Below are 141,098 nucleotides of genomic sequence, written 5' to 3' on the forward strand. Positions count from 1 at the left end.
CCTGCATGAGACATTTACATAGAAGTCTACAGGAAAAGTGAGACATTGAAATGGATTTTTCCTTCCCTGAAGAGGCACATTTCCCATGTATCAGGCATGTGAGTGTCTCCTCACAGCGACAGCGCTACGTTAGCAAAGCAAACTGATCAGAAACACCAGCTGAAAGGAAGAAGGACCCCAACTTGGAACCATTAGCTGCTGTTTCCAATAAGTCCACTTCATATGCAGAGTTACCACACACACACACACACACATCTGGCTCATATAGCGTGATCTGGGGACGTCTCACTCTTGAGAACAATGGAATGAGTTCTTGGCCGTGCTGGAGGGTGTGGAGGGCGTACGGTGCAGGGGTCAGGGGGGGTGAGCAATGTGGCCCCGGCCGTATGGATGTGACCCCCTCGTCTGGGTGGGGCCTGCAGGAAGTCGGCCTGAAAGGGGTCAGGAACTATCGGAGCAGCTTCATCGACGCTGCGTTGTCTGGGTGCATGCTTTCTGGAGGCATCACACGGAGAGTTCATTCCCAGAGCTACAAACAAGCTTTAATAGCACTAATTAGCAGTTAGCAATAATTAGCATTTCAAGAGCTGGTGCATGTCAGATGAGCTCTGGTGGTGGAGACCAACGAACCGGACCAGGACCACCTGAAGAGGCGGGACTCAAAGTCAACACCACGGGCGTGAAGGTGACCTTGCTGACGGCCGGGAGAGACAAAGGGTGCCACGGCGGTCGTTAGCTTTGAAAACGCGAGTTTGTTTTCATTTCCCTTTCGTCATTTTTCGTTCCCGCCCTTCAACACGTCAGACGTTAGGAATCGAACGCTTTTCCAAACGTCTGAAACAATAAGCGTATCGCATGTGTGTTTTTTAAAGAGCCTTTATTCCTCCGGCCCCGGGGCGGCGGGCCAAGTATCCACTTGTAACGTGGGCGCGTCGCCGCGCTCTTTCTCTCTCGTCTTCGGCATCGTCCTGCCAACAGGAACTCCCTCACTCCTCTCCCAGTTTCCTGCCATTGTTCCTCCCCCCCTCCCCCCCTCTCCCCCCTCCCCCTCCCGCTGCCACTGGGCACACGCTCCGCCCAGGATCTGGGAAAAAGGTGGGATGTTAAAGTGGCCCATTTCCCTTTCGATCAGCTTCAACCTCAGCTGGGTGGAGGAGGGGTGTGTGTGTGTGTGTGTGTGTGTGTGTGTGTGTCTGTGTGTGTGTGACAGCAATGGTAAAAACGTTTTAAAAAGTGAAAAGTACTAGTGTGGGAATTTTCACTCAGTTTCGGTTTTTGATATCGTGTTATGATGCAGGAGAAGCAAATAAAATCAACATTATAACCATTGTTAGAGTTCCCACGAGGAAGCAAACTGTAATCATATTTTTTAAAGAAAAGGAAAGGTTTTCAAACGTTCACTTGTCTTTTTTAGAATTTATCGTCCCACTTACAACCAAGCTAATGTAATATATCGGAGAGATTTTATACCCCTGAGCTTTTATATGAATAATGAATTAAAAAGTGTACAATCTGAAGAAGAAAATGCCATTAAGAAACTTACATCCCTAAGATAGAGGCTAACATGTGTTCCATGTCCCACTAGAACTAGCAGATGTCATCGCGTTGACGCCTCTTGCTACTTAATACTTTCCCGTAATTGTGTGCGTTTGTTTTTCACGCCACCGAAACAATAATTCAGGCCAGCGGTTCGACGCCTTCCCAGGATCCGTTCCCAGTGCTCCCCGAGTGCTCTGCAGGGGCGTCGGTGAGGTGGGGTTGGAGGGTGCACAGGAAGGAAAAGGTGTAGCTGGGAAATCTCATCGAGGCTCCTTCGGGCGAACAAGAGGGAGAGAGAGAGAGACACCCCATTCAGGATTTGGGCGTCGCCGAAAAGTCATCTCAAGGTCGCAGACTCCAGCGGTCGGCGATCGGGTTCTTCGCAGAATTTAACGCGATCGGGAGAAAGACTTTGAAGTGTACGTGCGAGCGAGAGGAGATGAAAGAGGAGAGAGAGGGCGAGAGAGGGAAATGTGGCTCATGTATACAATAATAACTTTGGTGACCCCCCCTGACCTTTCATTGTGCGCCATCATCTGGTCGAAATACCTGCACGACTAATGACATGAAACATACAAAAAAATACATGAATCAAAAAATATAAATGCATATGAAATAGAGCCTGAAATAAATAAGTGTGTATTTCTAATAATATTTATTTATTTTGGGGATTTATTGAATGCTATATGTTTTCTCATTTCATCGGTTTATTTACACATTTATGTATTTATTTTGGGGATTTCTTTTCAATGCTATATATGCTCATTTCATAGGTATATTTTCTCATTTATTTATTTATAGTTGTGTGTAAATTAATTAATGTAATGTTGACTTAAATGATATTCCAAAAATCCCATAATAACAACAAAACAAGGTTTAAACAGGTTAATACTAAAAACTGAGTAGAATAAGGTAGTCCGCGTAGGGAGGGCCATGAAAGTTATACGAATGAATGCCTGAGAATAAATATTAAAACGCAATAACATTCGTGTGGTTTCTCTTCCTCTGGCCGTGACCTTATGTAGTCTTTTGCTTTTATTCTTTATTTCCTGTGAACATATCATTGACGAACACCAGAGAACAAACTGTCCCGTCGAACTCTCAGAAACCAGAACTTCTAACCTGCTCAGCTCAATATTTTTTTCCATGCTTTAAAAATGAAAATAGCAGCCGCGGCTAAAAATGACCGCCACCATCGACAGATGTGGAGAGCCCGGGCGGCAGGAAATGGCGAGAGTGTCACGTCTTTCACCGAGAGAGGTCGACCCAGAAACATGTGCTGCATGAACTTTGACTCCTTTTCTTCCTGTAAGGACGCCTTCTCTCTCCCTCTCCCTTTCTCTCTCTCTCTCTCTTTTGATCATACACCCATACAGGCAGCCTTCAGTTAGCCAGTTGTGTCGTTATATTAGAAATAAGCACTCTTGCAGAGTGGGTGCAGCATAAATCCACGTCTGCTTTTTGTGTGCACAGATTTATTGGTTCACTGGTGTTTCATCTAAAAGTCCATCTAGTGAAGGAACCTTTCCACCTGGGACGTCCGGTTAAATCTGATTATAAGACTGTGTAGAAAGTCTTTGTCTCCCTCTCGTGGTGAGGTGGTTTAGTGTCACATCTGTGGGGTGGTGATTTATTCCTCTTTTTTAGGCTTCGGTCATTCCAGAGAAAGACATTTATTCCACATTTATTCCAACAACAAACAATTTGCAATTTACAGTCATATGTTGCATTTACAGTTGGGGTTTTTAAAAGGAGATGCAAAGGTTTTCTGTTGAAAGAGTTAATCTGTTCCTGCACATAACTTAATAATTTAGGTTTAAGCATGACTTTAAATGTTTTTATTGCATTAAAATGAAGAAATACAGTCATTGCTATATTTAACTCTTGCCATATCCAGGCCCCATGACGTGCATTTACTAGAGAGAAAAAAGCCAAGTAAAAAGGTTGGATTGCTTATAATAATAATAATGTAATCTGCTCTGAGGCTACATCTCTTTCAGCTTTTATATTATTGCCTTATTTTCCTCTAGTTTATGCAACTTTACAATCCATCTCAACTCTTTTTAGGTTTCATGTCAGCGCCTCAGACTTTATTCTCTATTCCACATGCTTTTCCCCATAGATACATTTATTGACAAGGTGAATAAATTACGTCAGCGTCCTGCCGGTCGCGCTGCATATCACGCCGTACTTCATCAGCTTTTTTTGGGGAAACGCAGCCACGTGTAGAAGAACCCAACCTCCATCGACTTGTACACGCTCGCGGAAAGACGAGTCCACACACTTTAATTTACTGGTGATGACGCTGCTTCTCTAAAAAAGGGGCGTTTCTGTCCATCTTGTGTTTGTTTACTTATGAGAAGCACACAGGGCCGATGTCCAGGCCAAACTCCTGATCCGGTTTACCGACGTCCATGGGGGCCACATCCACGACGGGCAGCCGGGCAGAAGTTTGAGTCCTGAACTCGATCACCGTCGAGCCCCACTCGCCGTTTGATTTCTGAGGGGGACGAGAAAGACGTGTGAATCAGCAAAAAAAAAGTATCTTCCCGTCACGTCGGGTCACGTCTGTGAAATCGAGACTCACCGTGCAGCCGTCCTCGATGACGGTGTACCGGAGGCGAGCGTTCCCCTGGGCTCTCAGCTCCTGGCCGTTGGCGCCCCGGAGCACCAGAGCCTTCTTCAGGTTGGCGTTCCTCTCGTCCTTGTAGGCCACGCTGTTCCTGCAGTGGTACGTGATGTTCTGGTGCGACTCCTTGGACAGAAGCTGCAACAGCTTTATCTGCACCGCCACCACGTTGGACCGCTCCTCGCCGTTTCCGTAGTGGAACTGAAATCGGATGACAGCGTGACGTGATTACCGGATTCCTTTTTACGAAAGACACGACAGATTCCGAAGGAGTGAAATGCATATTTTCGATGGATTTCTTACTTTGTTTCCGCCGTTCATGTCTGCTTCAAACCAGATGGGTTTGTTGGCCTTGGGACTGGATTTGGTCCACCAGGCTTTGCGGGGAATGTTGGCCGGGTTGGCGGAGATGCAAGTTTCACCATTGTCCATATTGCAGAAGACCTTGATGGCATCTTTCGTGCTTCCTTGATTTGGATCAATCCAGTAGTCGCCTGAATCAAAGGATACATTGATGAGTCAGAGTACATATGGGGTGCTGGTCTAAACATAGATAATGGCAAACAGCAGCCTCACCGCTCGTCTTCTCGGGGTAGCACTGCTTGATGTCCCGGCAGGTTTTCCCAGGGTTCAGCTGGCTGCCATCCGGACTGCGGAGGGTTTGCAGATGTCCGCTGAGGGTCTTCAGCGTGGCGTGGATTCCGGTGTCCGCGCGCAGGGCGGCCGACTTCTTATTGGGGAGGGCTTCGTCTTGATTGAACTCCGGAAGATGAGGAGGCTCGGCAGCCACGTCGTCCTCTAAGAACGCCTCGGCGTGGCGGATCCCCTCGTAATCGTAAGCGCCGCCGAAGTGGTCCTGCATACCCGCGGTGGGAGGGCCGGGGGGGCCTGGAGCGCCAGACGGTCCCGCATCTCCAGGTGGACCCTGACGAGGAAAAGGATAAAGATGAGTTTGCCATTCTCGCGGTGGGAACTAACCCTTGACGGGATTTCTCAACAGCAATGAAGCCGAGAGATTGATTCCTAACAACCTCACGTCGTTGCAGTCACTGAACTTGTCTCAGAAGCGGATTGTTTGTCACATGAAACGATGGATGCCATCTTGTGTCACCTGTGCACCGATGTCCCCGCCGGACCCTCTCCTTCCAGGAGCGCCCATCGGTCCTGGCTGACCGATGTTTCCTTCGTTTCCTGGAGGACCGGACACTCCTTGAGGACCCTGTAGGATACAAAGTGAGTCATCAACACCGCTTGGTAAGACGGAGCTTCACGAGGTTCTGTTGTACACTCACCCTCGGACCAGCTGGTCCAACGATACCCGTCGCCCCTGCGTCGCCTGTGGCACCCTGAAATAAAGAAGAACGGCATCTCATCGTCTGAAATATTCGGTAGCAGCTGACCGCTGGTTGAGTGTGAGAAGTGTTTTAAAGACTTTGCTTACGGTTGTTCCTGGCAAACCGTCGAGCCCGGTGAACCCTCTGTGTCCTTTCTGTCCCCTATCTCCTTGGTCTCCAACTGCTCCTTTTTCTCCCTGTGGTCCTTGAGGGCCCTGAAGTCAGACGCAGGATGAGAAAACAATGTTTCACTCCGAAAGTTTTTAGTTGGCGTTTTGGGGAATCCACAAGGTCAAACATTCTCATGCTTACCACTTTCCCCCGTACTCCAGTTGCTCCTTGGGATCCAGAAGATCCTGGTGCACCCTAAACTCAAAACAAGCAATCAATCAACAGAGCTATTGATATGTGATTGACAGATGGAGCATATTGTTATTTGTGAAACTCACTGTCTCGCCCCTTTGTCCTGGACCGCCCGTCATCCCCACAGAACCCTCGTTTCCTGCAGACCCTGAAGTACCAGCCAGACCCTCTGAACCAGCATTACCCCGATCGCCCTGCAAAGACCCGCCGGTCAGAACATGCCGCCGTATGCATGGTAGCATCAGAACATCCGGTCCACTAAAGATCTTACCCTGGCCCCGATGAGGCCGTCCGTCCCTGGAGGCCCGTCTGCTCCAGCGATACCCTGAATAAACACAGACAATGACACAATAAAGTCCTCAAGAGCCCAAGTTCTACTATATCATCTCACTCTATGTTCCACTGGCGTACAGCGGTTCATGTGTGAGGTAGAAACTCCACACACCCGAGGGCCGGCGTCTCCTCTTGGCCCTTTGGCTCCCGATGGACCGACTCCACCGGCGGGCCCCGTGCCGCCCTGGACTCCAGACGCTCCGGCTTTCCCAGGTGGGCCCTGAGGGGTCAATCCATTAATGAATCAATCAACGCAAGACGTAGTGGGAGTGGCTTTGTGCAAAGAACGGCGAATCCTCACAGCAGGACCGGGCATTCCCAGTAAGCCCGCCTCCCCTCTGAGTCCTGGCTGACCCACAATGCCTCGCTGCCCTGCGGCGCCAGCAGGTCCCAGAGGTCCATCCGGACCCTGGTGGAGAAAACAAAGAGCAGAGAAGCGATTGGAACGTCTCAGGGTGTGTTTGCGTACGCTAGAGCACTGTGCCGCTCAAAAGGTGACGGTCTTACCCCAGGACCGTCCTCTCCAGAGTCTCCCTTCTCTCCGGCGCTGCCCGGTGCCCCTGAAGCTCCGCTCTCTCCTTGACGTCCCTGAGATCCGTTATCCCCGATGACCCCGGCAGGTCCCGACTTTCCTGGAGCTCCTATTGGCCCCTCTGGCCCAACAGCACCCTGAAACACACACACCTCAGTCCAGAGTCCAGGAAAAGCAACTGTCACTTTTTGAATCCACTTTTTAGAACCAACAAACTCACATTAGAGCCAGCTGGTCCGACTCTTCCGGGCAGTCCAGGAAAACCAGTCGAGCCCTGTGGGAAGAACACACTCCCAATAAGATGCACTCTCATGGTAATAACATAAAGACTGTTTATACACCACGCTAGAGTTAGAAAACAAAGAAACTAAAGATGGAGCCGAGCTCACCGTGGCCCCCAGGGTCCCTCTGCCACCTTTCAGGCCCGTCACACCAACAGGGCCCTAGAAACACACACACACACACACACACACACACACACACACACACACACACACACACAAGCGTAGCATGTAGACATGTTGTCGGACCATTTTCTTCCCAGTTTTATAGTTCGATGTGTTTACCTGTCCTCCTGACTTCCCAGCCATCCCCTGTGGTCCAGGAGCTCCTCCCTCTCCCTTCAGTCCGCCCTCACCTGCGTCACCTTTGACCCCAGGTTGACCATCGGGACCCTTTTGACAGACGCAGGAAATCAATCACGCCTTTTCTTGGTTTATTCGTCTGTATATTTGGGACGCGAGTGCCCTGCCACTTACAGCGGATCCGGGGAAGCCAACGGCGCCGGCGGGACCGGTGGAACCAGTAGAACCCTGTTAACACGAATACACACAAATACACACAAATACACACTTCACCAGGAGGAAACGGAAGTCATTCAAAGGAGATTTCTCGTCAGTTCAATGTCAGTTGTAAAGTCTGGAGTTGTACTGACAGCGATTCCTCGGGTGCCTCGGCGTCCTGCAGGTCCGGACGGGCCCGTTTCACCCTGAGTAAAAGGAACAAGTTAATGAAAGGATTTTATTTCATACGTCATATTACTCATTTAAGGTCCTAAATAGCTGACACTCATTATCATCTGCTCACCTTCTCTCCATTGGGTCCATTAGAACCAGCAGGTCCCACAGAACCAGGAAGTCCCTTTTAATGCAATGAAACACAACGATTACACGTAAGAAACCCAAGTTTCAGATCATCGGCCACTGGCGGGTTTGTTTTCGGTCCATGGACTCACCCGAGCACCGTCAGCGCCGGCGTTCCCCTCCAGTCCGACTCCCCCAGACGAGCCCTGTAGAAGAAACCAGCCTCAGGTCCATCTCCTCCACCGGGGTCAAGTCGGTGGAGGAGACGGTGTCTCTAGTGTTTGACTTACTGCATCTCCCTTGGGGCCTGAAGGTCCGGATATACCTCTCTCTCCGGACATCCCCATAAGTCCTGGACCACCTCCCTCTCCTGCAGCACCCTTAGAACCGATGCCACCCTGAAATGGACCAGGCACCTCCGTTAGAGCTGGCCGCCGAGCAGCGGCGTTCTGCACGAGTCAGCATCTTTACGGTTACGCTACCTTTGACCCGTCTGGTCCTGGTCCACCTGGACTACCTTTAGATCCCGGCAGCCCGTTGGACCCGATGCCCCCTCTCTCTCCTGGAGGTCCTCGTTCGCCCTGAGAGAGCAACCCGCGGATTAAGTTACGCAACAATCCCTCGTGTATGAAATAACTCGAAGACGTGTGGTTCTGAGATGAGACCGATGGACTCACCCTGAGTCCGGTTCCCCCGCTAACACCGGCTTCTCCAGCAAGACCCTGGGAACAAACAAATAATATCGTAAGAGCTTCTAAATAAAAATGTTTTTGACGATAATCTCTTTTTTAAAGCTTTTTTTTGGGTCTCTACCTCAACACCTGGTTTTCCTGACTCTCCGGGTGGTCCTGGTACTCCTGGCAAACCCTAATAAACACCAAACATTTTAATATTTAATGCTTATAACAATATTTAGAATCGCATACTCAATATGTTGAAATAAATGTATTGTTTTTAAATAAGTATGAGGTTTAGTGTACCTGGAAACCATGCAGTCCCTGTGGCCCGTGCTCTCCCCTCTTCCCTGAAAGACCCTGAAAAAAATTTAAATAAAATAAATCATCTCAACATCATGTTGAGTTATGATGACGAGGATGTCGGACGTGTTAGATGCTTACAGCTGGACCGGTTGGACCGGCGGCGCCTTCCTCTCCATCTTTTCCATTCACCCCCTAGAAGAGTGACAGCCTCTATCAGGATATGACTGATGTGTTTATGATTTACTATGAAGCATGAATAGAGTTTAAAATATCAATATGAAAGAAACTTGCCCGTTGACCTGGAGACCCGGAGCTTCCAGCTTCTCCAATTTTCCCGGCATCACCCTGAAAACCAAGAGGCACAGAGAGCACCGTCACCTGTTGCTGCAGAAGATATCTGACTACACATATATAATATATATGATATAACATATGTACAATATGCAATAAGTACTGACAGCGAAGCCTTTCGGTCCCGGCAGGCCCATCCGACCCGCTGACCCTCGGCCCCCCGCCGACCCACCGGGCCCCTGTTTGCCGTCATCTCCAGCCGAGCCCTGGATGAACCAAAGTAAACGTTAATATCATCGGTCCCGAGTTATTATTATGTCATAAAGTGTCGGTGAGCATGAGTTATCGTACCATCGGGCCTTGCTTTCCCTCCGATCCCTGGGCGCCGAGAAGTCCCGACAGACCCTGTGACATCACACACAAGCTGCGTCTCATTCTGTGACGTTTTTATTGGGTGAATATTGAACAGTACGCTAGACGGAGAAGAATATTCCTGATGTTTACTATATTTCACGCTTTTTTTCTGCAGCGAGGTCAAAGGTTAAACCCCAAAAGTATATATATATAAAATAATATATATAAAATATATATATATAAATATATATATAAATATATATATTTTAAAAATATATTAAATATATATATAAAAAAATATATATTAAATATATATATAAAAATATATATATTTATATAAAAAATGATATCTATATAAAAAATGTATATATATATATAAAAATAATGGTTAAAACATTGGAGGTCAGCAAATAAAAAAGAATCTTTTCTCCCGATGTGAAGTTGCTCTGACTGCCTGTCTGCACACATACTAATTATTTTGTATACATTAAATGATATGTCTGCTGTACCCGAGCTCCTGTGAGGCCCGACTCTCCATTACGTCCCAGATCCCCAGATAAACCTTTGGCGCCGGTCGACCCGGCCACGCCTCTCTCGCCCACGGCTCCCTGTTTGGTTCAGAAGCACAGAAACACACGTCACGGTCTGGAATAATCAGAACTAACACATTATCAAATGACGTGCATGGTCAGCGCCCTCGCCTTGTGTCCGGGTAGACCATCTCCACCTGGGAAACCTCTGTTTCCTGGAGCTCCCTAGAAAACAAAAGAACAGCAGATTCACCTCAGGCCCAGAGATCCTCTGCTCAAAGGATTGTAAATAAACAGGAAGTAGAAGTCGACTGACCGACTCCCCTTGAGCTCCTGGAGGACCGGAGGATCCAGCATCCCCTCGGAGTCCACGTTTCCCGTCCTCTCCCATCGGGCCCAATGGACCTGGAATACCGTGGTCACCCTAAACACAGCAAAATCAATAATCAGACAATCGATCATCGGACTCATTCATAAATAACAAAATAACAATCAAAATGGACTCTTTCTCAGCTTACTCTCTCTCCCTTGAACCCAGCATCTCCTTTGAATCCAAACAGTCCGGCTTCTCCCTGCAGAGGATCAGACAAGCCGGAGGTCAGAACATCGTCTGACTCGTCAAAGACAGTCAGAGGCAACAGGAGCTGGTACCAATTGGCCCTTGGGTCCGGTGGTTCCTGTGGTCCCCTGGGAGCCGGGGGGGCCGGGTTGCCCCAACAGCCCTGCTGGACCCTGGAGACCTGCGAGACCCTGAGGAGAAGGAGAGGGATGCAGATTTGAGTTGAAGACATTTTTACAGACACATGTGTGTTTTTTGTGTTGGATACTCACTCCTGATCCACGGCCGCCGGGAGCTCCGTCAGGTCCTGGAGCGCCCTGTTCAAAAATATGAATTCAGACCAACGGCGTGCGCTCACTCTGCCGGTTTAGATGTGAAGCGCCAACAATGACTTTGTAGCACACCTGCAGGCCCGACAGTCCAGCTGGGCCCACGTGGCCCCCGTCCCCTCTGGGACCCTGCTGTCCTGGAGTCCCTCTGACCCCGGACGGTCCTGCTTCACCCTGCGGCCCAACATGTCCAGTTTGAGAGTTAATTATAGTTTTAACACTAAAGAGCGTCAACGTCATGTTCAGTGGAGCATAATAGTATCACTAAATGAAAGCTGAAAACTTCTAGAAAGAGTATCTCACCTTCATTCCTGAGTTACCGGGAAATCCTACAACTCCGGCGATTCCTATTGGACCCTGTCGTGAAAGGACATGTTGTTAAATAGTCAAAACTTTTATTGTGGAATAAATAACAACAATATTAGATATGAGTCCTTACCAGAGGACCAGCTTTGCCAACATGGCCGCTTTCTCCACGTTTCCCCTAAAGGAGAAAGAGAGTTACTCAACCCTCCAGCTCCACCTCCACCCTCCAGCTCCACCTCGACCCTCCAGCTCCACCTCGACCCTCCAGCTCCACCTCGACCCTCCAGCTCCACCTCAACCCTCCAGCTCCACCTCGACCCTCCAGCTCCATCTCAACCCTCCAGCTCCACCTCAACCCTCCAGCTCCATCTCGACCCTCCAGCTCCACCTCAACCCTGCAGCTCCACCTCAACCCTCCAGCTCCACCCAACTTTTTCTCTCTGGCTCTCTCCGAAGGCGGTCGCATTTTTTCTCTCCCCCCCCCTTCCCATGACCTTCCCTTCCCTGCTTGGCTTCTCTCGTCATGTCTTGTCTGTCTCTATACTGGAGAGACTCTCTACGCATCGCTCTTCGAACTAAAAACCATGGACGTAATCAACTGGTCCTTAAACGCAATTGACACCATCTTCTCGACGAGAAGCTCGGGTTCGGGGGAACCTGCCTGTCCTGCTGGGACGAATGTTGCTGGATACACGATGGACGCGTGGGGGAAGTGGCGGGTCTTGTGCCTAGCACCACTCTCCGTGGAGGACGTAGAAGACATCTACCTATTCGGAACTATGATTACAGGATTTCTGCTGTTTGGATTTGGCGCTGCCCTGGCTTATCGGAAAATTAAGGAAACGGTGACAGCTGTAAAAGCCCCTAAGGCTGCCCGACATGATTGACGTTGGGTAGAGTTGTTGGCACTCAGACTGTGGCATTAAACCGCCAGAATGATAACATCGTGGAGAAGCTGACGGCTCTGCAAATGAAAGTGGATCGATTTGAAATCCTATTGGCAAACGGGAGGAAGATGGAGGAATAGTGGTTGCGCAAAATTGAAATGCAGCTACTGGAAGACCAAACAATCCCAATCTTATCTGCTTTCGGCTCCCTTACCAGGACGGGCCTTGGCCAAGGCCGTTACTGGAACAACAACTCCCCCGAAGATCACTGAAACGAGAATCTCTTTCATTCCCTTCCCCCTATCCACAGACACCTGTGGTTGTTTTCTCCCCAGGACCCTTCAAGGCTATCTCCATGGCAACGACCATCTTGCGGACTGAGAACTTTGTCTGTTGTGGCCTGGGGGAGGACGACATAACAGGCCACACTCACACGAACTTAACATACACTGAAATGCATTCACTACCCCCCTCCCCCATCCCACGCCTTCGTCTGCTTCGTCCCCCCAGTGTGACAGGACGGGGCTGTGATCGGCGCTGTAATGGCTGAAGGACCGGGCTGGCTGCTTGTCGGTGCTGGTCACCTCCTGCCCCCAATGGCTGGGCTTAGATCACCCAGTCTTTGGCTTACCTCCCCTCCCCCCTTCCTACTCGTTGCAATTTATGTTTAAGATGTATGTGCTTATGTGCTAAGGTGTTTTTTTCCTGCTCCCACACTGTACCCCTAGGGGCATAGTCGGGGGGTTGTTTTTTTCTCGCCTCTCTTCCCTCATGTTATGCTGTAATCTTCCATCCCCTTTCTTTTCAATTTCGTTGCTTCTGTACCTGTACTCTATGCAATGACAATAAAACCCATATCATATCATATATCATATCATAACCCTCCAGCTCCACCTCGACCCTCCAGCTCCATTTCAACCCTCCAGCTCCACCTCACAGTTCTCCAGACGTTTGGTGTTCTCTTACCAGAGGACCGGTGGGTCCGTGTCGGCCTCGTTCTCCCTGCATGCCCGCCGAGCCCTGAAACGAGAAACTCTGACTCAGCATCTGTGTGACGGCCAGCTGTGTGAGATGCTCTGTGCTGTGATACCTACCAGTGGGCCTGGAGCACCCATCACACCCGGAGTACCAGATTTACCCTGAAGCACACGAGGAAGGGGTGAAAGATGTATTTAAATCCGGCTCGATATGACATATGTAATGCATCCTGGGACATGTAGGCTCTGCCGAAGAACTCAGCTTGCCCAAGCTTTTGCTTTAATGGTTTACATCAACTCTGACTGGACTTCCACATCGAAGGCGCACGACTTCCTACCTTAGTTCCGAGCGCTCCAGATTCTCCTTTTGGCCCAGAAATACCGCCAGTTCCCTGTTGCAGAGATTAAAATGAACGATAATGTAATAAGTCTGAGATGTCTCTGACATTAATGGACACAGTGAGGAGAGGTGTTGATGATATCACCTTGTGGCCCTTCAGTCCTGGATGACCAGGAAGTCCTGGGAATCCTCTCGCTCCCTGAATTGAAAGAAATAATCAACACACACTCTTTGCAAAGAAAGTTTAGATCATAAAAAAAGTTTAATATATCATGATGGAGGACTGGGACTTACCAAAGATCCGTGAAATCCTGGTTCTCCGGCACCACCTGCAGCTCCAGCCTCTCCCTGAGCAGGAAAAACCCAAAGTAATTAATAAAAGATCATAACTGATGGATAACGACTGATAATGTACGTTCCACTCACATCAGGTCCGGTTTTCCCAAGAGGCCCGTCTTGTCCTCGGTGACCCGGTTCCCCCTGTGAACACACACACGGACTCAGGAACACAGTTTTTCTTCAGCACAGTTACATTTAGATCTCGTACTGCAGGTTCAGAGACAAGTTTAGATACTTTAAAAATATAAAATATGATACGAAGAGGCGGAGAGGTTCCTACCATCGGTCCCGGGTCCCCGGCCTCCCCTGGATACCCCTGAGCCCCTGATGGACCCTAAACAGAGAGGATGGAGATCGTGTTCCTACATCTAGACTCACACTTGTGTTCATTACATCTTTGCTTGGAGGAGAAAACGTACTTGTGGTCCATGCATCCCTGAAGGTCCACGTGGTCCTGGTTCCCCCTGAAATAAACACATTTCACACAGCGCGGGTTACATCTCTGTGTATAAACATCGTCATCGACTCGTCCGGCGCCGCGCAGCACTCACGCCGGTACCCGTCACCATCCCAGCCAGACCGGAGGCCTTCTCCCCGAAGCCGCCGGCTATCTGTGCCACCAGGTTGCCCTTTTTGGGAGGAAAGAGAAATGTTAAGAAAAAGAAAATGTCAAAGAAAAAGTCGATGTGAAAACTTAGAGACGAACTCACCCCGGGGTGCGTGGGGTGGCCCGCGGGTCCAAGCCGTCCGGGGTTTCCTGGTACGCCGGGCTCTCCGTCGAATCCTTGAGGCCCCGTTAATCCCTGCAGGGTGAACGACGATGATTTAATAAATACTGATGTTTTCATAATAAAAGCTTGCATGAGCAGATTAACTTGTTCTTCCGGACTGACCCTTCGGCCTTTGAAGCCTGTCTTTCCAGTTTTTCCATGAGCTCCTGGAGGACCCTGCACCAGAAGCACAAGTATCAGAGATACATGTTGTGTCCATGAGTTATGATGTCTGCAGACCGCTGGTAGCTATGTAAATCATTGCGCAATCGGCCCGGGAGTCTTCGCACAGATGCAGCTTCATTTCTTTGGCTTTCCTAGAAAGCAGGTTGACCAACATCACTGCAGTTATGACTTAATATTAATATCCTGCGCGTGTTTTCAATCATAAGCACGATGAAGACATGCTGGCGCCCTCTAGTGTCGAGCTCCGTGAAAAGAGATCGTTCAAAAACAATCCTTCTGTCATCAATTCTTAATAAAGATTTTTTGCATTATATCTTCTATTATAAGTTAAAAACAAAAACAACAGAGAGAGAATAATCAAAAACACACCGCGGGTCCTGAAGGTCCAGGGAATCCCACCACCTGAGAGCAACAAGAAAGAACATTTTAACTTTCAATTAGAGGCAGAAATATATATATATATATGTAAAATTCAATTGCATGTACACACATAATTGTGAGATTACGTACATATGGGATATCGCCTGGTTCCCCTTTCTCTCCCTATAAATAAAAAATATTTAAAACTTACGATATAGGTGATATTTGCTTTTAAATATTGATAATATATATATATAATATTGTGAATGAACCACAACTTACCTTGAAGCTCATCATTTCTTTTGGAAAAACATATACAAAAGAAAGTTATTTACATTTATATTCATCAACGTTGTCTGCAGGTATACTCTTCCTAGCCTAAACGATTTATGTAATTTCTACTGCATTTAGTAATTTTGCATGAAAGATTCTGTTTTTCTATTAAACTTTATGATTCTCAAGTCTTAACGCCCTCTAAAAGTCATGCACTTTCACATTATTTCTAAAATCAGACACTTTAAAGACACATTTTAATGTATTCATATCAGTATTCCATATTCTATTGGTACATTTTCTCACAGTAATTATATCTTTTGCACCGTGTTTATTGTTAGGCACCAAAACCCAAGTCCGATTCCTCTAAACCGTTGATTCTGATTGGTCGGCTGGTCTCACCTGTCGTCCTCCTGGCGCTGGCGAAGCTCTCGCACACGGGGCAGCACTCCCCGTCGGGCGTGACCTGCTTCTCGCAGCCGGACAGCAGCTCACACTGCACCTGGTCGCACACGGCGACGCCGTTGTCGCACGCGCACACGCGACACGCCTCCGGCTTCCAGATGTCGTCGTGCCGGTGGACCTCGCCATCCACCGAGCAGCTTTCCTTCTCCTTCTCATCTGGAGGACGGACATTTTTAAAAAGAAGCTCCCGCCGAATACGACAACGCGACGGGAATGTGAATACCTTTACCTGCGGGGGCTGAGGACGGAGCTGCAGTCAAGCACACGGGGCAACACTCGCCCTCGGGGGTCACCGTTTCCTCACAGACGCCGAGGTCCTCGCAAACCACGTCCTCGCACATGGCGGTCCCCGTAACGCACGCGCAGATCCGGCACGGCTCCGGGTTCCACATGTCGTTGTGCGCGTAGACGATTCCATTTTCTGTGCAGGTGTCTTCACGACAACAGATGACACAGAGACTTGGAATTAGCCTCCTAAATTCAACAGTCAAGTTCAACAATTGATGCTTTTCTTTCGATTTCTTGAGAAGACTGACCCCATGTTGTCGATGATGTCTGAGTGGTGTTTTCATCTTTCACCAGCAACATACTCAGTGTAATGCCATGGAAGAAGTAGCCATGTCTATTAAAGCCTCTCTGACGAGATATTTTTGTGATTTTAAGTTTATTTTTTGTCTGTCAAAAGAAAAAATCCTTGTGCAGCCGACTAATCTTAGACAGGTGACGTGTATCTTTAAAACTTTAAAACTGTGCACGTACGGGCTTTAAAAATGCATCTTTGTCGAGAAAGAAACACTCAATATGGATGAAATGGAAAGAAACTCACAAAGAGGCGTAAAGAACCAACAATTTGTTAATTACTGTCATCAAAAGTGCATTTAGAGTGCAATGAACAACAACTGACAACAGCAACGGACAACAGATCCAGAGGTCCCTCTTTCCTCTTTCTCAGCTGATATGCATGCTATTTATATCTTTTCTCCAAAAGATGAGTGCAAAGGGATTATTCAAGTCTCTTCTATTTTAAAACCACAGAAAATGTCCACATCCATAAACAAAGATGGATTGGTAAAGGTGGATATGAATGCATCACGCAGACCCACATTAAATATGCATAACCCGTTTTATTGTTTTAATCCATATTGTGGGTGATGCCCTTTCCTCATGGGGCAAAATAAACATGTGCGATTTCCCTTAACTATAGGGCACATGCATAAAACCCACCAGTACATCAAGAACAAATCTTTCACTATAATTACTCCACATATTTGGCAAATCTCTGAGACGCGTAGAGTCACTTTCCTCTTTTCAAACATCTCCTCCAGAGGTTTAAAGCCATCACGATTCGTGTGGCTCTGTAATTGCTCAAAAAACAAATAAAACAACTATAAACACAAAAAGGGGAACGCTTGTGTAACACTGGGACCACAGAAGACCAGTAGGCCACCTACTGGTCTGGTAGTCCTGCTCATTACAACACCCACTGTTTATCTACAGCCGCGCTTCCTGTGTTAACACATGACGTTCAGTTGTATAAAGTAAAGATAAACAGATATTTCTAACCTGTTTATTCATTCTGTCATCATTTAAAACACTTTAAAATGTCTAAATGTCTTTTTCTACAAGTGTTTTCACTTATTCTGGCTAATTAGATCATATTTTGAACTAATATGATGCCAAATGGACCTGTACTTGTTTTAGTCTTCCGACCAATCAAATGTTGCCATTCATACACCCCATTTTTTAAATAACACCACAGCAGAGGATGCATGTTGGAAAAGGTGGTCCAACAAGGCCACCACTCCCTAAATATAGTATTGTTTATGCTATTGTTTGATTTAATAACATAAAATTAAACACACACATCTTTAAGGACATATCTCAATACCATAACAAGATAATGTAACTGCAGTCCCCCTCCTGGCCAGCAGGCGGCACCCATTACTAAGCAATGCAATAAAAACCAGCAACAGGCATGAATTCATGTCCCTGAACGCCTCATAATTATGACCCAGCAGTCTTAAAGGGAGATTCCACGGATTCTACGCATCAGAGGGATTTCATAGTCACGTGAGCTCCACTCGAATCAAAGGATGTCACTGAGTTGCATGATGGGAAATATTATCACATGGTGCCAAAAGTGGGTTGAATCTGAAAGACATGATGCATTAAAATGTAGTTCCAAACTATGTATTACTGTAATAATTATATGGCAGACAGACTGCACTTGAGCAAGGCACCGACGATCAGCGGCCAGTGACTAGACTGTGGTCTAGTCACACCTCGGGGCTGTGAATGTGTGTGAATGTGTCTGTGAATGTGTGTGAATGTGTGTGTGTATGTGTGAATGTGTCTATGAATGTGTGTGTGAATGTGTGTGTGTGTGTGTGAATGTGTGATCTTCCTAATGTCTCCACCTGAAGATGATAGTTTGGCACATTATCTTTCATTAAATCTCACCACGAGGTAAAGAAGTCAAATGTGTATAAAGTCCTTTGATGTATTAAGTTGTTTTATACATTTAAAATGACATCAAGAAGAAAAAAATACTTGAACAATAAAACAAAAGTTTGACACTTTAACCGGGTTAAAATATTAAAAAGGGGATGAGAGATCCTTTGTTGTGATGTTGTTTCTTAAGGAATTAATATAATTGTTCGTTGCAGCACTAAAGGCCCAGGGATGGATTAACCAACGGGCCTACCGGGCCCAGGCCCAGGGGCCCATGAGCTCAGGGGGCCCGTGAGCTCAGGGGGCCCATGAGCTCAGGGGCCCGTGAGTTCAGGGGGCCCGTGAGCTCAGGGGGCCCATGAGCTCAGGGGGCCCCTGGGCCTGAGCCTCCGCGCGTGACGTCGCTGTGATTAACATTGTATTGATATGAATATGATGATATGACACGATGCGCCGTAGCGGGTATATGCTAGGCTTAAGTCATTCATGTCAGTAACAGGGCCCCAATAGTCCTACTGAGGGATGGATTACCGAACGAGCCTACCGGCACCAGGGGCCCATGAGCTCAGGGGGCCCCTAATCCAGAGCCTCTGCGTGAAGTAGCTGTTATTAACTTTGTATTGATATGATGATATGACACGATGCGCCATAGCCAGTATATGCTAGGCTTAAGTCATTCATGTCATGGTCATATAATTCGCGTTATGTTGTCTGCTCAGCTCCAGTATCGTTGTTCCATACGGACTGTTTTGTTAGCGATGTAAAAAAAAAAAAATATATAAAAAAATAAAAAAATGTGACTTTTTTTGTTGACTTTTTTTTTTTTTTTTTTTGCGGGTGGGGGGGGGGCCTTGACACGTCCAGGCCCAGGGGCCCGTGGTTTCTTAATCCGTCCATGTAAAGGCCATTTAATCAATCTAAATAATGTTTTTATTTCTTTTTAATTGCAGTGTATTTCTTTTACAACGCAGGAAAAGAAAGAAAGAAAAGTATCAGGAAAAAGTGCCAAACTAAGAAAGAAAAAAAGAAGAACAAAAATGGCCACCTGCTCCGAGCGCCGAGGGTGTATTTTAATCCGGGACGTCCTAAGTACTGATTATGTGGTGGAGCCTCTCCCCGCGAGGAGGGAGGCTGCTCCTCAAGGAGCTGGAGTTATTTCAGAGTCAAACCACCGCGGCTGTATTTTACGTTTGGCTCGGCTACAACTTGCGGTCGCGTCTTTATTTGGGCGAGCGCCGAGGTGCCACACCCGGAGGCCTCCTGCCGGGCCCCGAGGAGCGTCTGGCAGGCTGCAGCGCGAGCACGGCGGCTCCCGGAGCTTCGCTTCAGGCCGAGTTGTGCAGCGTGTTCAGAAAAGAAGTACAATAATCAAAAACTATACTTTTGATAGGCGTTTAAATGTGATTACGCTCAGATGTTCAGGACGACGGCAATTATGGTGACTAACTGTGGGTTTCTTTTAAAGTGGGAACCCTGTGGCGGTGTGGTTTGCAGACGCACAGACCTCCTGAACTCAGGTTTATTATTACACAATATTCTGCCCACATAAACTGCACCTTGGGCCAGTGGTTCCCAAGCTAAGACTCCACAAGATGATTAATATGCTATTTTCATCTTCTTTATCTTAATTGTCCCAGCCAGGGAACTAAGAAAGTCATTAAATCGTGTTTTCATCATGTAGGAGAGTCGTTTTCTGAGACGATTTGAGGAGGAACGTTCAGTCACACACACACACACACACACGTTACATTCATTAGACCACAGCTGTGGAGCCAGATTCTACTGCTGTAATTTCCCAATTAATCGCCGATTAAATCCAATATTGAGTCTTAAAATCAACCGACAGATAAAGCTTCATCTTAAAGGGCAACAAGCCCATAAAGACACGCTCTGTTTAACTAGAAGCTAACATACTGACGTGAAAGTAACAGTTTAGCATAGCTTAGCATAAAGGACCATGGAGAGACCATGGAGACTGGAAGAGTTGTTGCAAACCTTCAACTCCAATAAAGCACAACAACTTTAAGACTTCTTCCTTCTAGAACAATGGATGTCATATTTAGCTTTGACTGATTTTCCACCTTTCTAGATTCAACCTTTGCTCTGGTTCACGGGGACAGAATCAGCTTCAGACTAAACACCTCTAAGTAAAGTCCTTCCTAGTGAAGGTGTATGCATATTTCATATCCAGCATCCTCTCTCTCTCTCTCTTTCTCCCTCTGGGTGTGTCTTTGGCCCGATGTCCGACCAAAATTAGTGGCCTGCTTTTGTCCGTCCCATCTGCAAGGCCACATCATTATAGCCGTGGCACTCAAAACCCCATCATTCAGCACCGAAATAGTCCTGCAGCCTATGGAGGGGAGGATGGAGGGGGGGTACATTCAGTGGGACATTTTTTTTTAGACCTCATCTTTGAGACCTTCATTCGGAGATGTTGTGTCGGTCCTTTAAGCTTCGATATGATCGTGAACACTTTTCACGAGATGATTTTCGGTCTTAGTCATCACTTCTAATTAAGCCTCTCTGGCTGGTGGGTGTGATTTTAACCTTTAGTTCCCAAACCACAGGGCCAGTGTGGTCCAGGCTGCTGGGAGGCGAGAGCAGCCCAATTTAAAACACAAAAATATGCACGAGATCGGAAAACCTCCCAAACCACCTACAGCTTTAAACAAGAGCCTCATGTGGAAGACAACATTCATAAAAACAAAAAACAGACACAGAGGTAAACGTTTCCACAGGGCTCGTGAATCAAAAGAGGAAACATGATGTATTCGGCCTTAAGCAACTTTTCATGAGCATAACGTTTATTTTGCATGAATCTGTCATTAACTAATCGGCTCCACAGTCCGGGCCTCCGTCACTTACCTTTCTCGGCGTCTTCTTGGCAGCTCACGGCGATCACCTGAGCCAAGGTGAGCAGCAGGCCGACGGTAATCCCTGAGCGTAACGAGGGGCCCATGTCTGCACGCCGGACCGGTCGGAGAGAGAGAGAGAGAGATAGAGAGACTCCAACCCGAAGCTACAGCATCCAGAAAAATCCAAATATCCCTGAGTGGAGCTCCTGGATGAGCGATTACTGCAAACTGAAACAGGCTCCCTCTTTACCCCCCTCGCCTCCTCCCTCCTTCTCCTACTCTCCTCCTCCTCCTCTCTCATCCTCTTTCCTTGAATTATCCTCCTCCTCTTCCTTGAGGCTCATACCAGTCGCCTTGAAAGATGCAGCTAATTAAAGGCTGGGATGAAATTTGTCCATGATGAAAAACCAAAACTATTTAAAAAAAAGACTTTTAAGCTTCTAGTTGAGGATTTCTTTTGAGGATGAGTAAAGTTAGGCTTAGTGGCTCCACTAAGCCTAACTTTTTTTATCAACAACTTATGTGACATGATGGATGACCAAGGAAGTGAATAGACGAGTATCTGAGAGAGACCATTTCAGAGAAGAAGTCACTTTTTATTGTATGTTTGTGTTCCAATGGATGTGTCTGTATTGTGTTTGCGATTCGTTGCGCTGCCCCCTAGTGGCCAACGCGGTTTAATCCCGAGAACATGAAGATTTGTAAAATCCCACGCAACGCAGCCGGCGTCAGAGCGAAGGGAATAATCTGTTCTGGACATTCTTATCCACCTGAATCTGCTCTGCAGCCTGAGCGGTTTACAAGGTGCGCGTTGCGTTCACCTGATGTGTTTTCCAGCGTTCCGCTCGGCCCGAGCCGACCGGCGGCCCCCGACGTTCCGGAGGAAGGGGAACAAAAACCACCACCGTGTCTGTTCCTGTACGCAGAATACTGCGTTCTTAACGAGAGGCGTCCAGCTGCCGAGGGCTTTCCCGAAGTCTCACGTCTCATCGGGGGGCCGAGGTGGATTTCACTTGTTTGCTTTGGGGGGGGGGGGGGGGGGGCAGGAAGTGAGATGAGAGCAGGCTGGTTTCCCATTAAAGAAGCCAGAGGGCCACGAGGGACCGAAAGCCAAGCAGACGGCAAGGTTCCTCCAATCGGATGAGACCTCAGCTTCTGCACATTCAGAGGTTTTAATGAAGGAAAGATCTGTTTATCACTCAAGTGTCAGTTCGAGATGTCATGTAGGGAGTCCACCTCCACCTCCTTCCACATCTGTGACTATCATCCTGCAAACATGAGGATTTATTGTACAGCTGCCAAGATGCTGCAGGACATCGAGAGGAATTACAGGGAGAGGGACGCGCAGAGAAATAATGCTGACCTCAGCTTCTTACATGTGGCGTTTCAAAAACCTGAAAAACATACGGGCTATTTCTGGAGGTATGGACCAGACAGCCGTGTAACCACATCAGCAGAGATACACACACACACATGCACACACACACACTGAACAAAAATAACTGCAATGAAAACACGTTAGATGTCACAAAAAATAGGTTTTTTTAGGGCTTTTAGAGAAATGTATGTCAGAAGAAATCCTGAAATAGTTTTCTCTCCTGGGTACATATTAATTTACATGACACCTGTTCACTTTGAGGCCAATGATGCCTGTGTTTTATGTTTTATTAATATTGTTTTAAATTAGAAAAGTCCCGTCTTAATGTTTTTACTGTTGCTGCTGCACTGACTGATGAGGCGGCAACTTAATTGAGTTCTTTTACAATGACAATGAACACTTTTACCTTTACCTTAAAGAACACATGAAAACATATCATTTAATTCTATGTTTTTATCTGAGCTGGTGAAAACAGAAAGATCCTCGTGTGGTCATGTGACAGGAAGCTGCAGGCCGACACACACCGTGTCCCATATTCCCTTACACACACACCACACCTGCATTATTGAACACCTCACAGGTTCAGGTACCAGCTCGGAGCTCCCCAGACATGGACCCGGCCTGAACCCTCCAACATGTTCGCTGCAGCCACCAAGAACTTTGTGAAGCAGGTGGGGGACACCGGGCGGTTGATCCCCGTCCCGAGCCTGAGCGAGGCCGACCGCTACCAGCCCCTCAGCCTGGTCACCAGGAAGAGGAGGAGGCACTTCTGGAAGAAGAACAAGTACGCCTCGACGCCCTTCTCCCTGAAGGACATCCTGGTCGGGGAGAAGGAGATCACCGCAGGTAAAGAAAGGGAAGAAACACTTTTAAAGGTTTTAAAATGCTCCACGGATGAAATACCGGATCATGTTTACTGTGTATTAAAGCTTATTTAAAGGGACTTTTTGTTATCAATATTGTCTTCTGCATCATTTTATTCACATTGCCCCAAAATGTTGTATCTTTGGAAATATTGGGATTTTAAAAAATAAAGTTACGCAATATTCTTTGATTGTGTTAAAGGATAAATTCATTTTTAACGCTGTAAAATCATCGTGCATAAACTCTAATGTTGGCGTCTGTGACTCAGTTAGCACGTTAGCTCGTTAGCCGAGAGGTTTTTATTACTAACCGCGACCGCCTTTTATTAATAGTGAGAGATCGTTGTGGAATATTTGTCCCAGTTAAATCTGCTTTTTACTTGATTCGTACTTCTTCATACCAGCTCATCATGTTATAAAATGTACATTTGCATATTGCCTTGGGGTGAAAAGTCAAATTATAGTGGGATAGAAGATTAAAAAGGCATAAAACCCGACTTCCTTTGATCTTTTACTCTGCAACAGGTGTGTCTTCTTACCAGCTCCTCAACTACGAGGACAAATCGGACGTGGCCCTCACGGGCCGCATGGGGAACCACCTGCTCAACGACGTGGGCTTCAACATCAGCGGCTCGGACTCCGTGGCCGTCAAGGCCTCGTTCGGCATCGTGACCAAGCACGAGCTGGAGGTGCCCACTTTACTGCGAGAGCTCAACTCCAGGTCATCCTCATCATCATCATCATCATCATCGTTATCATCGTCATAGGATCACTGCAGACTTCTCAGCTTTCATTAATTATTCATCTTTTTTTGAAAGGAGAGATGTAGCTTTTGCATTTTAGAGATACGAGGCTATAAGTTGATACCTGACCTTTGACCTCCTTGAGGGAACATGAGAACACAGGTTTACCTTGTATGGATGAATAAGTGATTACTCGCCACAGGACAGGGTCTACCTACAGGACAGGGTCTACCTACAGGACAGGGTCTACGTCCAGGTCAGGGTCTACGTCCAGGTCAGGGTCTACCTACAGGACAGGGTCTACGTCCAGGACAGGGTCTACGTACAGGTCAGGGTCTACCTACAGGACAGGGTCTACCTACAGGAGGGCGATGTGGGAAAAGTTTTATTTTTTAAAATTTATTTTAGCGCCCTTCCCTCTGTCTTTCAGAAAGGTGGACCTGGACCACTGCCTGGTCCGCCAGTCCAAGGAGAGTGGCCGGACGGTGCTCTGCGTGGTGGAGGAGAGCATCCGGACCACGCGCCAGTGCTCCCTGACTGTGCACGCCGGCATGAGGGGCACCACCATGAGGGTAAACGCGTGAATACAAATCAATGGATATGGGTATCACTTCATTAATAACTTTCTACGCCCCAAAATGCAGATTTTATTTTGTTCCCCGACCTGTTCCTGCAGTTTCAGATCGACGACGGCAGGAACCCCAAAGGCCGAGACAAGGCCATCGTCATCCCGGCTCACACCACCATCGCCTTCAGCATCTGCCAGCTGTTTGTGCGACTGGACGGCCGGCTCGGTACCACACACACACACACACACACACACACACACACACACACACACACACACACACTACACTCCCATGACCTGAAGCACACGTTGACAGTGCCACTGTTTTTGCTCTATCAGAGCCGAGATGAAAGCCAACGGAGCTCTTAAAAGGATAAGGGGAGAAATTAAAGGGCTTGACATTGCGGCTCCTGGGGAACTCCTCGTGACACACACTCTTATCTCACTGAAGAGTTGCGGTGCCATTATGTCTCGTGACTCTAATAAACCCTCTATTTAATACGACCACGTGCCCTAATCTGACTCTGGATCAGAACCCTGAAGATTCAAAGTCTCTTTGTGGTTTGAAAGCTTGCATTAACCACATTAGAGACTGAATGATTATACTTATTTAGTGATGGCATTCATGTGTTGGCTTAATTTAACGCTTTTAACCCTCTAAAATATTAGATTATACAGCAGAGAATGAATACATCTTCCCTCTCAGATATCTGTGTCGTTCCGGAGTCCCAAGGCGGGTTTGAGAGGGAGCAGATCCGGGAGCAGCTCGGCGGTTACATCGGCCACTTCTCCATGGGGCGACTGCGCCGCTTCCTCTCCGGAATCATCTACGGAAACCCCTTCAGAGCCGGTACCGTGCAGACCCTCCGACCGCACGATGAAAAACGCCAAAGCTTCCCACTGCATGTTTTTTTTCTTCCTCTCTTTTGAGCAGAAAACCAAACGTTCGAGGAGCTCACCTACGCCGACACGTACGTGGACGACATGGTCACCGACTACTACGAGAAGGCCGCCAGCATGACGGACGTGTCCACCGCCTACCTGAGGGAGAGCTCCCACACGAGGGTCAACCTCCTCAAACACAACATCTCCAAGGGGCCCTGCGTGCTCTGCGGCATGGGCGCCCAGAGGCGGGACACCGTTTACGGGTGTCTGGAGTGCACGACGGGGGCCCAGAAATACGTCCGGCTGCACGTCGTGCCCTGTTTCGACCTCTGGCACAAAACGCTGAGGTGAAAAGTTGTTTGTGTCCTGTTTTTCTTGTAATCTTTACAATAAATGTCATTAAAAAACTGCACTCGGACCTGGAGCCATGACTGAATAAAAACTGTGTGCAGTGTCACATTCAGTGGCACCGATCCACTTCCACGCGTGCGCTTGTGTGCGTACTGCAGCTGCCAGCTGCTGAATTATTTATTGGGGGGTATTGGGTGTAAATGAATGGGAGGGATCGTGTGGAGGCCGGCGTCGGCCTGCTTTTGTTGTGTTCCAAGTGTGTCGTTTATTTTCAGCACCACGACTTGCTTTTTTTTTGTCCAGTATGTGTGCTTATCGCCGATCGGATCGAATGTCTCTTTCCACTTTCATTCACTTTTAAAGAAACGTGGGTCTATTTTATCTTCAACATTCCCTATAGTTTCACTTTAAATTAATAATGCGATTTTGTAATTGTTGTTTTGTTTACCTATGTTGCATTTATAATCACTTTTATTTCCTGTTTTGTACTTAAAACAAGCAGGTTTGCCTCAAATGCATAAATTATGTGACATTACTGACAGTGGACATTATATAAATATTCTCCACCTAAATAAACCATAACACTCAGTAAATAATATGTATTTCTTACTGTGAATTTGGGAATGATATCAAAAGCAAATACTGTATGTTTTACACAATAAATATCTTTAAATAACCTAAAAGATATAATGTGTATAGTGTATTTATTTCCAGTCGTTTGCCCTCCCGGCCGCTACAGGGCGCAAAAGAACCCACCTCAAACCGGAAGTGTCAAAGTGTCAACACAATGCTAACACGTGTGGGGCAGTGGAGGAAGGAGCGTGTGTAACATGAACACATATTTTGACTTCTGAGGAGAAATATAAGTAATTTAAAAAGTAGATAAATGCGTTACGTTTAAGGAATAATCTGTGAAAATGAAGTTTGCTTATAAGGTAAGTACGTCACTGCTTGCTAAACCTGAACAACTAACAGCTAACGTTACCGAACTTCATTCAAATATTGTTCAATTTAATTACTCATTTATTACCAGTGTTTAACTAAAATTATATTGTTACGTCTCAGTATTTATACTTTCATTCGGCAGTATTTAATTCTATAATTTCATCGTTTTAAGATATTTTTCAACCGTCACTCCAAAAAAAAAGGAAGCTTTTAGGTGATTTCTTAAAATAAAACCTGTTTCTTCGTCGTAGTTCTCCAATCTGCTCGGAGCAGTCTACCGGCAGGGTAACCTGAATTTCTCTAAAGATGGAAACGCTGTGATCAGTCCGGTTGGAAACAGAGTCTCCGTCTTCGACCTGAAGAAGTAAGTCGTGATTTAAAAATACACGAGGATATTATTCATGCACATTCAAGGTATGTGACACATGGAGGTTGTGCAAAAGCCCTGGCTGCAAATCTAGTTTCCAGAGATGCATAAATAGTGATAACTGGTATATATGAGACTGAATGTTGTCCTTCTCTGTCCTGCAGCAACACATCTGAGACATTACCCGTCTCCACGACCAAAAACATAACCTGTGTGGGTCTCTCTCCTGACGGGAACTTGGCCGTCGTGGTGGACGAAGGTTAAGATACGACGTTGTCTTTATACTCAAACGGCAGCTTGTGTCTTGTCGCAGAAGAATATAAAATGTGTGTTTGTGTCGCACAGATGGCGCCGCGTTGTTGGTCAGTCTCATCACCCGAGCCGTCCTCCACCACTTTCACTTCCACAAGCCCGTCAACAGCATCCGCTTCTCCCCCGATGGCAGGTGAGCACATCTGATGGACTGGATTATTTAAAAAAATGTCCTATGCCTTTCTGACCATCGGTTAAAACCCAGTAATCAAATTACAGTCTGCGAAGTTCCTAAATGACCTAAATCTTGACGCTGTACCTCTTGTTCCCACTCAGGAAGTTTGTCGTGACGAAGGACAGCGTCGCTCTGATGTACCACGCTCCCGGAAAGCAGCGCGAGTACAACGCCTTTGTGTTGGACAAGAGCTACTACGGCCCCTACGACGAGACCACCTGCATCGACTGGACGGACGACTCCAAGTGAGTGACGGTTTACGACGCATCGCACACGAAAAAGAGTGAGAAAACAAAAAAACGCGTTTTTGATGTTTGTTTTTTCCCTTCAGGTGTTTCGTGGTGGGCAGCAAAGACATGTCGACGTGGGTGTTTGGTGCAGAGCGCTGGGCCAACCTCCTCTACTACTCGCTGGGCGGACACAAGGACGTCATCGTGGGCTGCTTCTTCGAGAAGAACAGCCTGGATGTGAGTCTGGGAAAAAAAGTCTTGCGTACGCATGACAATAAGAAGAGAGTATCGGTATTTAAACGTTGTGTTGTCAGCTGTACACGGTGAGCCAGGACGGGACGCTGTGTGTGTGGGAGAGCGACACCGAGCTGGACGGCCTCATCCTGAAGAAGAGCCAGGGCGAGCCCAAGGCCCAGAGGAAGGGGGGTGACGAAGAGGAGGAGGAGGAGGAAGAGATGGGGGACACGACGGAGGGAGAGGTCATCCGAGGGAAAGCTGGAGCTCCCAAAGAGAAGGAGGAGACCAAAAATGTTCGATTCACGCAGAGGAGCAAGTGAGAGACTCGTTATTTCTTTTTTTTTAAGCTGCAGCAATAAAGAGAGGATGAGTATCAGATTATTTATTTTCTTCTTGCCTCTTTTAGACACTTCTTCAACAAGCAGGGGGATTTTAACAACCTGACGGCTGCCGCCTACCACAAGCCGTCTCACATCCTGGTCACGGGCTTCGCCTCGGGAGTCTTCCACCTGCACGAACTTCCGGAGTTCAACCTCATTCACTCCCTCAGGTGAGAGAAAAGCTAGGGAAATAATAAAAAGAGGACCGGAATATACATGTCTCAAGTTTTGGGTACATTGCACAGAAGTACAAAAAACTTACTGACTAGTTTCCATGTGTTTTTATTTACACTAAATATAAATGCTGCTTCTTCCAGTATTTCCGACCAGAGAATCGCTTCAGTGGCCATAAACGGCTCTGGAGACTGGATCGGCTTTGGCTGCTCGGGTAAGAAGTCTTCTTCCTCTTCTGTCGTGTCTCGTTTATACTTTCTTTACTCTAAAGTCCTTAATTTGTATTATTTAATGTACATGTTGTTGTGTCAGGGAAGGGTCAGCTGCTGGTGTGGGAGTGGCAGAGCGAGTCGTACGTCTTCAAGCAGCAGGGGCACTTCAACAACATGGCGTCGCTGGCGTACTCGCCGGACGGGCAGTACGTCGCCACGGGAGGCGACGACGGCAAAGTCGGTGACTTCATCATATTGTAGAAAAAAAGAATATATATGAAACCATTTCCAAGGGTTTGAATAGAACAGAATGGCGTGTGAGAGTCTGGTTTCATCTGCGCAGGTCAAAGTGTGGAACACCAACAGCGGCCTGTGCTTCGTCACCTTCACGGAGCACACCAGCAGCGTCACCACGGTCACCTTCACCTCCAGCGGCTTCGTCATCGTCAGCGCTTCTCTGGACGGGACGGTCCGAGCCTTCGACCTGCACAGGTGACTTTCAGGGAAAGCTGGTTGACTTCCGACATTTGACGGGCGACTTGGAACCTTCTTTTTCTTTAAATCCACGCGTGTGCGTTTGTGGGTTCCAGGTACAGAAACTTCAGGACCTTCACGTCGCCTCGCCCGGCGCAGTTCTCCTCCCTCGCTGTAGATGTCAGCGGAGAGCTGGTGAGCGCCGGAGCCCAGGACTCCTTTGAGATCTTTCTGTGGTCCATGCAGACCGGCAGACTGCTGGAGGTGAGCTCATCAACAAACACGCGTCAATATTAACGTGGATGATGAGTGTGAAGATGCTCTTCCTCACGTCCCACTTCCTCCTCCCTGTGACTCACCAGGTCCTCGGGGGCCACGAGGGGCCGGTCAGCTGCCTGTGTTTCAGTCCAGTCCAGTCCATCCTGGCCAGCGCCTCGTGGGATCGCACCATCCGGCTGTGGGACATGTTGGACAGCTGGCAGGTCAAAGAAACCATTCCCCTCACCGCCGACGGTAAACACGGCCGCAGTGGGAACTCCACACGTCGCTCTTTTTATGTCACGGACGACGTGGAGTAACTGGTTTTATCCCTCAGGTCTGTCTGTGACTTACCGCCCCGACGGTCAGGAGCTGGCTGTGGCCACTCTGAACGGGGAGATCTCTTTCTGGGACCCGCACACGGCCACGCAAACCCGCAGCGTGGACGGACGCCACGACCTGGAGACGGGCCGCAAAGAGACGGATAAGATCACGGCCAAGCAGTCCGCAAAGGGCAAGTGAGTGAAACCACAGAAGAAGAGGCACAGTTGGTGTGTTTTTGTGTGTGGATTTGCTGGTTCAAGCTGTGTTTCCTGCCTCAGGTCCTTCACGACGCTGTGCTACTCTGCGGACGGGGAGTCGTTGCTGGCGGGAGGCCAGTCCAAGTTCGTCTGCATCTACAACGTCAAGGAGCAGATGCTCATGAAGAAGTTTGAGATCTCCTGCAACCTCTCCTTTGACGCCATGGAGGTAACGTAACCTTCTTGAAAGGTTCGACACAGACGGGCTCACTTGGTCCTCGAGCTTCACTCTTTGTGCCGTGGTCCTTCAGGAGTTCCTGGACAGACGGAAGATGACGGAGTTCGGCAGCTTGGCTCTGGTGGACGAGGGAGCCGGAGACGGGGACGGGGTCAACATCAGCCTCCCTGGAGTGCGGAGAGGTAGGATGCTCACTTCACCAGGATGGTGCAAAGACGTTTTCAAGAAATATGTTGGTGCTTGATGACTTTCTCTGTGTTCCTGTTTTCCCTTGCTTGCCTTTATTTTCCACACATCTCTACATGTGTTTTCTTTGCAGGTGATATGAGTTCTCGACACTTCAAGCCGGAGATCAGAGTGAGCTCTCTGCGGTTCTCCCCAACTGGTAGGTCGGCTTTATTCATTTTTTTCTTCTTCATACTTCAAGATGCAACTGCCAGGAAACCAAGACAAGTCTTTAGAAGACACTCTGTGAAGGGAAACGGGCTCAGGTGATTTCACGAGGCTCCATCTGTTCTCAGGTCGTAGCTGGGCGGCCACCACCACCGAGGGCCTGCTGGTCTACTCCCTCGACGGGTCTCTGGTGTTCGACCCCTACGACCTCGACCTGGACGTGACGCCGGCCAGCATACGCAAGCAGCTGCGTCTGCAGGAGTGGGCGTCGGCCATCGTCCTGGCGTTCAGGCTCAACGAAAAAGCCCTCAAGCAGGAAGTGCTGGAGACGATTCCACACACGCAGAGTGAGTTAATTTTGTTGTTGTTGATCGGCTGTGAATTCACTCCCTCAAAAGCTGACTGGATGATATGTACTGTTCTTGTTTCCAGTCCCAGTAGTCTGCGGCTCTCTTCCTGACATCTACGTTGAGAAGCTTCTGGGCTTCGTGGCGGCGAGTTTGGAGAAGTCTGGTCACCTGCAGTTCTACATGACCTGGGCCCAGAGCCTGCTCATGCTGCACGGACAGAAACTCAAGAACAGGTCCGCTCGAGTGCCTTTTTTGAATATTAATTTAATTGTTTTGTCACACTACTGTCTCCATATGAGTGACTGATTATATTTGTCTGGCGTGCAGGTCAGCAGCCATACTGCCCACGCTGCAGGCTCTGCAGAAGAGCATCCAGAGACACTTTGACAATCTGTCCAAACTGTAAGTCTCAACATGTCCCTCTTTCTTTAATATTATTATTAATATTATAATTTCATGGTATAGTACATGTGTCCCTGAAACCACATTATTTTCTTTGCACAGGTGTGACTTTAATATGTATAACATTCGCTACGCAACGGCGCTGTCGAAGCAGAGGGGCGTGAAGAGAGCAGCCGAGGAGGACGTTGTGAAGGGGGAGGAGGAAGAGGAAGATAAAGATGAAGAGCTGTCAGAGGAGATGAGTGTGGCCTCTTTGGAGGATGCAGACTTGATACTGTAGGCCTGAAGCCAACCCACCTCATTCCAACAACATGGACAATAATGAATGACATAAATTGCAAATTTATGTCTACTTATTATTATTTTAGCCTTTGCGTGTGTATGTGTGTGTGTCCGTGGCCTCGTTATATCACGCCTTATTGGAGAAATCTGGAAAAGAAAAGAAAAACCCATACCTCCGAAATGTCCTCTCTGTATTGTTCGTGCATGTTCAAAAATATCAGTATTTATTTTTCTGTGCGAAACGTGCCGATTTGACCCCGCTTCACCAACCGTAGTGCTGGCGTTGCATCCCATAATACTGGATGATCATGTGCCATAAGCCCCCCCGACGTCGTGGTCATAGAGGGGGTTTACTACGCAGCGGGTGTGGAGAGGAGAGGATGCCGCCTCGGTGGAGGGGTCTGATATCACAACAAATACTCAGTGTATTCTTAATAAAAAGTTCAAAACACACATTACTCCTCTGTTTCTACCTCATTTAACAATTGAAATGTTTGACGTTACCGCAAAGGAGATGTATAGAGATATATCATATATACATACCTGTGTGTGTGTATATATATATATATATATGCGCATATATGTATGTATACACAGGTATATATATATATATGTGTATATGTGTATATATATATATGCATATGTGTGTATGTATATGTGTGTATATATAAATATATGTATATATATATATATATACAATTAAATGGATTACAATGATTTTAGGACATTCTCACTGACATCTAATAATGTTCATTATAGCACAATATAAATATATATATATATATATACAGGACTGTCTCAGAAAATTAGAATATTGTGATGAAGGTCTTTATTTTCTGTCATGCAATTAAAAAAACAAATGTCATGCATTCTGGATTCATTACAAATCAACTGAAATATTGCAAGCCTTTTATTCTTTTAATATTGCTGATTATGGTTTACAGCTTAAGAAAACTCAAATATCCTATCTCTAAATATTAGAATATCATGAAAAAGTATACTAGTAGGGTATTAAACAAATCACTTGAATTGTCTAATTAACTCGAAACACCTGCAAGGGTTTCCTGAGCCTTGACAAACACTCAGCTGTTATAAATCTTTTTTTTTACTTGGTCTGAGGAAATATTAAAATTTTATGAGATAGGATTTTAGAGTTTTCTTAAGCTGTAAGCCATAATCAGCAATATTAAAAGAATAAAAGGCTTGCAATATTTCAGTTGATTTGTAATGAATCCAGAATGCATGACATTTTTGTTTTTTTAATTGCATTACAGAAAATAAAGAACTTTATCACAATATTCTAATTTTCTGAGACAGTCCTGTATACATACATACACACACACACACACACACACACACACACACACACACACACACTTTAAGTAAAATAAAGTAAAGAATGTGAATGTGAATTATTCTACTCCCCCTGTTCAACTATTTCCAATGAAAAGGTAAAAGAACATCAGAATTAATAAATAAGTTCAACATAATTGTGTAAAGTCTTGAAAACACATGAACCAGAATTTAGGACGAACAACACTTCCTACAACCAAAGTAAATTATAAATCCATAGTTTTACTTCAATAAACACAGAAACTCATGGCTTCACTTCCCCCTCCCGCTGCCTCCAGTTGGTATCTCCCGGACCTATAAATCGGTGGTCATGGACCTTGGGAACTATTTTGCCAGATCACCCTGAGAAGAGGAGGCAGGTTCCAGAGATCCCTGGGAGGAAGAGACCAGTAACAGGTAGGTTGTTGCAATACATACACACACACACACACACACACACACACACACACCTACACACACACACACACGCACCACACACTCACTGTATGCAGCCACATGGCTATGTTTTACACAGTTACAATGTGACACTCCCTGCATTTTCTCTCTTTTAGCAGGGAGGTCAATGGACCACTTTGTATTGGCGTAGCCATGTGCTCAGACATACATCCATACACGTGTGTGAGAGGTGGGGTTCCTTTACCCCGCCTCTCACACACACCATCTCTATTCCAGGTCCCTGGACGGTGTGCAGCTGTTGGTCTGTAACTCGCCAATGGACATGGAGCTGACCCCCAACGTGGCGGTGAGAGGCCGGAGGAGCCGCTGCAGAAGGAGGCCGGAGCAGTGAGTCGAGGCTCTGCTGCTCGTGGGCGCCCCCTGCGGGACAAAAAGAACTACTGCAGCTGCCTTTTGGTTATATTTACAAGGCCTATTTTTTTAACCTCAATGTGTTTCTGCAATTATGTTGAACTTTTTAATTAATTCTGATGTTCTTCTACCTTTAAACACTGTTCATGACGTCTATGTGTTTTAACTGTGTTTATGATTTTTATGATTTACACATTTATTTATTTAAGAAGACTTCATATCATGACTTAATTTTGTTATTGTATGCAGACATTGATTTTGAATTGTATTAAATTTAGGGAACTTGTATTTCATATTTGTTTATTTAATTTAGGGACATTGTATTTCATAATTTTATTTATTTATTTTAGGAGTCTTTAACTGTTTGTCACATTTATTTAAGAAGACTTAATTTCATGACATTCTTTTTTTTAATGCAGACTTTTAATTAATAATTTTAAATTCATTTAATTTAGGGGCCTTTCATAATGCCACACTTCTTTAAGAAGACTTAATTTCATAATGACATTTATTTGTTTTTGCAGATTTATTTCTCATATTTATTTATATACTTATTCAATCATACAGACTTTTAATTGTATAATTTAATTGAAGACGGCGTATTCTTTCCCGCACAGACTACAATCCGAGACCGACTCGAACTACAATACCCAGCAGCCCTTGCGGCAACTGAGCGGAAAAGGCGGAGTTTGAGCCAAAATGAGGGAAAATAAGAACATGTCCGAGTCCCCCTCTCAAGCGGGAAAAGAAATACCGGCGAAAAAACAAAAACTAAGCAGTGACGAGAACAGTAACCCAGATTTATCGGGAGACGAGAATGTAAGAAGTTAATATATATCATTTATTTAGCGACAAACGGCGACTTTTAGCATCGTGCTAAAGTAGCCGGCTACAGTGGTTAGCTAGCATCTTTGTTCATCTGTATTTAAGCTGTTATAACGTCAACTGGAGGCCGTTAGAAGCTGTTCAGACCACCGAATACTCAGTTATCTTAATTCGTGTGTACTTATACGCGTTGTTTTTACCCTCAGGCGTTCACGTGCTAGCGTCTAGCGCCGACTAGTTAATCAGGGCTATAAAGTCACGTGACTTCACCAGGAGTGGATGGCAGGTAGTAGCAGAGCCACACAGGTGTCTTCATAATGTAGTTCCTGTCAGAAGATTTAAGCGACACAAAAGTGTGTTTATATTCATGTGATAGCTTCCTTTGCAGCAACACGATGCTGAAATGGGTGTCATGCACTTACATTTACAAAGTGACATTAACTGTGTGTACTGTTGCATGTTGTTATTAATGTCACTACATGAGTACTATGCCAACTACAGGAGAACAATTGAACAACTTTTCCTTTGTTTTGCATCTGCAGGATGATGCCGTCAGTGTTGAGAGTGGAACCAACACAGAGCGCCCCGACACACCCACCAACACTGCCAACGCACCCGGCAGAAAAAGCTGGGGCAAGGGCAAGTGGAAGTCCAAGAAGTGCAAATATTCTTTTAAATGTGTGAACAGCCTGAGGGTGAGTACACACGCCACCGTGAACAGTTTGAGGTCGCATGGGACCATGCATTTAGACTTGCACCATGCACAATTCAATTCACTTTATGTTGGACAGAAGAGAAATGTAATTTCAATCTTCTGTATGTTGCACATATGAAAAATTGACAAATAAAACTGACTGACTTCTTACATACAGCTCCGTGAGTGCATTTGGTTGATAGTTGCACAATGATTTCCACAGGAGGACCACGGCCAGCCGCTGTTTGGGGTCCAATTTAACTGGCACAGCAAGGAGGGAGACCCCCTGGTGTTTGCCACAGTCGGTAGCAACAGGGTAAGTGATGACTTGCATTTGATTGATACGGGATACATGCAATGTTCCTCACTCTTCTGTTGGGCTACATCATTGAAGTCGGTTGGTAGGACTTGTACGCACGTGCGATGTCGTCCTTTTGATTTTAATTTGTTGTGTTTTTCTTCCCCAGGTAACTCTGTATGAATGTCACTCTCAGGGAGAAGTCCGGCTCTTGCAGTCTTACGTCGATGCGGACGTATCCTTTTCTTAACTTCCTCGTCGTCGTTCTGTCACACAGTTGTTTTTGTTTTAAACCGCTTTTATTTAACCTATATATGGAAAAAAGACATATACAATTTTCCTGTCAGCTAAGAACAAAGACTAAAAATGAAAAAACAGTATTTAAGTGTCCACAGAGAAGCACAGCGGCTTTAGTTTCACCCCATCCTGTTTCAAATCAAACCTCTGATGTGAGATTCTGTCACAGATTTAATAGGAGTGCATTTATGCAGACTCGCTGGTGTCGATGCAAACCGTGCAGGGAAATTGTATATTTTTTTTGTTTCGTATTCCTTGACTCGATGTGTGCGAAGGCGGAGGAGAACTTCTACACGTGTGCCTGGACCTACGACACCAACACCAGCCATCCTCTGTTGGCGGTCGCCGGATCCCGCGGCATCATCCGGGTGATCAACCACATCACAATGCAATGCATCAAGGTGACGCTCAAGACTTCTTGGAGCCCGTACACGTAGTTTACAGGCACCCTGCACTGTTTTTTCCTTCTCTATTATAAATGTAAATACACCCGGAGGAGGGGGGAAGCTTTCCACCTTTTACTTGTTTCGTCTGTGTTTTCCAAATCTCAGTTTAGGCGGTGAGAATCAGATTGATGATGTGTTTAAAAAAGCCTTTTCGTATTGACCTGAATCCACCTTTAAACCTCCCTTGTTAACTCCAGCATTATGTAGGTCATGGAAACGCCATCAATGAGCTCAAGTTTCATCCCAGGGATCCAAATCTCCTTCTGTCTGTCAGCAAAGGTAAAAACAATCTACAATATTTATATAAATGTAATTAAAACTTGTGACCCAAGAGTGTCATGTTTACACGAAATGTTTGTGGCAGCTTTATGGCTTTATTGACTCGTCTGATTTGTTACCTTCCTTTTTTTACCTTTTTGTTACACGGCCATAAAGTTTCTTTTATCAACGATGGTTCTTTTATTCTTTATTGCCGTGCTATTGTCAGGCGGTCCGTCATCTGAGCCTCTCGAGGTGAAAGCAGAGAGCGGGATAAGGGTCATGTGAAGTTTAATCTTGCTATTTAATCAGGTGGATGTTGACTCGGCACATTTCCATGACCTTCCCCTTCCAGCCTGTTTTTTAAGTTGTTTAAATTCCTCCGGCGTCTCACGGGGCATCGTGATGATCACCAGCTTCAGAGATGCATTCATCTGATGTTAAAGGGAAAGAGTAATGACGTTATGTAATGGCACCGAGCTCACATGTGATCCAGGTTAATGTTTAATTATAGTTTGGGTGAATCATTTGAATGTTTTTCGGACCTCTACCAAATAATAAGTCCATTGCATTGATTTTAATTGCTTTTCTTTCCTCAGATCACGCTCTCCGTCTATGGAACATACACACGGACACTTTAGTGGCTATATTTGGTGGCGTGGAAGGTCATCGAGATGAAGTCCTGAGTGCTGTGAGTATTTAGTTTAATCACAATAACAAACCTCAAAAGTCACCTGGATTTATTCATTATTTCAACATCCCGCTGCAGGATTTTGATCTCCTGGGTGAAAAGATTATGTCGTGTGGGATGGACCACTCCTTAAAACTTTGGAGAATCAACTCGGAGAGGATGCAGAAAGCCATCCGCGGGTCTTATGAGTACAATCCCTCGAAGACCAACCGGTAAACACAACACCGCCTCGTCAGCTTCTACCGGTGTACGCAATCAAATATTCACCTCTGGTTTTTTTCCTTAAGGCCTTTCGTCTCTCAGAAAATTCACTTCCCCGACTTCTCGACACGAGACATCCATAGAAACTACGTGGACTGTGTGCGGTGGCTCGGAGATCTTATTCTGTCCAAGGCAAGTGCGAAAAGATATTTACTGATGTCACTGAAATCCTTCTCTTTGATGTTCTACGTTTATTGTGTGAAATGCTCCAGTTTCAAATTGAATATCGTGAATATTTAACCCTAACTCCTGCTCAGTGGAACCAGTCAGAGGGTCTAACACTCTCCCCCCCCCCGTCCTCTCGTCTCACTGCAGTCCTGTGAAAACGCCATCGTCTGCTGGAAGCCAGGAAAGATGGAGGAAGAAATCGACGTCATGAAACCAAACGAGTCGAATGTGACGATTCTGGGTCGCTTTGACTACAGCCAGTGTGACATTTGGTACATGCGCTTCTCCATGGACTTCTGGCAGAAGGTGGAGTCTCTTTATTCATTTATAGCTGCAACACGTGGTCACTTTTGCATCATTGGTGGAGTATTTGTTCGAAGTGCGGCTTTGATCTCGTCTGTTGTCTCCTGTGATGCTGATTCTACAGATGCTGGCTCTGGGGAACCAGGTGGGGAAGCTTTATGTGTGGGACCTTGAAGTGGAAGACCCGCACAAAGCAAAGTAAGCATGAGAGGCCACGGGGTTTAATCACAACGGGTAGATGCCGGTTTGAATCCAGAACACACCTTCAATCACTCTGTTTTTATTGAGACGGTCAGGTGGAGATTCGTTAAGTGGTTTTGTGGAGCTGCTTCATGTTCAGCTTTCTCTTAGGTTCTCATCACTTTGCACACATTGTGATTACAGTGAAGAGTGAAAGGCATTTAATGGCACAATAGAATCCCTTAAAAAATCTGAAAATAGTTTTATTTTTATAAATATGCCCTTTTTAATCTTTAAACGTTTCCTTTGCTCCGATCGACAGTCCAAAACCTAAAGATAATATTTTCAAATAGTTGCATTTGCTTAATTTTCTGTTTTATAATTATCGACAAAAATAAGGTGTAAATTAAAAGCTGCTGGATTGCGCAATCAGAAAGCATGATGTGTGGTTCCCCCCCCCCCCCTCCTGCAGGTGCACGACGCTGACCCTCCCCAAATGCACGTCGGCCATCCGGCAAACCAGCTTCAGCCGCGACAGCAGCATCCTGATCGCCGTGTGCGACGACGCCTCCATCTGGCGCTGGGACCGGCAGCGCTGAGACGACCTCGCGACCTCTCGGTTCGCCGTCCTTCAGATTTACACTGCAAGAAATGTCCGTTTGAACATTTGATCTTACGTGGGGTCTTTAAAAAACAAAAAATCCAGCATTTCCTTTTTAAAAAAACAAAACGACAACAAATAAGTGAGAAAACGTTGCCGACGTGAGACGAGGTGATTCCTTCTGTTTTGTTTTCAAGACGTGTTAAAGACGAGGACCCTCGTTCCGGGCGTTCATTCCGCTTTCTTTTTTGATACGTGAACATTTTTTGAGCCACGACGCTGAAGAACAAAAAGATGAACGTTGTTCCAAAATCACGGAAGAGTGACATTAAAATGTTCATGTTGGTGAAATGTTCCACTTCAGAGGTTCTCGCCCCAGTGTGCCTTCTAGATGTCTATGCAGTCTCATCCATTGAAAGTACAACTGAGACACGTGGAATCATCTCAAACTGGCAGATTTTTTTTAAAGGGAAATTAAGCTTTTAAGACGCAACGGATGAAATGACCAAAGACGGGTTTTCTTTGCAGTGGGCCACATTTTATAGTCATCAGTTTGTATTTCCCCCTCTTCCTTTGTTTGTGCCGATGACTCCCTCTCTCCTCCTCCCCCAAACACACACACTGACTGGAGGACACTCAATAAAGTGTATTTTATAAATGTATACTGGAGTTGGTTTGTGCAGCTGAGTTTTGATCGTTTTAAGGCAGCACCGTTGGTTTTCTGCATTTATGTAGGAACGGGGCTTTTATTTTGAAATTACTACCTAATCCCGAATCTGTTTTTGCCTTTATATGCAGGGCGTGTCCTTCAATTTATTTGGACTTAAATAAAATTATTTTTCTACAGATAGCGTGGTTTATATCTGTAGCCAACTGTCCTCTCCAAAGAACTACAAAAGTCCTCACAAGTTGTAGTTCAAAGCAGGTTTAGATAATCCTCGGACCCTGGGAGTGAAAACGGTGCAGATATGCGTCGTTTTGGAGTCTTTGTGCACCTGCAGAAGTCATGTGATTGGAGGCGGTGTCAAACCATCCAAAAAAAACAACCTTTGCCGGAGTGCGCACGGGCGCTGCGCTGCTTTTTCTCTCCAGGACCAGGACGCAGCGCATACCCACTGCGGACTTTTGGCCTCCCGACTCTCACAGGTGGTGAAGAAGAGGAGGAAGAAGACCACAGCTACACGGCGTTGGAGCGGCGGGACCATGTTTTCGCCAAAGTCTCCCAAAAAGGCGCCCACGTGCGTCTCCAAGGCGGCGCGCGGCGCACAGGAGCAGATCCGCCTGGAGGAGTGCGGCTGCGAGCCGGAGTGCGGCTGCGAGCCGGACTGCGCCTGCAGCGCACACTCGGCCGGCGGCGGGAGGCACTGCGCGAGCGGGTACAAGGTAGGCCTCCGGGGTCGTGGTGGCGGAGAGCCACTTGTGGCGCATGTGATTCTCTCCTTTGGGCTCCTCGGGACCAGAACCGGTCCAGAAAATCAGAGCTGCGAAGAAAGAGGCACACATTTATACTTTGACCCCCACAGATATAGCTAGAAAACACTTTAAAATGTCTTTTGTACTTAAATAAATTAATATATTGTATGCCGATTGAGTTAAATGCATCAGTAATAATCAATAATGCTCTGATGGTGAAACACTCACACTGACCGAGACCTATTGATGATTCAATGTTATTAAATTATACATTCCCAATATGTATTTAGGCTGTGTTTGCATATTTTGAGTGCAGTATTTTATGTTACTTAAGTAAAGGAATGAGTTATATTTCCATTGGTTGATTAATTTGTCAATTTGGGAAACAAAAAGAATATTTAAAATGTGAGAGTAGCTAAAGTGGAAATATTCAGTTGAAGTACCTGAGCATATCACTCCAGTTCTTAGGAAGTCTAGCACCCAGGCACGTGCACAGGTAGAGCCCTAGTGGTGCTCAAGCTCCTCCCCTTTTGCCCTGGATGAGAAAAGTGCCCTTTTTGCTGGAGCCCACTTTTTTTCTTCATTAATAAGTATTTAAGAATAAAAAATAGTCTGTCATCAAGTCCTCCCAAATGTGTTTGGATATCTGTCGGGGCATTTATTGGAGTTTTTGTGAGAATTTCGCTTCCTCCACTTCCTCCTCCGCGCAGTGCTCCTCGCGCCACCAAACGGGTGCACCTCCTTCTCCTCTGACCAGGCGCGTCTCTAGGATTTGGATACATCCGGGGCTTACTCAGTGCGAGCGTTGTCGACGGGGGGGCGGGGGTGAGAGTGTGCTCACCTGTGTGCGCGGATGTGTCACGACAGAGCGATGCGCGTTATGGGAGCGGCGTCGCTGGGCTTAGCCCAGAAGAGTGAAGCAGCGAAATGTGTAGACATAGAAACAGACAGCAGCTTGCTGTTACGTGCGCCTGCTGCCAGTCTGACTCCGCTGTTTTGGGTGAATGACGTCACGTGGGACCTGGAGGTGTTAACCACTTGTGTACCAAATCTATTTTTTTTTTGGTTGAAAACATTCGGGGCTAATGAAAAAACATCCGGATGTTTTTTAGCCTAGGGACGCCACTGCCTCTGACCCGCAGCACCAGACACACAGGTCATGAGTCATGACGGTGTTTGGTGATAAATTAACCACAACTGAAAATATGACGTCACAACTGGTCCGACGTTTCCTAAAAATAAAAATAAAACACAAATTGCTAAAATCCGTGATTTCAAAGCCTAGTCCAGCTGTTTACTGACGTCATGTTTGAGAGAGATCTGTTTTATAAATGCCATTTAGACAATTTCGATAGTATGTTGAATTTATTAATTCATTTTATAAATGTCACAATAATTCACAGCTAGAACAGAGCAGCTAAACTATGCTAACAATAGCTCTCGGTGTCGTGCTATCCATGTGCCACATTGTTTTATGCGGTATGTTTCTCTTTGTTTTGTCTGTTCCAGTTTTACAAAGATCAATCTTGTATGAGTAATTGCAGAGCGTGAAAAGAGTAAACGCAAGAAAAAACAACACTTGTAATAGCTTCTTACTAACCAAGAGTGATGTCATGCTGGGAAATATCAGATTGAGGCCTTATAACGTTTTTACAGAAGTTTGATGTTTCCCGGCATGACCGAACGGTCGAGGTTAGTACGTTGTTTATTATATGGCATTTTTGGCTCCTATTATTTTGTAATTGAAAATAAATCGTAATTGTTAATAGAAAACATGTCATTTTGTTCAACTCTCATGTCTTCTCATGACACAATGCGTTTCAAGTGTTGCTAGCAACCAACTCCTTAACTTGGAAAAATCATTTTGGCGATGGGTGCCCTTTTTTTGGGTTTGAGCACCTGCCCCCCAAAATGTCTGTGCACGTGCCTGCTAGCACCTCATGATAGGAAGACACACCTTCTATATTTATCCCATTATCATATCTTCTCATTGTGTTATGTGTGTGATCTGCTTATTGTGACTCTGTGTGGTTTGTGTGGCAGACAAGCATGTCCTTGTCAGCAGGTGAAGTGTGCCTGTGTGTGTGTGTGTGTGCGTGCGTGTGCCTGTGTGTGTGCCTGTGTGTGTGTCACCTGTAGCCTGCAGCTCCTGTTGAAGAGGTTCAATGCTCTCATTGTCCCGCTGCTGTTGGACCGAGGCCAGATGAGTCGTGCAAGTCACTGAATCTCAGACCGGTTGAGGAGAAAGTGTCGAGTGAACGACACGGATATCCAAAACAAGTAGTGTGTCCTCAAAAGAGCAGACGAGTGGCCGAGTACAAGTAAATAACTTCATTTAACGCTGCTGCAGACTTTATGAAACTCACTTTGACACCAAATTAACACACACAAAAAGCTGTTGTTAGTCCAAATTAACATTTTTGTTTGTTGTTTTCGAAGCAAAGCGCTGGTTTATTATTTAAAGTGAGTTATCTAAAAAACAAATGATGTATAAAGGTCATAACAGTCATTTAAAAATATATAAATAAGCAGTATTTTACAATAACCTGATGAAGGACTTACTTGAGGTCTATTATAATCAATGGAGAGATAATGAAATCATGTATATTATTGTCCTATTATATAATAATCATATTTTATTGTAGTACAGACCAAACCAAATACACAGAGATATATAAAGTACGACTGTGGGAAGTTGGGCCTCCTGGGTCGCCTCAGACGGCCCCTGACTGACCCTGAACCCAAGATTGAGCCTCACAGGGACCTGTAGCTTCATGAGTTCCTCTTTCCCAAGAGAAACAATCCAATACAGGAGCATGTTTCTGGGAAATATTTACTGTGATTTCCCCGTGTGTGTGTGCGTATCTGTGTGTGGGTGTGTGTCATTGAACTTTGAACAGGCTCTCACGAGCCCAGTAGTCCGTGTTTGTCGTTGTCGTCCCGGTGGTGTTCCTCATGCTCGGCAGTCTGAGTGGCCCCAGAAGGCTCCACGTGGCCGCCTCGGGTTGTGGGTTCGATTCCCCTCTGGGGTGCAGCAGAAGTGTGCACCAGTCTGCAGAGCTCTGTGACCTCTGGCGACCTCTCGTCATGAAGTTTTTAACTCTTAAAATATTTTTTTTGGACTTCTTTGGCACTAAAATCTCAATAATTAACTTCTAAAGGTTAATTGACACATTTCCTGTTATTTTCTATTCAAGTGGCATGAAAGCAAAGCTGAGCTCTTCGTGTATTTGACTGTTCTTCAGTTCTTTAAGCAGAGTCACGTGGGCGTTTCCCCCCAAAAGCAGCGGCGCGGTCGGCCTGTTGAGAGGATGGAGGTGTGAAATGTAATGTACCAACTAATCCTTTCACAGTGGAAACCAGGTGTGTGTTTAGTCCACGAGGAGATTACAACTCTTCCTGTTTTACCCACGAGGCTTAACTCTCGTACGATGCTGCGGTATTTCTTTTTCAACCTGCGATGAGGTCATGTTCTCGTCCAGAAACACACAGATTATTCCCACTGAAATATGAAATAAACTCCAGAATACCTGCTCGTAGGAACACGCTGACTTTAACGCTCTCGTCCTTCCAGGAGAACGGCCTCGGCGTGGCGGACCGAGGCCTCGACAACTTGGCCTACGAGTATGGGAGTCAGCCGGAGCTCCGCCCTCCTCCGCCCAAAACGACCACGTTCAGACTCCTGGGTCTCGCCCCCGAGCACCGGGCCCGGGACATCGAGAGCTCCATCTGCGGCCTGCGCGGCGTCCTCGCCGCCAGCGTGTCTCTACCCGGCGGCTCGGCCCAGGTGGACTACGACGCCGCCGTCGTCACCGCCAGAGACATCGCCCTGGAGCTCCAGAGGTCGGGGCTCGGCGTGGAGTCGGCGGCACGGCTCTCGGTGGACGGGATGCACTGCCGGTCCTGCGTGGAGTCCATCGAGGGGCGGGTCGGGCTTCTCCCCGGGGTGTCGCACATCCGGGTGTCCCTGCAGGACGCCGCAGCGCTCATCGCGTACCGGCCTCTTCTCGTGAGCCGGCAGGAGCTGAGGGACGCCGTCGAGGAAATGGGTTTCGAGGCCCGGTTGGCGGCCGACGACTCGCCGCTGGACTCCGTCGTCACCGTGTGGATTGTGGGGATGACGTGCGGCTCCTGCGTGCGGTCCATAGAAGGGAGGCTCTCTCAGATGGAGGGGGTGCGGTCCATCGCCGTGTCGCTGGACGAGGGGAAGGGGACGGTGACCTTTGACCCCAGTTTGACGGCGCCGGAGCGGCTGAGGGCGGCGGTCGAAGACATGGGCTTCGAGGCGTCGCTGGAAGGTCGGCGGGAATGTTTTGATTCATCGTGGATTTTATTTTGAAAAGGAATTGGAAAACCAGCTTTGTATTTCTGTCTCAAACAAATAACACGCAATCAAATAGTTGGTGTAACTCTCCCCCGGAGGTCCGATACCCAATCTATTGCGATGAAGTGTGCACGCGATTTAAAATGAACACCTGTGTTGTGTAACTGAGTCTGAAAAGAAATAGTTGGGTCGTTTTGGTAAGATGAGAAGATCGATACCGCCGTGTGAAGCCGTGAGGTCATTTTATTAGAGCGTGCATGAACTCTCGTCTATGTTGGTCCCCCTTACCTTCGTGTATGAGCAGAAAAGCTTTTGATTAAATTCTTTCCAGTGCGCCTCACGGTTACCTCTCGTTACCGTGGAAACCAGACAGAGTGCGCTCGAGTGCAGACGTGGAGGGTCCTCGAGGCGGCCGGCGCTTTGTAATTGGATTTAAGGACGAAGACAGCTTGCCAACACGTGGAATATATATATATATATATAAAAATGTCGTATAAATATATATATTTTTTCAAGAGTTTATGGATATGGTTGTTCTTTTTACTGAAATTAGATAATAGAATGGAAATATATCTCCTTGGCCTCGTATGTATATCTATATTTGTTGTTATTTATATATATATGTGTACATATGTGTGTATATATATATATATACATATTTTGTTTATTTAGGATTAAATGTGAGGACAAGGAGATATATAGAGATTATTTTATCCTAATTTCAGTAGAAAGAACACAACCATAAACTGCTTTACGGTAATCACCATCCTTGAAACAACCAACTGCTCTTTGAATATACAACTATTCATTAGAGTAGTTTTATTGGCACTAATAAATGTAAAGAAGTATAGAAAAAGAGTGATGTATTCCCCTGAAATTCAGTAGTAGAAGTATTGCACAATGGGCTGAAGTAAAGTGTAAACCACGTAACCATGGTTACTTTCCTCGCTGCAGACCTTCTGCTGCTCGTCTCTCAGGATGCTGACCCACGACTCCTCCACCTCTGACTCTGTTCCTCCTCCCGCAGACATCAGCCGGCCTCGTGAACCGTCGGGGCCCGTCGGCTCGATGCCGCCCGCCCTCTCTGACTCGCAACCGGCCAATCGGACGAGGGTTACCGGCAGCAGCGGATCGCAGGTCAAAGTTCAGAAGTGCTTCATCCGGGTGACGGGGATGACCTGCGCCTCCTGCGTGGCCAACATCGAGAGGAACCTACTGAAACACGGAGGTGCAGGGGTCTCAGGGGTTATCGTATATTATATATCTATATTTATATATGTATATATATTATTTATTTTATATGTATGTATCTTGTATAAATAATATATTAATATTATTGTGTATGTAATATATTTATATAACTATATATATTTAAATACTTATATAAATAAATAAATGCTCTGCTCCGACTTCCAGGAATCGTCGCGGTGTTGGTGTCGCTCATGGCGGGAAAGGTGGAGGTGAAGTACGATTCAGGAGTCCTGGACGTGGTGGCGGTGACTCGGCTCATAGAGGACTTGGGCTTCGGCGCCACGCTAATGGAGGACAACGCCGTCACACACGGGAAGCTAGACCTCACTGTGGGTTGTCTGGGAAGAATTAAGAATGTGTTAAAAAAAGAAGGTGCTTTAACCCCACCGTTCCTCCCCCGTAGATCACGGGCATGACGTGCGCGTCGTGCGTGCACGCCATCGAGTCCAAGCTCACCGCCACCAAAGGGGTCCTCGGGGCTGCCGTCGCCCTGGCCACCAACAGAGCCCAGATCCAGTTTGACCCGGAGGTGCTGGGAGGTCGAGATATCATCAAGATCATTCAGGTGACCGCCACGCTGTCTGTTGAAGCTCCTCCCCCGTGAGGCCGTGATGTCACGGCGTAACCTGGTCTGATGCGTGTCGTCTGCCAGGGTCTCGGCTTCGAGGCCAGTCTGCTGAAGGCGAGCTTCAAAAACAACCTCGACCACACCGAAGAAATCCGACAGCAAGTATCTGGTTTTAAAATGTCTTTTTATTTTGTAGAAGGAGAAGAAGAAAGGTGCGTTCTTAAAATATCGTTTTTTAATCTTTACGGCTTTCGCTTTATCTCCTCCAGGTGGAAGAACTCCTTCCTGCTGTGCCTGGTGTTCGGCCTGCCCGTCATGGGCCTCATGGTCTACATGATGGTGATGGACAGTCAGCACCCGGAGCACGGCGGCTCGATGCCCGAGGAGCAGAACGTGCTGCCGGGCCTCTCCCTCCTCAACCTGGCCTTCTTCCTGCTCTGCACACCTGTGCAGGTGAGAGGACCCCCCCCCCTTTGACGTGGGTTTCCTTAAAGCTCGACTCATTCACACTCCATGTGTCAGATCTTCGGAGGCCGATACTTCTACATGCAGGCGTACCGCTCGCTGAAGCACCGCACGGCCAACATGGACGTGCTCATCGTGCTGGCCACCTCCATCGCCTACGCCTACTCCTGCGTGGTCCTCGTGGTCGCCATGGCGGAGCGCGCCGCCCAGAGCCCCGTCACCTTCTTCGACACGCCGCCCATGCTGTTCGTGTTCATCTCGTTGGGCCGCTGGCTGGAGCACGTCGCCAAAGTAAAAGAACACGTTTCCTGGAAGTCAGAGCAGAGCATTATTTATAGAAATATGTCTAAATATATATACATATTTATATATATTTAAATACATATATAAATATACAGTGCATCTGGAAAGTATTCACAGTGCTTCACTTTTTCCACATTTTGTTATGTTACAGCCTTATTCCAAAATGGATAAAATTCATTATTTTCCTCAACATTCTACACACAATGACAAAGTGCAAACGGTTTATAGCAAATTTTTGCAAATCTGTTAAAAATAAAGAATGAAAACTTAACATGTACATAAGTATTCACAGCCATGACACTCAAAATGTAGTTTACGTGCATCCTGTTTCCACCGATCATCCTTGAGATGTTTGATTGGAGTCCACTTGTGCTAAATTGAGTTGATTGGACATGATTGAGAAAGGCACACACCTGTCTATATAAGGTATCACAGTTGACTGCATATCAGAGCATAAACCAAGCCATGAAGTTCCAGGAATTATCTATAGACCTCCGAGACAGAATTGTATCGAGGCACAGATCTGGCGAAGGGTACAGAAAGATTTCTGCAGCATTGAAAGTCCCAATGAGCACAGTGGCCTCCATCATCCGGAAATGGAAGAAGTTTGGAACCACCAGGACTCTTCCTAAAGCCGCCCAGTCAGACTGAGCGATCGGGGAAGAAGGGCCTTAGTCAGGGAGGTGACCAGGAACCCGATGGTCACTCTGACAGAGCTCCAGCCTTGTTCTATGAAGAGAGGAGAACCTTCCAGAAGGACAACCATCTCTGCAGCACTCCACAAATCAGGCCTGTTTGGTAGAGTGGCCAGACGGAAGCCACTCCTCAGTAAAAAGCACCTGAAGGACTCTCAGACCATGAGAAACCAAATTCTCTGGTCTGATGAAACAAAGATTGAACTCTTTGGCCTGAATGCCAGCGTCATGTCTGGAGGAAACCAGGCACTGCTCCTCACCTGGCCAACACCATCCCTACAGTGAAGCATGGTGGTGGCAGCATCATGCTGTGGGGATGTTTTTCAGCGGGAGGAACTGGGAGACGAGTCAGGATTGAGGGAAAGATGAATGCAGCAATGTACAGAGACAGCCTCGATGAAAACATGCTCCAAAGCGCTCTGGACCTCAGACTGGGGCGACGGTTCATCTTCCAACAGGACAACGACCCGAAGCACACAGCCGAGATAACAAAGGAGTGGCCCAGCCAGAGCCCTGACTTGAACATCTCTGGAGAGATCTGAAAATGGCTGTGCACTGACGCTCCCCATCCGACCTGATGGAACTTGAGAGGTTCTGCAAAGAAGAATGTGAGAAACTGGCCAGAAATAGGTGTGCCACGCTTGTGGAATCATACCCAAGAAGACTTGAGGCTGTAATTGCTGCCAATGGTGCTTCAAAAAAGTATTGAGCAAAGGCTGTGAATACTTGTGTACATGTTATGTTTTGGTTTGTTTTTAATAAATTTGCAAAAAACAGTTTTCACTGTCATTATGGGTTTTTTGTGTGTAGAATGTAGAGCAAAATAATGAATGTAATAGATTTTGGAATAAGGCTGTAACACAACAAAATGTGGAAAACGTGAAGTGCTGTGAATAGTTTCGGGATGCACTGTATTACATATAATATATATATTGATGAAAAGGCTCGTGTGGCCTATTGAAAGTTGTTTATTGTGAAAGTTGTAGATTGGAATAACCCTGTTAGTTTGTTTTAGTGGTATTATTGGACCACATTTCCCAGAAGGCCTTGCTCTGACATCTGCGCTAGAAGAACAGCTCCATCCTCCTTTATTTGTTTACTCTTTAGCAAAAAATCCATAACCCAGAATTATTATTATTTTAATTTTTTTCAGAGTAAAACCTCCGAGGCGTTGGCCAAATTGATGTCACTTCAAGCCACGGATGCCACGGTGGTCACTTTGGGCCCGGACCACTCCATCCTCAGGTGAGACCCGTTCAAACTGGACCTCTTGGAGGTGAAACACAGACCTGAGACCTGTCTCTGTCGGCCATGCTCCAGCGAGGAGCAGGTGGTGGTGGAGCTGGTGCAGCGGGGCGATGTCGTGAAGGTCGCTCCGGGGGGAAAGTTCCCCGTGGACGGGCGAGTGAAGGAGGGAAGCTCCATGGCGGATGAGTCCTTGATCACGGGTAGGAAGGAGGACGCATACTTTCTTGTTTGAAATCGTACGTCGTAAATAAAACGTGTATTCTGTGCGTCGCTCTTCTTCTTCTGTGGTGGTCAGGGGAGCCGATGCCCGTCAGTAAGAAGGTGGGCAGCTTGGTGATTGCCGGCTCCATCAACACCCACGGCGCCCTCCTGGTGGAGGCCACGCACGTCGGCGCCGACACCACCCTGTCTCAGATCGTCAAGCTGGTGGAGGACGCTCAAACCTCCAAGGTGAGGTCTGAAATCTGCGTGACAAGACGAGATAAAGGGGAAAGTATTTGTGGCAGCTGTCTGTAATTTGGCCTCGGCTGCTGGTGATTGGCAATCAGTCAGCAGCTGAGGCCGCCCTCATAAAAGCTCCCAGTTGAGAGTGGAGCAGGGAGGTGAGCGGTCTGCTCGGTGTGATACGAATAAAGATGTTACCCAACGGAACCTCGCGGTTGTCTGGCTATCCTTGGTGCTTGTGGAGGAAATCCACGGGTAGCGGCAGTGGAGCCGTTACAGTATTTCGTCTTCTTTTGTGTTTTCTCAGGCTCCCATCCAGCAGTTTGCAGACCGGCTCAGCGGGTACTTTGTTCCCTTCATCGTTGCCGTCTCTCTGCTGACGCTCGGCGCCTGGCTGGCCATCGGGTTCGTCGACTTTGTCATCGTGAGGGACAACTTCCCGGTCGGTGCGCTTTGGTTTTTGTGTTTTTCGTGTGCAAAAACAACAACAAAAGGCGCTTTCATTAAAAGAAGTGGCTCTAATGACTCATTCCTCTCCTCGCAGGGCTACAACCAGAACATCTCCAAGGCGGAGGTTGTGGTCCGCTTCGCCTTCCAGGCCTCCATCACCGTGCTGTCCATCGCCTGCCCCTGCTCTCTGGGGCTGGCGACCCCGACGGCGGTCATGGTGGGCACGGGGGTCGGCGCTCAGAACGGGATCCTCATCAAAGGAGGCGCGCCGCTGGAGATGGCCCACAAGGCAACGCTGTTTACGAGTCACACTACTTAACCGTGGGCAGGGTGGCGGCGGCCTCCTGACTGTGTCTTCCTGTCCCCCCGTAGATCAACGTGGTGATGTTTGACAAAACTGGGACGATTACACGGCGTTCCCCGGGTGACCCGCGTGCTGGTGCTGTGGGAGGCGGCCCGCATGCCCCTGAGGAGGATCCTGGCCGTGGTGGGCACGGCGGAGGCCAGCAGCGAGCACCCGCTGGGCATGGCTGTCGCCAAGCACTGCAAAGAGGTGACGGAGACGCTGTCCCCTGTGTGTGAGTGGGTGTGTGTGTAATGACGGGTGTACTGGGAACAGGAGCTGGCCAGCGACCTGCTGGGCTACTGTCAGGACTTCCAGGCCGTGCCCGGCTGTGGGATCAGCTGCCGGGTCTCCAGCGTGGAGCATCTGCTGCTGCCGGAGGAGCGCTTCCTGCTGCCGGGAGCCACCACGGACGACAGCAGCAGCCTGGTGTCGGCCGGCGAGGGCGAGGCTGCAGGTGTGACGGTGCCTTCAGGGTCTACTCTGATGTTTGAAAAATGGGTGTTGCCGCCCTCAAAACACTCTTTAACACCTCTCCTTCCAGGTGACCTTCCCCTGACCTTCGCTGTCCTCATTGGGAACAGAGAGTGGATGAGGAGGAACGGCCACCACATCGGAGCTGACGTGGACGCCGCCATGTGCAGCCACGAGACCAAAGGACAGACCGCCATCTTGGTGGCCATCGACGGTGAGGAGAGAAACACAGGAAAACACTGAATGACTGACTGACTCTCACGGCGTGTGTTTGGTCCGTAGGCGTGCTGTGTGCCATGTTAGCCATCGCGGACACGGTGAAGGCGGAGTCGGCGTTGGCGGTGTACACGCTCACCAGCATGGGCATCGAGGTGGTGATGATAACGGGAGACAACCGGCGCACTGCGAACGCCATCGCTGCACAGGTACGACTTATTAATGATCAATGATAATGAACGGTGTAAATATATGAACTCTAAAGGTTTTTGTTGGCCCACAGGTGGGCATCAGGAAGGTGTACGCCGAGGTGCTGCCTTCGCACAAGGTGGCGAAGGTGCAGGAGCTGCAGGACCGAGGCCGGCGGGTGGCCATGGTGGGGGACGGCGTCAACGACTCGCCCGCCCTCGCCTTGGCGGACGTCGGCATCGCCATTGGTACCGGCACCGATGTGGCCATCGAGGCGGCCGACATCGTTCTCATTCGAGCAAGTGGAAACCGGCGGGCTATATTGAAAGTGTTTTAAACGTGAACGCTGAACGTGTCTTTCTCACGGCGCAGAACAACCTGCTGGACGTGGTGGCGAGCGTGGAGCTGTCCAAGAAGACGGTGCGCCGCATCAGGACCAACTTTGTGTTTGCCCTCATCTACAACCTGGTGGGGATCCCCATCGCTGCAGGTGAGCACCATGACTCCTCAAGGTGTCTCCAAATTTCAGAAGCGCAAGTCCCTTTTTAATAATTGTCTTAATATTTTCAGCATGTTTCCTTTGGCGCCCCCCTGTGGACAAAAGGGGAAGTGTTCCTGAGCGCCAGACTGCTTTAACACAGATAATGTAAATAAAGTTGAATGTTGCGTGTTCAGAGTGCCCTCTCTGTTGTCTGCAGGTGTGTTCATGCCAGTCGGCTTGGTGCTCCAGCCCTGGATGGCCTCTGCTGCAATGGCAGCCTCCTCTGTCTCAGTGGTCCTGTCATCTCTCATGCTGAAAATGTGAGTTCATGTGTAAGAGAAGAATACCCAGAGTTGTTTTATGTATATTGACATTTTATTTAATCATATTTCATCCGTTCTCTCCAGGTACAAGAAGACCTCGGTGGAGGTGTATGAGGCACGAGCTCTGGGCCACATGAGGAGCCTCCGGTTGTCACAGATCAGCACGCATGCAGGTCTGGAGGATGAGCACCAAAGCTCTGCTGTCCAGGGGAGGGACCGCTACGCCCTCCTGGAGGACCGCAACATGGTGTGAAGGACTGAGACCAAGAGTATTTCTATGTATTTATGTAAGAAGAGATTTTGATTGCACTGTAATAAATAATGTAAGACCATGTATGAAGAGATTTGTATTTTACACTACAATCATAAATGCAAACATGGTGTCAAGAGGTGACGCACAACAATAAGGTGCAGCAAAGTCGCACTTAGGTTTTTATGACATAAAAACCGGGGGGGTGGGCTATACACACACCCCTTCAGCTGCTGAAATCTAAACCCCTAAGTGCAAAAAAAAACCTCAAGATTAGTCAGAATATGAAAGCCCAAAGATTAAGGGAGGTGAGGATGTCCCAATGGCAGTGGAACACATCCAGAAGGTCAGGGTCCTAATAACAACACAATTTATTATTATGCAAGTCAAAGCTTAGACCTTCAATAAAGAAAAAGCCTAATACAGAGTAAACATCCACATTTTTGTCACTACTACCACAGGAGGCTGACCAAGCACCTCCTGTAGCAGTAGAGCAAGGATATTGCACACAGAGATAATATTAGTCAAAACCCCTCTACCATCATGTGCTATTCTTTGTTTTGAATGGGGCAACTGGAAATACATAACATTCCATCAAAAGGTAGAGAAGTAGCAAACACCAAAAGATTACATAATTTCAACTAAAGTCTGCATTGTCATCTCCAAGGATGAAGGGAGGGCCACGGAAGACTGCTGTTCACCTCACATCTGTACTCTAAAAACATATTAAAAAGATTCACAAGTGTGACAGCTCTGCATGTGACACTACTTTATTCATCACATAAAGATAAATGGCTACTTGACAAACTTACCCCAGGTGGGACTTGTTTCTGTCAGACACTTCTCCCCCTTGGGTCTTGACAATCTCCTGGTGTATTTGTCAACAACTCAAACTGAAGGACAAAGACATTCACATTTAATCATATTGGACTCAATCTGGCAAAGCTTCGATGTGTGTGGCACAAAATTACAAATACTTACAATTCATTGCCAGGTTTCTCAAAGCCTACAAAAGAAACATCTAAAGCAATTAGTCAAACTGCGGCTAAAAAGCCATCAGTTCAATGAAAGATTTCAGACAAATATGATTAGAAATGCTTATCCTATATAAATTGTCTGTAGGGAGCTTAGTTTCTAACTTGCTATTGGTTAGAATGGATGTCATTTCCAGTAAATATCACCAAATAATAAATTAGATATATACATACATACAAACAAAACGCTGTGGCCGAGCAGTTCTCCATCATGTGGTTCAATTATTCCTCGTTACATTCACTCTTAACGCTGCGTTAAGAGCACAGTGAGACAGCCACGATGATGTCCGCCATTAACAGTGACTCGTTCCACCGCCAACAAATAATTCACGAGTTGCCCTGAAAACTGAACATTATCGTTGCGCACGCTGTTTGCTGAAACACGGATATCTTTACACTGACGCTCTTCTCGGGACGACACGCGGTGGACTTGACGGTCGAGCTAGCTTACATTAAACGCTTCGTAAAGTTAACATTGATTCAACTACGAATATACATATGACGATGTTTACTAAGGACACGTTATTGAGACGCTGAAACTTACCTTCATGTCACGCGCACACCTGCGCTGCCTTCTCGCTTCCGCCATTCTTCTTCTGTGGTGTTTTACGGCAGCTTGCATCCTTTTAGTTGCACTACTGCCATCTTCCGGTTCCCAGCTACTATACTTTCCCCATCAGTCCTGTTGCTCGCAAAAAGTGCATGAAGCACCCTCTTCCCAGACCACTAGACCCCCACTCCAATAGCTCTCTTCCTTTCTGACCTGTATTTATTGCATCTGGTGACAACATGATGAACAGTTTCTGGTGCCTGGCAGCGCTCACAGAGTCCAGTTGGGTGTTTAAATAGCTGTGCCCAATCCTCAATCTTGCCATTGTGACTTTTACCCCACTCACTTTACTCTGAATTGAGTACAAGTGTCCCCATTGTCGTTGATATTTTCCTTGATGATGCCCTTTCCCTCTGCTTTAGATAACTTAACATCTACTTGTACTCTGTTTTCCTTTAGTGCTAGTTTGTCCACATTCCCTCGGATACCTACATGGGCCGGCACCCATAAAAATACAACTTCAATGCCTTGCTCCACTGCTCTTGAGTGCATTGTCAATATTTTAAACACTACATCTTGCCGAGTATTGGACATAACCGACTTCAGACTGGCGAGTGCCGACATGGAGTCTTTGTTTCTCAATCCACTCTAATGCCAAGACAATTGCGTACAATTCAACTGAATACACAGCCAGAAAATCCAAAGTGCGTTTGTATATTCCATAATTTTTGCTAGGGACTAAAACAGCAGACCCTGTACTGCCTCCAGCTGGATCTTTAGATCCATCAGTGAAAACCTGCACATGCTCTACGTATTTTCCAACTGTGTACTCGTAGAACTCACTCACTAGATCAGGATTCTTTTGTTTTACCTTAATCTGCAGCAACTCCATGTCTACCTCTGGGTCCTTCAGCAACCACACAGGAGTTATTGGCCAAATCACAGTAGAGATAAACTCAATCTTGTTGCTCTTAAGTGGGGACATACAGCTGAACCCTGGTCCATCAGTGAACCTTAATATAGATCAAAATGATGCTCTGTCTTGGCATGTTTTTACTAGAAGGGTTGAACCAGCAGATGATCTCCCCTTGGGACTGCTGGCTGCTGAGATGCAACCAAGCAGTAGTGGTTTAACTTTTCAGCCACTGGATGAGATAAGCCAAGTGTCTGCCTCCACCAGGCCAGGCCCCAGTAGCAACAGGCTTAATATCGCCAATGTGAACATCAGACCAGGCCCAGGCCCCAGTTATAACAACCTAGCTGTTACTAGACCACCTATCATCTGGCCGGGCACTTGCTCTAGTAGCAACTGGTCTGTTACCACCAACCTAGCTACTTTAGGGCCTGAACCAAGCTCCAGTCGCAGTAGTGGGCAAGATACCATCAGGCTAGGCCTCTCATCTATCATCAAGCCGGGCTCAGGCCCTAGCGGCAGCAGCAGCAGCAGCCCACCCACCATCAAGCCGGGCCTAGGCCCCAGCGGCAGCAGCAGCAGCAGCCCATCCACCACCAGGCCGGGCTCAGGCCCCAGTGGCAGCAGCAGCAGCCCATCCACCATCAAGCCGGGCTTAGGCCCCAGCGGCAGTGGCACCGACAGCAGTCCATCTACCACCGGGCCGGGCTCGGGCCCCAGTGGCAGGAGGCCCCCAGCAACATCAGCAGCTGAGATCCACACGCCAGGCTTGCACATGAGAAAGCAGAGGCTGTTTCGTCTCTTACAAACTGTTAATCATGCTAAAATCCTGTGGGATCCGACTGTGAAACCTAGGGGTCTATTTGGGGGGCACCTCAACATCAGAAGCCTTACTGGTAAGAGCAGCCAAATATCCCATCTTCTGTCTGACTCAAACCTGGACTTCCTCTGTCTAACTGAGACTTGGTTGAAGGAAACAGCTCCCACGGACATATTTACGATGCCAGATTATCAGTGTTTTAGACAAGATAGACCAGATGGAAGGGGGGGTGGTGTGCTTCTTTATGTAAGAGGTGACCTACAACGCCGGTAGCATGCTGGAATACGTTGGTGTTAAAATTATCCTGTCCCAACAAATGTCTTTTAATATCATAGGTATCTATAGACCCCCATCTGCCACCGATGCTTTCTATGATCAATTTGAAGCCACCCTGAAAGAATGTAATCTGAATAAGGAACTAATCTTGATGGGTGACTTCAACGTGAATTGGGAGGACAAATCCAAGAGAAAAAAGTTAAAAATGATTACTGATAAATTCCACCTGGAACAAATAGTCAACGGTCCGACGAGAATAACAAAAAGCTCTAGCACGCAGATCGATCTGATGTTCTCCAACAAGACAGAAAGAATAATTAAACACTATAACTTAATTACCGGTCTGTCCAACCACAACCTTACCTTATGTGCAAGAAAACTGACCAAAAATAGGTTTAGCAATATTACAACAAAAAGGAAGATCATTCAGTGTATTCCCAGAGCTAAACAGGACCAATTTGCTACCGAAATTACCACCCTAAATTGGGATGACTTGCTGTCCTCTGATGATCTGGCAGCTGGATGTGACATGTTCACTCACAGAATTAATTCTGTGAGGGAAAGATTTACTGTAAGGTTAAAGACCAAAAAGAGAAATAATTTACCCTGGTTAAATGGTCAAGTATGGAAGCTTATGAAATCTAGAGATGCTGCACTGAGGAAGGCTGTTAAGACCAGGAGAGACACTGACATCCTTCTATATAAAGGTCTTAGAAACAAAGTCACTCAGGAGCTGAGACAAGCTAAATCTAACTTTTATCTTGGTATACTGCATGAAGCGAAAGGGAACAGTAAACTAATTTGGAAGAATATAGATAATCTTACAAGGAGGGACTCAAAATTCTCAGGTGATCTTAAAGTCAAAATACATGGAGAGATAATTGAAGACCATCGCACGGTTGCCAATGTTTTTAATCACTTTTTTCTTGACTCTGTAAACGAGCTGACGAAAGGCTTCATGAAGCAGGACCTGGTCATCCGTCCAACTGACTACACAAAGCAGACTTTCACATTGTTTGAAACAAGTGAGGTCCAGGTACACAAAATAATTAGCTCCATGAAAAACTCTAAAAGTAGAGATATGTTCCTATTCGATACTGCGTTCATCAAAGCACACAAAGATCTTCTAGCTGCCCCTATTGCACATTTGATCAATCTGTCTCTTAAACACTGTACTTTCCCTGATGCTTGGAAATGTGCTATTGTGACGCCTATCCATAAGTCTGGAGACCGCTTTGATGCCTGTAACTATAGACCGATAAGTATACTGCCTATACTCTCTAAGGTTGCTGAAAAAGTGGTCGCTGACCAGCTGACCACTTTTATGAACTCAGGTGAGTTTGGGCTGCATCGGATGCAGTTCGGTTTCAGAGCGAATCATTCTACTGAAACTGCAACTTTGCTTTTTGTAGAACATATCAAATCCAGGCTTGATAAGGAAGCTATAGCTGGTGCTGTGTTTTTAGATCTGAGCAAAGCTTTCGACACAGTGAACCATGCTGTTATGCTGTCAAAATTGTCTCATTTTAATTTTTCAAACACAGCACTGGCATGGATGTCTTCATACTTATCTAATAGGAGGCAATGTGTTAAAGTGGGTGTTACTCTGTCTAGTGTCATGAACTGTACAATGGGTGTCCCACAAGGGTCCGTGTTGGGGCCGCTATTATTTAGCATGTATATAAACGATCTCCCACAGCACTGTCCTCAAGACATCCATCTTCAGATGTATGCTGATGACACTGTTGTGTGGACTTATGCAGCAACAGCCGCGCTAGCAGCTGTTAAGTTAACGGCTGCATTGGAGACTATCACAAAATGGCTAGAAGAGTCAGGCCTAAGTCTCAATGTGTCTAAGACAAAAGCTATGTTCTTCCACAAGAAACACAGGAAGATGGCTCCAACAGCGGACATCTTGATCAAAGGTGTCAAGGTTGACGTAGTCTCTGACTTTAAATATCTTGGTGTGGTATTAGACCCCAATTTAAACTTTAAGAGCCATGTAAAAAAAAAAGGTTAAAACATTAAAATACAACATAGTTAATTTTAGACACATCAGAAACTGTCTCTCCTTAGAAGCAGCTAAGATATTTATGCACGCTATGATTCTCTCCCACATGACATACTTTATCACATGCTGGGGACAAGCTAGTGAATCAGATGTAAGACCTCTTGCTTCCTTGTATAAACAAACCCTGAAAACTTTAGACAAAAAGCCTATGCGTTTCCACCACTGTAAGATACTCGAGAAACACAGGCTACTGAGCTTCGAACACCTTAGACAACTAGCAGACTCATGTATGGTCTATAAAATCATTAATGGGTTGGCACCTCCACCACTGTGTGACTTTGTACATATTCGTCCTACAAATTCCATCAGAGCTACAAGAACAGTGTCAGTACTTGATTGCGTTAAACCGTTCCGCTACACTGTGTTTGGACAGTCATCTTTTTCTGTAAAAGCAATAACTCAGTGGAACAGGCTGCCAGAAAAGATGAGGAGGTGCAGTTCAATTGTCACTTTCAAAGCTCACCTGAAAGGACAGTTGCTAGCGAGTCAATCATGTTCCCATTTTCAGTAGGGTACCCTTAATGGGGGGGCGGCATGACGATAATCAACCTCTGGGGCCTCTGGCCCCTGTGTAAATAGGCTCATTGACCGTAGGGGTTTTTTATTTCTATTTTATTTTTAATGTTATCGTACGTATTTCATTGTATTGTTCTACATTGTATGTTTTATTTGTATTGTTTTATATTGTATGTACAAGGGACTGGAGGTGTAAAATAGCAAAAGCTATAACCTAGTGCAATGCATCTTTTCTCTTCGGAGACTAATGTTTTTTTGTACGTTGTCCCTGAAATAAACTTCTAAAATAAAAAAAAATAAACAATTTATTCAGCCCATCTCCGCTTAATTGTTTTACCATAATGTAACATATGTCGTCATTCCAGCTTTAGCAACTGCTCTTGTTAGCTCCCCTATTGTAAATGGTACACTTAATTCATCTTCAGTATCCTCCTTCTTCCTCAAGGCCTCCCTATGTGTACATCTTGTTTCCTCTCTAGTTCGCTTCCCTTCCTCAGACAGATTGTTATTGCTGTGTATCTTTACAAATGTACTAGCCAACATAACAGCGTTCTCTTTATTAGTCACCGCTACCTCTTCTCCAGCTTTTAGTACAGGATAACTCCACTCTCTTCTGTCCCCTCCCATCTTTCTAATCATTCCCCATATTTCTCCTACTGTTGTTGTATTTCCAAATGTCTCACAAAACTTCCTCCAGTGTGTCCTCTTTGCCTGCCTTATTGTCTTTCTCACTAATGCCTGAGCTTTCTTGAACTGTATCATATACTGATAGTTATGGGTTCTTTTCATTAACTTGAATGCCCTGTTTCTATTTCTAACCGCCTCTTTACAAGTATTGGTCCACCATGGTACTGCTTTTCTACTTGCTTTTCCTTTACTTTTTGGGATGGACTCTAGAGCAGCTGCCCTAATGCCTTCGACTATCATATCATTTAGGCTTTCTATAGGCATATCACCATTAATCTTACTCAGATGCCCATCACTCTGTTCCTTAAATCTCTTCCAGTTGGCCTTCCCAAAGACCCATTTTTCACCCCTGGCTTCTTCCACGACTGACATACGAATATTTATTTTACAAAATATCGGGTAGTGATCACTGCCTATAGTTCCCTCATTATATGCTTTCCAATCACACACTGCCGCAATGTTACTCGACACTAGTGTTAGGTCCAGCACAGACTCCTTTCCTGTGCTGACATTAATCCTGGTTTTACTCCCATCATTTATGCAGACTAAGTTCCTAACATCTAATAGTTTGACCATTGCCATCCGTACTTCCACTCCCCCATAATCTGTTATGTGCGTTAAAGTCCCCACACCATACTATACTTGTCCCATCTTGTCCTTCTATTTCTTCCAATTCTCTCAATTCTAATTTTACACATGGATTATAATAATTCCTTCCTATCACTCCAAACTTCAACTACCACATACTCCCTTTCTTGCCCTATACCCAGTACCCTATGGGGAATCCCTTCATTTATAAAAGTAACACAGCTCCCTCCTTGTCCTTCTTTCCTATCTCTTCTAATTGATACATACCCATTATTGTTGCAAGTCAAAGTGTCCTTGAGCAAGGCACTGAACCCCCAGTTGCTTCCCAGGCGCATCACTGCAGCCCACTGCTCCTTAATAACTAAGGATGGGTTAAATGCAGACAACTAATTTCCCCTTGGGGATTAATAAAGTATATATCTTATCTTATCTATCTCATCTATTACAAAGTCCAATCTTGGCTTTAGCCACGATTCTTGTATGCACAGGACATCTGGTTTCTCCCTTCTGCTGTCTATACATTTCTTAAGCTCCTGCCCATTGGAAATTAAACTTCTTGCATTCCATTCAAGTATGAACATGATTATCACCCAATACATGCAAGCTGGCTTGCCTGTACACTAACACGGTCTCTCACTTGCTCCCATTTTAAACCTATCATATCAAGATGATGTACTGCTGCCTCAACAATTATTTGAATCCTTTCAGTTTTTGACTTAACCTCAGCAGTTGCATTTATCACCAGCTTCTCCTTCTCTGCCCGTACCCTGACTTAATCATTTCTTTCTGCTTCCACTGCCATTTGGACTTTATTGACACCCTCCTCTGGCTTCTTCTCCTGCCTCACCAACTAAACTGCCTCTGCATAAATTACATTTCCTTTCCTTCTTGTTTGTTGGACTTCCACCTCTCGCTTCATTGCTTCACATCCCCAATACGCAACACTATGTCTCCCACCGCAGTTGCAGCACTTTGACTGAACTCCTTCTCCACACCTGGCACACTTTTGCCAAATTCCTGACATTTGAAACACCTCACTGGTTTTGGTGTAAACTCCCTTACTCTGTATCTCACAAATCCACAATACCGTTCCGCAGGAATGTCTTTCCATCAAACTCTACCAAAATTGTTTCAGTTTCCATTTTCTCTACTCCTCTTGTCATTCTTTTAGCACTCTTAACTGCTCTGCTACGTACTATTAAGCTTGCCACCAGATCCTTCATATTCGTACTCCAGATGTCTTTTGGCCTCTATGCTCCAACTCTAAGCACTTTTATCTGCCCAACCATGGCAAGTGTTTTTGCCTTATCAACTTGTTCCTTACTGTTGCACCCAATTAAGAGATTGCCATCTCCCAAGACCCTTGCATACTTCACTTCTCCCAATTGTGCTCTAATTACTTTGGTCAGTTTCAATGGATCAATTTTCTTAACTCCTCCTTCTCCTTCAAATCGTATCACTACGTTCTGTCCTTGGTTCTCCAACTTCCTCTTCTTCACTCTCGGTTTCACCCAAATTCTCTTTTCCCCTCTTTTTCTTCTTCCTTGTCTTTTCCCACTCATTCTCCCTCTTGCCTCTCTACCACTTAGCTCCATGCTATCACTATCTCCCTCTACTCCAGCCATCCTGACTAAAGAGTAAAAGTCCCACTTCTGGGTCGACTGTAACTGCCTGTTAACTCTCTTCCTGTCTGACCGACTAAGCCGCACCAGAAAACTTCCAAAACCAGCAAAAGCTCGCGCAAAATCAGCTCCCTCCGCTAGAGATCACACTGGATCGTCGTTCCTCTGTGACAGCTCCGATCTAAGGCTCCCGGCCTGCAAATGGATCCGCTGGCGCCATTCCGTCTCGGGCAAAGAGGTCTTCAGTGGTCGACTGCGCATGCGTAGCCGAGTCCACCTCGCTCATTTTTTTAAAGTCAAGCTTACTTGAGATAATAAGTTTCTTTAAAGAAGATCAACAAAGTAAGCACAAATGAGAAAAGCTCACTATTTCTTTTCAAAGTAAACTTTACTATTACATTTTGCAGCCAGCGGCGGGCCTTCTGAGCCTCCTGAAGTTAGAGTTATTTTATACTTCAAAAAAATAAGAATACAATTTTTTATTTTGGTTTCTTAATTGTTATTGCACTATTGTCTTCCTCTGTTGCTGGGCTTAGATCTGGAAATTGTGTGTACTGAGGATCACATGAATATGCTGTATATAAAGAAGCGAGTCATAGTATTCGTAATAACCATGCTTCTTGAAGGCAACGTAGCTGAGCTGTCACTCATAATACCACACCAGATCACGGCCAAAAGTGAAGCTGAAAAAACAAATGACAGAAAAAACATAACTGAATACATACACTTATTTATTTCAAACAATTGTATGAATTTGTCAATGTTCACAAACCTAAAACTTGCATTACCAGGTTCAAATCTTTTTTCCAAACTAACAACTCTTGGCCTGGATTTGACTCCACATACAGTACCTGCCGTTCACCACTAGAGTCGGCTGATGCTCCTTTAAAGTGAATAATCGGCGTGTGTCCGACGGCCCTTCAAGGCATCATTGGCCCCTCTCAACTGACAGCAACCGCTGCTCTTCAGTTTACTTCACGTGGGGGGGGTTAAAGTTTGTACTATTTGAAGGATGAAAATAGCCCCCCGTCAGGTGCAACTCTACACATGGGCTCCTGTTACAGCTCAACCAAAACACAGCCTCCGGCCACGTGAACAGAAAAGTGCTTTTTCACTGTCGATTTGTGTCTCTGGTCACAGAATAAAAATATTTATATATGTACAACAACATGTAAACAGCTTGGAGGTCGAGGGTTCCATCCCCGTCCTTCACACGGCGTGCTTCCCTCCATCTCGGAGCTGTGGAGGCAAACAGACCACAGTTCAGTGAACGCACCACCACATAATAACAAGTTGTTTATTCAGAAATATATTACTTTTCTTGTGATAAAGTGTGCCAAAAAACTAAGATTTAACTTTCTTGAATAGTTTTACACATGTGACATAATATTAGTCTCTATTTATAACTTCTGTAAACACTTCTAATCCACAACACGTGTGTGCAGAGGACAGACATAATCGGTGTCTTTAAATATATATTAATAAAAGGTTTTAATGCACTTTGCAGCATCTTTCCAACACCAGGTTGCTTTGTGGTTTCTTTTTAATGATATTTTGTCATCTATTTCCACGAGAGGCGGCGTCCTGCAATGCACGAGACCATAAACGCGCGCGGCCACTCACCAGTTTCCTCTGCTTGCCGAGGCAGAACGTGCAGATGGACCGCAGCGAGGGCGCGTTGAGCGGCGCGGCGCCGTGCAGGACGCTCTGGTAGCCGAGGCACGGCTGTGCGTCGCGGCAGTCCTCCCCGAGCAGCAGCACGTTGGCCAGGTGCGAGATGTAGCTGGAGGCCAGGCGCAGCGTCTCGATCTTGGAGAGCTTCCTGTCCACGGGCTCGGTGGGAATGAGCGTGCGCAGCGCCGTGAAGGCCGTGTTCACGCTGTGCGTCCTGTCCCGCTCCCGCGCGTTGGCCGCTTGCCGCTGCTTGCTCGCACCGCCGCACGCGTCCTCGCCGCTGCCGCGTCTCCGCCGCCGCCTCCGCATCCTCCTGCTGCTCCGCCTGCCGCACCCATCCTCCTCCGGCTCCCCGCGGGGGCTGCAGTCCCCGGTGGACTTCCAGTCGGAGCTGTCGCTGCAGCTGTCCAGGTCGGAGGCGCTGCCGGCAGTGGACCTCATCCTGGCTGCAGATTGGAGCTGCTGGAGGCGGGCGGGCGGCTGCACATCACTTTATCCTGAGGGTGAAAATAGCACCGGGGGGCCGAGCAGCTGCCGCCGATCCGGTGACCGAGGGGGTTCGCGCCGCCGGCCCCCCGGTATCGGCATACCACCGCTAATAAATGACGGCTGCTTTCTAGTCGCCAGCCCGCCGCGGAAAAGGGAAGACAGGTGGAGCCTAAAGGGAGGAGGGAGGAGGTGGCACCTGTTGTGGTCTGCAGGTTTATATTGGGCTCCACTGATATGGGGCTGCCTTCAAGGCCACTGGCACATCAGAAATATTGACTTTTTTAGGCAAATATTCAGTGTTAAATACCAAAACAAGCACCTCATGGAGGTTTATATTTAGTTTTTTTCAATATATCGTATTTCAGAATACTTCTGCATCTATTGTTACACAATATGATGCAATGCGTTAACTACAACACAATGCATTTCATTAATAAGTCAAGTTTGAATAAACATACATGTTAAAATGTACAGCAGAAATTACATTTATAATTAATATTTACATTTCAAACCTTCCAACATATTTCACTTGTAAATAAATATATAATATTTAACAATATTAACTTATTTTATACCTGATCTCACTGATGCCGTCAACTAAATATTTATTATACAAATTGGTATTATTTATGAAGTCAAAATGGGAAATTTACCTTATTTCTTTTAATATTGGTTTCTTTTTATATTTAAAAGTTGACTATTTAAATGTTCAAGATATATACTTTGGAAAATACTTTTCCTTAAGTTCCAGAATATTTTCAGGTACTTTATACTTTCATATAATAAAGACACTATTTTGGAATGTAGGACTTGCAGTATTTGAACTTTTCAGGGCTCCTGCAGCACAAATTAAATGTGTAATGATGACCTTGATGCACAGTTTTATAACTGTGTGGATGGAGGGCAACAGCTTCAAGCTGCCACTGAGTGAACAGTCCAGGTGGACGCGTCCCGTGTGCCCACCAGGATGGACCCCCCCCCCCCCCCTTGCCCGGTGCCATGTTAGGGGGTGGATATAAATATCTGAAGGGACGGTGCCTTCTGTGCGTGGCTGCAGAAAGCTCCGAGCCACCAGGTTGTTTATTTCCTTTGAATGACGTCTCAAGTTCATCTGCATTATTGTGCAGTTGTTATATATTCTTCACATTGTTGTTTTCGCCACCAGGGGGCAGTAAAACCCTCATGATCATATCTAGAAGGTTGTTTTTTCTTCTTCCCCGTAGCTATGGACTCATTTATTGAGATGCTGACCAGTTTTTAGAATTAAGGCTATTTTATTTCCATAACATGCTTCTTACATTTGCATCTGCCTAGTTTTTCCATTAAATAAAGTCTCATTTGCGTATTTAAACATAAATATATGAGAATAAAAGCACATTTGCGTGATTGGGGAAGTTAGTTCACCTGTCGCTCCTCCTCTCAGTCACACACGGATTAAAGCCATCCTCATCAGCCATGAGAAGTCAGCCGAGTCGGGGGAGGAATCCTAATTGGCGCCGAGCTAATGCGTCCTCGTTAATCTTTTAATCCTGACCCGCTGGCCGTGAACTCGTCGAGTCAAATGTCTCTGGAACTTTTGCAAAAACAAAGAATCTCGTCAACAGAACACGTTTCTTTTATTGACCTCCAGGTCTGACAACACGTCTGATATGTTATTCTTATTATTGTGTCATTATATAGTCTCCAACTGGAAGATTAGAAACATGAATAAAACCTTTAGAGGATATTTATTATTATTTTATTTTTTTACAAAACAACCCATACACATTGCCTTAATGAGAATTAACAGATAATACAGTGATGAAGATATATATATATATATACACCAAGAAATATAATCAAACCAAATAAATAAATACTCATACATTTGGGTTTGTGTCGTTAAAAATGTTCCCCAACTTGGAAATGAAAATAGCTGCTTGTAACGACCTGATTAATAACTTTACGTTTCACGTATGATCAAATAGAAATTATAGTGTTTAGACTTTTATAATGTTGTGAAATGATTCCTCCGTACTTCCCAGTGGCTCGTTAGCCTAGCTTAGCACAAAGACTGGAAGCGGGGGGAAACCGTTAGCCTCGGGAGCTCGGAGGTATTTCTACATAAATATGCACTCGGCGAAGCAGATTTCTGGAGACGTGGCGCAAACAACAAAACAACAGTTCATCCAGTTGTGTGACTGCTTGTAGATATTAGTTTAGTGTGCTTTCAAGCTGTGAAAACATAACTGCCCCCCCGCTGTGAGTTTCTTTGCAGAGTGCACAGAGATGGAACTCGACTCTTGACACGTTTCCTCCGACGGCTCACCTGGACGTCTTCATCCGGATGCTTGGTGTCCGTCTGGCTGTCGGTGGGTCTCAACCTCGGCCAATAGGGAGCTGAGAAAAACACAACGGAAAGGTTTTAAAAAATGACTGACAGATCCACACGGAAACACACTGGAGGAAGAGTTTTGCCAAATTTGAAGGTGAGATTGACGATGGAAACGCAGCTCGACATCGTGCTTTGATGCCTGCGGCGTTCACACACTGTCCATCCCGGCTGTCTTCGTCTCTCTGGGCCTCGATTCATCATCACCATCATCATCACCCGGGTGTGCACATGTTTCCGCTGCAGCGAAAGAAACCGAAGCGTCTGCGCGACCCTTTCCCCCAAAGTCCCTCTTCGGACTTCTAACCAAGCGAGAACCCGACGAGAAGACGTAAAAGACGGCGAGGAGGAAACGCTGCGCTCACCCTTCTGGAGCAGAGCGCTCCGCTCCGACAGGCGCAGACGTTGGGCCGCACGCACCGGCTGCCGTGGAGACACGCGTGGTCACAGTGAGCTGAGGGGGGAAGAAGCACACACACACACACACACACACACACACACACACACACACACACACACACACACACACACACACACACACACACACACACACACACACACACACACACACACACACACACACACACACACACAGCGTCAAGTGACCAGCGGGACCTTCGTGAGCAGCATTGTTTCGGTGTGTTCGCTCACGGGTCTGGCACATCAGGCCGTGCCATCCCGGCGAGCAGCGGCAGGCGTCGGCTCCCACGCACTCCCCTCCGTTCAGGCACTTCTGCAGGCAGCTGGCTGAGAGGCGACACGCGGCGACACGTTAGAGCCGGGGTCAACGGGGCACACCTGGAGGAGGAGCGGGCGAGAGGCACCTACGTGTATCGCATCGCTCGCCTCCCCAACCCGACGGGCAGTCGCACAGGTTGGGGCCGACACACCTGCCGCCGTTCATGCACACGGGCTCACACACACCTGCAGAGAGAGAGAGAGGGGGGGGGTGATCTACAAGGTGAACAACAACATGGATAAAGAGATGGCAGAAGGACATCGTGATGTCAAAGTAAGAAGACGGTGAAGAGGATAAGATGTGGGGGAGAAACAGGAAGCGGCGATTGGAAGGACGGAGAAAGCAGAGGATGAAACGAGGGCGAGAGAGGGAAATATGTTTGGGCGAGCGAGTGTTACGGCGAGGAGGAAGACGGACTGACTTTTCTCGCAGCGCCTGCCGGTGTATCCCTGCAGACAGGAGCAGACGCCGGTCCTGATGCACAGACCGCCGTTCTTACAGGGGGGGCTGCAGACGGCTGCAGGGGGCAACAAGAAATACTGAAATCCACCACCAGAGGGCCGAAAGACGCCAGATTAACGCGAATGCTTGAGCGGCGCCGTGATGGCCGAGGGCGCACCGTTCTGACACCGGGCGCCGTAGAAACCGCGAGGACACTCGCAGATGTTCGGCCGAGCACACGAACCCCCGTTGAGGCACACGGGAGAGCAGAGAGCTGGAGGGACGGGGTCAGAGGTCAGAGGTGAGGTCACACACACAGGAAGCACACACACACACACCTGTCTCACAGGACGGTCCGCTCCAGCCTGACGCACACGTGCACTCGTCCGGAGACGCACACTGGCCTCCGTGGTGACAGTGCCGGTTGCAAACCACTAGGACACAAACCACGTCACATACAGAAATCACCTTTTTAAATTTGTTTTATTTTTCATAAGCAAAGAACAGGAAGACACGGCCAACTCACTGGTCTCGCACCGCGGGCCGACGAACCCGTAAGGACAGGAACACGTGTGCAGACCCACACAGGAGCCTCCGTTCTCACAGGGCGACCTGCACAGAGCTGCAGCGGGCCGTCCGATTGGTTAAGCAGGTTATCAGAGAGTTGTGAAGAGGGATTCAGAACCGGGCTGTGAGACGGTGACCATGTCTCCTAAAGGGACCCTGGTGCTGTGGTCCAACGCAACTGGAAGAATCCTTACCTTCCTGACAGGTGTCTCCGTGAAACCCGGCGAGGCAGCGGCACACGCCGGGCGCCACGCACTCGCCCCCGTTCACGCAGCCCGGCTCACAGACGGCTACAAACACGGAGCACAAACAAGATGACAAACACGCAGACGGCCCGGTGGCGGAGGCAAGCTCTTGTTTGGTTTACCCATCTGACAGGCGAACCCCGTGTAGCCCGGTTTGCAGCGGCACGTGTTGGGCGCGGCACACGCCATGTTGCGGCCGCACGCGCGCCGGCAGACGGCTGGAGGAGCAGACACACGTTCCACCTTTAGACATGTGTCCGGCCATCGGCCGAGGGGCGGAGACGCGGGGAGTCGTACCTCTGCAGGCTCGCCCGTCTCCGGTGTATCCGACGGGACAGCGGCCGCACCGGAAACCGCGGCGCGCGTCCGGTTCGCACGGGACGCCGGGGAAACACGGCCGCTCGGCGCAGGTCGCCGCGGGGTCGCCCGCCCGGCCCGAGGCGGCTCTTTGTGGCGGGGAGCCGTGAGGCGCCCGGCTCGGCGTGGCGACGGTCGACGCCTGCGGTTCTTCGGCCTCGTCTCCGTCGGCGGAGAACTCCGAGTCGGCCGGCGGGTACGACGCCGCGGCGAGGGCCGCCGTGAGAGGGAAGGCGGGTCTGGGAGGGGTCCGGGGTTTGGCGTGGGCGGATCGGCGAGGAGCGGCCGGCGTCGCCGCCTCGGACTGCCGGGAGATAAATCGCAGCATGAAGGACGTTCACGGCGACGCATCGCGAGACGACGCGCTCCGCGGAAACGGCCGACTCACCTCGGAGGACGTCACGCGGGGAACCGTCAAGTCCCTGGAGACGGTCGTCCTGGCGTCCCATCTGAGGCCGGCACCGATGGACGTTCTGGCCGCGGCGATGACGGCCTCTCTCCTCCCGGTGCCGCCGCCCCTCCCCGATGTGGGAACCCGGCGCGGCGCGTAGTCTCGGTGCGCCCTGGCGACGGCCCAGGACGGGTGTTTGATGCTGGGCAGGTGGAGCAGGCGGAGCGGAGAGACTCTGCCGTGCGGCGGCCGGAAGGACTGCTGCTGAGGGAGGTGATTGGACGCTGAGGGAAAGAAGGCGGGGTTACGGAGGGATCCTCTTTTTTATTTGCCCTGGTATCACCTCTAAAGCCCGTGGCGCCGCAGGTCGGTCCAGGAGGACCTCACCTTCCTTGGCGTTCTTCATGCAGACGCGCCCGTTGCCGTAGAGACCGGGCGGGCAGCGGCCGCAGACGTGGCCGACGTGCGGCGGCCGGCGGTTGATGCATTGAACCCCGGGGAAGCACGGCCTGCTGGCACACGTCGCCGACGCGTTCGCGGCCGGAGGCGGACCAGAACCTGAGACACAGAGAGGGGTCGGCGGGGGGCTTCCTCAGCGCCCTTCGGCACGCTGCTGTCGAGTGAAACCCGTAAAGCCGTACCTGATGCCCGTCGGTCACTTCCTGGAGGTCGGCCCACGTCGGATGTCTCCGCAATAGCGTTGCCGATCCCAGATCTGTTCTGGAAGCGGTCCGTGTTGGTCGCGGCCGGGTTGAGTTTAACCCCGTGGCTCCTCCTCAGAGCATCGGCTGCACCGCTCTCGTCAGCCTCCGGGGGCAGCCTCGTCCCCAGAGTCCGTCTCGGGTCACCGCTGGAGGTCTTTATTCGGGGGGGTTGCAGCGGGACACCTGGCGCCTCTTGGGCCGTCGTGTGAGGAGCAGACGTGGAGGAGACGACGGCTGTGGGAAGGAGAACACTTCTGAACATCTGAAGCTCCAGAAACACTCGACTCCTTTGCATCCACAACATTTAAGGCGTAGAGATGTGAACCCTGGACACGTGAAGGTGGTCGAATAAATCAGACCAACGTCTGTGAGACACATCTCAACGTGACAACACTGGAGGTGAACTCCTACCCAGCAGGTTCTACACCTCCTCTAACGTATCTGGCGAGAACACGATCCCCAAACTCTCTGTAGAAAGGTCTCTCTGCTGGTTTCAAGCATCAGCTTTATAAATACTATCACAACTCGCTCGTACACAAACACGAGCGCGTGGGGCTTCTCCCTCATCGGCAGTGTTTTCATGACCTCCAGTGAGCGGTGGCTACGAGCCGCCATCTGGTTTCCATTCAACTCGAGTACTTTAACCCCGCGGCGAGCGCCAGGCGCCGCGATCCGAAGCGATTGCGCAACAGCGTGAAATATTTGCATGCAAAAGGTTTCTTTTTTTTGCAGAATAGCTAGAAACATTTTGAAAGAACAGCAGCATCTAAGCTCATGTTGTGGGGGGCGGAGCTATGACATCACGTAGAAGAAGGTGTGTCCTTTCGAATCAAATTTGGGAACAATCATTATCTGTAGTTTTAAATGTTTCTCATTTTATTCCTGAACCGCAGTCTTAGTGCGCTCATGTTTACCTGTGCATACGGTCCCATTTCCCAGCATGCCTCTGGGGCACGAGCCGCAGCCGTAGGTGCCGTAGCCGTTGAAGCACCAGACTCCCGGGAAACACGGCGTCCCCTCGCACTCGTTGACGTCTTCCAGGCACGTGACACCTGCCGAGCACACGCTCAGACGTTCCCACGACCGTAAACCCCATCGGCCCTCTACGAACACGTGTGGTAGTATCTCACCTTTTAACCCCGCGGGACACTCGCACCTGAACCCGCCGCCGGCCGCGTCGACGCACTCGCCGGCGGCGCACGGCGCCCCCCGGCACTCGTCCGCCTCCCGGTCGCAGAGGTCGCCCTGCGTGCCCTCGGGACACACGCACAGGTGCTTCCCGCTTCCAGCGGGGAAGTGGACGTCCGTCACGCACGCACCTCCGTTCCGACACGCACACGGGACCACCGAGATCTGGAGGGGGGAAGAAGATCAAGATCAGGGTTTTTAAAAGGACCTTCTTTAAAGTTACTGAGCCACTTAACAGTCGTTACCTTCCTCTTAAACCTAAAGTACTGCAGTGTTCATGTCTCTTTAAATAAAGACCACATTTCCTTCCTGCAACATTCCTTCAGATTGTTGTGGGTTTTGCATCTTTTACAGGCTGAATAAATGAGTTGAATCTCTCCTCACTCCGTTTTTAATGAAATTATATCTTTTTTAAATGACTTTTCTTGATCCTTACTGAGCCCTTTAACAGTCATTAGCTTCCCACTTAAGCCAAAAGTACTAGTGTTTAAATGAAGACCACATTTCCCATAAATCTGTTTTTTTGGTCTTTTATTTCTGCCTTAAAGGGTACCTGTAGTGCAAAACAACAACGTGCTACATCCATTCGGCGCATCAAATAAATCATATTTACCCCGCCGCTATTGTCAACAAGTCACGCATAGCCCGAGGATTTACATTTCTTTGTCAACATTCCGAGTCCGTGAACGCTTCAGGGCGCAGCCATTTTGCTAGTTATTTACTCATGTCAAAGCTAACTATGACGTTGAGTCGTTGAAAGGAATTCAGCCAATCCGGAGCCACTTCTACACGCGTTGCTTCTTGGGATAGATCGGTGGCCTCAAGAATTACACAATCTATATCAGGGGTGCTCAATACGTCGATCGCGGCGACCTGCCAGTCGATCGCAGCGTAGTATTGGTAGATCGCATGACATAAAAAAAATTTGGCCCGCCCCCCTGTCACTTTCTCTATAGCGCCACATTACAGCAGCAGCATGTCATTTCTGTCTCTACGTGTTGCGTTGACAGTCCTCTGCCCGCCGTCTCGTGCGCCGCGGAGCTCCCGACACCGGTTTGCGCGCATCGGGACGGACGGAGCAAAGAAAAAGTCACTAGCACCCCGAACATGTCGGCCGAACATTGCATCAATGAAAGACATCTCCAGCGCTGGCTTATGCGCGATGTAGCTCTCAAGCTCACGCTTTTGTGTGAAGCAGATGAGGTCTAATGACACGATATCATCGGACATAAGTTCGTGCTCTTTACAACAAATGCACTCTGTCTGTTTTTTGTGGCACACATTTCCCACAACTGCACCAAACGTCCGCCGACTTGCGTGCACGGTCCGCACGGTGAAGCATCTGGACCGGCGGTCCTTCGGCATCAACTTCATCAGAATCATCGCTATCATCGCTGTCACAATTCACTAAATGGGGATAGTCTGCTTTTAAAGGTTCAAACAAGTATCCAGTTGCTGAATCAGACAATCTTTCATCGTCCATATTATCAATCTCTCAGCATTTGTTTGCGAGCGCTCGACGTTGTTTACATTGGTATCTGAACACATCCGCTGTGGCTGGCTGTCGATCTCTCAACGATCTGACGTCACACCACCCGCGACATATTCAAGCTCCAGTGCAATGTCGCATGTCGGAGTTGAGGACTTTGAACAGCCTAAACTACGTATTGTTATTGAATACTGGACCGTCAGTGCATGAATAACCTTTAGAAACACATTATCTTTTGATCTGGCTACATATTCGCTTTCACTACAGGTACCCTTTAATTGTGTGCATCCTGGCTGAATCAAAGAGTTAAACCTCTCCTTCTGTAACTCTACCTCCGCCGTGAAGGCGCTCTGGGCGTCGCACTCGTCCGACAGCGTGAAGCCGACGGTGTGACGTCCCTCCTCCTCTTCCTCCTCGGGCACCCTCCAGATGAGGAGGCCGGCGGGCGAGAGCACGGCCCCCTTCGGCCCAGCCTCCAGCTGGAAGAGGAGGGCCGAGCCCTCGGGGTCCGACGCCGAGAACTGGAACACAAAGTTCTCCCCGGCGAACGTGCGTAGGGCGCTCCGAGGCCGGTGGAAGGCCGGCGGCTCGTTGACTGGAGACAGAAGAGGAAGATCCTCAGAGGCAGAACGCAACGCTTCTTTCAGTTATTAATTTCCACGTCTTCGCGTCTCTGGTGACGGTCCCTCCAGGCCGTAAACACACGTCTGAGCTTCTTTCGGCCATTTCCACGAGATCACGTAGCGTCCGCTAACTGAGCTCATCTCCTCCCTTACAGATGTTAGAAAGGAACGACTAAGCCCAGGAAACAGCTGCTCAGCACTCAAATGATTAGAAACTGACTCATACGATTATTGCTCGTACTGAATTTCACTGATGCAACTCAAGAGCAGCCATTTGAACCCACTGGGAGGATTACCCCCCCACCTGGTCTCAGACTGGTTAAGACGGGTCAGGGCATGCTGGGAAACCTAAACCTCGGCTCCTTTGATCTGCTAATGGGGACAAACGGCAACCGTCAGATGAATACTGTTCCTCACTAGTGAGTCAGTGTTGTCTCCAAAAAGCACTTTAACACTTTCCAGTCGAGTAAAGAATACACATAAACACGACAATAACACTTCACACAAAGAGGAGGGAAATGAAGATAAAGCTTAAAACACAACAACATAACAATATAAATGTTGATCCCATCAGTAATTCAAATACTTGGTGGTATTGTTTCTTTCCAAAAATAAATTGGCTTGACCTCAGATTATGTTTTGATTTCACTTCAAATAATAATTATAGTTTCTAATAATTGTATTTATAGCCAATTTTAGATATTAGTCCACTAACTTGCATGTGGACAATAGAAAAACAGACATGCTGGCTGTATCCGGGCAGATTACTGATGATGTATGAGGGAAAATAGCGTTTGTGTGTGGGCTCTCCACAGTGAGTCGTGTGTACCTTGATTCACAGACCAGCTGAATTTGGATGTTTCCGGGTCACAGAGGAGACACGGGCTGCTGGGGCTGGAGACTCCCTCTGCAAAACACATCCCGTCGATGTTACACGTCCTCTCCTGGCCGCCGGACGAGAGGGTTCTCATGTTTACAACAAGGTTTTTTGTTTTTTAAATGCTCACATGTTGCTGCAGCTTCCAGAAATGATAAAAAACGATTTATTTTCCAGTTTAATTTTCTTTCTCTGGAGATGCAGGACATCGCCTCTGCTCCAGCTAATGACACCTGGGGGAGTTTGGCACGCGGCTCTCTCTTTGGCGTCTGCAGTGCATTCACTCCGGGTTGTTTGCGAGGTTACATGTCGTCCTGTCTCCGTTCCCATAAACAACCCCCTCTGCACCTTTTGTTGGGCTTCTAAAGCGCCAGCTGCTGCGTGCTTTGAGGAAAGGAAACCGCACTGTCTCTGGTAAGCATATAATCACCCACTGAATCACATCTGTCTCCTAAATCTAGGGTCTGGAGCGGTGTCGGAGTCCAAGTTTCCCCGTGTGAACGCTGACTTTCCTCCCTAGAGCAGGTTGGCCAACGATCTGACCGTTTCCTCCCGGCACAGTGAATCTAATCAGATGGTCAGCAGAGAGATCGGGACATGTTTACCTTTAACTTACAGAGGCCCGAGCGCGAGGCCTCGCACACCTGGCAGACGCCGTCGTAGATGGTGAGCACCTTGGCCCGGCTGTACTGGGACCCATCGTTGGTGACCTGTGAGAGGAGAGAGGAGCTGGTGGGTGGAGGAGGAGGAACAAGCTGAAAACAAACCAACAGGAGGCGTTACTTTCATCTCCCAGCGTGCGTACGGCTTGTCGTCCATCATGAAGTCCTCCGTGTTGATGGCCGCGTTGCTCAGAGACGGAACGGCACAGTCCAGAGCCTTGGAACTCAGGAAGCTGGCCGTGGTCCTCTGATGCTCCCCTTCGACCCAAACGCCGTTCATGTACTGAGGAGGCAGATCGATGCCGTTCAGAGGGAGCGTTTCATTTTAGAAGACAGACCTTTTCATTTCAACCTTTTTTCCTCACCTTCAGCCTGGTGGCGTGGCAGCTGAGGTCGGGGGAGTCGACGAAGCCGAGGCCGAAGACGCGAACGCTGCGACAGTTGAAGGCTCGGATGTCACACAGTCCGCCGTTCTCCAAATCCGTGAGCTCCACCGGCTGGCCTATCAGCAGAGAGGTGAGGGAGAGAGAGAGCACGGAGAGGCTTTTTCTCTGCTCGGGGAAGACGTGACAACCTGCGGGTACTCACTGATGGCCAGGCTGCAGTCGTAGAAGCTGTGGCTGGGGTGGCACTGGCAGCCCCACTCGGTGCACTCTCCGTTCCCGTTGCAGGAGTTGGGGCAGCGCAGCGCCGTCTCCACCGCGCTGGACGCCACCTCCGTGGCTCTCCGGGTCCGGTTGTCCAACAGCCTCCTCTCGCACTCGTTCTCCAGGTAGGGCAGCAGGGCCTCCTCCCAGCCCAGGTCGTCTTTGAGCTGCAGGTCCAGGACGCAGAGGTCCACCGCCTCTTCCAGGCGGCGTCCCAGCAGCCCGCGGCACACCGCGCCGACGCTGGAGTCGGCCAGAGCCGCGTGGCACACCTCCAGAGCTTTGGCCGAGGTCAGGCCGCTCGGCGTCGGCCACTGGGGTCGCGGCGCCGGCCGGGCCTCCGCCCGGTGATCCTCTGGGAAGAAGTAGGCCAAGTTGTCCAGGTCCTCCTGGCTGAGGCTCTGAGCGGCAAAGACGGGCCGGAACTCAAAGGACGCCTGTCTCCGGGGCCGGCCGGCGCGAAGCAGCAGATCCTCCCTGAGCTCGCCGTCCAGTTCCAGATCGGCGTTTCTTTCTAGGTGCCTCCTCTCCAGGGGATGAGCGAGGAACACGGACGTGTCCCGGATGCTTTCCTCTCTCTCTGCACGAGCGGCGTACTCCACGGTCGTGTCCATGGAGGGGAACACCGACGTGTGGTCCACGTCATCGCGGGCCGTGCAGTCGGAGTCGAACGGGTTCCTCGCGCCTCGGCCGGCGGGATGAGAAGAGACAAATCCTTTCTGGCACTGACAGAACGACCTCCTGACCTCTTGCACCGGCCCGGGAGGAGTCCTGTCAAACAGACTCTCACCGGGAGCAATCCTAGAAAACGGAAGAAAGAAAAGCTCCAACAGAGCTGAAGCTGCGCCGATAACAACCGCGAGTCCCGCACTGACCTCCAGGCCTCGATGAAGCGGTGCAGGTCCTCGGGGCCGTGGGAGGCCCCGTCGGGGCCCTGGAAGTCGTTGTTGGCGTTGCGGTCGAATGTGCCGCAGAGGCCCCGCGTGGCGCCGTAGTCGGCGCTGGGCGCCCGTACCGACAGGCTCATCCCCCAATCGCCGACGTCGGCCCTAACAAAGGCCCCGGAGGGAAAGATGAACTACGAGAGGAGTCACATCCAACAGCTGCGTTAACGGGATCCCACACGGCACTCAGGAACACTTGGCGTGACTGTTTCTACACCGGTGTCAACATGTCGGGATACCTACGGTGATCTTCTTGCCCCGGTGGGACTCCAGCACCCTGACCCGGCCCCCCTCCCCGCCGCCGAGGTTCTTCAGGGTGATCTGAGGCCGGGTCTCCCGCGGCTGCCCGTCGCACATGTCCAGCACGGCGACGTCGTTCCCCTCCCGCGCCGCCACGCCGCAGCTGCAGGCGACGGCGTAGTGCCGGCTGCCGCAGTCCCACTGGCGGGCGTGGACCTCGAAGTCCCTGTTGAGGCTCCGGTGGAGCACGAAGGTGCCCGTCTGGTGGTTCTCGTAGCGCCTGCAGAGGGGACGGCCAGATGTTTTCAGCCGGCTGCCAAACCGCCGGCTGCCGGTAACCGAGTTAAGAGGCCGACTACCTGCCGTCCAGAGTGATGACATGTGGGTCAGTCAGAGAGTAGCAGATGGAGGTGGGAACGTCCTGGACCGTGACCTGGGGGGGGGGGGAGGTTAGGAGAACAAAAGTGAGGGAGGGGCTCCACCCAGTGACCTTCTGACCTCGGGCTTTGATGTTTTCACCCAACACAGATGGGAAAACTCCCCTCAGAGACGCTGTCTGACACCATGTCTTGCGTAACGTGGGCTTTAAACATGATGTCAAGCCATCACACGGCTCACCCCCGTCTCTCCACAGCGCTGTAGAACTGTGTGTGTACATGTAAACAGTCAGGCACAGGTCTGTAATTACAGCCGTCTCTCTCATCAAAGTAATACTTGTATAATTATATCACTGCTGTTTTCTTCATTTAGCTTTGGTGCCCTCCTCAGAAATTCCCCTCAGGGATTCCTGGCATCTCCAAGTGGGGCCACTGGAACCTCCTCGCGGAGTCCAGGGGCCCCTGTGAGGACCACAAGGGCCACTGGGGAGCTGAAACTTTAATGGTTTCATATAAAAAAAGACTTTGAATCACCGTGAATGTGATCTTCTCGACAGTTACATAATCTCACCTTCAGAGGCGTCGGGACGTAGCTCCTCCAGAGTCGCGGGGCTCCGGGTCCGGGCGAGACTCCGATGAGGCTCGGGCGATTCCCGTCCCGCGTGAAGTCGGTGACGGCGGTGACGAACAGCGCCGCCCGGCCGCAGCCTCCCCGACCGCAGGCGGCGGGCCGCAGCTCCACCCGGCAGGCGGACAGCGCTACGTTGGGGGCCTCGCGCTCCACTCCGTCTGCGGGGCGTCAGAGAGTTAGTGTCAGAGAGTTAGTGTCGACGGACGCCGCGCAGCTGCCGGCGGAACCCCGATCGCGGCTTTCATGTGGCGGTGATGGACGGGGCGAGACGGAGGGGAACAGATGGAGAGGCTGAAGATGCGTGTGGACACGTATGCATCTTTGATCCCTGACAAGTCATGCTTCCCCGAGACAATAGATCATTGCACGTGCTCTCTAATGTACAACTAAACAAACTGAAGGCGGGCACACCGGTGTGAGTGTGTTCTGCAGGCTCATTCTGGACGACGCGTTTACGAGCGGCCAGTTTATTCAAACGCTTCCCGTTGTCCTGCCGCTCTGACCTGGGTCGTGGACGCTCAGATCCAGAGGGACTCCACACTGGCGGGCGTGGTCGGCGCCGTGGCAGGGGACGGGCACCGTGCTGTGCACGGTCACCTGGTGCTCTTTGCCGTTCTCTGCTATGTGGAGCGAGTCTGGAGAGAACTGAAGAGAGAGAGAGAGACACTTGGCTTTTCCTACAACGGCTCTCGAACACGTGGGTTTAGATTGGAGGAGAAGCACAGCGGGGGAATGTTGACCTTCAGTCCGGCGTAGAAGCCCTCACTTTCTTTGGGAGGAGATCTGCTGGAGTTGGCTGTGAACGTCGACACGCTGCAGGAGAACTGGAACGACATCACCGTCAAAAACCACAGGAAAGAAGTTAACATTCCTCCGTCGGCTTGTGTTTCTTAAACTCAAAATGTATTTCAGCGTTGAAGTAAAGTAACAAGGCGTCAGTGTTTCCCTCATGTTAACGCCACTGACGTTTAACCTCGCCGTCACGGTGCGAAAAGAAAACGACGATGACCTTTGACCCGACTGAGCTGTGACATCCCCATGGGGTGAAGCAGCTCTCTGCAACGCGTTCCAGACGCGAGTAAACCCTCTGGCAGGAATTACCGTTTCCCCGAGCCTGAAGTGGACGCCATCCATCTCCCTCAGGGAGAAGGGCTTCGCGGTGGACTCCTGCCCGATCTCGGCCTTCATGCTGTGGCCGATGCGTCTGGCCCAGACCACCTGGAAGCCCAGCGGCGCGCTCCAGGGCGGCGGCGTGAAGGAGCACCTCAGGTGGACGCTGTGGCCGACGAGCTCCGGGGTGATGACGGGCCGGGACGGCAGGGGGGGGACGGCGGCTGAAAAACAGAAGGCAGCGAACGAGAAGGACCCGCATGAGGAGTTTTATTTGATTAAAAGTCACTTAAAGACATTTTACATGAAAAAAGTCAGTGTAAATATAAATATATTAATGTTATTCTTTGTCATTTATCGAAGGAATTTGCAAAACACACATCATTTGCATGATTAACTAATTAATAATTGCATTATTTAAAAGAAATGTGGCATTATTATGTGTCAGGGGGCTAAGTTAACTAATTATACCTCACCTATACATCGGCCGTTGACTTCTACCTCACCTGGCGGGCAGAGTCGGGGTCCCAAATCTGGAGTAACTGAAACATCAGATTCATTCTCATTATCAATGAGCACCAACATTTGGTTTCTCGTCATCAGCTTTAAGTGGAGCGCGTTAAAGGTGCCGCCGCGTTCACCTTTGGCGCAGTAGCCCATGCACCCCTGGGTGGGCTGCAGCCGGTAGACCAGGAAGTCTCCGCAGTGGCGCACCGTGATGGGGATCCGGAACAGGCAGCAGTCCTTGGTGCTGCCCTGGAAGAACTGCCAGGTGGCGCAGGCGGAGATCTGGCGGAGCTCGCCGGGCCGCGGCAGGGGGCCGTCCTTCAGGGAGAGCCACACCGGAGCTTGAGTACCGCAGCGGTTCATCTGCAGGAGGAGGAGGAGGAAGGGGGTCAACAGAAACAGTCATTACCTGCAGCGAGGGGGGTCATTAAACTCACCTGAGCTGGAGCCTCTTATTAAACGTGCAGGCAGCTGCTCTTTACTCACCTCAACGCAGGTGGTCGGCATCTCCGCCGGCCTGTTGTTGATCCTGAACCGGTACCAGCCCGGAGACAGCGAGTGGTCACAGACCAGGTCCTGGATCGCCGTGTCCTGGATCTCCGTGGAGTCAAAGTCCACGCTGCGGTAGGGGTTACGCAACGTCCGGTGGCCTCCCGGGTAACACTCTGGAGCTGAGAGGAGGGGAACAGAGGGAGGATGAGCAGATGTCTGAGGAAGTGAAGAGTCACGTCTTCTCTGTGAGGGGACAGACGCGATGAAGACAGGCGTGATGAAGATATAGACGAAACACATCTGTCATGTCGGCGTGGGAACGTCCGGCTGGGTTTCAGTCCCTCAGTTCAGGCTGAAGGGTGTGAGCCGTGATGCGTGGCCTTGGTTTGATACCTTGCAATAACAAGCTTTATCAACACCACTCCATCCTGCTCATTCATAACAATAAAATAAAAGTCAAAGACAAGAAATGCAACCACGAAGGGATGCAAAACGTCAACAACGGGACTCATCAGATCATTCAACCTTCAGCATGAGGTCAAGCACAGCTGAAGCAACTCTCTAAAGACCCGTTTCAAGGTTTTAATTGAGCATGTTCCAACAAGCTTCCTTCAGGGATACGTCTAAAGACCAATCGCTGTCACGCGTTAGTGACTCGTCGAAGGACTAGACAGGACGCGTGTCGGATGGCGTTGAGACGACGAGCCGGAAGGATCCGTTCTCCCCCGGAGGTCACCTCAAAGAATAACAGACATTCCTGTGAGCAACGGGTCAAAGTCGTCAACAGAGGGGAAAACAAACAGTCTCCAGCCTGTGTGTGAAACAAGGTCACGAGCAACGTGTTTCAGCCTGTGTGTGAAACAAGGTCTCACACACAGGCTGGCCTCCATGTTGACGGCCCCCTTGAAAGCCAACGCGCTCGTCTGGAAGCCTCCGGCTCGTCCGGGCAGCAGGACCGAGAGGCTGATGGTTAACAGAGCTAATGATGGGGGGGGGGGGGGGGGGGGCCTCAGCAGCCCCAGATGTGCAGGGGACTTCTGCAGGTTCTCAGGAATGAAGATTCAACGCCTGAGGAGGAAATGTTTTCGGGATGAAGATCCTAAACCAAAGTAACAGCTCTTAAAGTAAAAGCTGCAGGAGTATCTCCTGATGTTTTCTTTCAATACATAAACCGAAATAACCACATGGTTTTATTTACTCTAAACTAAACACTCATTTATTTTTGAATTATTGTGTAAAATAATACTTTTTTTGTCCGTGTTTATTATCACTTTAGTCATAAAGACTCTTCATCGTTGTATTTAAGATTCCTATGATGCATGTTCTGTTAGTTTTGATTGGTTTTGTTTCAAAGTAATGAAACAATCCATGAATACGACCTCAGGCTACGTGAGAGAATTCAAAGTACCATAAAGTTGCTGAATGCATCTCATGAACCAGAGTGAGCGCTCCTCGTTTAGGAACTCAAATGTTTTATTCTGGAAGAGACGACCCAGTTTCTTTTTTACGACGGCCGGCCTCAGAGTTTACGACCTCGGGGCTTTGAAGTGTCCTCTGAAGCCCCGGAGACAAAGACATGATGGGAGACAGCAGACAGGGGGGCAGTTTGACACACAGACACATCAGGGAGAGAAAGGCATGCTGGGAGATGTTCACTGGATCATGTGGAGTAAGGAGATGTTTTCGAGACACTTCTTTGCAGAACATCTCCAAAAAGCGTCCTGCGAGAGCAGCTGGAGGAGCTTTACATCACACATTTTCACTGAATGCACTTTTTTTGTTTTCCTCAGCGTTGCTTTGTCCTCGCGTCTCTCATCTCTTCTGTCTCTGAGGTCCATGCAGCCTGTGGAGCTGCTGAGGGACAGGAGTGCAGCCACGCCGCACAGTGCGCTCCTCCAGGTAAGAGGCGCGTTGCATTTAGAGACATCTCCATCTGCGCTATGCACCTTGATCCTGAAGATCAGCGTTCTACGCTTCTGGTTTTAAGTTAGAACTGGAGCCGGACACGTTTTCTCTCCACTCACCGTGTGGCGCGAGCGCTCCTGCAGCGTGCACGAGCCACAGCAGCGCGACGCGTAAATATCCAGAGATGCGCTGCGAGCCCGATGCGCGCCGGTCCATGGCTGCGGGTCCCGGGGCGAGGAGCTGAGCGGGCCGGCTTCAGTCTGCGGGTCCCATCGGGGGGGAAAGAGGGTCAAACTGAACTTAGTCCTCCGGGTCTCGTGGGATGATGAGAGGGAAAGGTTTCGATTGGCGCTGCGCTGGATTACTGCGGCTCCCCTGTGCAGACTGCACGAGATGAGCCACACAAGAGGCGGGAGGAGCCCCCCCCTCCCCCGCAGGAGTCCGCTCCAATAGGTGGGTCCCAGACCCTCCATCAACATCACGTGCCACATGTCAGACTCCCGAAGCCAAATGCGTGACACGTGCTGGACTAGCTCATGCATTTCCTGCAAAGCACTAACATCACCAAAAGGATAAACATGGATTTGGTGCAAAAACTTTAGCTCTGTGCACAGATGACTACACTGTGTGTGTATGTACACGCACACACGCAGTATCCTGCAGCTGGTAGTACTCAGGGTGGTACTTGTATACACTCACAGCATGTCAGCAGCTGTAGAGGAAGTTACTGCCCCTTAAGGCTTTAATTTGGAGAAAACATGAGGATAAAATGATGCACATGAAATCCATTGTTAACAGGATGGGGCAAGTGTATGAAAGGCTTATCTCGGAGAGGAAAACATGGAACATGTGGTGGTTGGGGGAGGGGGGCATTTAAAGTATGTAGTTATTTTTGGATTTTATCATTGTACTTTTGTATCTTATGCTTATAGTTAGAGTAGGGATTATTAAAGGGACAAAATGGTGACGCACAATTACTAAAAAGAGATGCAAAAGGACTAAAAAGAGATGCAAAAGGACCAAAAAGAGATGCAAAAGGACTAAAAAGAGATGCAAAAGGACCAATAAGAGATGCAAAAGGACTAAAAAGAGATGCAAAAGGACCTAAAAGAGATGCAAAAGGACTAAAAAGAGATGCAAAAGGACTAAAAAGAGATGCAAAAGGACCAAAAAGAGATACAAAAGGACCAAAAAGAGATGCACAATGACTACAAAGAGATGCACAATGACTACTAATTCATGGAAAAGTACCAACAACAATTTCAAACCACTACAAAGCGATGCCAGCATCTTCCTGGCCGCCCGGGGCGCCTCGTTTCATGTCATAATCCGTCAGCTTTAGTGTCGGCTGTCTTCTGTCTCATCCTAGAACACCAGCCAGGAGTTCACGACCCCTCCATGGGACTGGAGACACTAAACACCAGGAGCCGGCGGCTGCAGACACAAACACACAGCTAAAGAAAAGAGCTGGGGAATTATTGTATTATTATTATGTATTATATTATCTCCTGATGGTATTGGACTACCTGCAGGACAGTAACCTCCGTGCTGCTCCTGCACAAACATGTGTCCTTAACTCTCAAACATGTCCTGGAGAGGAGCCACCTCCCTGAAAACCTCCTGAACCACTCCTGAAAACCTTATGAACACCTTCTGTAACCTCCGGAAAACCTTCTGAAACATCCTGAAACCTTCTGAAACTTCCTGAACCCCTCCTGAAAACCTTCTGAAACCTCCTGCACCTGAGGCTGCAGAGGCGGCGCCTCCTCGCTGAAGCGTCTTCACATTATCTGCTGCTCCCTTTGATGTTTGTGCCCTAAGGAACAACAAGAGGGGGGGTCGGTTCAGCCCCGCCTCCTGAGCGCTTCCAGATGTCTCACCTCCTCCTTCACCGTGAGAACAAACAAGAGGAACATACAAGACGCATGTCGGAGGATACAACACAATCCTCTCTCCACACAGTCATGTTGAACATGCCTGCATGCGCACATCTGCTTCTCAACATCTCCAGGTGAATAAATCTGCTTCTCTACATCTCCAGGTGAATAAATCTGTCTCTTTACATCTGGAGGTGGAGCGTGGCTCCAACATGCATGTGTGTGTGTGTGTGTGTGTGTGTGTGTGTGGGGGGGGGGGGGGGTCTTGTTTAGGTCTATATAAAGAGTGGTCATCCTTTATGTACTCTCAAAAATCTGCGTAAGATGCACACTACTCCTTTCCCAAATGCTTGAAAAATAGATTGAGATTATACATGTGTGTTTATTTATTTATTAATATTAACTAATAACCTCATGTTGGGAGGAAAGCCAATCAGTGGTGCCCAGTGGTGTTCCTCATGATTGGAGTAAAACAGATCTTTGTTCTCCTCACAGCACGTCTCATAATCCAGGGATTTAAAAGCTGTAGTTTGCTGCCACCTTGTGGTCTTAGTGAGTATTACAGCTCTGAATATAGATGGTTAAAAGAAGTCAAAGAGGTGAGGAGGTGGCCTGGCTCTTCCTAAATTAATGTTGTATTATTGGTTAACTAACATTGCTAACATTATATTTTGGATTAATGCCCCTGAGGCGGATTGGTGGCTTTTGGAGGCTCCGTCATGACGTTCATCTTCTTAAATTTCCAGCTGCTCTTCTAAAACCTCTCAGTGGAAAAGAGGAGGATGAAGAGCTTCAGGGATCTTTAATGACGATGATGAAGATCACTTTATGACGAAGAAGACCACGTCTCCAGCTCGACTCTCTTTGGAGATGTGAAACCCCTCCCGTCTACCTTGACCTCCCACTGCCCCCTGCTGGCCAGTTGGAGGTACTGCAGGGCTTTTATTATTAAATGAGTTCACAGCAGTGAAACTGGTTTACAAATATAATATAGCAACAACATGTTAGAATAAAGTAGAAACATCACTACCAATAATAATTTTTACTATTAACACTTTCAATTAAAACCCAGCTCATCATGGCCTGGCGCAACATGGATATGAATGAATGAATTTCACAGGTTTCTAACTCATTAAATGATTTTATGATCATTTATTATCCGTTATTCTTGCAGGTCAACATGTACAGTTTGACCTGTGTGTAAGGGGAGAAGGTTGAGAGGGTTTTACTGCCTGGTACAATGATGATGTCATTATGAGCATCAAAAAGACAACAAGATGAATTGAGGGGTAAAACATTCATTCATTTCATTCATACGTTTTTATTTATTTGCTCTATATTGGTGTGTATTTGCTGAAATCCTCCAAATGTTTTGATTTGGTGGGATTATAATCAGGTTAACAGAATATCTGGGATTACAACTGTCACTAGTTACTTTATAAAAGGCCATTAATTCAGATTCAGATCACACATACTCTGCAGTTTGTGTGTTTTCTAAATATTTGCATCGTCTTTCCTTCATAGAAAATAAATGTAAATGCAAAAATATTGAGGCTTATTTTGCAGTTAAATAAACTAAAAAGTTACCTGTGTATCCTGCCCTTCTACCCCCCCCCCCCCCCCCCCCCGTGTGACCCTCCTCTCCAGTCGAGCGTTGGGCTGACGCCCGCAGAGCTCTCAGCATGGGGGCTTTTGCAAATGACACTTTTTTGGGGGGGCATGTGACGAGACCCCGCCCTCACCCGGCTGTACATTACACACATGAGTTAGCCGCCAGTCCTCCTTCACCAATTAACACCTACTTTATTATAACGCCGACTCCTCTCTAATGTTCCTGCATGTGTTTATGCACTATTACCTTGACGGATGCCTATTCCACGATTAGACATAATTGGCATATCAATATGCAAAACCTAAATGGATTAACCTTCTTTAAAACTAATGAGCACTTGCATGCCCAGCTGGGGAATGGACCAGAATTAGCATTTGTCATCTTTTAGGAGTGATGTGGGAATAAATAATGGAGGAGAGGGTGGGCATTGTCTTTCCTTGGGCTACTTGAGCGTAAAGCGACTGTACCGGTGACAAAAAAAGAGGGAAATATGCAGATGTACTGTCTTAACGATGACTGTGGGCTTAAAAATACAAAGAGGCTGCAAGAGGAGGCAGGAAGCACACGAGGGAGAGAGGGGGCACCAAGAGGGTTTGACCTGCTCGGGGTGTTTGTGAATTAAAAGTATTAATCAGAGGTAAACAGGTGTGTATAATAATAATAATACAGGAGAGATACATACATGGTGATTAAATCACATGAATAAAACAGATGTGTAGTTGTTAAGGAGTTAACTTCACTTACTTCTCTGAAACAACCTCCCCGAGAGACCTGGGGATTCAAACCCACGGCACCGTACACATGTAACCCTGTTTGGTTACCACACCTCAAAACAAGATCGCCTCATGGGATTCAAACCCACGACCTCTTGGCTCCTCACTGATCTTCTATCACCAGGCACTCAAGAGCTAATTGTTTTTTTTGTAATCAATAAATCTGTTTTTGACATCTTATAGAATGACTTTCTTTTCATGTATAACAATAATATATATATATTTGTAATATTTTTACGACTTTTCCTCCAACTCTTCAATAACTTAAGATAAACGGTTCAAACTTCCAACCCGATGTCTCCTGAACTTACAAACTCATTTGTGCAATGAATGAAAAAGTGCAAAAGTGCTACATTGTGTCACAAAGAAGTATTTTATAAAACATATGAAAAGACAAATAATAGGAACGGAGATCTGCATGCATGGAAACTAATTACCTTAAATGACTCCGGTGTCCAGCTCGTTGCCCATCCACCTGTCACTAAGCAGTGTATCTGCAGGAGGAGAAGAAGAAGACACACGAAGAAGAAGAAGAAGACATATAAAGAATAAAAAGAAGAAGTAGAATGAAGAAGAAGTCACATGAAGAAAAAGAAGAAGACATGAAGAAGACGCATGGAGAAGAAAAATAAGTAATATGAAGAAGACACATGAAGAAGAAAAAGGAGAATGAAGAAGAAGACACATGAAGAAGAAGAAGAAGTATAATGAAGAAGACACATGAAGAAAAAGACATGAAGAAGAAGACACATGAAGAAGTAGAAGAAGACGCATGGAGAAGAAGAAGAAGAATAATGAAGAAGAAGACACATGAAGAAGAAGAAGAAGACGCATGGAGAAGAAGAAGAAGAAGAAGTATAATGAAGAAGAAGACACATGAAGAAGAAGACGCATGGAGAAGAAAAAGAAGTAATATGAAGAAGACCAGACACATGAAGAAAAAGAAGAAGTAATATGAAGAAGAAGACACATGAAGAAGACGCATGGAGAAGAAAAAGAAGTAATATGAAGAAGACAAGACACATGAAGAAGAAAAAGAAGTAATATGAAGCAGAAGACACATGAAGAAGAAGAAGAAGTAATATGAAGAAGACATATAAAGAAGAAGACACATGAAGAAGAAAAAGGAGAATGAAGAAGACACATGAAGAAGACACATGAAGAAGAAAAAGGAGAATGAAGAAGAAGAAGACACATGAAGAAGAAGAAGACACATGAAGAAGAAGAAGAAGTATCATGAAGAAGAAGACACATGAAGAAAAAGACATGAAGAAGAAGACACATGAAGAAGAAGAAGAAGAAGTATAATGAAGGAGACACATGAAGAAAAAGACATGAAGAAGAAGACACGTGAAGAAGAAGAAGTCAGCTGTTGTTTCAGCCGTTTCATTCGAGCTATCAAAGCATTCCATCCAATAGGAAGTGGATAAGCTTGTTTTTAAGGTTGTTTGAAGAATAATAAATCACAAAAACAAGGGAAAATATTATCCTAAAAGAAAAGAGGGCAGCTCTGTGCTCAGATGATCTGGAATCAGATTCTACAACCTTGTTAGCGTCGCCGGCTTATTTCCATATTGACGACCCCTTCAGAACCTTCAGCGATGAATAATTGACAACAAATGAAATGTTTTGATTGTCGTCGGCGCCCGGCGTGTTTAATGTTTCATATGTTGCTTCGGACCTAATTATTGAGATGGCACATTCGTCAGCAATATGTCTCCTCGTAACCCCCGGACGACCCGCCCACCGTCCTCATGGACGCCCGTTAGCTTCTAGACAGAAGAGGGGGGGGGGGGTAAACTACAGGCGCTGTTTGGACACAGAACAGCAGATATTATCCTCTGAATTTTGACGGTTGCACCAGGTTCCCTGAAGCGTCCCCTCTATTATGGTCTGTTTGACTCTAAATGACCATAAACTACTAAATGATGACATCATGTACTAAATGATGACATCATGCGGTATAGAAGAAGACTTGAAGCTGGAGAGTGAGACATACACTTATGTTTACAATGTTTACTGAGGGAATACATCAAGAGAGAAGTAGAGTCACTATATAGACTTCTATACAACCAGGTGGTCAGGAGAGAGAATGCAGCCGTAACACATGAAGAAAAGACTTTGATACATGATACAACCAGAGGAGTCGCCCCCTGGTGGTCAATAGAGAGAATGCAGCTGTAAGACATGAAGCATAGAGTTTTTTATAGAACTAGAGGAGTCGCCCCCTGGTGGTCAGTAGAGAGAATGCAGCCTTAACACATGAGATCTCGTGGGCCGAGGCATTTAGACATTTTAGATCTCCACCGCCTCAAAGGTCAATGTGTGTGTGACCGACGATCTCCATCCACCCTGAACTTCTGAGAAGCTGCGTGTTGTTGTCGTCTCCCATGATGCACCTTGACAACGACGTTGACAGAGGTCATCGGGGTCAGACAGAGAGGCAGCTGGAGAGCATGTCTGTGTGCTATATCTGGTTGTTTGTGTGTGCTACTCGTGTTTGTTTGTGTGAGTTTAAATGTTTATATATCCACTTTCCTCAGAGCTCGCATGTGCGTGTGTGTGTGCGTGCGTGTGCAGTTGTCATGGTCCAGTCAGGTCGGAGTATCCTGCAGACACTGTCAAGCAGGATTGATTTCCTCCTTCCCGATCCGTGGAAGCATTCCTGTAACACAGCTGACCCCCCGAGTTGCGTTACCTTGTCATTTTGAGACGGATCAAAGTGAAGACGAGCTGGAAATAGCCACGCACGGCGACCTTGACCTCCGAGGAGGAGGAAGAGGAGCCGGGGGGGACGGGAGCTCTGCAACACACACAGGTTCATGCATGCACAGTTTATATCTGATGACCTAATATAATAAAATATTAGAATGTTTAATAACTCAAAGAGGTTTAATTTTTCAAGTTATACGGAACATTAAACAGACATGAATGAATACTGAAAATATTGCAGTTAATAAGATGAATAATAACACAATATAGTTGTGTTTAAGAAGACTTAAAGATAAACATGCAACAGACTGAAAGGAAGCAGAAACCTGGTTATGAACATCTCTTATTCTAAATAAGCATAATTATGATTATTTGTATTATATGGCACTGCAGTAACTTCCCCTCAGCGGCCACTAGAGGGAGCAACAGCACCAGGAAACTCATGAATTCACCGCAGACAAACAGACGTGACCTTTAACCCCGACCAGGTAGAGTTGAAACCTTTACATATTTATCGGAGTATTTTGAAGGATCTTTGAATAGGAAACACACAAAATAAATTAATGTCGCAAAACACTTAAACATCTTAACGTTTTAGCCGGGAAACAAAAAGCTGAGTTTGAACCATGAAAAGCTGATTTATTGTGAAAAGAGAACAATAGCGTTGGTAAACACATGTAAAATACTATATATATATATGTATCTAAGGCTTTTATTGTGAAGGTGAAAGCTGCCTGTGTCAAGGTTGAAAGGCGTAAATAAAGTTTGACGTTTGGTTGGGAGGTTTGTGTTTTATATTAAAATAATAATGTTTTATAACTGGACTACATGATTGGTTGATGCTTTTATTTGTGCAAATGCTACAAAATAATTAGAAATAATAATTATATAACGCAGAGCAAATAACTTAAATACTGGTTATTTTTTGTTTTTTTGTTTAAAATTAAGGGTCATTGTTTTTTAGTTATATTTACGGTCAACATTCACGTCACCCACAGAATACTGGGAGACACACAGACACACACACAGAGAGAGTGTGCAGCTGGGCGAGCTAGCTGTTCTATGTGGTCGGTTCTGGATCCCTAAAGAACGCCGCTGCCAGTGTGTGTGTGTGTGTCTGTGTGTGTGTGTGTGAGACATTCTCTGCTTGGCTCCTTCTCAAACATTCGGTAAAGACCACAACACTGAGGATGTGTGTGGCTTCTGTTCAGAAACACAAACATTGGATGAAAATATTATTATTATTTTTTATGTATTTAAAAAAAACAAATAAAAAAATTAATCATTCTGCAATTTCATCATTTTTAAGCGGTAAAAAAAAGGGTCAACTATTTGACATCATTTGCTTTTGAATTTTAGAATTTTTAAACAACAACTTTGAGGTTAAATAATGGATTTAAATACGTTGTCTCTTTTTTGGGCATATTGGAATAACGACTTCACAGAAAATCATATCTTTACTTTTTAAAGCATCATTTAAACTTAACATAAATTCAGTAAAAAAGTTGCTTTTTAAAGCATTTAAATCGATTCATGAGATAAACAATCAGATGTTTAGGTATTTCAGACTGTTTGATGGAGCTGAACCTGAATCATATTATTATATTTGATTCATTTTAGTCATTTCTACCACAAGTAGTTTTTACACTTTTATACTAATATTCAGATTTATACTCCACATTTATTTAATAGCTGGACTTTTCACACATTTAGTTTATTCACCTTGTATATAAATTAAACAAAGTATAAACATACTTATTTGAATGTATTGCTTTACTTTCTATGCTTATTGAGAATCTCTATGACAAAATATTTATCTTGAATAATGAAAACACGTGATCATCTTTTTAATATAAAACACTATATCCACATAAATAAAGCATGCAGTAATTCACATCTTATTAATCTCATCACCGTTTCTTTACTTCCTATCTGTCTATTATTTAATGTTTTGACATGTTGCTGCTCTGTGCACTTTAACATGAATAATCTTTATTAATTGTGTGAAGCTGCTTCATTAAAACATCGATGTTAGAACAAAAGAAAGAGGAAGTAGACTGCGTAACATTTACTTTCAGAAGCTTCTCAACACATCTCACATTTTTAGCTGCTAAACGCTCTAAACTCCGTTTTGATTGTGCCGCTTCAGCTTTTTTGTACATGTAATAAAAAATACTTTTTCTTTCCCGCCCTCTGAGCTCTTAGTTTCACTTTCTGCCTTTTTTTCTGGCTCCAACAACTTTGTTCCATTTCTCATTCTCTGGCATAATTACGGCTTTATAGCGTTCTCCACAGCTCGGGCACGCTGTAGATATCCCTCCCTCCCTCCCCCTTCCATTTTTTTTGGGGGTCTTTTTTGGTTTGGCTCTCATTAATAATTCACAGAGAGAGAATGGCACATTTTAGTGCAATTTGCAGCTGCTGAATCCCAGTTATTGTTTTGCAGGGTGTTGCACGGAGACACGAGGCCTTTGTAGTCCTGAGCGTCTGACACACACACACACACACATCATTAGGGGGGGGGGCTCCGTCCAGCCAGTCCAACACTGTCCTCACCCGTCGCTCCGGAGCCAGACGCCGCCGCGTGTTCCCTTAATGCTTTTAGATGCTGTTTGTTCATATTTACGCCTCATAACTATCTACATGTTTTATTTCGTTTGTTTGCATTCGACCGGCTTGAATTATTCAGAGATGACAAAAGGCGACGGGAAACGTCGGACCGGACTCTTGTTGAAAAGAGCCACGGTGGCCGAGTGTATTTTAGGGCGCCTCCGGGAGGCGTGCGGCCGGCATCAAACCGCCGAAAACTAGGAATAGAGTTACATTCATATTGCTCGAGGCATCGAGACTCCGTTCATTAAACGGGAGAAAACTTAAAGGATACATTGTTGCAGTTTATACTTTAAAAAAAGTTTATACGTTTAAAATATAAAAACTAGTCAAAATGGGTGTGGCTTAAAGCACAGACATCTCCTCACATTAATAGATGGAAGATACTCGGTGGTTGCAGCAGAAAACTTAAATTTGTTTCCACAACAATGAGCAAGAATGTATTTTAAAGTTTTTAAAGAACTGGAATTCACGGCAGCGTCAGTCCCTCAGTGACAGCTGCTCTCATATTTACATTTCCATGAGCAACAGCTGCTCACGCGAGACCTGAAATGTCACATTTATACCAACCAAAGACCTGAACCTGCAATGTGAGAAGAACATCTGCACTTAATAATATCCGTCATTTCATAATTTACTTACCCTGCATAGGATTCTTTAAATTTAAAGACAATTTAGCTTCATTTGGGTTTTTTTGCTCACAACTTATTGAACTATTTCCTCCATTTTTAGTAGTTTTCCAGTCAAGCCGACTCTGATATGCATGTGCATGACAGTGTGTGTGTGTGTGTGAACGTCCGACCACCAGGAGAAGGACCGGGGGCATCGAGGCTCGGAGGAAAACGGAGAGAGACAGAAACAAAGCTAATAAATCAAAACCCTCTCTTTTTTGCCTCCTTCCTTCTCTCCTGGCTAACGTAGTATCTCATAACCGGAGAGTTTAGTGCTGTTTAATGCTCGGTGACACCGCGCGTGTCCTGCAGTCTTCTCTTTCTTAATCCCTGGCATCTTCGGTAAAAGATCTCTCCCAAGAAGCGCCGCTCGGCTCTGGCACCCGGCCGCCGGAGGGGAGAGGAGGTTGTCAGGGCGCATCGCTCCTCTGCTCAGGAGGCTTGTGTGTGTGTGTGTGTACATATCCCCCTTTCTTTGGGGTGAGTTAGATAAACTGCGGGGAAGAAGAAAGAGAGGTGGCAGCCCCCCCCCCCTCGGAGAACAATTCCACCGTGAGCTCTTCTTTTGGGGGTAAATTAAGGAATGTTTCTTGTCACCTTGTTGCCTCCAACATGGCCGCAAACAAGCTGCAGGGAAACTCGCTGATACGTTTGTGGAGGAACGAGGAAGAAAGGGAGGAGAAGGAGGAGGAGGAGGAGGAGGAGGAGGAAGATGCCCGGCAGCCTGGTGTTCGGTGTCATCCTCTGATAGCGGGTTTGGTTTGGCCACGAGGCCGACTGGGAGTCCAGTAATCTCACTGACCTCTCTCTCTCTCTCTGGTCATTCAGAAGCTCGCTCGCCCCTCTGAACTCTGGCTTCAGCGACCAATCGCCACTCGGCATCCCAAGAAGACGGATGGACCTCCAGCTGAAGGCGGAAGAAGAGGAAAGAAGCAGATTCAACCCGATTGTTAGACGGAGGGGAGAGAGGATGAATCCTGTGGAGGTCAAAAGATCACAAACAGAAACAGGATTCTTCTGTTTTTTGTAATTCTAGTCTGATAATTAAAGAACTTAAATTAAAGAGTTTCTTTACATTGAATTATAAAAGTCGGCAGTATTTAGGGACTTGAAGAGCAAGTGGGTCCTCTCCCTGCTGTTACGGATGATTACAGCTTTAATACACACATAAAAACACATGTTATTGTACAGGATAAATAAAATAAATCACATTCATACATTTTTTGCAGACCATAATATGTGGAGTTATGACATAACATATTGTTTCATCCACTGGGCTGTAAACTGCTGCCTAATAATAATAATAACAATGAATCACACTTGTTAAAACATTTAAATACACATGTGTGACGTCATAACTGCCACTATTAAGTCACTTTATCACATTTTTGACCTACTTAGGGATTATTTTTTGCCAGATTTATAACAATATGAGTTTTTGTGTATTTCCAGCTTGACAAATGTCAAAGTGAAATGCAAAGGAAGCCGAGTGAGTCGCACTTGGTGCACGGAGGTACTTCAGTGGTACTGGTCCACACACATAGGGGCGAGTGGCCTTTCTGCAGCAGCAGATAAGGACGGGGTCGCCCCCCCCCACCCGGCCGGGGGAACTCCACTTCCCCCCCAATCAAAAGTTCCATTAACCTGGAGCACCGGGAGCTAATTGAGAGCGGGGAGCGGGTGAGCCGCGGCGCCGGCGTCCACGGACGTCACGCCGCGACACGTCTGACATATTTGTAATTATCCGCGATAATAAGAAACGGAGAACGGCGACAAAAAAAAAACAGCCGAGTGTTTTTTATCTGGAAGAGGAAGAGACAATAAGGAAGATCCTTCTCCATCCTTTCAGGACCAGGATCATGTTTTAAGCATTGAAAAAAAAAAAAAATCCACACATCTGCATGACTGTTTTTTGAGGATTTCTGAATCTCAACTTCACACGCGTGAGATCAGCGGTTCATTCTGTGCCCGTGCTCCTCTTATCTCTTAAAATATTCTAATCTGCCGCCCAATAGCCTTAAACCCTGGTGCGGCCAACTCCTGTTCCTCATAATCCCTCCACCCCAGCAAGGGGAGGTCATGTTTGTCAAAATGTGGCGAAGTGAACATGGAAATTATACCTCCCCCCCCCCTCCTCCTCCTCCTCCTCTTCTTCTCTGGCTTAATTTTGAATTAAAAATGCATGTGATTTTGAACTTTAGATCTCTGGAGAGAGCCGTAAACAAGTATGAAATGAAGTGTCTTTTTGAAACGCGGCGGCGGAGACGTGAACCGAATAGAGGCGGTCGCATTATTCAGCCTTCAGAAGAGGGGAGGGGGGGGGGGTGTGTGTGACCTGAGTGGCCTCTCGAGTCAAATCACTCAGAACCGGTCCGTATTGACTCAAACAAAGAGCATTGCAGCGACACCTCTGTCAACGCAGCACAGACGAACAACTCCTCTCACACAGCGGAGGTGTGTTTCTATCATCCCCGAGGGACGAGGGACAAAGAACACCTGTAATTAAAAATATAAAGAGGTATGGAGCCGAGTAGCACTGGAGCAGAGCAAAGAGCTCGTGTGGGTGTAATGGAGACACAAAGAACAACAACATGAGGTATGCGGACACGATATTTAGGTCACCTCAGCTCACTCTGACACACCAGAACTATCCCTTTAAAACACCAGAACTCTCCCTTTAAAACACCAGAACTATCCCTTTAAAACACCAGAACTATCCTTTAAAACTAAATCTCCGTCTTTTATGATTTAATCTCCATAAAGAGAAGCTCCTCTATGCTAACACCTCTCCTCCTCCTCCCTCTCTCTCTCCCTCCCTCTAATATTTACACCTTTCTTTATGAGCTCCGCTGCTCTTTGCTCATTAACTGCAGCAACATTTGTCCCTCTTTAATGGCGGGTCGTGCAGAGGTCACGCTGCACCTCCAGTAAAAGACGACGCAGCCCGGTTCCCCCTCGGGCCGCGCAGAGAGAGCGTTGTTAAGCAAATCTGCATCGTAATAGCCCATTAGTATTCGCTTCTGCACGCCGGATCCTCGGCGACTTCACCGTGTTCCAGATTCTCAGGACTCGGATACAAAAGAATAAAAGAAAAAAATACACGCGGCTGCAGGACGCCGTCGATGACATCACCACTCAGGTGACCCGACGAGGCCGGAATGTAAACCGTGGAGCGGACGCAGGGAGACACCTCCGAGGGTCAGAGGTCAAAGTGACGCAACGGCAGCGATGGTTTGAAGTCTGCACGAAGATTTCATTATCAGGAATTTAGGGGCTGCTGGATGACGAGCTTTATTCTTATTTTTAAAGGGTTATAATTCTACAATTAATACATATTTGATAGTTATGAGCTGGACTGAGTTACAATATTTAAATCAGTGGGAAATAATCATAATATATAGTATTTATGTTGTTTTTTGTCTTCTAAAGTGATGATTTAACAAAACAAAAATATCTGACACAATCAAGGATTTTCTAAATCCCCGAATTATAATTTTTTAAATAATCTTTATATACAAAAATATTTATATATATATATATATATATATTATATAATATATATTATATATATTTATATAATTAGTTATTATATAAATATATATATTATATATATTTATTTATATAAACATTATTTAATTTAGTAAAAAACAACAACTGGCATTTAAAAAGAGCTAAACAAATGTGAAATATTGTGAAGATAACAATATTCATACATTTTCAGAATTGGGTTGAATGATTTTTTAAATATTAAAACCTGATATTTTTAAGGCGGTTTCTTTGAACTCGGACATTTTTCTACGTTCTTTCACCGCCGGCGTCACCGTGAAGCCAGGAAGCGTCTTGCAGCTGCATCCTGCAGCAAACCATCGTCGTCCAATCAGTGTGCACTCGCTCTGTGACCTCCCCGCGGCCCGCTGCCCGTCGGCGCCGCAGACAGCTTGACCAGCGGAGCGACCCCCCCGTATGACGGATGGCGTGCGGCCGGAAACCGCCGCCTTTTATCGGGACGCGTTATCCACCAGACGGGACAGATTTCTATCCCACTGTATTGGATTTAGTAATTTCCTTTTCCAAGACAAATGGATTGAGATACCGAGGGTGGGGGGGGGGGCTTATTGTCTGCAACCCCGGGGTGATTATTACTTATGATCCGTTTAGTATTTTGGGCTCGTCCCGACGCGCTGGTTGTTACTCTCAGTCCACCTTAAAACACTTTGTTGTGTGCAGCTTTAACCCAGGAGACGCAGCGCGGTGGATCTGATCTCGTTTATGATGCTAACATGTTCAGGGGGCCACAGGCTAGAGCAGTCAGTTTATTTAAAGATAAAATCATGCAGTTAAAGTCGTAAATACAAAAATGTATTGTCATCATGCAGTTGAAGCTCATTTACTACGCAAGAATAACATGAATTAAAACAAAGGATGTAAACTGAGGCCTTCAAAACTGTATCAGTACACCCTAAACATTAATGTTTGATGTTAATTCAACCTGACGTGTGTTGAGGTTATTGAAGGTCAAAATAAAACATCACGTTAAGTATCTGCAGTTAAATATCACTGAACCTCAGGTCGCCGTGAGACAGATTAAAGCGTTCACCAAGTGGCATATGCTCCGCTCGCCCACCTCCACCGCTCTGTGTGAGAACATGTGTGTACAGATCCCACGGCTGCGAACACACGGACGGGGGGGGGGGGGAGCACCTTGTGCCCGTGAAAAGCTGTGTCAGGTAATTTCACACTCTCACACGCGTGCAGTCATGTCGGCCTCCCCCGAGCTAACTCATTACCTGTCGCCAAGCGCTCGCAGGAAGCACCTTCTGGAGAGGCCGGCGCTGAACAAAGCTGCGCGGGTGGGGGTGTTGGGGGAGGGGTGGGGGTGTTGGGGGAGGGGGGGTTGGCAGGTTGTTACTGCGAGGGCAGGAAAGGGGAGGGCAGCAGGGTTTGTCGTACTAAACGCGGCGGTGAGAAGCGACAGCAACGTGGAGAGCAGACGGAAACGGTTGCTGCTGGTCCTGGGGGTCTCGTTGGGGGTCTCGTTGGGAGTCTCGTTGGGGGTCTCATTGGGGGTCTCGTTGGGAGTCTCGTTGGGGATCTCGTTAGGGTCTCATTGGGGGTCTCGTTGGGAGTCTCGTTGGGGATCTCGTTAGGGTCTCATTGGGGGTCTCGTTGGGGATCTCGTTAGGGTCTCATTGGGGGTCTCGTTGGGGGTCTCGTTGGGGTCTAGTTGGGAGTCTCGTTGGGGATCTCGTTAGGGTCTCATTGGGGGTCTCGTTGGGGGTCTCGTTAGGGTCTAGTTGGGGGTCTCGTTGGGGGTGAGGCCCTGGACACAGCGCGCGGTGACAGACCTGTGGACCACCTTCTGCAGGGCCAGGCCCCCGCCAGCTGTCTTTATCCCTCTGCTTGGCTCCCTGACAACCCCCCCCCCCCTCGCCCCCCCAACAACCTCCCTGCCGCGCGGGATCTGTCATGGGGGGGGGGGGGGGGGGACCGGACCTGCCAGCATGCATCTGGCTGACAGGCGACTGGGAAGGTGCACTGCGAGCGCACGTCACAATCAATAACCCCCGCTGAGAGCGATGGAGCGGGGGTGGGGTGGGGTGGGGGGGCACCGCTGACTTGTCACCTAACAGCTCGCTCCGGGTTCTTTGTGGAGTTTGTTTTGAGAAAATACATATGAGAGCACGCATGCATGAAGAGCGAGTTATGGAGGTGTGATACGTGACCCACGCACACGCACACACACACACGCACATGCACACGCACACACACACACACACACAGGGAGCGGTTTTGTTAAATATCTGATGCACGAACATGCAATCGTTACACGACGGCTCGTTTCATCCTCCCTCCTCATCCGGAGCTTTACGGAAAGGAAACGATATTTAGGTTTCACACCGGAGTTCAAAGGCTCGGGCGTCAACTCTCGTTATCCAGTTGCATCGTGGGAAATGTAGGACTTTGCTGCTGGATTGAGGATTCAAAAATGAGAAGGTGCTCATAAACATCGAGTTTCGCCTTTCACACGTATTCAGATATCTTTTTGAATCTGAATGCTCGAACTAGACAGGAAGTCTAAAAATATCCTCAAATTGAGTTTTCAGGTTCATCAGCTGAACCTTCCTGTGCATGTTGCATGACAACCTGTGTGTGTGTGTGTGTGTGTGGGGGGGGGGTGATCAATTGTCTTTGCACTTACAGTCAACAACCCAAACACGCTGGAAGATCCGTTACGATTCCTTCCCAGAAGACGAGGAGAGGAGGAAGAAGACGAGGAGTTCCTGGCACAGACGCTGTCGTAAGAGGAGAGGACGTCAACGAGACACCCGACCGCCGGCCAATCGATGGCTGACATGACACCTCGGCACGTCCAGCCTCCTCAGTCCTGAGTATTAAAGTTTAGCATTACCAAAGAGCCCCCCACGATAATTCATGTTTACCAGCGCTGCTTATATTCTGAGGGGTGATTATCCAGTCACATCCCAACCTGAATGAAGCTCATATTTCCAGCAGCAGTAACATCTCCAGCTCTTTCTTTTATTCTTCTTCTTCAAGCAAATGAAATCAAATTTTCAAAAGAATCCCCGTTTGCTGATTAGAGTGATTCTGTTGTTCCGGGAGACGGAGACGGTCGCTCTCGGGGCTCGTGGACGCGTCACATTTAAGCCGACAGCCCCCCACCCCACCCCCCCTCCTCGAGCTTTTCTAAGAGCCGACACATTTTCATAACTGGGCAAATTAACCGGCTTTGATACCTCGCTCATCTCATCGGGACGTGTTTACCATCGCGGACAGAGGAGGGGAAGAAGTTTAAATGTGTGTTTCTGCTTCATTAATCTGGCCTCTGATGTGACGTGGCCGAGTAGGAGGGGGGGGGGGGCATCGCCGTGCTTTTAATGAAGCGCAGAGCAGTTATCAAAGCGGCATCCTATTGATCTCCACTCGGGTGCGAGGTCGACCAGACGGGTTCTAAGTCTCTCTCTTTATTCCTCGTCTTCACGAGGGCGACTCGGCTCCATGACAACACGTCAGGCCGTCGAGACGCTTTCCGCTCCGCGGATTTCATTTTGTTTGTGCTTTCTAAAAAGGTCATCTAATATTCTCCCGAGAAGAGGAAAGGTGATGGGAGGGGATTTTGACAGTTACAGTGTTTTTAAGAGGATTTGTAGGGATTTAAAGATTTGAGGCTCAGATTGAGGTCAGAGTTCAGGTTCAAGATTCAAGATTCAAGATGTTTTATTTGTCACATACACACACAGGGTGTGCAGTGAAATGAAAGTGGCAATGCTCAGCAGGAATGTGCAAGGGCAACAAGTACACACTATTTACAATAAAAAACAACACAATATTTACAGTAAGTGTGTGTGTGTGTGTGTGTGTGTGTGTGTGTGTGTGTGCCTAAGAGGGGCAGTTGTGTGGGTCTATGTGGGGGTCCTGGTGAGGTCGGAGTTCACAGTCCTGATGGCCTGAGGAAAGAAACTCCGTCTCAGTCTCTCTGTTCTTGCAGCGTGACTACGGAGGCGCCTGCCTGACCGCAGCAGCTGAAACAGTCTGTTGTTGGGGTGGTGAGGATCCTTCATGATCCTGCCGGCTCTGGTTCTGCACCTCCTGGTGTACAAGTCCTGCAGGGTGGGGAGTGTAGTTCCAATAGTGCGCTCAGCCGAACGCACTACTCTCTGCAGAGCCTTCCTGTCCTGAGCGGAGCAGTTGCCAAACCAGGCTGTGATGCTTCCTGTCAGGACGCCTCTACAGCTCCAGAGTAGAAGGACTGAAGGATCCTCTGGGAAACTTTAAATTTCCTCAGCTGCCTGAGGTGGTAGAGGCGCTGCCTTGCCTTTCTCACCAGAGTGTCTGTGTTCGTTGACCATGTCAGATCCTCGGTGATGTGGACTCCCAGGTATTTATACGCGCTCACCCTCTCCACAGTAGTCCCGTTAATCCCCAGTGGTGAGTACGTCCTCTGTTGTTGTGCCCTCCTAAAGTCCACAATCAGCTCCTTAGTTTTGGTGACATTCATGATGAGGCTGTTGTCCTGGCACCAGAGTGACAGATCAGCAACTTCCTCCAGGTAGGCCTTCTCGCGTTGTCGGAGATCAGGCCCACCACCACTGTGTCATCCGCAAACTTGATGATGGTGTTGAGCTGAACCTGGCCACACAGTCATGTGTGTACAGGGAGTACAGTAGGGGCTGAGGACGCAACCCTGGGGATCCTGTGTTCAGGGTGAGGGATTTGAGGTGTGTCTGCCCACCCTGACCACCTGTGGCCTGGCGGTCAGGAAGTCCAGGATCCAAGCACACAGGGGGTGTTCAGTCCCAGCTCAATCAGCTTGCCGGCCAGTCTGGAGGGACTATGGTGTTGAAAGCTGAACTATAATCAATGAACAGCAGTCTCACATAGCCCCCTCTGGCTGTCCAGATGAGAGAGTGTGGTGTGCAGTACCTGGGAGACAGCATCATCCGTGGATCTGTTTGGGCGATAAGCAAACTGCAGCGGGTCCATGGAGGAAGGGAGGAAGGCGCAGATGTAGTCCTTTATCAGCCTCTCAAAGCATTTCATGACCACCGAGGTGAGGGCCACCGGTCGGTAGTCATTCATACATGCTGGAGAAGCATTCTTGGGCACAGGGACAATAGTGGATCTCTTGAAGCAGGCGGGGACCACGGACTCAGCCAGGAGAGGTTGAATATTGTGGTGAACACTGGAGCTAGCTGGTTAGCACAGGTCTTCAGTACTCGCCCAGATATGCCATCTGGACCTGCAGCTTTCCTGGTGTTCACCCTCAACAGAGCCCTCCTCACACTGTGCTCGGTCACAGAGAGTGTGTGTTCATCCCCAGCGGTAGAACTCACCTCGGCTACGCTAACGGTGTTGTTGTTAGCCGGCGAGCTAGCGCTGTTGTTGCTAGCCTCAAACCGTGCATAAAATGAGTTCAGGTCGTCCGCTAGGGATGCGTCGGCACTCACCATAGCGCGGGGTCTGCTCTGGTAGTCTGTGATAGTCCGTAGCCCCTGCCATAGGCGCCTGGTGTCGCGCTGCTCCATCTGTGATTCCACTCTGTCTCGGTACTTCCTCTTGGCTTCCTTCACCGCCCTCCTCAGTCCATAGACCGCTGCCTTGTACTCGTCCATGTTGCCGGATACAAGACCGGAGTTATAGGCAGCATGACGGGCGTTCACAGCTTCACGGATGGATCTATCAACCCACGGCTTTTGGTTAGGAAAGACCCTAACTTTTACCGTGGGGACGATGGTGTCCGTTAGCGTTGCTATGAGGCTCATTGCTACTTCCGCAAACTCGCTGACGTCACTGGAACTGGATTGGATCATGTCCCAGTCGACGACACGCAGAGCGTCCTGTAGCTCAGCCTCTGATTGGTCAGACCACCGCTTCACGTTCCTCGTCACTACCGCTTCCCGCGCGATCTTTTGCCGGTATCCCGGAAGCAGAAAAATGGCGGCGTGGTCTGATTTTCCGAACGGAGGGAGAGAGACAGCCTTGTAGCCTCTCTTGAATGGCGTATAGCAGTGGTCCAACGTTCTTTCCCCTCTGGTAGCACACGTAATGTGCTGGTGAAAGTTCGGCATGACTTTTTTTAGGTTAGCCCTATTAAAGTCCCCAGCCACCACCACAGCCGCGTCGGGATACTTGTTCTGATGCCGACATAACACATCGTGTAGGTCCGATAGTGCTACGTCGGTGTCCGCTTGTGGTGGAATGTAGACGGCTGTGGTGATGACCGAGCTGAACTCCCGGGGAAGGTAGAATGGACGGCATGAGATCGTCAGATGTTCCAGGTTCGGCGAGCAGGAACGAGAAAGAGTCTTAATGTTCTTGGGGTCGCACCACATGTTGTTCGTCATGAAGCAAACCCCTCCACCCTTAGATTTACCAGACTCTTCCGTTCTGTCTGCACGGAAAACAGAGAAGGACTCGGTTGGGCATATGACTCGATCCGGCACCAGCGGGGTCAGCCATGTTTCCGTCAGACAAAAGATATTACAATCCCTCATGTCCCGTTGGAATCTGATTCTTGCCCTAACATCATCCATCTTATTTTCCAGAGACTGGACGTTAGCAAGAAGGATGCTGGGCAGAGGTGGACGGTGGGCTTGAACTCTCAGTCTGTTCCAATTCCGCCCGTTTCCTCGATGTTTTCGGCGTCTCCCCGTAGTAGCGGCTCCACTGTTGTTGATGTGGTTCGCTCGTACGATCTCTGCCGGCCACGCTGGATCGATGGAAAAAGTGGACAAAAACCCTTGTTTTGCGCAAAAGTTTATGTCCAAAAGTGTGCTGTGGTCGTATGCTGTTAGTGCCGATGTGTTTGTGGCAAAGAAAACATTAAAAATAAACACAAAAACTAAAAGAGCGCACAATCTCCGCGGCGCTACCTCGACGGCGTCTGGACACAGCCGCGCCATCCTCATTGCATACTGTGGAGAGTCTCACATCTTGGGTTGAAACATCTGCTTTTAGAGAAAAGAAACGTTCATCAGTTTTGCTGATGAGGTTTTGGTTCACTCACATAATCCTGATGGATTAACTGAACAACGCTCTGGCCTTCACCTACAAGAGACCAGAAACAACCTCAAAGCGACTCATGAGACACTAAACTACTACGAAGAGGCAAAAACACAGACTACAAGATACTAAGAGTAACACAACTACCACAAAGAAGCAACAACAACAACACAGAGACAAAGCAACTGCTAGAGACAAAGGAGCTACAAAAACACACAAGAGACATACTCAACTGCAAAGAGACACAACACAACTACAAAGATACAAAAAAGATACACGGCAACTCCGAAACGACCATAGAGAGACACAAGATGACCACAAAGAGACAAACCGACTACAACAATAAACAAAACAAATACAAAAGATGCAGAAAACAAACATACTATAGACCACTACAAAAAGACAAAACTACAAAGAGACACACAACCTCAGAGATGTGTAACAATCACATCACACTGTCAAAAGAGGAGGATCATGTTCTAAAGAGATACATATGCATCATATGATACATATGATACATATGTATCATATGTATCCATATCATAGCAATGTATCCATGATACATATGTATCATAGCTATCCATATGATACATATGTACCCATATGATACATATGGGTACATATGGTACCGATGGATACATATATATCATATGGATACCTATGGATACATATGTATCATAGGTATCCATATGATACAAATGATACATATGTATCATATGCATAGCTATGATACATATGTATCTCTTTAACGTGTTGGACTCTTTAACTTGCAGGAAAAGAGCCGTTGAACCAGGAGAGAGGATCAGTTTGAGGACTTCTCCTTCTCCGCCTGACGGAGGCGATGCTACGCTGACTCTGGTGAACTCTGCGTCCTTAAGCCCCGCCTCCCGACACATCGGCCCGTATTGTTCCGGCTCTGTTTACCTTCGGGCCCCCGCCGCTCTCCGTTTCCGCGTCGCCACCTGTCACCGGGCCCTCATTTATAACGCCGGCGGGTTCCTCGCCCTTCCAAACAATGCCAGAACTGTGAAACTTTCTGTTATATTTATTCCAAAAAGAAATATAAATATTTGAACTAGCGTTTAATGGGGGGGGCGGGAAGAGGGGGGGCTTGTGCATTCCATCATATCGTACACAACCTCAATTGTTACCTTGGACGAATCTCCGGGTCGTATTTACTTTGGGCTCCGTGTGAGTGATCTTTGCATTGATGCTGTTTGCCATATTAGTGAGCTCAGGCTGAGGCGGCTGTGTACACAGTTTAGATGAAAATCCTGTTTATATTGCAAAAGAGGTGTATTCTGTAAGCCTTTCTCCCCGCACTGCTGTATTTTTCATTGTGAAATATTTCCTGTCCTGGCGGGCCTCGTGGATATCCCAGAATGCACCTTGAGCTGTGGGTTCACGTGTCCGCTGGATGAAGGGCTAAGGGTTAATACACTGGGATTTCTGCGTGTTTTATACATTATATATATATATATTTTGAGAGGTGTTCAGCTCATTATCTGGATGCATTTCCTCCACAGAACCTCTCACCTCCCTTAGCGGACTCTTTTAACCCTTTCACAGCCTGTGGACAACATTTATACGAGAGGATTCTGCAAAACCAACGTTACAGAACACCAACTTTCATATCCTGTTAATATGTGCTGGTGCTTTTGGTGAAATGTTGTATACATGGCACATATTGCTCCCCTGTTTGCTCGTTAATTACAGCCTCTGCTCCGTTTGGGTCAACAGTTTGGAGTCCGTCTCGTTATCTCGAGCGTCCTCGTGTATTTGACAGATTCCGTGGATTTTAAATTCAAATTCATGCATTTTGCTTTTTTCACGTCAAGCTTCTTCTTTTTATTTTTGGAGCTTCTCCAAATCACGGCTCATATTTGTTATTCTTCAAGATTCAAGATTCAAGATGTTTTATTTGTCACATACACACACAGGGTGTGCAGTGAAATGAAAGTGGCAATGCTCAGCAGGAATGTGCAAGGGCAACAAGTACACACTATTTACAATAAAAAACAACACAATATTTACAGTAAGTGTGTGTGTGTGTGTGTGTGTGTGTGTGTGTGTGTGTGTGCCTAAGAGGGGCAGTTGTGTGGGTCTATGTGGGGGTCCTGGTGAGGTCGGAGTTCACAATCCTGATGGCCTGAGGAAAGAAACTCCGTCTCAGTCTCTCTGTTCTTGCAGCGTGACTACGGAGGCGCCTGCCTGACCGCAGCAGCTGAAACAGTCTGTTGTTGGGGTGGTGAGGATCCTTCATGATCCTGCCGGCTCTGGTTCTGCACCTCCTGGTGTACAAGTCCTGCAGGGTGGGGAGTGTAGTTCCAATAGTGCGTTCAGCCGAACGCACTACTCTCTGCAGAGCCTTCCTGTCCTGAGCGGAGCAGTTGCCAAACCAGGCTGTGATGCTTCCTGTCAGGACGCTCTCTACAGCTCCAGAGTAGAAGGACTGAAGGATCCTCTGGGAAACTTTAAATTTCCTCAGCTGCCTGAGGTGGTAGAGGCGCTGCCTTGCCTTTCTCACCAGAGTGTCTGTGTTCGTTGACCATGTCAGATCCTCGGTGATGTGGACTCCCAGGTATTTATACCCGCTCACCCTCTCCACAGTAGTCCCGTTAATCCCCAGTGGTGAGTACGTCCTCTGTTGTTGTACCCTCCTAAAGTCCACAATCAGCTCCTTAGTTTTGGTGACATTCATGATGAGGCTGTTGTCCTGGCACCAGAGTGACAGATCAGCAACTTCCTCCAGGTAGGCCTTCTCGTCGTTGTCGGAGATCAGGCCCACCACCACCGTGTCATCCGCAAACTTGATGATGGTGTTGGAGCTGAACCTGGCCACACAGTCATGTGTGTACAGGGAGTACAGTAGGGGGCTGAGGACGCAACCCTGGGGGGATCCTGTGTTCAGGGTGAGGGATTTGGAGGTGTGTCTGCCCACCCTGACCACCTGTGGCCTGGCGGTCAGGAAGTCCAGGATCCAAGCACACAGGGGTGTTCAGTCCCAGCTCAATCAGCTTGCCGGCCAGTCTGGAGGGACTATGGTGTTGAAAGCTGAACTATAATCAATGAACAGCAGTCTCACATAGCCCCTCTGGCTGTCCAGATGAGAGAGTGTGGTGTGCAGTACCTGGGAGACAGCATCATCTGTGGATCTGTTTGGGCGATAAGCAAACTGCAGCGGGTCCATGGAGGAAGGGAGGAAGGCGCAGATGTAGTCCTTTATCAGCCTCTCAAAGCATTTCATGACCACCGAGGTGAGGGCCACCGGTCGGTAGTCATTCATACATGCTGGAGAAGCATTCTTGGGCACAGGGACAATAGTGGATCTCTTGAAGCAGGCGGGGACCACGGACTCAGCCAGGAGAGGTTGAATATTGTGGTGAACACTGGAGCTAGCTGATTAGCACAGGTCTTCAGTACTCGCCCAGATATGCCATCTGGACCTGCAGCTTTCCTGGTGTTCACCCTCAACAGAGCCCTCCTCACACTGTGCTCGGTCACAGAGTGTGTGTTCATCCCCAGCGGTAGAACTCACCTCGGCTACGCTTAACGGTGTTGTTGTTAGCGGCGAGCTAGCGCTGTTGTTGCTAGCCTCAAACCGTGCATAAAATGAGTTCAGGTCGTCCGCTAGGGATGCGTCGGCACTCACCATAGGGGTCTGCTCTGGTAGTCTGTGATAGTCCGTAGCCCCTGCCATAGGCGCCTGGTGTCGCGCTGCTCCATCTGTGATTCCACTCTGTCTCGGTACCTCCTCTTGGCCTCCTTCACCGCCCTCCTCAGTCCATAGACCGCTGCCTTGTACTCGTCCATGTTGCCGGATACAAGACCGGAGTTATAGGCAGCAGTGCGGGCGTTCACAGCTTCACGGATGGATCTATCAACCCACGGCTTTTGGTTAGGAAAGACCCTAACTTTTACCGTGGGGACGATGGTGTCCGCTAGCGTTGCTATGAGGCTCATTGCTACTTCCGCAAACTCGCTGACGTCACTGGAACTGGATTGGATCATGTCCCAGTCGACGACACGCAGAGCGTCCTGTAGCTCAGCCTCTGATTGGTCAGACCACCGCTTTACGTTCCTCGTCACTACCGCTTCCACGTCCTCGTCACTACCACTATTCTGCGCTTTATGAATTAAATGAATACGAGACGACACCTAAAGCAGTTTTTTTTTGCACTAATTGAGCTCACATCTGATTGGACAATCAATTTAATCAAAAAGAAGGTCAATCAGATAGAAATAGACCTGCAGGTGTGCAGAGAGTTCATGCTTTTACCTCTAATAGAGCATTAAAACCCAACAGGTGTTGCTGCTACTGGCTCGACAAATTTCCCCTTGGGGATTAATAAAGTATATATCTATCTATCTATCTATCTCTATTAGAAACCTTTCTGACACTTCTAACTCTTATTACGCGATTGAGTCATTGATAAAGAGTCAGAAATCTTTGTTTCCAATAGAAACATTGAAATAAATAACCGTTTCACATAGAAACTGATGGAAAAAAACTAGTTCAAGTTGGACTTTGCAATACTTTTTGATGCTGAGTGGCGTGATGATAATTCAGAGCGCCTCCACGCCATGCTGACCGACACGACTTCCTGCAGCGTCTCGGCTCCGACTCCTTTGAAAAGAAGCAATTTCAGATTATCCCGTCCCGATCTGCGGCGCCGTCAGCTGTGTGTCGGGCACAGATGCCTCCGCGCCGCCGCTAATCTCCCCGAGTGGCTCGCGCCTCGATGGCATCCATATGCAACTTTAATTTCAGCACTTCACAAAAAAAAAGGAGCTGCAGAGGGATAAAGATAGCTTCTGAAGATTGCTGTAGCTGCGTTTGTCTGAGTGCAGCGGAGGAGATCTGGGCGGCTTTTCTTCTTCTTCTTCGGCTTCTTCTTAGATGGAGGAATACAAATAAATAAAGAAGAGGAGAAGAGGATTTGAAGCGTTTGAAAGCGGTCGTCTTTCGGAGGCAATTTCCCGCCATTGTTTAACGCTAACGAGATAAACACTTTCTGTCAATCACAGATCTTCAACATCGTGCGGTGGCAGTCGGCGGTTGATGTAAATCGTGGTTTTGTGGAGAGAAGTTCATCGAGCCGCCAGCTGCTTTGGGACAGTCGGCATCTTCATACCGGCATTCATGATCTCAGGTCACATGACCAGTTGTGAAGGCCGGATGAGCGGCGGTCAGACGGCACCCGAGTATCGCATAACAGCCGTGCCTTTTTTTATGGATGAACAGTTTACTCCTCTGTAAAATACACGGCTTTTTTCGGAGGTGAGTTACGAGCGCGGGCGTCCATCCAAGTGCCGGCGGCCTTCCTGTTTATTTGTACGGCGGCGCAGGTCGGCGGCGAGGTGGGCCGGCCGGGTCCAGCTGAGCATGTGTAAACATGGGCCGGGGAGCCGCGCTGAGTGGACGCCTTTTTTCTTTTTTTTACCGCCCATTGTTTTTAGCACGGAATCGACCTCTTAAGAAACATTGGACACTCTCTCATGGCTCTCCTGTGGCCCGAAGAGTGCTTTGTATATGCCTATTGACAAAATATTTCTGTGTTATGGCATGTGTGTGTATACGGAGACTCGTAGAAACGGGGGAAAGAATCACGAGCGAGCTGGCGGGAACATCTCGGACGTTTCACGCAAGTGCTCCCTGGAAAGATGTTAAAACAACCTTCACACACACACACAGATGGACACACAGATGGACACACACACACGCACACACACTCCAAGACAAAAATGTCTTGATAAAATATGCCAAAAATGACATGCTGAGAATGTTTTACCCTGTGAAACTTGCAGAAAAGGATTTAAATGAAAAGGATCAACATCTGATCATATCGTAGAATATTTAAGGACAAATGCACAAAGCCAGACTTAAAAACAAAGTTGCATGACCTTCATCTCGTTAAAGGTGAACGATCCTCTCCTGAAAGCGTTCCTCTAAAGGAACCTTCACTCAACTCTTCTAGGAGTTCGAGTCTCTCAGTCAAAAACTAAATAAAAGCCACATTTATTCCTCACGCATCTGCAGACAAAAATGCTTTTCTAAAGAAAAAGTTATTAAATTCTCTTTGACACGTTTTAGAAACGGCTCTAAAGTTGTAATGAGACTCCAGTGGAGTTGATGGGAGCTGGCACCGAGTCGGACACCAGGGGGACGACCAGGGTTCATGTCACTCTGACCCCTCGGCGTCATGGCCGCCGCCGCCTTCCCGGAGCGACTCGCGTGTCTCCGAGGGTCAACACGACGCGGGGTCGACCGCCGGGCTCAAAGCGCTTCAGCCTCAACCCGGCGGAGCGCATCCCCTCATCCACCGCGACGCGACAGAGAGCAAACTCCAAATAAAAACAACCCGCCGTGTGTGTGTGTGTGTGTGTGTCGGAGGAAGAAGGGACGGGCGGCGGTTTGAGTGTTGCCACTTTGTGAAAGCTTCTCCGGGCTGCCGCTGCACTTTGACACCAGTAGCCAAGACCCGGAGGCCCGATGCCGCTGAAGGGGTCGGGGAGCGGGATCCAAGCCGGGGTCAGGGGGTCGGATACATGTCCTAAAAGCAAACTGTAACCTACTTTCTCCCACACACACACGCCAGACACACACACACTCGACGTCTGTTTGCAAAGTCAAAAGGCCACGAGAGAGTGCCTCAGAGTTCCCAGAGGGCCGTTGGTTTCAGTGTGGGTGGTGCAGCTAAAGTGTACATTTTATAAATACAAAGTTATATAAATACACACCACGACGATGAGATGCAGACATCCAGAACTACAACAACTAATCATTCGGACTACAGTCAGAATCTCACCACAGATCAGAGAAATCACTAATTTAATGAGCACTGGATCCTACACTTCCCATAATGCAACGTGATTCTTTCATCAGACCCTCTGCCTGGAAAAAACTTCTCAAAATGCACAAATGACTTCTCTCCAACATAAGATACTCCAGTGGGTCATGATATTGTCGATTTAACTTCAAGAAAACAATTATTTGACAACTTCTTTCCATTTAAACAGAAAAAAGTTGTAAAATAAATGTACACAAATCTAATATATCAACAAAATATCTCAATATTTTTTGTCCTGGCTTCATCCAATGTTCAGATTTCTGTTTTGAAAAACATAATATCATATTTAAGAATATAATTTGCATATTTAAACTTGCAATATATAAAAATGATCGTCTTAATGCACGTAGTCAACCGGGGAAGAGAGGTGGTGAGACTGGTTAGTTATCCAACCCTGCCAAGTCCTGAGTGCATTCATATAAAACACACTTTGTATTAATAAATAGTGAAGAAACTACTTTCTGATGAATTAGTTTTCACGTCTCACTTCCTGTATCGGGAGGAAGTGGCAACAATGCTGCCTCCGAGTGTTTGTGGAGGAGAATCAGAAGCATGAATACAACCCAGGAGACGTTCTTCTGCCTCTCTTCTGGGTGCCGCCCTGCAGGGTGCCCCCCCCCCCCACACACACTCAGCCTGTAACACCCACCACGATCTCCGCTCCACTCAGGATCACCCGGCCCGTCTCCTCGCTGCTGGTTTGAAGTCTGAGGCGCGTTGGAGATCTTATCGGGTTTGAAGTGAGAGACCGACGAGCTCCCGCTTCCCCTTCCACCTTCCTGCGCTTTCTGCCCCCCCGGAAACACAAAGAGCAACAACACGGTCGGGCATCTCCCAGATCAAGCACCGGGAAGGAGGAAACAACAGCCGCCACATCTCCGGGAGGCAGGTGGGTTCTTCACAAGGACCGGGCGGATAGAAGTGGATCTGGTTCTGGGGCCTCGGAGCTCTTCTGGGTGTCGGAGCTCATCTGTTCTATCCTCAGACATCAGAGATCAGGGAGGAGTCAACATCTCCATGGAGGGTCAGAGCGTTTCAGACCTCCAATTAAAAATACACTAACGAGCAGCTTCTACTCGCCTTTAGATTTAGGTTTTATTTCTGTTTACATGAGTAAAAAGTTGCTTCTAAATCAATTAATCAGATTTAAAAGTCTTTCTTTTTGCTGCATCACTTTAATACTTATATTTATTTTACATGTCCCCTCAGTCATAAAGCTCCAGAGTTAGATTTTTCCAAACTTTTCTTTGAGTGGGACGCTGGAAAGTTCCCGTATTTACGGACTGCCTGTGAACGCACCGCGCCCGCCGTAAATATGTTTGGAGATGGAAAAAATCTCAGCTTCTCAAAAAAAAAAAAATGCAAATACATATCTGTTGCTCATCTTATTGACAATGTGGAAAGAGAGAGAGAGAATAAATAAAGAGAGAGAGAAGAAAGGGAGGCAATGAAGGCGGCCGGCCGCTTTGAGACCTCATTGCTTCCGAGTGCTTTACAACTTTACTGTTGCCGTATTTTGACTGAAATCTTAATGCAATGAGGATTAAAGGGATTACAACATAATCTTGAATAATCCAAAGTGCCACGGCCGGAACGGCGCCGGTAATAACGCCGTAACACCCGTCCGGAGATCTGACAACGTTGTCAGTCACGCCGAGGATTAAATATGTGAGGCGAAAACTTTGGGCTAATGCCTGCAAACCAGTGCAGGGGGGGGAGGGGAAGGCAAATTAGTAATTTAAGAGACATATAGCACCTCAGGAAGAGACAAAGCCAGGCAGCCGAGGAGGGGACGGCGCCTTCAGAAGATTTACTCCTCTGATTTGAGTTTTTTGATCAGTGCTCAGGCAGCTTCATTACACATGTGCAGCAGAATCAATTCTTATTAGGTTCACCCAAATGCCATCAACACGTCCATTAGCCTCTCCCATTCATTCATATTTATTCCTCGAGAGCGGCGCTCACTTGTGTATTTTAAGGATTATGTAAAGCATCGCCAGAAATGATCTTTTGAGCTGAATAACCCACGTTCATCGACGTGAACCTTTAATTACAACCGTTCACTCAATAAAGAGCGGCGCTAAAAATGTTTGGGGGGGAGGGCGGGGGGGCACATTAGTGAGATTTGATGCGGCGCCTCGGCTGGATGCGTGATTGAAGTCGAATTGACTCCTCACCAACAAACAACTCTCAAGTTTACTGAATTAATATGAAGAGTGTGCAAGAAAAAGATTTAAAGAAAACCTGAATCTACATTTAGAGAAACAGTACAGCACATATATACATATTTATATATATTGAATATTCCTTCACAATGAGGCTGATGAGATCATTTCATGTGAATGTAAGATGAGACTTAAAAAGGACGATATTCAAAGTGCGTCGTTCTGTTTAAATTCTTCTTTTTGAGGATATTTTATTGGGTTTTGTTGAAATGAGGGAGTGAAAATATTCTCCATTCATAAATTATGAAAAATAACATTGTATTCACTTTGGAAAAGGCCTAAACCTTTATTATTTAACAAAGCTGCATCTTAAATGTTCATAATCATATAATCTGAGGGGTTTGTTTCTCATATTTAAACCGTTAACCGGACTTCATTACATATTCAATAAAGTGTTTCTAATTTCAAAGTGTTTGAAAAGTCTGAAGTTTGAATTCTACTTGAGAACTTCAGAGCCCGCCTCCGGCCCTCTGGCGCTCACGCCCGCTCAGCCCCTGCTCCGTGTCAACGAGGACGAACTCTGCTGCTGCCCGGCTGCCCTAGAGCAAGGCACCTGACCCCCGGCTGCCGGGAGTCCGGCAGCAGCAGCAGAAGAAGAAGACGAGATGAACATACTGATGCTGCTCAACCCTCAGGTGACTTGATGAAGATTAAATTAAAAGGGAGGTTTTGAACTTTAGCAATATATGTATTCAGCTAAGACCTTCAAAATAAGAGTCTAGTAGTTTTAAACACTAATTTGGCAAAACATTATATATATATAATATTTGATATATATATTTGATATTATATATATATAATATATATATATTATATTTATAACATATTATATATATATATATATAATATTTTATATATATATAAATTTCATATTATATATATATACATTATATAAATATAAATATATATATAATATAATATTATACATACATTTTATTTAATTGGACTGGGTGTTTTCATAATGTTTCTGAATATGAGGGTTAATGTTGTGTTGTTTCCATGAGCTGAACTCCGGATATCTCCTGTAACTTCACGTCTCCTGCTGGAGTCCTGATCTCACCCACAGTGCTGCCACCCAGTGCAGAACGCCGCCAACAGCAGCCGCAGCAGACAGCAGCCCGGACGTGTGTAGCTGCGAGAAGACGTGTTCTACGAGCCGCCGCTTTAACACCGGCTCCCCGTTTCTCTGAGAGAGAAAGAAGCCGCCGGTTTATTCCTGCTGCCTATAAGCCGTAATGAGGTGGCGCCCGGGGGGGATCGGTCGAGCGGAATATGTTATTAATGCCTCGGAAAAAGAAAAAAGCAGGAGAAAAACCCTCGCCACCTTCTGCAGGGCCGCGGCATAAAGGCAGGAAAAGGCTGTCAAACAATTACAGTGAAGTGAATTCCCCGAGATGAAGGGGAAGCGAGAGAGAGAGAGAGAGAGAGGAAAACAAGTGGGCGGGCCTGGATGCGTGTGAGAGGACGAGCAGAGGAAACAAGCTCAGCTGCAGTTTAATCAGCATCTAAAGACCTGGATGCCCCCCCCCCACCCCCACGAGAGGTCAGAGGTCATTACATTTAACTCTCAGGAAGGAGATTGTCACTTCCTGTCGCCTCGAAGGCCAATCAGAAGACTCGCTGCAGGTGGACACAGGTGGACTCTGCCAGTGAGAGAGGAGAGAAGCAGCGTGTGAAGTTGGGAGATGATCATTATTTTGCTCATGCTCAAGGTCTCCAGGAGCTCTAGTTTCACTCCACGGCCTCTTTGCATCACTTTGTACGAATGTGGAACAAAATGAGCAAAAGACGACGATTTGGACTCGAGAGATGCAAGAAAACCTGTCAGCACAGTGAAATGATGATTTAAACTGAAGTAAAAATGGAACAGTTTTCTACCTGTGCAGCGTTTCTTAAACGCCCATGTCACCGCTCTGCCTGTACACACCTCTTTCTGGGGACTTATATTCACTTGAAGCGGTTGTTTAAAGCTCCTCTTGTCAAGCGTGCAGGGTCTTGCTCAAGGGCACGTCCTCAGGGACGGACACGCGAGGACACATTGAAATGGTTTGAAATCCAATCTTCCCTCCCGCGTCCCCGGAGGCCGACTTAAAGCCACAATGCAGAGGTGAGCGCCGCGCTCCCATCTCCATTCAGAGGAACCGCGCCGCCGTTTAATCCGCTCGGCTGCGTCCTCCCGGCCTCCATTGTTTCTCGCCGTCAAAAGCGACGTGCCCCCCCCCCCCGGCTGGTCGAGACCCCGCGAGGCGACGCAGGCCTCATTGTGCGTCCTCACCTTTGTGTCTTTGTGGGGCGTCACATCGGAGGCCTGTGCAGTCGTGGTGCGTTCAATGAACAGCAGTTCCCACAGGAAGTCGGGAGGAAACATCTGAAACACAGAGAGGAGAGAAAGAGACGCTCAGTCTCCAACGCACCGGGACTATGGTGTGAAACAATATATATATTATATATATATATATGCATATTATGGAGCTAGGGGATTACTTCTGAAAGGGCGTTACATTCTGAGGAATCTACGAGGTCATGAAGTCACAAATGTACGAGAAAATAACCCCAAAAACGACCTCAATCCTGGCCGGTGTTCTTTCTGCTGGTCCTGGACCAGTCAGGTGGTCTTTTCGGCTGGTCCTGGACCAGTCAGGTGGTCTTTCTGCTGGTCCTGGACCAGTCAGGTGGTCTTTTCTGCTGGTCCTGGACCAGTCAGGTGGTCTGAACACTTTAAAGTTCACACTCTCTCTCCAGCTTTCCCATCGAAGTGGATTCAGTCCTATATTTTTGAGGGGGGGGGAGGGGTGGGTCGCTCGTCGCCCCCCGTGCCGCCGCCTCATTACTGTGAACGGTGCAGCCGGGTTTGAAACACGCTGAACCCCTTCAGCCGTCTCCCCCCCCCCCCCCCCCCGACGGCCTCGATGGCTAACCGCCCCACCAGAGGCCCCTTTGCAGAGCGCCGGGCGCACAAAACAAACAGCGGCGCCCCGACACCGGGCCGGCATCAGGGTTCAGCGGCCTGTCAACATCTACCGGCAGATAAAGACGGAGCGGGAGGAGCCGCGGCCCCGCGGACGCCTCGGTGACAGCGGCCGAACGGAGAACGCTCATGCGGGGAGGAAGGCGGCCGCGAGTGCATCGCCGCCACGTCGGAGCTCGGACTAATAGCGGCGGGCTCCTGCACGCCGCTCCCCGGCCCGGGGCTCTTCTCGTGGAGAGGCGGCGATCACAAGCTCAGAAGTGTGGAGACGGAGATGGCAGCTAATAAACAACGAGGGGATTTTGACAGCACAACACGGAGCGCTCTGAACCAGTCGGGGTCGCGAGAGGCTTTCCTTCATTTCCCACTAATGATCCGCTACCTCCACCAACACGCCGCGTTTTCTTTCTCTTTTTACGCCGCTTGCTTCTAAATTTGTTTTTTTGTGTTTGCTAATTGGGCCTCGGACAGTTTCCCTGAAGCTCGTCGGAGCAGAATCACAAATATCGTCTTCAGACGGCGGCGTTCAGGTCCAGAGGAGAAGTCAGTGCGGGAGAGCGTGCTCAGGGAGACGGGCAACTGTGAGCACATTAAAGCCCAAACTACAGAAAGTACATCAACTTCTTACATCTTTTATATGAATTTAATCCAGCTGGAATGACTCAATATCAATAAAATGGACGCCCCCCCCCCACAAACATTTGGTTATTACTCGCCTTATTCTACTCAAGCTTCTTTTAACGTCTCTTCTCTCGGTTCTTTAAGGATTTTAATTGTATTTAAATGTCCCTTTGTGCTATTTCAACACAAGTAAACATTGTTATTAAAGGCCATATTGTGTATAATTATTGTATGCAGTGATAAAAACAAGTGATATCTGTATAATCTGCAGTACACATATATATATATATATAAATACAGAACTCTGATTGCATTCAACGTGATCAGTTTTCAAAGGGAAATTAAAGGTAACGATTTACTTTCAAAGACATCTTGCTGCAGCGATTCGTATGGAGGAGGAATCTTTAAACTATTACCCATAAGTGAAATTACAATAAGCAAAGCCTTTAGGAGGCATCCGTCTCCTTAGATTTCAGAGTAAATCTGCTTTACGACACCAAACTGCTCAAAGTCGCTCGTTCCTCAGAGCGAAGCTCGCTTAGAGAAAGTCACTAAATTACCCAGATGTTGCGAGAAGGGAAAGGATGAAGGAGACAAGCAGGAAGCAGCAGGGCTGCTGGGTAATGTGGTCTTAAATCTGATGAAAACTACTGTTGGCTTTTCCTCCGACACATGAATCACCTTAACGGCCTTCGCTTGATATTCATGATTCTGCTCAAGTATTTCATCTCCAGATGATTCTGTATTTTTTAAATACCCTTGATGATCCTTCAGTGTGGATTTAAAGGCCGCCGCTCCGCATGTCACCCGACGTCACCGTTCAGCGAGGCGCAGGTCACGTGACCCCCCCCCCCCCCCCCCCGTCATCTTCTGGTTTCCACGGATGTGTCACCTGTCGGAGCGATTACAGGGCGTCCTGCGGGCCGGCCGCCGCGGCCTGACGGCGCCCGACCCAAAAGGCGTCCGTCATCGGCGGGTCGCGGTAGCTTCGATTGTCACGGAGCCGACGTGACCGAGGCCCGTCCGCCTGCAGCCAGAGGCCGACAGGAGGAGGAGGAGGAGGTGATCGACTCAAACGTCTCGATGCCGCCGACTCTGAGTCCTCATGGCAGCTTTTTGGGGAAGTGAAAATCATCCACTCGTTCATTTTAGCTGCGGACGCAGTCGACTTTGTCCTGGAGGGCAATGGATGCCTTCAAAACCTAAAACCTCTTTTGAAATCAGCACAAAGAAAACGTTACTGTAAAACACGACGAAGGTGCATCGAGGAGCACGGGCTGGAGTCGGAAATATGAACGCTTGCATCTGTTTGGGGGGGGAAATACATCTGGAGGGAACTCAAATCCAGAGTTCTTTAGCGTGTTTGACCAATCGGATCGTTCCACATGAAGCCGCCGCTGCAGCCGGCTCGGTGCACGGACATTTTGTGCCGCGCACATTCAGATGGAGGAGGACGTGAACTCTCTCACGTTATTCGGATGGACAATATGTATGAATGAATGTTTCGTTACGCAGATTATTGGCGTTCAGAGGCGGCTTTTAGATTCCGGCGTGCGGCTCCGGGTTGCGATAAATCAACGAGAAGGTCACGTTTCTGTATTTAGACATGAATGCTGGGATTGAGGGGCGGGGCTCCGCGCTGCAGGAATGTGACGGAGGAACCAGGTTGGGTTTCATGAGCAGGTGTCTGTTGTTGTTCTCACACTGTTCCACCACCTGTTCTCCTCCACGCTGCTTCCCACAGAACACCGGGTGCAAAACATGCAGCTTCACCAGGACTGGATCAGGTGGAAATAGAGTTTATTTAAAGTAGCACGATGAGACGGCCGATTGGACGGAAACATGGGCCTGTGCAGCGGGAGAAGCTCCCGCTAGGAAGATAACGGGATGTTTGTGTCCTGAGTTTCATTTCTGGAGCATTTGGCAAAAGACAAAATACAACACGTGAAGCCGCGATGCATTCAATGACCCGTAAACCCGGCTCATAGAAACGTGGATGAAAAGCCTCGCTGAGGAAGTTTAAAGTGAAGCGATATTCTTCTCATCGGAGGCGTCTGCACCGTCGAGACGCCGCCGCACGCTTCACCACGACATGGAGAATTCATTCCTACGTCTCAGGTTGTGATGGAGATGGAGGAACACAAAGGAGGAGGAGGAGGAGGAGGAGGGGTTGTCGGCGTGTCGGCCAGTGTTCCCCCTCTCCGCTACACATGTCGATGTACTTGCTGGAGCGATGCGGCCGCCGGGCCCCGTGAGGGCCGCGCTCCGCTGCCTCCTCTAAGGAGCCGGTGGCGCTCCTGCTCCAACGCTCCCCGTGTCCACGCCCGGCGCCCTAATCCAGGGCCCGCTCTCCTTCCTCTGAGCGGGGAGTTAACTTAATCCCTCTCATTTAGGCAGCTGCACTGGCGGAGGAACTCTGGGAAGGAGTCACGGCTCGGTGACGGACGCGTCCGGCTGTTGCGACGGCTCCGCCCCCCCCCCCCCGATTTAGCCTCGCATGCAAGGCTCACCCTGCGCCCGCCGCTTTAATGCGGCTGTGAATAATGCATGCTGGGAGCAGGGCGCGGACGGAGTAGAGGGAGGTATGCGTGGCTGGCGTGACGCCCGTGTGACCGGAGGGATCGATCACGACGTTATGAAAAGGAAGGATTTTAATGCGGGAGGTTCCAAAACTAACTCAACATATATGTTCACAGGAGAGAACGAGGTGATGTATTCAGAGTGAAACACGGAGCAGTAAATCCTCCACGTCGGGGATTCATCTGTAAAAGACGCTTCTATAATCCGTGAATCAAGAATATAAACAGAGTATTGACATCACAAAGCCTCTCTGGAGGGAAGAGTTCCTCTTTAATCTCCCTCTGAAGCGACTTCACACCTCTTCACTTCGCACCGGCGCTCATTAAAAAAGGTCAGAACACACGTTTACAATCCCTCCTGCAAACAGACGGATACTTATCTGGCAATTCTTCCTCACAGAGCGTGCACGCCGCCGCCGCCGGTCAGCGCCCCCCTCCATCCCTCGCACCTGGCGCTCGCGGCCCACCGAGCGTCCGTAATGGCGCCGATTAGACGCGGTAATCGGCTCTGGACCCTCGTCGGGCGGGAGGTCGGATCACGAGACAAATAAGCAGGAGGTGGCTCCCCGCTGGCCTCCTCACCGCCAACCGCTTGTTACCTTGAGGTATTTATCAGACTCCCCCCCCCCGCCGCCGCTCCGAGGGCCTTTAATTGCGCCTCGTTCTCCGGAGTTCACTTGACCAAGTGCAGGTGCGGCGTCTGAGAAAATAATAATTGAACAAACGATTCTAGTGAGTTTCCCACACACACACACAGTGTGGGAGCGTCGGGACGCTGCAGTGACCTCCGACCCCCCGGCCTCCTGGTGACGGGCCCACGGCGTTCAAGAAAACAAACGCCGCCTCAGCACGTCAACGCGTCTCGGGGCCTCAGGAAAGATCCAGCAGCCCCCAAACACTACGAGACCTGGACCGGACCGCCCCCCTTTGGGGGACTCGTCACTCTTCTGGTCCCATTGTTCCCTCGGAGGGCGAATGACAAGCGGCTGATTGTGACAGGACGGACGCTAACAGACCGTCAGACTGAAACAACACGGGTTAGCCTTGATGCTAAGCTAACCAGCTGCAGCACACACACACACACACACACACACACACACACACACACACACACACACACACACACACACACACACACACACACACACACACACACACACACACACACACACACACACACACACACACACACACACACACACACACACCCACACCACAGTGGGAGCATTCCTAAAATCCTCCCGATCCTAAACTTTACTTCTTTCTTTGTTTCTCTTTCCCAAACTTGTCTGCAGGCGAGAGCGAGACGCGCCGGCTCTCTGGACGCCTCCGCGTCGAGGCGGCTCGTTGTTTCAACACATTGTTTGAACATTATTTGGAGTTTGATGCCACTTTTCGAGCGAGGAACACCAGGTTATGCGTTCGCAACGATTTTTTGGAAGCGAAACCTTCAAATTAATCTTCGAGTGCGCTTTTTTTTCTTCCTCGATCAATCCGATAAACGCTCCTCCCGGAGGAGTTCTCCCTCCATGCAGGAGGACGTCTTCCTCCTCTTCTTCCTCCTCTCTTCGTCGTTGTTGGCATTGCTTATGTAATAACAGATGGAAGAGAGAAATTAACACGTCTTGCCTCTCTCGTTATCCTCCTCTCTCCATTTATTTTTAATGCCGTGAGCACGAGCGTCTCTCGTTCTCTGTGTATGTCTCTCGCCCCGTGTGTGTGTGTGTGTGTCTGTGTGTGTGTGTGTGACCCCGGCAGGCCAGCAGCACCTGTCAGGAGTGTATCCACCGTGGTTGCATGCCTAATTAGCACAAAAGGAATTTGGTGCCATCGATGGGAAGAAGAGAGTGTGGGGTGCAATTAGGATTTGTTGGCATGTACAGAACACACAGCGAAGAGGAGGAGGAGGAGGAGGAGGTGTGGGGGCTGAGCGATGCATGTGTGGCTTGACACTTCTCTACTTTTACAACTTAGGCGCTTGAATATTCGAGAAATTTGTTTAAATTTGAAATTCCACTTTTGTGAAGTGGGCCAATCACGTCGCTTTAAAGCCAGGAGCGCTCGCCGTGATTGGCTGGCACAGGAGTCGTGTCACTGGAGGTGTGTCCAAACCTTGAGGCAGCTGTAGCCAAACACTGGGTCGGGACCCACCGGAGGGTCGCGGGAGATTTCATTTGGGTCGTCAGGAACATTTTAATAAATCATTAGAAATAGAAAAATCCTAATAAAAGATAATGCACAATGCATATATTGTTTAACCCCTCACACACTCTCACACACACACACACACACACACACAGAGATGAAGCTCCCATCAAATCCTCTCAGCTTCCTGCATTTTTTCTGCCGCCACTCAAGACTTTCCCGAACATAAAACAAAAAGAAGTAAAGTTTGAAAAGAAGAAGAAATAACAGATTAAGAATTCATACTTACGTCTTTTAGCATCGAGCCGCCGCCAACGGCTGCCGAGGACTTTGATGACGGCGTGATGACCAAAGCGAGGACTTCTGAGGAGGGCGGCGGCGGCGAGGTTTAACTTTGCGATTTATTTATCACGTCCACGGACGTCTGGGCAGATTGGGGCGGCGGGGGGGCGCCGGCAGCTACAAGGAGTAATATTTCCATGCATACTAAAAGCGATGAATAAAACAAAAAGAAGCAACAAGAAAGGAACGTCGTCGTCTTTGTAGCCAGAGAGGAAATATGCGGCGCGTCAAAAAGCAGCCGTCTTTTTAATCTATCGGGCGGCGGCGGCTGTAATGGCGCCCACGTGGCCCCCCCCGCTTTAATAATTGAACAGGCGTCGGGGGCGCCGGCACCTGCTGGGAGCCCGAATCACCGCCGCGGCTTTGAACACACCGCGGTGACATCACGGCGGCGAGAGAAAAAAAAACGACAAGAGGGGAAGAGGGGAAGAAAAGATCGAGAGGATGCATTGGAGACGGCGAACGCGGCCCGAGGCTACGGAGTAATGAGCTCCTCCGCCGAGGCTCCAGATCCTCTATTTGAACACGTTTCTTGTCTTAATAAATCCTAAATGTGTAATTTACCGCTGAAAGAGGAACAACAAAGCAGCCGACATCCCCCCCGCTCTCCTTTCCTCTGTAAAATGATAGAAATCACACACCGTCCTCAGGTGGAGACGCAGCACCCTCAGATCTCTCTCTCTCCTCCTCCTCCTCCTTCTCCTCCCCAAATTGCAAAGTCATTGAAATTCTCGGTCTGCTTTCTGCAGGAATTATAAAACCTTCTGAATCAATTACGACATCAATCGGGTCGGAATCTGCCGGCCGATGAATATGTAGAAAAGTTCACGCGCGCACGCGGCTAATTAAACAAGGCCGACAGGAGTCGCTCCAGACGGCGAGCGTGCACGGCGAGCGTGCACTAAGCAGCAGGAGGCGCACGGCGACGGGGAGACGATGCAGGAACTGAATGTGAATGAAGGGAGATGCTAATGGAGTCAAAACGAGGTTTCACTTCTTCTTCTGGGGCCGTTTGACTTAATCTGGAACAATCTGGAATAAAATATGATCCGATCCCCCCCCCCCCCCCTTCTCTCATACACACATAAACGACATAAAGTAGTGATCTTTATAAAACTATCTCTAAACCAACGCGTCGCCTCGTACACGTTCTCCTCCTCCTGGACCAACACCTCCGCCGGCTGCAGAGCGTTCACGTCGGATGAAGATCACCTCCTCTGTAATCCCCCGTCTCCGTTTCACTTTAAATTACCCCAGCGTCTCCACGGAGGAGGAGGAGGAGGAGGAGGTGTATGATTTAGACGGGTTGTTGTTTTCCTGGTGTTCTGAAGCTCGGCCCGTCGTCCCCGGGCCGATTCTGAGCTGAGGGGAAGGAGGGAGGAGAGGGGGGAAGGAGAGGGAGGAGAAGGGGGAAGGAGAGCCCAGCCAAGAGGCCCCGGGGCCAAGGCCCTCTCTGGACCCCCCCAACCCCGGGTCACTGAGCACCTCGGGGTCGGCCGGGTCTCGCTCGGCCTCCTCGTGGGGGAACCGCCCGGCTACTGGATCGAGGAGGAGGAGGAGGAGGAGGCAGCTCCCCCCTGGTGTCTCGTGTAATCAACATTTAGAGAACAGCTGGAAGGAGAAGTGTGTGTGTGTGTGTGTGTGTGTTCCCTGCCGGCCCTCAGCGCTCACAGAGGGTTCAGCGTCGGGTTCTTCGCCTGCAAATAAAAACTCCTCCTCCGGGTGCCAACCGGCTGGAGCCGTCGGAGCGAAGGAGTTCACGCGTCGAGGAGAAGAGACGCGGAAGACGGACGTCGATGCGCGAGTTCATCAACGATATCGCTTTGCATCTCTCGGGCCCTCGTGGCTCCGTGCGGCCCGTCAGACCCAAACGAGAGCCCACCAGAGGAGCGTCACGCCGGAGATGAAGGAGCCCGGAGCACCTGACAGCTATTGTTTGTTGTGGGTCCATCGGCACGGCGTTCCCATCGCTCCGTGTCGCACAACATCTGAATGGAACCATCTGACTAATTACAGCGGCGCCCGAATCAAAAAGAACCTGAGCGTGGCCTACTGGGTCACGGAGAGAGAGAGAGAGAGAGAGAAGGGATGCCGCCGCCGCCACCGCCCGCCAGAAAATAAACCATTTCAATTTTCTATAATTCCCAGCGTCTAAACAGAGCGAAATGCACGTCGGGAAACAAAGCTGCGGCGCCCGCCAAGCTCCGCCTCCCGCGACGCATCGAGGCCCTCGGAGAGCGGCTGCCATCTAAAAACAGCTCCTGCAGCTGGCGGCCGGCGTTCCAGGCGCTCGCGCCGCGTTTCGGCGTGCTCCGGCTAAATGTATGGAATCAGCCTCTCGCTAAAAACTACAATTACAGGTGATATACAGATTGAAATCATAGGGGCCGCGTTTTGTGTTGAGGAAAATTGTCCTAATGAGCGGTTTGGCGGAGGGGGAGGGAGGGAAGGTGGTGGAGGAGACTGTGGAAGTCTTTTCTCTTCAAGTGTGTGTGTGTGTGTGCGTGTGTGTTGGGCATAAACAGCTGCACCTGCTGCTGCGGCGCACTGCCACAGTTAATGATATCGGATGATATCATTAGGCAAAGTGCTCATAAACAGATGTTGGAGGCGCTGCCTAAACAGTGTCAGCTGAGCCGGTTTGCATTTCTGCGAACATATTATTTATATAGGGCATTTAAGTTTGTTATGTTAATAACCCCTCTGTTAACATGCAGGATGTGGCACAGGAAGGATTAGACGGCATCTCCGAGGCGGATCCGAGGTGTGAAGAGCTCGACGGGAGCTCAGTGGAGATGAGACCGGCAAAGCTGGGCCGAATCCAGATCCACCTGAGCTCTCATCTGGTCCACGGAAACCTCCACCCGGGTCTCAGAGCGGGACCTCGGGTGGTGCTGCTACGTGGAGAATCGGCAGGTTTATTTTTAGGGGATTCTGCAGGTTTCTGTCTCGGTTCAAAACGGGCAAATTTGGATTATGGATGCAATTTAGGATTTTCAAAATAAAACAGGATGTGACGTACTCAACTGTGTGGGTCTCGCATCGAGACCTCGTCACATGAACGTGGAAAATCCTAATTTTGTTTAGGGGATTCTGCAGGTTTCTCTCTCAGTTATAGAGTGCAAAGGATTACGATTTAGGATTTTCAAAATAAAACAGGATGATTAGAAAGAGAACGCTTTGTTCACAGGTGTTACGACGTTTTGGAGAATGAATATGAGAGTCTGCTGAGAGAGGATGTCTGTAGCTTCGAGTTGACCTCAGCTCTGAGGTCACATGACAGGAGTTTGCTGCAGCGACATCAAAATATATGACGAGTAATTCAAGCGGAAAGCAAGAGTAAAAAAAAACCAGGAGGAGGGCATCAAGCCTCACTTTTAAACAGCACTCATACACGTGTTAACAGATTTATGGAAAAGGTTAAAGTCCTTGTGTTATTCTGCTCAGGCGCTGCCATTTCACCCTCCTCCTCCTCCTCCTCCTCCTCCTCCCTGGCTGAAAAAAGGGGGAACATGCGCCCATTTCCCTGCCACCATTATGCTCATTTGTCCTGTCAGGAGAATGACAGGCCGGCTGACTCTTCCCCAGATACGACCATTAGGTAACGCTCTGTCATCTGACAGCGAGGCATTCTGCCGCTCCGTAAAAAAAAGAAAAGAAAACCCTAATTATATCCTTCGCCAGAGACAGGCGGCGGTGGGTAGGTAATTTTTAACCTTTCACGTGCACCTGGGGAACCCTCCTCCGGGGAGCCAAGGTGCCTGTGTGGCATTCAGTCATCAAAACATGACCTTTTATGGCCGTTCGGAGAGCAGTTGGCACCGGGCGCCACGCGCCGCCTAATGCTAATGTTGATGACTAATTTATGCACCAGCCGACCGCATCTGCAGCAAGTTTAGGGCAGCAACAATGTGTGCTGGAGCGGGGATGGAGGGGAGCGGGGGGGCAGGCAGAGGTGAAAGGCATTTTGGGGGAAGGGGTGGGGCGTCCGAGACACGGCGGGGAATTGAGGGGGCTAATTATGTTGCGGGGAACACATTCGGCGTGACCGGCGAGCCTCTTTAGAATTTGTCGAGCGCAATCTGACTAACGTGACTGACCTTTACTTTCTTTTTTTCCGGGGGGCCAAATTGCGGGAGACCAGAGAGCGAGGTGTGTGCGTGCTCCATGACCTCATTGGCTCCTTTCTCGTCTCCACCTTTACTCCACTGGAACGTGGAATGTCACAGAGGAAGTAGATACACGCGCGCGGCAGGTTTAACCTCGATTTGAGAAAAAGAGTCAGTGCACATATCAGTTATTACAGAAAAGGTGTAAAATGATCCAATAAAGGACGCCCATCCAAACCAATCAGCAGCCAGGACGCAATGCCGCCGTCCAATGAGGATTGTAATGATCAATAAATTAGCATATTACTCTTTAAAACACGTATATGTGGTGGAGGGCACATTTACTTTACACAAAGTGCATATTCAGACTCGTTTTAAAGCTTCATTTTTCTCTTGAAGATAAAAAAAAGAGATACGTAACCAACCAGACGTCACTACTTCCTGTTTCCTGTTCCTAACCAGAGGGGCTCGTTCACCGAGGATGACGAGGATCGGCCTTCCTTTAAAAAGCTCACGCGACAGTTAGCGTAGCTTAGCATAAAGACTGTAAACGAGGGGGAACAGCTAGCCGTGCTGGATTCGAGGCGTCGTCCGGCACATGAAAGCCGACATGAAGACGTCTGTGTTTCCGAGAGAGAACATGAGGAGCGGCGCCGGCCTGAGCGATGAGGAGGAGCCGCCGCGGCCTCAGGCTTCTTACGCTCAGCTGACAGAAGCGCTGCGTGTTTACAATCTTTCCCGCCCCCCGCCCCCCGAAAAAATCCTCCAGGTCCATAAATTGTTATTAGGCTGAAGTGTTTCATCAAGCAGACGGATGGAGGTGACGAGGGGAGATGAGAGGCCGCGGCTAATCGCATCACGAGTAAGCGATGGTGCTCTTCTGCTTGAGGAACACAATCTGTATGAATCTGCGCGTCGGGCCTCCGCCGCTCTCAAGAGATGCTGATGAACTCTTTGTTTAGACAAATCAGGACATTACGCCGCCGCGTTTCTGCCCGGGAAGCGTGATTCTTCACGTTGTCGGCGGCGGCGGAGGAAAGGTCACGGCGGAGCGTTTCCCTCGGAGCGCCGCGGCGCAATAAAACACAAAGTAAACACAAAGCAAGACGGATTCACGCCGCGCGGCCATTAGTGATTTATACCCCGCCTCCTAATCCCCTCGCCCCGGCCGCCATTAAGCTCCCAAATTACATGTTCTATCAAGAGCAGCCGCTCTCACCTGAGTATTGGATTACTGAAATAAAATATGAATAATTAATACTGAGCAATAGGTTCCTGGCACCGGGAACGGCTGCAATTAAATAACGAGCGTTATGTTTCTTGTGTTCTTTCCCTCCTTTTCTCTCTCTCTCTCTCCTCCTCTGGTGTCGTTTCATCTTCTCGGGTATCTCTACCGGGGGAGTCGGCGCATCCTCCTCCTCCTCCTCTTCTTCGTTGGTCCTTCCTTGGCTGGGTCGACTCCCCTGGCCACCGGGGCGAGAGACCCGCCTCCCCGCCCCGTGTTCTCTATTCTTCCTCCGTCCTCATCTTGTTTTTTTTCCTTTAATAAGCCGCCGTTAAATAAATTAGAAAATACCCACCCAGGGGTGATCAGGCGACCACGAGCCCTTGTCATCTGTCTCCCAGCGCTGCCAGGCAAAAGAGAGCAAGGGACGAGGAGAGGAGGAGAGGAGGAGAGGAGGAGAGCCAAGATTTCTTCTTCTTCATCTTTTTTCTCCTCCTCCTTGGCTTGGTATTCTGTCAGAGGTGAGAGGGGGAGAGAGAAAGAAGAACAGGCTCCGTTCCTCCCTGCCAGACAACCCAAGGCGATCCGCCATTTTTCCACGAAAAAAAAAAAAAAAAAAGGATTCCATACATCCATATTTATTTAATGCGGCGAGGGAATACGCGAGGAGGAGAGGACGGAAGGGAAGGAGACACACGGAGAGGAGGGAGGAGAAGAAGAAAAAAAGAACTTTGCTAAATATGGAGTGCTTCTTACAAGTAATCAGCAGACTGTTGGTGATTGTGGCCGCGGGCGCCAGGTTGGCTCCGGCGCCGGGCGCTCGGTGCCCAGGTCTCTGCTGCAGGCTGCACAGGTTGGCCTCCGCTCTGCTGGGGAGCAGATGGCGAGCCAAAGCTTGTAGTCACACTTACCTTCCCCACTAAATCCCTAATCCCTCCGTGGACGCTCCTCCAAGGCAGGTTTTTGGAGGCAGAAATAGGGGTTACAATCTGGACCGGCGCGGCGGCTGCCAAGACACTCACAACGCCGGGAAATGCAAATCAACTTATTTGTGTTGTCCGCCGGCCAAGGCGCCGCCGCCGCCGCTTCTTCTTCTGAGGGGTAATTAAGATACCTTGAGAAATACGTGAAGATTGATCAATAATTTTAATAAGGAGAGCGCAGTAGAATGAGCGGGGGGGAGGGGGAGGAGAGAGGGGGGGGAGTCTTTATTTCAGGGAGTTTAACAGCCCCATCACGCCCTCTTTAAATACATGTAAGAGAAAGTAGTCCCTCAGGTGTTGGCCGGTGTTTGATTATGTCTAGGAACAAGCAACTGGATGTCAAGCACTCTGCTGAGGGGTCCTTTAAGGCCGGCAGATTGAAGACAAACAACAACAACAACAACAACAACAAAACAGAAGAAGAAGAAGACATATGAAGGAGGAGAAGAAGACATACGAAGAAGAAGACATATGAAGAAGAAGATGAAGAAGAAGACGTATGAAGGAGGAGAAGAAGACATATGAAGAAAAAGAAGAAGAAGAATCAGTGACTGTTAGAGGAGGCGTAGGAGACTTAGTGACGCACACATACGCACACGTGCGCACACACACGCACACACACACACACACACACTCTGTTATTAGCCCGGTGTCAGCAGCACTAAATGGCTGCAGATGTTAAAGCATGTTTTTAGATCCATGGAGGGACTCAGAATCACTAAATACAGGAGAGGGACGTTCATCAGGAGGCCGGTAACTCAGAGGAGCGTTTCAACACAGAGGCATGTTTACAGTCTGAAGGACAACGAGACGCTCACACACAACATCTGTATCCGAGCTGTGACCTTTGTGCACATTACATAAATAACCTCGGTTAAACTGACGTAAACTGGCTTGAATTGAGGTTTATATTATAATTCTAAAGTGTATTCTGAAGAACATCACATATACTTTTAATGCCTTGAGTTCCTGAATTCTGGCTATGACTAAAAAGTAATTTTTATATATATTTGAAAGTTCTTCTCTTGACCATATTGTGTCTCTACATTGGAGTTAATTATTACAATAAACCTCTGATTTCCCTCTGAATAAATATATTAATATATAATACGACTGTCGCTTCTGTTGCCATATTACAGGGATTTTTAAAACAATCCGCTTTATTAAATGTGTCTCACTTTTGCAACTTAATAATAAACTTAATAATAAAATACAATATATTATTATATTTTCTTGGGCTCTTCTATGACATAATTTAATACGCGATTGACAAATCTGTGACTGTAAAATAAAATAAAATATATTAATACTGAGATGATCGTGAAATGTGATTAAATAAAAGGTTTATGCACATTTAAATAAAACATCTAAATAGAATATTGAAGATGAAAACATTTAGTGCGTATTTAGCTTTCTGGAGAAAATGTAAATAACTTGATGTATTTGGTGGTTTCAAAAGCTCAGTTCTATGGTTTCTACTGGGGCCGGCCCGGTTGTTGATGTTATGCATTTTCAAAGCGTTGGTTTAAATCCACATCACGGGCATCAAACCCCCGAGCAGCAGCAGCCGTGCAGTAGGTCAGAGGGTCCGAGGCCTCTGGGACCGGCCGAGCGGAGCAGACGACCTCCCCGGTACCCGACCAGATGTCCTCACTGGGCTGGGTTCAGATGGTCCCAGCGAGCAGCAAAGGGAAAGGTCAGAGTCCCACGGAGGGTTAAACTGGGCCCATCAGGACTCTGGCGCCGGCTGCAGCGCCGGGCCGCTCGGCGGCGGGGATTATTTCAATTAAGCCTCACGCTGGCAGAACGCGGGATTACAACGGGGTTAAAGTGGCGGGGCACATGTGAACAGCGCCGGTCAGCTCCCAGGGATTATACATGCATGTATATCTATATATCTATATATATGGCCGAGATGGGAAATAACTACTATTCACACGGAGACATATAAACATTTATATATAATATAAAATATTTATATTAAAGTGGGTTTTTTGAATATTTTGATTATTATTTTTGAGTCATTTTTTTCCTCCTTTATTTATTTTTATAATGCCCTGAGCGCTTCATTTTATTGTAATTTTAAATAATTATTTCAGTGTGTTCCAGGTTTATTGTGGGTCTGACATGTGGAAGAAGTTGCTCTATAATTGCAGACATATTTCAAGAGCAACGATCCGTCTTTTTCTTGTTCTAAATATTGCTTCATTATTCTCTGAAAATGAGTCTTTTGGAAACAAATTCGACCCGTTTGACCTTCTTCTTCAAACGCTTGAATTAATCCTCCAACACCCAGTTATCCCTTTTTTTATAATTCAAGAACAGGAATATTTATGCCGGCCCTCTTTGCACTCCCACACACTCTGCACCGCTTCACACGTTGCATCACGCCGACCTTTCTGCATGAACTTGATTCTCGCCCAGTGTTTATTTGTTATTGGCTCGGTGGAGAAATGCGTCGAACTGGCTTTTTAAAATCTGATCTGGGGCCAGTTTATTAAAAATGATCCGACTGACTGACAGCCTCGTATATATTCTGCATCAGTCAAACCCCAAACTCAGAGACGGATCTTTTGGGTTTGAACCAACGTATTAAATGGAAATAATGAACTTAAACTGCAGATTCTTCACGTGACATTGACCTCTGACCTCTGACCCAGGAGAGAAGGGATCAGGAGCATCACATAACTCTTATCACAGCTATAACTCGTCTATTGTGTGTTACATTTTGAAATCTCTCAAACGAGGGATCGGGAGGGAGTAAGGGTGAGGGGGGGGGGTCCTCCCTGAGGGATAATTAGCTCCTCGTCTCTCCTCCTTTACTATTCATAGACGTGCTGCTGCTATTATTGGGTGGAGATGAAAAGGAGGAAGGTAAGAGCCGCTTTCACGTATTGAGTGAGGAGGAGCATCACGAGGATCATGAAAGGTAAAACCAGCCAATGAGAGACAATTAGCCTCTACCCCCCCCCCCACCCCTGTGCTGTATGCATGATTTGGACATGAATAGCATATTAGCGCCGTTAGCGCTTCACCTGCGGATGCTCCGGACCGATTGAGATGCGTCGGAGGAAGCTTCACCTAATTGGCCGGTGACGCCGACCCCTAATTCAGGATTCTCAGGGACGCACATATTTCAAAGAGGAGCCCGGATCAATTAATGGGCCGGTAATGCGGTTTGGGAGGGGGGGGGGGGATAAATCAGATATCGGCCACCGTCGAGCAAGAAGAGAAACACAACGCGGAGGTCAGAGGAGTCGATACGACGCTCAGCTGGTTCTCCTTTCTGCTTCACAGCTTCTCAGAGTTTGAGGTTCAGGAGTTGACCTGAATGAGACCTGAGGCTGCAGAGCCTCACCTTCATTTGGACTCGCACACGGCACCCAGAGGTGCATTCATCGATGACTCACCTCCAAAATGTTCCTCTAAAGAGGAACCCACCAGGGAGAAGCTCCCCGCCACCTCAAAGACTCAGGACACGGCTGCAAAGAGAACAAACACACGGCCAACCCATGAAACAACAACAAGGAGACCAAAACAACAACAAAGACGCCAAACCGCCACAAAACAACATAAAATAGACACAAAATTACGACAAAATGACCACAGACACAAAATGACCACAAATAGACACAAAATGACGACAAATAGACACAAAATGACAACAAATAGACACAATGACGACAAATAGACACAAAATGACCACAAATAGACACAAAATGACTACAGACACAAAATGACCACAAATGGACACAAAATGACCACAAATAGACACAAAATGACTACAAATAGACACAAAATGACCACAAATAGACACAAAATGACTACAAATAGACACAAAATGACAAACGCACCACTTCCTGCTGATTAAGTGACGTTGAATAAAGTGAGCTGTTTTAGGATCAATAATCACAATCAAGTTAAATAACCTCTCGCTCGCCTTCGTGGGAATCATTTTATAAATCATTTTGTAAATGACTGATACCTAAAAATGTATTTCTCATGACTGAGCGAGTCATATTTTGGGTATTTCATCAGCAGCATTTATTAGATTCGGCTCGTCGATGACGCGCTGAAGGCTCCGCCTCCGTAACCACGCAGCACTTAAAGGTACAGCAAGGTGCCCCCCCGCTGCCTGTCTGAAATATGAATGAGCGGCCGGTCTATACATCATGTTCGCTGACATGTTGTATTAAAATTTATGAACGACTTCATCAAAAAGCACTTTCTGCCAGACAGATTTGCTCTGACATCAGAGTTACACGGCTGGTTGGAGCCTCGGATGAATGTGTGTGTGTGTGTGTGTGTGTGTGTGTGGTTAAGTGTGACATTAAGTGTACTGTACACCGGTGTGTAACGTGTGTGTGTGTGTGCTGGAGAGTTTTGATGAACTATAACGGCACAATAAATGAAATAAATGGCTAAATAAAGCAAAAGTGGATGTTAATTGTTAAATTAAAATGAGGTGTAAGTGAATCAGGTCGAATTAAAATGTGTTAAATTAACATTATTAAGAGTCTAGATCATTATCAGGTTCTTGGTGCTTAAAATAGATACTTTATTGGAGGGAAACTGAATAAAAAATGTAAAATGTGAGATGCTAGAAGCTGAATTAACTTGTCGAAGTGAACTGGAGTCAACAGGAAGCGTCTCTGTCATCTGTGACTGCTGAACCCTGGAAAGGGGGCCGGCGCTCGAGTCAGGGCGCCATCTGTCAGCGCAGCCCGCTCCTGTTCACGCACATTAGCACCCGATTGGCTGGAACCGGGCTAGGGTGGGCGGGGCCACGATCAGCACCCCACCCCCCCTCCCCCTCCCCCCACAGGGACCGAGCGGAGACAGTCACATGACACACACCGAGTCACAGAGGAGAGGGACAACATGCACACTTGTTCACACTGTACACACACACACACACACATAATATATATATATATATTAAAATAGATTGACCCGACTGTTTGATAACATAGCCGACCGATGCTAGCGCCTCGTTAGCAGCCAGGTGTGCCCGTCTTTGTACACAACGTGCACGTTGTGTTACTGTAATGCGTTACCAGTGTTGTTCTGTGTGTTGTGGATGCGCACACACACACACACACACGCTGAGGGCACAGACAGAGACGGTTGACAGCTGGCACATTCATTTTTTTTTTTAAATCGTGTGAATCTCGGACTCTTATTTGCTTCCGTTAACCCCCCCCTCTCCTAACCCCCCCCCCCAACCCTCGAGTGCGAGCGTGCACGTACGTGCGTGTAGTAAATGTAAATACATGGCTGTAGATGGAAAACTGAGCTGATTATTATTTTGTAATGCATGAAAAACAGAGCCCCCCCCCTTCTCCCCCTCCCCCCCTCTAGTTCAGCTGCCTGGTCAATGGGACCGGGGCGAGTCGCCAACATGTACAGCCAAGCCTCCCCCTCCCCCCCCCCCCTCATCCAGACGGCCTCCTGTTCAGCTGCGCCGCTCGCCGCAGGTCCCCGCCAGGTCAGATGTTCGACACGGCCGACAACATGTTCGCCCTCGCCGCCGCTCGCCACTCAGACGGCGTCCCGCCGCCACGCAGACGTCGAGAAGACGGAGTCACCCAAGTTTAAGAAATACGTATCCAGGACACACAGGAGGAGAGACGGGGGGGGACGGGTCGAGACGCTCGCGACGCAGCTGGAAGTCAGAACTCAAGTCAGGAGACTCAAAGTTGAGTTTAAACTCTAAACTTTAAACTCTTTCGTGGGCGAGAGACAAAAATAATTCCACATCTTTGACTGTATATTCACTTTTGTGTTATATTTTGTGTAATATTGCAAAAATTTCCTTTTTTGTGTTAACTTTACTGCAGATTTGTTTAGCCGTCTCCTGATTTCAAACTGTAACACACACACACACACAGTAATGATGACTTTAACATTCCTCGCTCTGCACGACACGATGCAAACGTGCAGCTGATGGAGAGAGAAAATGTCAAACATGCAGGAAGTCACTCCTTCCTTGTGCACATTCTGTCTCACACACACACACAGACACACACACACACACACACTGCGGCAGCCAAAAGGTCCAATAGGTGCAGGGCCGCCCAGGTGCAGGGCAGATAGGGTTGCAGCGGCTGTGGGAACGCCAGCTGCTGCCGTATTTCTCAACACCCAAAAAAAAAGAGGAGAAAAAAAAGAGTGAAATTGTTTTGGGTTGCCGCGCCAACAGAAGGACTCGACATGCGAGAGAGAGAGAGAGAGAGAGCGGCTTCAGCGCGGCACCGTGAAGAAGCCTAACTCGTGTTAGATGGAGGACGTGAAGTGTTTGAGCTTCATGAAACAGAACATATGCATGTTTGACCGCTCCGCCTCCCACATGTCGACTGTACTCGCTCAGGAAGTTAAGCGTTTCCCTCCGTGTGCGCGACCTTTGCCCCCTCGGAGAGCGCCGGCGCTCTGAGCCGCAACGAGCTGCACTTTCCCCTCAGTCCACTGGACCTCTGGTCCTCCTCCAGCTCGCCTCTAACAGGTTATGAGTATTAGATGTTCGGGTTAAAAGTCTCTTTTTGTAGAAGAACGGCCGTTAAAAGTTTGATTTATTGAGGACTTTTTAAACTTTTAAATATTATTTCTAAATAGTTGTTTTTCCTTTTTTCTTTTCAGGATGAAGGATGTATTTTTTTTATTAGCATTTGATTTGTACGATTTATATATTTTTTTATATTGTATAAATATCACTATATTTATATCTACATTTTATTTTTCAATGCAATAATTGTATTATAATATATTATTATATAAAGTAATGAAAGTAAACCGGTTGGACGCCGTGCGCTTGATGTTGACTGTCCACGCCGTTTTTCCCGCGGCAGCTTGTGGAATTTTATTTTGGCGGGCAGATGTTCTCCGTCAGGCAGTGGACCGACCCGCGAGACGAGACGGAACCGATTGGACGCCACCTGACCCGAGGAGGGGGGGGGAGAGAGAGACAGAAGAGAGGTGGAATACGGGAAGATTTGGGTTGTCGACGGATGGATGTGGACTGACATCAGCAGAATGGCATCTGCTTCTGACACACACACACACACACACACACACACACACACACACACACACACACACACACACACACACACACACACACACACACACACACACACACACACACACACACACACACACACACACACACACACACACACACACACACTCACGGCTGAGATGTTAGTATTCAGAGCTGCCACTGAGCAGCTCTTCTGTGCATTTGTTGGTGTGTTTTTAAGCATCAGAGGAAAGAAAACTCTCCTCACTTCACTCTTCACTCTTTCTACACCTAGAACCTCCAGAACCTCTAGAACCTCCAGAACCTCTAGAACATCTAGAACCTCTCGGTCTTCTCGGTCTTCATAATCTCATCCGGTCAAACTTCTACGTATTTATTTGATGCTCAAGTTTCCAAAAGAAAACAGGGATTATGAGTATACAGGACTGTCTCAGAAAATTAGAATATTGTGATGAAGTTCTTTATTTTCTGTAATGCAATTAAAAAAACAAAAATGTCATGCATTCTGGATTCATTATAAATCAACTGAAATATTGCAAGCCTTTTATTCTGATTTATTGCTGATTATGGCTTACAGCTTAAGAAAACTCAAATATCCTATCTCTAAATATTAGAATATCATGAAAAAGTATACTAGTAGGGTATTAAACAAATCACTTGAATTGTCTAATTAACTCGAAACACCTGCAAGGGTTTCCTGAGCCTTGACAAACACTCAGCTGTTATAAATCTTTTTATTTACTTGGTCTGAGGAAATATTAAAATTTTATGAGATAGGATTTTAGAGTTTTCTTAAGCTGTAAGCCATAATCAGCAATATTAAAAGAATAAAAGGCTTGCAATATTTCAGTTGATTTGTAATGAATCCAGAATGCATGACATTTTTGTTTTTTTAATTGCATTACAGAAAATAAAGAACTTTATCACAATATTCTAATTTTCTGAGACAGTCCTGTATTTAAACCAATGTTGTAGCCGTTAAACAAGTTTTTATATATATATATACTTACACTAGTTTGCATATATTTCTAATACTTACTCATTAATATAACTTCAGATTATATTTCCTGTGTTATTTGTTTTGTAGAAGCAGCTTGTAACTCTGATTTTGATCCATATAAATAAAGTTAATCATGGTGAACATATTTAATATTATCCGTGTCCGCTGTCGCTCTGGGGGAGACGAGCCGGTGACGTCATCGGGGTCGTTCATACCCGTCATGTACCAACGATGCTGGCAACTTGCATTCTGGGAAATGTAGGCTCCAGAGGTTGATCTCGTTCAACCTGTCTATTTAAATAAAAACAAAGAGTGCTTTCCATTTCATCATTTCACATGAAGGTAAGTGATGTATATATATATATATATATATATAAGTATATATATATATATACATATAAATATATATACATACATATACATATATAATAATATACATATAAATATATATATATATATAAATATACAGGACTGTCTCAGAAAATTAGAATATTGTGATGAAGTTCTTTATTTTCTGTAATGCAATTCAAAAAACAAAAATGTCATGCATTCTGGATTCATTACAAATCAACTGAAATATTGCAAGCCTTTTATTCTTTTAATATTGCTGATTATGGCTTACAGCTTAAGAAAACTCAAATATCCTATCTCTAAATATTAGAATATCATGAAAAAGTATACTAGTAGGGTATTAAACAAATCACTTGAATTGTCTAATTAACTCGAAACACCTGCAAGGGTTTCCTGAGCCTTGACAAACACTCAGCTGTTATAAATCTTTTTTTTTACTTGGTCTGAGGAAATAGTAAAATTTTATGAGATAGGATTTTAGAGTTTTCTTAAGCTGTAAGCCATAATCAGCAATATTAAAAGAATAAAAGGCTTGCAATATTTCAGTTGATTTGTAATTAATCCAGAATGCATGACATTTTTGTTTTTTTAATTGCATTACAGAAAATAAAGAACTTTATCACAATATTCTAATTTTCTGAGACAGTCCTGTATATATTTATGTGTGTTTTGGACACACGACCCTCCAGTCCCAGACCCCATGGAGGCTCTTGAACTGTGAAGACTACCTTGAGGGACTATGTGGCTCTTTTGGGGCCCACAGGTGAAGAGGAGGAAGAACTTCAGGTGATAATTGAACTCTCCAATTAGAGAAGTCTGAGCGGCACATTGCACTCTTGGACCTCCGTCAACGGGGCGATGAGGCGACTCTCAGCTCGTGTGAAACGGTGCTGGCAGACTCCGCTCACATTCAGTCCACATATACCCCCCCCCCCCCTTCTTTTTTGTGGGTTTCCTCCCCCGGCGATGCAGACACACAATAGTCTCACTGAGCGGTGACGATTAACACATAAAAGCGACACGGGGAATCTCGCTGCTAGATACTAGCGCACATGAAGAGGGCAAAGCATTCATAGCATGCCAACAACTTCAGTGGGAGCCCCCCCCCCTCCTCCCCCCGCCCCCCTCTTTTCTCCTATCTGATTGGTGATCTTTTGTTTTGGCGTCGCCCTCCATTCGGGGGGAACGCGGCCAATCAGATTACGGGAGAGGCAGAGCGAGACAATCTGCGGTTTCTATTCGCCGGCTATCTTCCCCGCTGGAGACGAGTCGTGTCAAAGCGTCAGCGTCTCCATCTTCACCCCTCCCCCCCCTCCCTTCAGCAGATTGGGTTTGCACAGTAGTGCTCAGACACTAAAGCTGGATTAAGTTCAAACTTGAGCACAATCAGATGCTCTCTGGTTTTAATCTGAACCAGTGACAGGTAATCTGAGGGAACCTTCCAGAACACACACATGGAGACAAATGGAGGATTTAAAGTCCCTCTCCACAAAATAAGAGCTCGATTTGGGAGATAATCTGCATGCATCACATTTTTTCAGAGGCAGATTACACAGATCGGAGTCCGCGTTGCTTTAGAAGTCGTAAACTGCACATCAGACGTGTAATGCTGCACATTAAACCCTCTGAGATGTGGAAGCGTGACCACACACACACACACACCTGTGACCTCCCCAGGCGGCAAGTAATCGACTCTACGGGAAGCCGCGGGCACCAAAAAGGAGTATGATCTTTCAGAAACGAAAAACAACAACAACATCAACAACATCTCTGCTTCAGGATAAAATAAAATCCGCAACATTGACTTCATGATGACAGGATAAATGAAAAAAAGATATTCACACACACACATTGTATTATATCAATGAAAGGTGAACTTAGTAATTGACCTAATTTGACCTCTTGACCTCCAGGCTAACGCCTCTCTGTCGTGCAGGATGATGATGACAAGCTGCAGGTTTCATTTCACATGAAGACGTCGGGTCACTACTTCTCGTCTCGTCTCTGTCGGCTCAGTTCTGGTGTCAACTGGACTTTGGGTAAGAAGCTCGACTTGTCACGTCCTTTATTTATTATTTACAATATTACTGGAATACAATTACTTATTGTGTCCGTCTTGTTTAGGTTTATTTGGTATTCTTCTTGTAATATAAAACAGAATAATGAGACGCTTGTATTGCCCATGCAACTGTACATGATGACCTGTGCATTGTGACGTGTGTGTATATAACATGTGTATATTACAGTGTGCCTGATATATATTATAGTAGATGTATATATATATATTATATATGTTGTTTCAATGCAGCTATGCAGGTATTATTCTTATTCACTGTGTAAATAGTGACGTTTATGACGCGTGTGTAGATTCATGCACAAAAGTTGTGGCGTCAATTATTAAATGTGGAAATATGTGAAGTTTTTCTGCAGATTTTTTTCTTTTTTTGTTTTAATTGTGGACAAATAAAAATCTAAAATAGCTCATGTGATGATTTGATGGATAACTTGAGAGCTGCAGTGGGCAATATGACTTTAACGTGCGAATATCTCTCGTTTTGTGAAGAAACGTTTGGTGGGACGACTTTTAAGAAACATTTAAGCATTAAAAGCTTTAATATGAAGACATGAAATACCAATAACAAAGTTTGATTCTACTTTTCAGGATTTAAACAAGAACCCAACCTCTATATAAAAAGATCCAGAGAATTGAGGTGGAAAATAAATCCTCAAATATAAATATCTCCTCGTGTTAGTTGTGTTGTGACATGTTGACGGTCTCACAGTATAATTATGTTGTGTGTGTGTGTGTGTTAACTCAAATCAGACCGATAGGAGCTACTAACTAGTGAAAAAAAATTATATAAATATAACTGAATTATTTAATCCAACAGGGCGACATTTTATTATTTTAATTATTATTTTAATATATTATAAGTAGGTGTCTACTCTTCATTTCAGGGACATTAAAAAAATCATATTTTAGCTGCATCACGACACGATGATACGCAGCTCCAGAGGATATAATATAATATAATATAACATTAAATTGATAGAAGAGAGAACGACGAAAACGGATTAAATAACTTCTCTATTTTGGGGCTGATTAAAAATAAAATATAGATTTGACTAAATAAGGAATCCAAGCAGAGTTATTTAAACAAATGGGCAGAATAAAAATAAATTAATACAAATTAAAACACAGTAGAAAAATACTTGAATATTTTCTATGGACTTAAATTGACTTATTAACTTAAATTATCTTACATTATCTGATTTTGGGTGAAATATGTTTGTACTACACATGGAGTACTTTGTGCATTTATGACATTTATATTCGTGCAAAATATTTTGGTTTAAGTTAGAAAATATAAATTTTTCATTAGAGAACCATTCATGAATATTTGACACAACAACGTTAAATTATTACTTTAAATAAATGGAATAAAAAAACCACAACATCCATAAAAGGAGCTTTTGAGGTGCCAACAAAAAAGAGAAATAAACTTCCCCAGGACATTGTCATTAAAGAAAAGAGCCTTTGATATTTCATTCAGACTGAAACTCTCAACTGGAACGAGACGGGGACGTTATTTAACCCTTGTGTTGCCTTAGGGTCATTTTGACCCGAATCAATATTACACCCTCCCCCCGCTTTAGGATTAATTTGACCCCAGTCAATGTTTAATGTCGGTGTTCTTTCGGTAGTCAACAAACAAACATAAAGTGCCTCACACTTAAACTTGGAAAACAATATTAATTCTAATAATTTTCTGGAGGTTTTAATTGCTGGCGTCAAATTGAACCCAAAGGATAAAATATGTTAGTAAATATAAAGGTAACAGGAGGGTGAAACATTGAATCGGGTCAAAATGACCCAAAGGCGGGGGGAGGGTATAATATTGATTCGGGTCAAAATGACCCTAAGGCAACACAAGGGTTAAGAGCTTTATCTATTTATTACAGTAATAACTTTACTAAAAAAACTGTGTGTGTTGCTTTAATGCCAGAATTTAAAAACAACTTATTTTTGCATCTGATAAGGAATAAATAAGGAATAATAGATAGATAGATACGGAATAAATAACCCACAGTGGAGGGTTTCAGTTAGAGTGAGAGAAGGATTTTAAACTGTAGGGTGCAGCAGTCGTCTTTCAAAGAGGACGAGCTGAGAGGAGGAGAGGAGAGAGGAGGAGGAAGTGAAGGCCCCGGCCGGCGCTCCGCGATGAAGAGGAGGGAGGGAGGGGTGATGTGTAATTACAGACTACATACCAACACCCCGCCGTAATTCACATTACTCCATGTCACGCAAAAATATTAGATGAAGATTGTTTTTTTCTGGCGGAAGGAATCCAGGCGAGTGATGCGGGATGGGAAATTGTTCTCTCACACACACACACACACACACATAGATACACACCTAACGGGCCACTTGACCACTTAAGTTGCAGCGATTACGCCGTTAAACTGACAGGAACCGTCGGCCAATCACGGGGTTCGCATGGCGATTGGGGAGAAGTCGCTACACGAAAAAACACGACGCTGCTTTCAAGTCAGTTATGAAAATAAATATAAATAAATGACACAACAAAGCTCCTGTTTGTCTTATTTTTGCTTTAAAAAGGTGAAGAAATAAAATGCAGATAAAATCCACACATGCGAATTCTCACAGTTTCCAGAGTCAATTAAGGAAACAGCAATTTTTTGGGGAAATCCATATGGCTTCAATCTTTCAGCTCTGTCACCACATGGAGGGCGGAGAGCCGACGGCTTTCACCACACTGTCACTGCAGCTCCAGATTGGTGAAACTCGGGTTAACTCTATTATTGGTTCGCTTGTAAGATGACAGAAAATAAGAAAAACACCAGAACACACAATTCATAATGATATAAGACAGAAAAATATAGTTTAACTATTCAAAAAGAATTATTTTGTTTGCCATAATGAGAAGTATTTGATTAAATTCATGCATGTTAAACAATATAACCACAAAATGGTTTGAAACCGGCTGCAGGTGACCGGTCCTTCAGAGGATTACACAACATCCAGAGCAGGTACCGCTAATCCGCCGCGATGCATTCAAGTGTTTGTTTTGGGGAAACGAGCTGCAGGTTCAAGTGGGGCCGGGGGTTTGATTCTGCCAAAATATTGGGAGTGGAGCTGTTGAAGCGTCTCTTGAGCAGAAACATCCACGAGCTGCATGTTTACGGAAAGTTGAAAGCCGGCTCTCGGCCACAAACAAACAAATAAAACTTGTGTTTTCTAACTTTGGATTCTTCCGTCGAGCGTCCTCCGACTCGATGTGACACCGACGTTAACTCAAACAATGACTCCGCCGCTCGCTGACAGCTTATGGAAATATGGAAGTCCAGAGGAGAAGGGAGCCAGCTCGCGTCATTGCATTTCGACTGTAATTTTAATTTATCAAATGTGTGCGTGATGGACGGCAAACATGAGCGTTCAGTGTTTTCCTTTTGGAGAAACACTGACGCCACTGAAGTTTAATGTGCAGCGACAGTTATATAAGATACATATATTCATGTCAAATCCACACATTATTTAGCAGCTTTAAAATAGAGTTAACACATAACTTAAATAATAATAATAAAAAACTGAGTATTTGCATCAGAGTTTGAATTATTATTATTTTTACAAATTATTTTTAAATTAATTAATTTAGCTTTATTGATACCATTTTTATATTTGTAATACATCTTAAACATCTAAAATATATAATTTTTTAAATGCTATGTTTCCTAAATCATAAACAAAACTGAGTATTTGCATAAGAGTTTGAACGATTATTATTTCTACAAATAATTTTTAAATGAATTAATATAGCTTTATTGACAAATTTTTGGATTTTTAATATATCTAAATATAATTTATTTTTAATGCTGTTTCCTAATAATTAAAACAAATCTGAGGTTTCGCATAAGAGTTTTAATTATTATCGTTTTAAATTAATTAATTTGGATAGCTTTATTTATAATTTTTTTAGTTATTTCATATATATAATATATCTAAAATATATATATTTTTTAATGCTACGTTTGCTGTTTGTCCATTATGCTTATAATAATAATTAAAAATTCAGGTTAAAATAAGATTTCTTTTAAACTACAGTGTACTTCTTATCCTCTTGCTTTTGAAAAACAATAAAATAAACACCGACGCATTCATGCTTTGAAATGAACGATGACGTCGTACATCACACACACACGTATGGGAAATGAAATTTCAATTTGATTGAATGCTTTCAATTTAAAGCCCTTCCTGGACCCCCGCACCCGAAGGCGGGCGCCACATATGAGAACATCCTTTTCCCTCCGGCACCTGAAGCGCACACGAGGCTCCGCCCCCCCCAGGACGCCGCCGACTTAACGTAAAGAAGACGCGTTATTAAATAACGTCGGGTTGATAACGGACTTCATAACGCGCCACGCTGACATTTACAGATCACTTTGAAATAATGTCGGCCGTGATTCATGCCTCCGCCGCGTCGGTCTTACATTAATATTATGACCGTATCCATCATGTCGGCCGTCTACAACGAACAGACGCTGTAAAACATCTTTCCAACGGGCGCTCGCCGGCGTTTATTTGTGTTTCACGCCTGGATGCAACGGGACGAGTCTCGTGAAAGACGTGGAAGAAAAGGATCAACAATTAGTAGTGTTTTGTTTTTATCTTATGAGCTGAAAATCAAAGGACAGACGTG

General features: G+C 47.2%; 7 protein-coding genes and 2 long non-coding RNA genes across 13 annotated transcripts; 5 read left to right on the forward strand and 4 right to left on the reverse strand.

The window, feature by feature from the left end:
* Positions 1 to 3,207: 3,207 nt before the first annotated feature.
* LOC130204791 (collagen alpha-2(V) chain-like) lies at positions 3,208 to 21,233 on the reverse strand. Its single transcript, XM_056431757.1, has 55 exons — positions 21,075 to 21,233; positions 15,988 to 16,191; positions 15,696 to 15,914; positions 15,303 to 15,319; positions 15,171 to 15,203; positions 15,030 to 15,062; positions 14,598 to 14,651; positions 14,415 to 14,507; positions 14,256 to 14,333; positions 14,124 to 14,168; positions 13,985 to 14,038; positions 13,792 to 13,845; positions 13,660 to 13,713; positions 13,511 to 13,564; positions 13,364 to 13,417; positions 13,143 to 13,187; positions 13,015 to 13,068; positions 11,295 to 11,339; positions 11,159 to 11,212; positions 10,931 to 11,029; positions 10,799 to 10,843; positions 10,619 to 10,717; positions 10,486 to 10,539; positions 10,284 to 10,391; positions 10,139 to 10,192; positions 9,947 to 10,045; positions 9,435 to 9,488; positions 9,251 to 9,349; positions 9,084 to 9,137; positions 8,931 to 8,984; positions 8,793 to 8,846; positions 8,626 to 8,679; positions 8,490 to 8,534; positions 8,295 to 8,393; positions 8,103 to 8,210; positions 7,965 to 8,018; positions 7,817 to 7,870; positions 7,665 to 7,718; positions 7,489 to 7,542; positions 7,297 to 7,404; positions 7,120 to 7,173; positions 6,951 to 7,004; positions 6,706 to 6,867; positions 6,500 to 6,607; positions 6,311 to 6,418; positions 6,137 to 6,190; positions 5,952 to 6,059; positions 5,815 to 5,868; positions 5,610 to 5,717; positions 5,461 to 5,514; positions 5,280 to 5,387; positions 4,745 to 5,093; positions 4,472 to 4,662; positions 4,127 to 4,369; positions 3,208 to 4,039 (listed from the first exon to the last, which is right to left on the reverse strand). Exons 1-55 carry the CDS (start codon positions 21,166 to 21,168, stop codon positions 3,893 to 3,895), a joined length of 4,743 nt encoding a protein of 1,580 aa, XP_056287732.1. The 5' UTR covers positions 21,169 to 21,233; the 3' UTR covers positions 3,208 to 3,892.
* A 1,844-nt stretch (positions 21,234 to 23,077) lies between these two features.
* Positions 23,078 to 25,852, forward strand: pjvk (pejvakin). Its single transcript, XM_056431666.1, has 6 exons — positions 23,078 to 23,288; positions 23,831 to 24,026; positions 24,479 to 24,620; positions 24,725 to 24,842; positions 25,323 to 25,466; positions 25,551 to 25,852. The coding sequence occupies exons 1-6, from the start codon at positions 23,078 to 23,080 to the stop codon at positions 25,850 to 25,852; spliced, it is 1,113 nt and encodes a 370-aa protein (XP_056287641.1).
* An 804-nt stretch (positions 25,853 to 26,656) lies between these two features.
* Positions 26,657 to 32,255, forward strand: pwp2h (PWP2 small subunit processome component). Its single transcript, XM_056431142.1, has 21 exons — positions 26,657 to 26,787; positions 27,049 to 27,161; positions 27,329 to 27,423; positions 27,510 to 27,609; positions 27,753 to 27,896; positions 27,983 to 28,118; positions 28,196 to 28,434; positions 28,525 to 28,668; positions 28,816 to 28,886; positions 28,985 to 29,121; positions 29,228 to 29,376; positions 29,475 to 29,622; positions 29,721 to 29,871; positions 29,954 to 30,134; positions 30,219 to 30,366; positions 30,449 to 30,557; positions 30,695 to 30,760; positions 30,897 to 31,115; positions 31,201 to 31,351; positions 31,446 to 31,520; positions 31,623 to 32,255. The coding sequence occupies exons 1-21, from the start codon at positions 26,770 to 26,772 to the stop codon at positions 31,798 to 31,800; spliced, it is 2,772 nt and encodes a 923-aa protein (XP_056287117.1). The 5' UTR covers positions 26,657 to 26,769; the 3' UTR covers positions 31,801 to 32,255.
* Positions 32,256 to 34,654: 2,399 nt separating this feature from the next.
* On the forward strand, positions 34,655 to 39,646 carry eed (embryonic ectoderm development). Its single transcript, XM_056431033.1, has 12 exons — positions 34,655 to 34,781; positions 35,330 to 35,482; positions 35,705 to 35,797; positions 35,949 to 36,014; positions 36,352 to 36,477; positions 36,720 to 36,801; positions 37,380 to 37,471; positions 37,550 to 37,683; positions 37,759 to 37,864; positions 38,048 to 38,206; positions 38,328 to 38,401; positions 38,856 to 39,646. The coding sequence occupies exons 1-12, from the start codon at positions 34,662 to 34,664 to the stop codon at positions 38,980 to 38,982; spliced, it is 1,332 nt and encodes a 443-aa protein (XP_056287008.1). The 5' UTR covers positions 34,655 to 34,661; the 3' UTR covers positions 38,983 to 39,646.
* A 387-nt stretch (positions 39,647 to 40,033) lies between these two features.
* Positions 40,034 to 52,505, forward strand: atp7b (ATPase copper transporting beta). Its single transcript, XM_056431032.1, is given in 24 exon segments — positions 40,034 to 40,367; positions 42,537 to 42,654; positions 42,693 to 42,718; positions 43,972 to 44,695; positions 45,749 to 45,949; positions 46,138 to 46,301; positions 46,376 to 46,537; positions 46,625 to 46,698; positions 46,810 to 46,993; positions 47,063 to 47,296; positions 49,157 to 49,248; positions 49,324 to 49,451; positions 49,547 to 49,701; positions 50,003 to 50,137; positions 50,240 to 50,434; positions 50,518 to 50,555; positions 50,557 to 50,698; positions 50,765 to 50,945; positions 51,033 to 51,176; positions 51,245 to 51,387; positions 51,462 to 51,665; positions 51,740 to 51,857; positions 52,066 to 52,168; positions 52,256 to 52,505. Coding segments are annotated over 24 exon segments (4,014 nt in total). The 5' UTR covers positions 40,034 to 40,187; the 3' UTR covers positions 52,425 to 52,505.
* On the reverse strand, positions 52,506 to 54,034 carry LOC130204363 (uncharacterized). Of its 4 annotated transcripts, none has more exons than XR_008833633.1 (4): positions 54,000 to 54,034; positions 53,403 to 53,427; positions 53,234 to 53,314; positions 52,506 to 53,136 (listed from the first exon to the last, which is right to left on the reverse strand). It is a non-coding gene; the product is annotated as an uncharacterized LOC130204363 (long non-coding RNA). The 4 variants fall into 4 exon arrangements; XR_008833634.1 differs by lacking the exon at positions 54,000 to 54,034 and adding an exon at positions 53,630 to 53,971; XR_008833635.1 differs by lacking the exon at positions 53,403 to 53,427.
* Positions 54,035 to 62,212: 8,178 nt separating this feature from the next.
* Positions 62,213 to 66,017, reverse strand: si:ch211-246m6.4 (transcription factor 15). The gene is made up of 4 exons (XM_056431104.1): positions 65,970 to 66,017; positions 65,066 to 65,234; positions 63,122 to 63,830; positions 62,213 to 62,737 (listed from the first exon to the last, which is right to left on the reverse strand). Exons 3-4 carry the CDS (start codon positions 63,611 to 63,613, stop codon positions 62,708 to 62,710), a joined length of 522 nt encoding a protein of 173 aa, XP_056287079.1. The 5' UTR covers positions 63,614 to 63,830; positions 65,066 to 65,234; positions 65,970 to 66,017; the 3' UTR covers positions 62,213 to 62,707.
* On the reverse strand, positions 65,384 to 82,555 carry si:ch211-246m6.5 (von Willebrand factor D and EGF domain-containing protein). Of its 2 annotated transcripts, XM_056431102.1 has the most exons (34): positions 82,437 to 82,555; positions 81,288 to 81,428; positions 79,258 to 79,442; positions 78,906 to 79,134; positions 78,741 to 78,806; positions 78,256 to 78,488; positions 77,895 to 77,978; positions 77,658 to 77,799; positions 77,095 to 77,312; positions 76,506 to 76,579; positions 76,150 to 76,426; positions 75,838 to 76,040; positions 74,904 to 75,763; positions 74,681 to 74,817; positions 74,437 to 74,598; positions 74,259 to 74,363; positions 73,606 to 73,720; positions 72,486 to 72,748; positions 70,607 to 70,829; positions 70,391 to 70,528; positions 69,414 to 69,710; positions 69,160 to 69,330; positions 68,770 to 69,056; positions 68,322 to 68,685; positions 68,147 to 68,242; positions 67,974 to 68,069; positions 67,739 to 67,834; positions 67,551 to 67,646; positions 67,391 to 67,486; positions 67,193 to 67,288; positions 66,861 to 66,956; positions 66,684 to 66,779; positions 66,398 to 66,486; positions 65,384 to 66,040 (listed from the first exon to the last, which is right to left on the reverse strand). In XM_056431102.1, exons 2-34 carry the CDS (start codon positions 81,382 to 81,384, stop codon positions 66,020 to 66,022), a joined length of 5,808 nt encoding a protein of 1,935 aa, XP_056287077.1. In that variant the 5' UTR covers positions 81,385 to 81,428; positions 82,437 to 82,555; the 3' UTR covers positions 65,384 to 66,019. The 2 variants fall into 2 exon arrangements, with proteins under 2 accessions (XP_056287077.1, XP_056287078.1); XM_056431103.1 differs by lacking the exon at positions 82,437 to 82,555 and having other exon boundaries at positions 78,771 to 78,806; positions 81,288 to 81,978.
* Positions 82,556 to 117,165: 34,610 nt separating this feature from the next.
* LOC130204391 (uncharacterized) lies at positions 117,166 to 119,929 on the forward strand. Its single transcript, XR_008833648.1, has 3 exons — positions 117,166 to 117,520; positions 117,589 to 118,225; positions 118,484 to 119,929. It is a non-coding gene; the product is annotated as an uncharacterized LOC130204391 (long non-coding RNA).
* Positions 119,930 to 141,098: the final 21,169 nt, after the last annotated feature.

This window comes from Pseudoliparis swirei, chromosome 14, assembly GCF_029220125.1.
Source record: "Pseudoliparis swirei isolate HS2019 ecotype Mariana Trench chromosome 14, NWPU_hadal_v1, whole genome shotgun sequence".
Classification (NCBI taxonomy): Eukaryota; Metazoa; Chordata; class Actinopteri; order Perciformes; family Liparidae; genus Pseudoliparis; species Pseudoliparis swirei.

Excerpts from the sequence above, each read along its gene's own strand:
- LOC130204791 (XM_056431757.1), bottom strand. The coding sequence starts at position 21,168 with ATGGGCCCCTCGTTACGCTCAGGGATTACCGTCGGCCTGCTGCTCACC. Across the intron at positions 14,652-15,029 it reads CTGGACCTTCAGGACCCGCG|GGTCCTCCAGGAGCTCATGG; the intron begins GTGTGTTTTTGA and ends CTTCTGGTGCAG. Across the intron at positions 9,350-9,434 it reads AGGGAAAGCAAGGCCCGATG|GGCTCGGCTGGAGATGACGG; the intron begins GTACGATAACTC and ends TGGTTCATCCAG.
- pjvk (XM_056431666.1), top strand. The coding sequence starts at position 23,078 with ATGTTCGCTGCAGCCACCAAGAACTTTGTGAAGCAGGTGGGGGACACC. Across the intron at positions 24,621-24,724 it reads TGAGGGGCACCACCATGAGG|TTTCAGATCGACGACGGCAG; the intron begins GTAAACGCGTGA and ends CTGTTCCTGCAG. Across the intron at positions 25,467-25,550 it reads CGGAAACCCCTTCAGAGCCG|AAAACCAAACGTTCGAGGAG; the intron begins GTACCGTGCAGA and ends TCTTTTGAGCAG.
- pwp2h (XM_056431142.1), top strand. Across the intron at positions 29,122-29,227 it reads CGGGAGGCGACGACGGCAAA|GTCAAAGTGTGGAACACCAA; the intron begins GTCGGTGACTTC and ends TCATCTGCGCAG. Across the intron at positions 31,521-31,622 it reads TTTGACAATCTGTCCAAACT|GTGTGACTTTAATATGTATA; the intron begins GTAAGTCTCAAC and ends TTCTTTGCACAG.
- eed (XM_056431033.1), top strand. The coding sequence starts at position 34,662 with ATGAGGGAAAATAAGAACATGTCCGAGTCCCCCTCTCAAGCGGGAAAA. Across the intron at positions 37,684-37,758 it reads AATCCCTCGAAGACCAACCG|GCCTTTCGTCTCTCAGAAAA; the intron begins GTAAACACAACA and ends TTTTTCCTTAAG. Across the intron at positions 37,865-38,047 it reads GAGATCTTATTCTGTCCAAG|TCCTGTGAAAACGCCATCGT; the intron begins GCAAGTGCGAAA and ends GTCTCACTGCAG.
- si:ch211-246m6.4 (XM_056431104.1), bottom strand. The coding sequence starts at position 63,613 with ATGAGGTCCACTGCCGGCAGCGCCTCCGACCTGGACAGCTGCAGCGAC. Across the intron at positions 62,738-63,121 it reads TCGGCAAGCAGAGGAAACTG|CTCCGAGATGGAGGGAAGCA; the intron begins GTGAGTGGCCGC and ends TTGCCTCCACAG.
- si:ch211-246m6.5 (XM_056431102.1), bottom strand. The coding sequence starts at position 81,384 with ATGGACCGGCGCGCATCGGGCTCGCAGCGCATCTCTGGATATTTACGC. Across the intron at positions 76,427-76,505 it reads GTCATCACTCTGGACGGCAG|GCGCTACGAGAACCACCAGA; the intron begins GTAGTCGGCCTC and ends TCCCCTCTGCAG. Across the intron at positions 67,487-67,550 it reads CGGACCGTCCTGTGAGACAG|CTCTCTGCTCTCCCGTGTGC; the intron begins GTGTGTGTGTGT and ends CCGTCCCTCCAG.